The following is a 124,054-nucleotide window of genomic DNA, read 5'->3' as shown; positions in this document are numbered from 1 at the left end:
TTCTTCGTTCTCCGCGTCGGTCTTAGAGATGTCGGTGACGAAGCCGTGGGATACTACCTCCATGTCGTAGGAGAAGCCCGAGCAGACAACCGCCATCGCCCGCTTCACCCCGATGTGGAGGGCATCCCGCACCCGATCTCGCAGCGTCGCACCTAAGTAGCACAGCTGATCGACCAGTGCGTCACCTCGAGAGTCCTCCCTCGACTCATCCATAGGCTCGACCTCCCAAGAGGTCGAGAGATCGCTTATCGCCATCCGCACTCGACGGTTCAAAGCAACCTCAGCCTCGAGTTGAGCCTTGGAGTTGCGAGCCTCGGCTTGGGCGGCCAGGAGTTCGTCCTTGAGCCCTACAAATACCGATACAAAGGAGCTTTAGGAAAAACTCAAGCACACCTCGAAAAGGAAATTCGACAAAGGGAACATACCTTTGATGCTCTCCTCTAGAGCCGTGTTCTCGCCAACCAATCTGGTATTGGCACGCTCGATCTCTCTGTTGGAGCGCGTCAGCTCAGTATTGGCAACGCGGAGATCTTCGATCACCCTGCCAGCCTGAGCGACGGCTCCACTCTTCTCTAGCAGTTCTCCCTTCAGACGCTCGACGTCGTCAGAGAGACTGCGGGATCGAGCTCGCTCCATCTCGAGGTCTTCGAGGGCTTTCTTTTTTGCGTCCTCGGCGGCACCCCTGGCGACCTCACTGTCCACGAACGCCACCTTCATCTTCTGGAAGGTATCGCGGAGGGAGTCCAGGTCGGTCTGGAGAAGGCCCTTCTCTTTATCCAGGTCCGCAATGATGCCCTTGTGGGACAGGACCTCCTCCCGGGCTCTGGACGCGGCCTCCTCGACCGTAAGAGCCCGCTCCCGTAGCCGCACCGCCTCCTCCTCCGCCTTCTTCGAGACCTCTCGGGCTTCGGCCAAAGCAGCCTCCCTCACCTTCTTCTCCTCCTCGAGTGCTATAAGATCCTTATAAGCTTTAAGCAGCTTTTCCTGCGACTCGAGGAGTTGATCCTTGAGGAGGGGAAGCTGCTCCCATCCGCCCCTCGTGGCGTGAATGAAGCTAGATTTGATGCGAGAGGTCTCTTTCATATCCTGCGAATCAGGGGTCAGGAGGATTAGAACATAGAAACCCAAAAGCACCACCAAGATTGGAGCTCGAGAAACACTTACAAAATAAGCTGGGCCAAGCCCGTTGTTGATGACGTCCGATAGGAGCCCCACCACGTGTTTCATCCAAAGGCGGAGCTCCTCGACGTGCTCCCACTTCTCGACCTCCTTCTTGTCGTCGAGGAAGATATTGGGCTCAGACGGGTCGCTGGAAGCTCGGATACGAATCCGATCGGGACACCAGTTCTCCATCTCCCGATCGGCCCGCACCTTGACGCCGCGGAGAAAGTTCTCGACAGTCTCGAGGGAACCCCCGTGGCGCAAGAACAGGTCGGCGAGGCAAGGGAACCGCCCGTCGTCATCCACCGTCTTCCACGTACCGTCCTTGCTCCCAGACGACCCGATCTCGTCCTCCTCAGAGGGAAAGCGGTCCTCCCACGCTCGACGCTCCCGGAGGAACCCTGGGGCGATCCCGTCCATGCCGTAGAGTGTCCTCTTGATCTCGGACTCGGGGTCGGTGGGGGTGCGCATCATGCAGGCGAGCGCCACCACTCCGTCCGCTCGCCCCGATTCTGCCCGGATCGCGGCAGGCGCCCCCGGGAGAAGCCACGCTGGGGTGGGAGGCCCGTACACCGGCAAATCTCCCTCTTGATCGCCGGGCTCTTGTGACGCTTGCGGCGCCGGTCCGGCCAAAATTCGAGGCGGGGGCTCGAGTAGCTCGTTCTCTTGGCCCCCCAGCTGCTGCTGCTGCTCGTCCTGCTGATGCTGCAGTTGCTCCTCCGGCTGGGGTTGCTGCTGCTGCTGCTCCAGAGACGGCTGCGCCGCCTCGCGCTCCCGCGCCTCCTCCTCCCCCATCTTCCTTTGCGTCTCGAGAGCTCGAAGGCCTGCGGGCCAGGGAGTCCGTCCTGCGACGTAGGGAGCCGACGCCTCTTCCTCCATGGGTCGAACGCCCCCAGACGCTTCGTTACCATCAGACGTATCGCTGATGGTGATGGGTTCCCCCTCGACCCCCAATCGAGGGGGCTCGGGGGCTCCCTCTGACGCTCGCGTCTGGGGGGTCGCATCATGAGCTGGTGGCGGCGGAGTGGGCGCGGGACGAGGCGAAGCCACCTCGACGCCGGCTGAAGGTTGGATGCTTGACGGGCCTGCAAAACGAAGGGTAAGGGTCAGACGTTATGATAACCGACATAATAATATCGCGACACCCAGGAGTTAACTACGAACCTGGTTCCGTGGAGGCGGCACCCGTTCTGAGCCTCTTGGCCATCGATGGTTGGGCCTGCTCGAGGGTCCGTTTCAGCCTGAGAAAAAGTCAGCATGTGAGGAAAGGCGAGAGAATGAGGGGACAAAGACCGCAATAACTAAAGGGCTTACCCCACGGGCAGAACGGCTCGCCTTCCGCCCCCCCGACCAGCGGGCCTCGAGCCACCCCGCGTCGGTGCGCTAGGCCCCTCGAGGGCAGAAATTGGCCTAGGTATGTCGGATCCAGCTTGGCGGACGCCGGGACTCGCACTCCTACGACCGGCGTCTCCTTTCTCAGAGGCCGCAGCGCGACCGCGGGTCAGCGGCCCCGACGCCTGGGACTTAGCCGGACCGCTCCCCTTGGGCGCCAGGGGAGGGCGCGGTGTGTCCTGGCCCGCCTTGAGCGCGGAAGGAGCGTCGGGCCGGGGACGACGAGGCCCGCTCGGACCCCCCTCCGGCGCCTCCGTCCGGGGGGCGTCGACGTCATCTCGAGGCGGGCCCTCGAGGATCCGATCGAGACGCGACGCCATCCCCTCGGAGTCGTCGCTACTCTCGTCGTCATCATCGTCGTCGTTGGGGGATTCTTCCTCAGGCTCCCCCCTCTGCCTGGACTTGGCTCGACGCGCCTCTAATGCTTGGCGGTCGAGATTCTTCTTCTTCTCCCCCTTTTTTGCGGAGTCCTTGGCAGACTTCGACTTCTCGGCGGATTGGCGCCGTTTGTCGCGATCGACCTCGTCCTCCTTTACTGGAGGCCTCGAGGACCGGACATCAATCCGACCCTGCCAAAACTAAGGTAGACTTAGAAAAAAAGAGAGGGGAAAGGGGAAACCTAGAATCGATGATGCGCGCAAGAAGAAAGCGTACCAGATCGATCGAGCCTGCGTCGGGTCGCATGGGGAAGCCGTTGACGTGCTCCGGCTTAAAATCACCGGCAATTGCGGCCCTGACTCGGGCCGCGACTTCATCGTCCGTCGGAGGCTCGCTGGACATCCGACATGCCTCGAGGTCCCGAGACGAGACGCCAGGGCCCATCTCGTCCATCCTCAGCGGTCGTGACATCAGAGGGAGAACTCTCCGATGATGGACGGCCGAGAGGACGAGGGCGGCGGTCAAACCTTCCTGGCGAAGCTTCTTCAGGGCGTCGAGGAGGGGGTCGAGCCGAGGCTGATGAGCTTGGACGACGCCGTATGTCCAGTCCGCTGGGCGCTCCAAGATCAGACGGCCCGAGTAGGGAGGTAGAAGATTGTCGTCGTTCCGCAGGTAGAACCATTGAGAGTCCCAACCGGCATGGTTGGTCGACAACCCTACCGGGATGTACTCCCGCGGCCGGTCCGTCTTCCCCGTCTTCTGCACCAGATTGAGGCAACCCGCTCGCACGGGTTTCCTCACGCCCGTAGTTCCGGTGGAGGCGTGAAACAGCTCGCCCCTGTAGAGGTGGAGCCACAGCTCCCAGTGCGGCATCATCCCTAGGAAGCCCTCACACACGGCGGCGAAGACCGCCGCCACGGTGATGGCGTTCGGGGAGAAGTGCTGCAGCTCCACCCCATAATGGAAGCAGAGGGCCCGCATGAAGCGGCTTGGAGGCGCGCCCAGACCGTGGCGGTGGAACTTGGCGAACGACACCACGTAGCCCTCGGGTGGCTGAGGCGTCCTGTGGCTCGCTGGCGGCGCGATCCACTCTGGCGACGACAGCGAGGTGCGGCGGCGCAGCAGTCCCTCCTTCTCGAGCTCTAACAGCCGGCGCTCCGTCATCGACGACGGGCGCCAGTCATCGGCGGCGACGAGTCTTACGGGCATCTTGGCTAACGGGACGGTGGGTTCGCTACGGCTCGAGGGGGCGTGTGCGCGTGAGATGACGAGAAAGCAAAGGCAGCGAAAGAACGAGAGCGAGAAGGCGGAAGGGAGAGGAACGGCGGTGACGCGACGACATATTTATAGGCAGCTGTCCGCCAACGGACAGATCCGAGAAGTAAGGTAACTCCCCCCCATAAATGCGCCGCCTGACAGCTCTCTCTCTCTTCACAGGCCGGACTCTCCGAATTCCTCGCCAATACGGTATCGCAACGTCATCCGCCTAAAAAGACGCGCCCAACGGGCAGAAAGGCGAACCGCCACGACCGTTTCCTTCCCTCGTAAGCCAAGGGACATAACCGCAAAAGTCTCGGGAGGTCGATGGCTGGCCCGCCGAAAGGGTTCGACAGCCGATCTCGAGCGCGAGAGTCAGGGATCCCAGCGAGCGGTCGAAGACCGAGGCCCGCTTCGAGGGCTCGCTGGTTATGTTCAAGGTAGGGTCGAGACAGTCGAGAGGAATCCCCCCGAAGGGAGGCATCGAGCCGCTGGACTCTAACGAATGAGACCGGTATCCCCGACCACGTCGACCCTGCTTTATGAGGACGCCTCCGGGCTACAGCTGACCCCCTCGAAAGGGGCACAGGTTCTCACTTGGACTACCCGCTAGGAACTCAATTTGGGATGAAAGACGCTCGCTCTATCGAGAGTACGTCGAAACCCACGGGCAAAAACGAGCCAGTCAGAATCTTCCACCACTGGTGTCGAAAGCGTTTCTGCGAATTAGACAACATAACCCTCGAAGGAGTCAAAAACTCCTCCGAGGTCTCGGGGGCTACCCCGCGGGGTCGCTCGCGCGCCCCCACGAAAATTCGACCGTAAATCAAAACCTCCATTCGAGCGCTAGCGCTCGAATGAAGGCTCGGGGGCTACTGTCGAGGGTATCGGTAAGGGGTACCCTCAGCGATACGCATTACGAGATTGTCCGTACGCGGGTCGAGACCCCCAATTCGACGCTCTAATCTCGCGCATGCGCCGCTATCGACGGCCGCAACCTCGAAGACGGAAATAGCGTCGAGCGAATCGATCAGGCGTCGAGCGTTAGTTACCGTCGAATACGGAACAGGCTCATGCGAACCGGAGGGCGTCGAGCGCGAGGACGCCACCCGCCGCCTGACACACGCACGCGGGCCGGAGCATTAAGTATGCCCGATGCTTCCCCACCTAACGCACAGGTCACGGGAGGCGTGATAGGGAACAGGCTTCCGTCCCATCAACCTTTTTGCAGCTTTCCTACCGAACGACCCGGGGTGTGTCGGGACACAGGAAACCAGGATGGAGCGCCTAACCGAGACACCCGAGGTCGGCGCTCCAGTACGTGGCGTCCGACCCTCGACCAAACAGGGTCCCTTCCCAGGGACAAGTTGGACGTCGACTGACGACACTACAGCTACCCTGCCGGATTCGCCACCATATCGTACAGACATGCGATCCCAGAAACAGTGCAAGGCGGCACCCAGGGCAGAACGCAGGAGCACGCGTAATCATCACCGGGCTATCAGGATGGGACGGCTCGAGGCCATGCTGCACAGGAACCTCGAATAGGTCGGCGCTCCATGCGGCTAACGACCCCTACTCTAAACGTCTACACATGTACCCTGTGTCTCTCCTTGGAGCTATAAAGGGAGAGACTCAGGAATAGAAGAGGGGGACGACACTAGGACACAAGGCCACACTGATACGTAGTAGAGCTTCACACTTCATGCCACGCTTGTATTCACCCCTGTACAAGCACTTAGGTGCAAGATAATACAAACTCTCTCCCCCCCCGCTGGACGTAGGGCCTTCTCTTGCCCGAACCAGGATAAATCTCAGTGTCTTCTTGCATCACCATCCGGAAAGGGGAGCACGCATACAAATTTACTCGTTGGTGTGACCCCCCGGGGGATAAAACACCGACACTTATATATCATAGTTATTGGACCTTGTAAGTATATAGGCCTTTAGAGCTAGGTCCCCGCAGGGAGCAGAGGACGGGGCCATGCATACCACCCCGACCCCTGAACCTCGATGAGGACAACTTTTAGCCCCGTTTAATTCCGCGTAGAGGCAAAATCTAGATTATCTCTGTCCCGTAGTAGGTGAATTCTCCAACGGGGAATCAAGTAACGGGCCCGTTAACATATCTACCTGCAATGAATAGCAGTTAGGTGAAAAACAACATATGGTCGTCAAACGCCAAAGGCCAAAGCCATCCGAAATATACATGCTCCAGCTGCAAAAGATGGGAGAGACAGAGTATTCCCTTGTCCATAAAAATTTGAAGTTCTATAGTTATCTTAAGTTAAATTTTTAAATTTTAACTGAATTAAATTTATATATTTATTATAGAATATATTTTTATAAGATACTCGTTTTCTATCATAGGTATTTATATTTTGTTATATAAAATTAGTCAAGCTTTAAAAAAGTTTAACTGACATGAGGCAATATGGTGGGGCAGCGGCTGGTGTGTTGGAGGCGAGAAAGAGGATGGATGTAGGGTAGCGCCCGCCTGGGTAGAGAAAGACGACACACGTAGGGATTGGAGATATAGGCACGAGCAAAATGCCCTAGAGATGGAACTCATAGCAGAACAAAGGTGAGGTAAAGGGGGTGGAGCCTGAGGCGGCAGGAGGTGACTGACAGAACAATTGAGGGTGAATGACAGGTAGTGATAGGATCAAGCACGACGCCTAGGTAGAGCCAGACTTCATGAGAATGACTGATCCTTCCATTCCTATGTAGCTAGACCATCAGGAGCATTGTTGGGGCTTGGCTAGCAGGCCTATTCAAGCTATCAAACATGCCTAAGTTTGCTTTAATAAGCCTAGTTAGGGGTCCAAACGAGGAAACAAACATATACCCTATATATTACATAAACACTGAGATCGGTAGTGCCACTACAAAATCCTAATAACTTGTTTGGTTTGAGTCCACTAACGAATCATATAGATATTTAGTTTTGAAAGCTTTGGGCTAAGGTATTATTTGGTTCAATGTTGACAATAGCAATGTTAGTGCAATCAGTAAACGGTGGTACCTATTACTTCATTAGCCCGTTACACCGTAAAAGAAAACAATTTTGCTTTGGTTGCTAACGTAAGAGGAGCAAGGGCAGAATCGTTAACGACTGCAGGGGAGCAGGATTGACATTCCACTAGCCTGTATGGCTGTATTCAATTATGCTGAAGATAGATTATGTCCTGATCCAACTTATAAACACAAAGTGATGACAACACTCGTTGTAAAATTGATCATGGGCCTAAAATGCCCAACCAAAACATCGTTTGGCTTATAAAAAAAACACTGCTGTAACCTTATGTCAAACACCAAAGATACATGGGCCGGACCGCCGGAGGATGCTCGGAAGGCTTCTACGCTCTAGCCTCAAAAAAAAAAAAAAAAAAAAGAGTAAACTCCACTACCGGTCTCTAAACTTGTGCTGTCGTGTCATCCCGGTCCCTAAACTCACAAATCGATTGTTTAGGTCCTCAAACTTGTTCATCTGTGTCATCTCGATCCCTAAACTTGTTCAATTGTGTCATCCTGGTCCCTAAACTTAGAAATCATCCGTTTAGATCTTCAGTTGTGTCATCTCGATCCTTAAGCTTGGTTTTGAATCTCATCTGGGTCAAAACAAAGCGATCTAACAACTCTATATCAAAAAATAATTCATAACTTTTTCATATGAACTCAAATGAAGACAAGTTTTATACCAAAGTTATAGTCCTCAGCACAATCTACAACTTTGTAGTTAAAATGTTTTTTTATTTGAAGTCGTTTAGTGTTATAAAATTTAATTTTAAATTTTAAATTTTAAAATTTATAAACTTATAAAAAATATTTTGGGAACCTAAACGATTTTAATTTAAAAAATTTTCAACTGCAAAGTTGTAGATCATGTTGCTGCCTACAATTTTAATATAAAGTTTATCTTCGTTTGAGTTCATATGAAAAAGTTATGAATTATTTTTTAATATAGAGTTTTTAGATTCGTCCTGATTTGACCCAGATAAGACTTAAAAACAAGTTTAGGGACCGGGATGACACAACTGAACAAGTTTGAGGACCTATATGAAAGATTTTTAAGTTTAGGGACCAGGATGACACAATCGAACAAGTTTAGGTACCTAAACGGTTATTTTGAGAGTTTAAGGACCGGGATGACACATCCAAACAAGTTTAGGGACCGCTGATGAACTTTACTAAAAAAAAAACATAAGTCTCATCACCGACAAGTGGGACCAGGAAATGAAAATTTAGTTCTGGCAGGAAGGGCCCACTGGAAGCCTCTCTATTCTCCTGACCTGCCCTCCGCTCCGAACCGACCCGCATCCACGCTATCCGCGTCGTAGCGTGCCCTCTGTCCCCCCTTATTAGGCCTCCGTCTTCGCTCCCTCCGCAGCGTCAGATTGGCCGTCGCTCGCCGAGCCCTAGCGCCGCCGATCTCAGTACGAACCGGAGTAGCCTTGCGGATCGGATTCGCGCCGCGGCGGCAAGAACGATGGCCGAGGAGGCCAAGTACCTGGAGACGGCGCGGGCCGACCGCTCCGTGTGGCTCATGAAGTGCCCCCCGGTCGTCTCCCGCGCCTGGCAGGCCGCCTCCGCCTCTTCCTCCGATCCCAACAACGCCAACCCCGTCGTCGCCAAGGTCGTCCTTTCCCTCGACCTACTCCGCCCAGAAGAGCCCCCCGAGGATCGCCCCGAAGAGCCAACGCTCCAGGTAATAAGTAACCCCCCACAATCCTCTCCACCCCGCTGGTCCCTTCCCCGTGCTTCGGCTGTAGATTCTAGAATCTCCTCGATTGAACTGATGGCAATTGTGGAAATTCCTGTGTTTGCTTAATTGGCTGCCACACTGAAGGCGTATGCTCGAACAAATTGTGTACCTGCTGTCCTGTTTGAGTTACTCCAAGGGTTTGTAAGGAATGTGCACAGGGATGGGGATGAGAGTCTTAAAATTTGTTTCTAGATTGCAGGACTGGTTTTGAGTATAATGGGTGGACTCTATATGTGGCATGAAAACAAGCTGGTAGAGACTCATTGGACCTCAGTAAGAACAAGAGGAAGAATCCACTTTTATTGTGGACAAACTAAATTGATATTCAACCAAAGCATGTGTTCATATTCCAGTTGATTGCATAGTTGCTATGGTCTACATACGCTACATACCACACATCGGTCTTGTTGAAAGGGATTGTAAATCGTTAGGTGACTAATTTTAAGAGCAGATGCGCTAATCGGATTCCTTGGTGTTAATGCTGCTCATTGTGGGTTTGTTTCATGTATATCTTTTGGTGCCTATCATTCTTACATCATGCTATTGCAATGACAGTTCAAGATGGAGTTGGCTCAAACTAACACTGGAAATACACCTAAGAGCTACTCTTTGAATATGTTCAAAGATTTCGTGCCTATGTGTGTTTTCTCCGAATCTAACCAAGGTAGGATCCAGATTCACAGCTTGTCATTGTCAGCTTTACACTGCTTAAATGCACACCTCTCTATCTATGATTGAAATCAAGTTTACTGCCCAGACAAACATGATTTGCCTTTGTTATTGCATGGCGGATATCTATTAATGCCTAGTTCTAATGATACCATTTTATTTAGCACAATGATTTTGTTTGGTACAATTAGAATAGTAATCCTCATATGTTCTGGCTATATTCTTGTAACATTCTTGTGGGATATGATCATATGAATTCATTAAGGGGGTGTTTGGTTTGTGGAGTGAAGTAGTCCATCCTCGTCTCACTCTTTAGTTTTTTTTGTTTGGTTTGTTGAATACAATGAGTTGATCCATCACCACCTCGTTCCTTACAAGCTAATATTTAGTACTTGTATGAGGAATATGTTCATTCCACTCAGGCACTCAGTGAGGAATGGACTCATGATGCATCACCCCATCTAGAATGGGTTGATTCCCCAAACCAAACACTCCATAAAATCTATCTGTAGTCTGTTTCTATATTACCTTTTACATTATAGTGATTTAGTCATCTGAAATAAATTCATGCAATTAGGAAGATGTGCAATTACATGTCTGACATAAATAAATGTCTTTTGATGGTTATTTGTTTACCAATATTTCTAGAATTCTGGATCACTTGATTCACAGTAGGTTTGGTTCCTATGTCATGTTAATATAGGGGAATTTATGCTAATGCTAAGAAACTTTCACATAATCAGTGCTTGTTGACTTATCTCGTATAAAAGTTATCTGGAAAGATATAGGAAAATAAGGCTATATCTTAAGTTCCCCTTAAACAGTTAAATTCATCAGAGCCAACAGTTTCCAGACTGATTGAATTATTATATTATGCTCACTTTGTTTGCTAATACATGTCGCTACCCAACAGCCTAGGCCTTGTTTATATCACCCTGAAATCCAAAAAGTTTTCAAGATTCTCTGTCACATCGAATCTTGCGGCACATGCATGAAGTATTAAATATAGACGAAAACAAAAGCTAATCACACAGTTTGACTGTGAATCACGAGATGAATCTTTTGAGCCTAATTAGTCCATGATTGGATAATATTTGTCAAATAAAAACGAAAATGCTACAGTACCAAAATCCGAAATCTTTTCGGAACTAAACAAGGCCCTAGTAGAAGAAATTAAGGACAGTGTTTTACTCTTTTGCCCCGTTTTCCATCCACAAAGCTAATCTCCCAGATGGTCACCCGTCCTATCAGATAAATGTCACCAGTGCAGCAATGCCAGTGTGGCCCCTCCATCCATGCGCTACCTAGCATCGCTGCCTTGGTCTACAGCCATGACCAGTTAGCTTCTTCCCTTCACACACTGCTTCCGTGGCCTACAAGCATGTTGACTTCGTCCACCCTCATAGACACACCGCCACTCCAATGGTCTTTAGGAACAATCCTTCAATTAGGGCTTCGGTTGCCTCCAGCACTTGCTGACCTATGATTCTACAGTTGCTCGTCCTTGTATGCGGCAATGAATCCACCTTTCCTAAGCACCGCATGCTGTTGATGGCTGTTGATCTCCTCTGGCATCCTGAGATTTGCATGCCGCTGCCCATCCACAAACTCCTCTGCCCTCATTGAAATCTTACAATAGGCAGATGCCGATTTCCCTCTTTCTCCCATGGAGTAATTTCTGCCTGAGTCTAAGACCTGGTGTGCCCTACCCTACTTCAATTTTGTGCAAGGGGCAGCACTCGCTTAATCTCAAGCTTTCATGAACCAGCTGGTCTGCAGGCATGTATTGTCTGTGGACGTTTGAGAAAGTTCGAGATGCTTTTTTGCCTTTACTCATGTGGAGAACCACATAAACGTGAGAAATCTGAGCTGGCATGCAAGTTTGTGGGGACAAATTTAGACAGGCCAAACGCCCAGACATCATGCTTCTGTGATCATTCCAATTTGAGCTGCAGTATGATATATAAACAACTAGGAGGAGTATTCTTTTTTGAATAGCTAGCTGGCGTCAGTCGGTGTTACTAGAACTTTTTGCTTGCAGTTTACTGATTGTAACCAGTTAGGAACCTTACCACTTTCCAGCACCTTTTTTTCTTCTTTTTTCAATGGTTTTTTGGTTCTTCTAATACTGCCCTATTTGTTGCAGGGAAACTTTCATGCGAAGGAAAAGTCGAGCATAAATTTGACATGGAACCTCACAGTGATAATTTGGCGAACTATGGGAAGTTGTGCCGTGAAAGAACACAGAAGTACATGGTTAAATCTAGACAAGTGCAGGTGGAGTGCTTTGATGGTTGTATTATATTATCATATTATGACATTTTTGAAGTTGTGGCTTACCAATAAGACATTTCCTGATTACTTGTAGGTACTTGACAATGACCACGGAATGAGCATGAGGCCAATGCCTGGCTTGGTTGGTCTCATACCTTCTGGTTCAAAGGTAGTTTCATCTTCCACTTCAACACTTGAAATTATTCATTTTGCTGTTGAATTTAATGAGAATTCCATGTTTCCTAAATATGGTCGCTGCTTTGAAAAAAGGTTACAGTGTTTTCTACTATCCTTTTAGGTCTTTCATCACATCGTTGATCTGTGTCATGTTGTCAGTCTGTTTGACTTGCACTGCCAATTATAACACCTTGTGATCTTGTGACTTATTGAACTTTTTGCTTGCCAGGAAAAGAAGAAGCAAGCACCAGCGAAACCATCTGATGTCAAAAGAACTCGCAGGGATCGCACAGAGATGGAAAACATTATATTCAAGCTTTTTGAAAGGCAACCCAATTGGGCCCTAAAGGCACTAGTGCAAGAAACTGACCAGCCAGAGGTATTTCCTTGGCTCTTTCCTGATATGTCAGTGGGGAAATGCTTCTAAGATATGCAGTTTGCAACTACAGATATTTCTTTATTGTTCTGTGACTGCTCATGTGGTTATTATTTATGTTTATCTATGCAGCAATTCCTGAAGGAGATATTGAACGATCTTTGTGTGTATAATAAACGAGGACCAAACCAAGGAACACATGAGCTCAAGCCGGAGTACAAGAAATCCACAGGGGATGCTGATGCTGCTTGAAGATGATAGACGACTTGTTGGTCTGACGTGCAGAATCGTTAGTTCTCTGTTGGTAACTCAGGCCACACGAACACAAGTGTGATCCAGTTTCGTTTGTATGCTTTAAGAGATGTTATTTGTAACAATATAATCTGGATACACATTTGTTTAGGGTAAGGAAAAAAAAGAATTGAAACCAAATGTAAAGAGTCTGAATCGCCGGACAAATGTTCTTCATGGGTATTAAATTTAGCCACTTAATGCAGAGAAAATGGAGGATCTGAAATTTGAATGAGGGTAGCCCACTCCTGGATTTGAACGAACTTCCTGGTGCTGAATTATGAGAGTTTTGTCAGCAGATGAATGAGTTCTGAATTGGTGTGAGTTGTGAATTGTGTGTGATCTGCATCGGCCAGATTCAGCACTCAACACAGGTGCTGCAAGTCTCACCTCATCAAGCGTCCTGATTCCTGCCTGGTCGCTGCTAACGCTCAGCTGCCGCCTTCTTTTCCAAGAATCTCGTTCTCAGCGGCTGGCTCCACGAACTCGCCGCCGACCTCAATTTCAGGTTTCCCAGCAACCAGCATCACTGAATATCCCAACATTTTCAAACTGTGGTGGCAGATAACGTTGAGAACATCTTTCCCATCCTCAACTGCATCTGTTTTACCACATCCCTTTGACATTTGACATTTTTCTTTGTCTTCCTGTTCAGCCATCTATGTGCTCCGTGATTTGTTTTGCTGCACTCCCTCCATCCCAAATTATAAGATATTTCAAAAATTTTGGAAAGTAAAAAATATCAAGTTTGATTAAATTTATATGATAAAATAATAATATTTGTGATACCAACTAAGGGGGTGTTTAGTTCCCCTTCCATTCTAAAAAAATTTGGGTTTTGGTTCATCATTTTGCAAAATAAAACTAAACACATGCAAAATTTTTGGCAAAAAAAGTGGTTATTCTTCATTTTGGATTTTGGCATCAAGAGGGAAAAAAACCCCTAAAAGAGCCTCACGAGGCCCTCATGAAGGCAATAAATTCTGCATTTTGGGTAGAACTATGAAAACTTTGACATTTTACATTCCATCATTCCAAAGTAATTGACATTTTGCATTTTTTGAACTAAACACCCCCTAAGTATCATTAGATTCTTCATTAATTATATCTTTATAATATACCTATTTGATCTTATTAGTCTTTGTAACTTTTTCTATAAATTAGGTCAAATGCTTTGACTTTCCAAGATTTTTAAAGTGTCTTATAATTTGAAATGAATAGAGTATCAACTATTGGGTCTTATGCATCAGTCAAACCCGTGCAACCTTTTTTTGACTACCAAAACAGTGAAACACCATTGAGGGAGTGTTTAGTTCCCTATAAAATACAAAATGCCAACTACTTTGAAATGATTAAATGTAAAATGCCAAAATTTTCAGAGTTTTTAGTTCCATCCAAAATACAGAATTTATTGCCCTTATGAGAGCCTCTTGAGGCTCTTTTGGGTTTTTGTTTGCCTTTTAAGGTCAAAATTCAAAATGGAGATTAACCATTTTTTTGCTAAAAAACTTGTATGGTGTTTAGTTCTATTATACAAAATAATATATCAAAATTCAAAATTTATTAGAGTAAAAGAGGAAGTAAACACCCTCTGAGTGTCAATTTCCTTTCCAAAAAGACAATTATTTTGAGCAATCCAATAGGACTATTATCATGCGTGGCCTTTTGGTGAATTACTTTTCTATTTTCCCCTATTTTCTTTTCTGATATATGTGTAAGTGGTCTGAGAGTTACTCCCTCCGTCCCAAAAAGAATGTCGTTTTGGGTTTTTGTGCCACAAGTTTGACTCGATTTGTAGAAAATATATACAATATTTATATCTCTAAATAAATTTGTTAAAAAACTAGAGTTAAAGATCTTTCCAATGATACTAATTATGTACTATAAATACTAATATTTTTACTATATATTTAGTTAAAGTTATTTTTCGGAAAACGAAAATGACATTTATTTTGGGACGGAGGGAGTACATGATAGTCCGTATCAGAGTAGTAGATCACACCGAAGTTTCAGCAGTGACATTGCTACACACAGAAAGCTATGTTCTTCAATTAACTGAACATAAAACAGCGCATAAACAAATCAACATGCTCAAATTTTCATACTTCTGCGAGCTCGAGGAACACACTGGTGAACAGTGAACTGGTGATTGTTTCACACGTGCGGTCTGTGGTCACCATCGTCGTCGATGCGAGCTTGACCCCGTGACTGCGCAGCGCGTTGAGGATGGCCCAGACCTTGGTTTGGTTCTCGAACCTCTCTTTCTCAGCGTCGGTGTATGTGGGCTCCCGTGCGAGGCCGTCCACCTTGAGCCACATGGCGACCACCTCGCCGACGGCCGCCGCCTTGGTGTTGCAGGCGCGGCCGCGCTCCAGCCCGTCTTGCAGTGGGCTGGCCGCTCCGCGGTCGTCATGATGCGGCCGCACTGCCGGCCGCAATGCAACAGAAATTTGCTAGGATCCTAAACGTATGAGTTTCGCTATAATATGATTCCAAATATCTGCTTCGCTATAACGAGTCTCGAAACATTAACACTTTGCTATTATAACATTATAATCTTCAAATAGACAAATTGAACTCAAATCTTTTCAAATCATGGTTGAATCTTGCTAGCAGCAGCAAGCAGCCGGCAAGGCTGAGCCAGACGGCAGGGCAGCAGCGCCGGCCAGCAGCCATGCAGCAGCAGCAGCAGCCCTAAGGGCAGTTCTGTGATCAAATGAAAATATTTGAATTTGAAGAGATTTGAGTTCAATTTGTCTACTTGAAGGCCATGATGTTATAATAGCAAAGTTTTTTTTAACGCAATGGCAGGAGCTCTGCCTTTCAATTAAGGTAAGGAAAGAGAGTTTATGTACAAGCAAAGGCACTCCAAAAAGAGGGTTTAAGGCCCCCAGAAACAGGGACACTCCCCAGGGCCAAAACAGCGGCTAAACATAAAAGTGTCAATGTTTCGAGAGTCGTTATAGCGAAAGCAGATGTTTGGAATCCTATTATAGCGAAACCCACACATTTGGGATCCTATAATAGCAAATTTCTCGCAGGAGTGGATGCCTTTTGCCGTTTGGCCCCTTGGTTCTTGCTCTTGACCAAACATGGCCCAGCTCCTTAATTAAAGAAAAGGAAAACGAACATACTCCTACACCCAAGAGAAAAACAAACGTAACTCAGGAAACGGTAGCGCCGCCGTTCTTCCCGCTCGCCGTCTCTTTCTCTCTCTCTCTCCCATCAGCGCGGAGAGGCGCCTCTGCCCGCCGCGCCGGGCGCCGCCACACCGAAACCCGTCTCCGACGGCCCCTCCACAACTGTACGTTCTCTATCTCGGTATGAACTGCAATCCCCATCTAAAACCTTTACCACCTCTGGTTTGCTGGGGGAGACTTCCACCGCGCAAACGTTGGATGTTTCTGTATGTAATCGGAGATGGGGTTCTCCGATTGATGAATTTGCTTGCACGGTTCGTGTCTACCATCTTACGGCGCAGCAGGCAACTCCTATGCACCATGCACGAGAGGTGTTCGTTCATATGCCTCAGTGGCCTGCACGAGAGTACAAAATTGCTCTGATGTTTTCTTTAAGTTCAAGGATGAAACAAGAAAATCCCATTATTGTGTTTGTGGTTATATCTTCTTCATTTTTCTCTGTTCATGTAGACTCACCATGACTCGTGTCAGCACCGGATTGCTGAAGGGCTTGAGGAGGGTCATGGAACAGCAAAGGATTTCAACTGGTAGGTATTTGGCTCAATGTTACTCACAGGTTTCACCTAACATAGGAACATGGAAACTGTGATCACTGATCATTTTATATGATATATACATTTACACTGACGTGCAAGATATATTAAACCTTTCTCTCTGCAGCTTTCTGCAGACAATCACAAGTTTGGAGTTCTACTGTATCTTTTTCCGATTTTGATGAGAAGGGTGATATGGAATATGATGATAATAGTCCAGATTCAAAGAGAGAGTTACGACCCCAAAGCGTAGATCCCAAAAAGGGCTGGGAATTCCGTGGTGTGCACAGGGTATGGACATAAAAAAAACTGGATATCCTATATCTTTTATATGAAATTCTGCCTGTTGTGTTGTTTTTGAGGAGCCCTACTTTACATTTATAATCTGTTTTGCTTTTTGCTAGGCCATCATCTGCGGCAAAGTTGGACAAGTGCCTGTGCAAAAAATTTTAAGGAATGGGCATACAGTAACTGTTTTTACTGTTGGAACTGGTGGCATGTTTGACCAGAGGGTAATTGGGCCTAAGGATTTGCCGAAGCCAGCTCAGTGGCATCGCATAGCTGTTCATAATGACCAGCTAGGTGCTTATGCTGTTCAGAAGCTAGTGAAGAAGTATGTGGTTTAAATGAAAAGATCCCCTTTTTACCTTGAATACAACTATATCTGTCTTTTTCGCGATGGCTGCTGTTTTATGTTTTTTTCCTTTTACCTTATGTCAGTTCTGCAGTCTATGTTGAGGGTGATATTGAAACCAGGGTCTACAATGACAGTATTAACGATCAAGTCAAAAACATACCTGAGATCTGTGTTCGACGTGATGGTATGCTGATTCACACAGCTTCTTTCCTAGTATGTTTATTAGTGAGACTAATATTCTACATAAGTAGTTTAGGTAACTCAATGGCATTGACCATTTTTTATGTGCTAACAATCACACAGCTATGTTTTTTTCCAGTTGAAATAGGATGTCCTTGTATGGTAGTTTACAGTCACCTACCTTTTATTTTCATGTCTCTCCATTGAACAAAAGCCTAATGTTTGGATATCTATTCTATGTGCAGGCAAGATTCGATTGGTTAAATCTGGGGACAGTGCTGCTAACATATCATTAGATGAGCTAAGTAAGTTTACTGATTATATTAAGATTTTGATATCGTAAAAAAGTACACACAAGCAACCAAACATATGTGTTTGATTTTTTTAGACAAACAAATAAAGCTGTTTGATCTATCAAATCTGACCTTTTCGAATGGTATGTATGGAATTATAATTATCGTTTTAGTGTCCACCTAAATTCATAATTTGTTAATATAGTTAACAGCATGAAAAGCTCCAAACATTTGAAATGTGGAAAGCCATTAGTACTTAATCATACACCTGACAAATGTGAATGGCCATCCATATGCTACCTTTTCTGAATCCATGTTTTCAATCATGCAAATGATAAAAACGATAACCTTTGGTTGCAGGAGACGGACTGTTCTAGCTATAGTTAAGGATGTCAGGAGTATGCTTCTTGTTTGAGGCAAGTTGGAGTATGTTTGTTCTTCTTAGTCTCAGCACTACTAGTATAAGAGTGATGCTTGCTACCTCTCTGGCTGGATTTTCATTCGTTTGAACTCTAGCTTATAGTGTCAAATTTACATATCTGCAGAATATTTGAGCCCTCAATGAAACATCTTTCTGTGTAATTTAGTGCTACTGTCTTTTCCATGTGATGCACATCTGTCATTATCCAGGCCTCCTTGATCCTCATGTTGGCTTTCTTTTAGTAAAAAAAGAAGTACCCTTTGTTCCAGTACTATCTTCAAATACCTTATGATTAATCAAGTAAAACTACTGTTCACTCTTCACACCATTAAAACTGAATAGTAAGAATTGACTTCTGACGACAAATTATCAGAATAAATAAATTGAGTAAAAGAAACAAATCACCAAATTTATTTTCTAGATTTGAAGGGAAACAAATGCAGAAAATAAGAAAATAAAAACAGAAAATAAGCTAGATGTATCTCCTGTCCTGTGGACGGCACTTGATTCGTGTAGCAGTGATCATGAAACCTCAGATTAGTAATGTCGCTCATATTTACACTTGACATGCTGCCTGTATATATATATATAAAATATACTTATAGGACACAAACATTTAGTAGATTGAGAGGCTCTCACATCAATGCACCGACCTTAAGGCAACTAAAAGCATCTCTGTTGACAGTTCTCAACTGCGAAGGTTGTTACCTACCTTGCTATGCTGGGTGTGCCTTTGATGGTGTTGCTGGCCTCCTCTTGTCCCCTGACCTCCTCCTAAGCATCTCCTTCATGCCATCAGCTACCCGGACAGCTGGGCTTGACAGCGGCATCCTGCAGAATTCCATATGAGCCTTGACGGCCTCTTCAATTCCATCCTGGCTGCTCCTGTGTTTACTGAGTTCATCCCTTACAGCCTCTGAGCATAAGCCACAGAGCCATTTCCCTCCAAAGTTGCCCTTGACATTGTCTATGTATTCCTGGGTGCAGTCCTCTTTGAGGCTACAGCAAGCACACCTTACCGATTCAATATCCATCTTCAGTGCTCATGAAAGCAAGGTGTGTGAACCAGCAGAAGCATAGAAATAGAGCTGGAAAGCGATAGCAAGCAAGGTAGAGGGAGACAATAGATACCAGCAGGGGAACCATTGGGGCCTCATCCCTCTGGACTAGGTTGCTACTTGTATGGAAAAATTGGACAGCTTGTCTTTTCCTCTGGATTGTATTGTTTAACTCTGATCGATGATTGAAATTTCGTTGATTTGCCCAGGCCCATTGTATCTTGAGCAGTGCACTAGCTGGTGAAGACCTATGAGCTGCGTTGATGGCTGCCGCGGTTCACATGGCTGTAACTGTTATGAAGGTACAAGTACCAGCAGAAGCCTGTACTCTTGATTTGAAGATGCAGTAAAACTTGGTTCACTGCGTTCCTGCTTGCACTTCTTTCTCCTAGTTTTTCAACCGTACCTAAGAGTTCCGTTTATGAAGCAACTCCATAAATTTTTCTTGGAAGCAATAACAGGTCGTTTATGGTTTTGTTTATACCTGAAATTGCGTTTCATATGCTTGGTATGTTGGCCCTAATTACTGAACTTTTAACTTTGCTCACGTCTCTATCCATGGTTTGCGCTTTGGCTGGCACTGGGCAGGCTAGCAACTCGTGTATTATGTCCAGATGAGAGGCTCCGTGGTGGGGTTGTTTTGCTGAATGCTTGGATCATGACATGCTTGAATTGAAGGAGTGCTTGGGTGAGAGAATTGCTCTGAGATGCAAGGTTAATGGACAAGAAAAAACATTTGTTTTTTTTTCCCTAAGGTTTTCCCTTGCTTCCTCCGGTTTCCGTTACTCACCGGGAAGGCGGAACGCAAAGCTTGCAGTTCTCTTCTCTGACCATGCATATAGGAGGCTTGGGCGTTGCCGATCGAGACCCTAGCCAGTAGCCATCGCGGCATCGCCATCACTGGCCGTGCCGCCGTAGATTTCGGTCGACGGTCGCTCTTCGCCATGTTCCCGGGCCTCGTCAATGTCTCCCTGTCTGTTGAATGGAACTTGGCAAACTGCACCCGGGAGTTCTCACCGAGAGGACAAGACAATGCAGGGAGAGGCCCCAAACGCTACTGCTATGTGAGCAAAGTGACAAAGAATTGTTGTAGTAGCTACTAGTAGCACGTTACTGAAGCAGATCGTCGGTCATCATTGGCAGATTCCAAGCAAGGTGGTAAAAATGGCAATGGAAGCCATGCATGCCGTTACCCTTAACAGGGAGGAGTAGATGCGCACGAATAGTTGCCATCTTGTTTTCACATCCTCAATGACACAGTGACACTGTCCGGTGTCGTGTCTCGTCCACCTGCTAACACCCTTCTTCTGTGCACACCGGGATGGCCGACGACTGACGACGGGACACATCTATGCACCCTAAATTTCACATCGCCTGGAGCCCCTACATGCTCCGGATCGACCTCACCGTATACGAAGGGGGGCCCGGGATCACGGCGCGCCGGCGTACGTGCATGTGCCGTGAACAGACGCCATCGCCATCGCGCTCCGACGACCTAGGCGACGAGCCGCGCCAAACCTGCCGCGCCGCGCGGTTTCTTCCCGGGACGTCGACGCACGGTCACGGGGCGCGCGCGGCGGGCACCTGAGACAGCGCCCTCTGCGCGGCCGGGTCTATCTCTGTCGCGCAGGCCATGTGGCCGCGCGCGCCGCGGCGGGGGTCACGGGCCGGCCGGGGCAGGCATGCACTGATGCATGCGTGGCCGCGCCCTGGCGTTTGGCGCATTCCGACGCCTTTGCTGCACGCACGGGCGCTGCTAGCTCACCGGCGCCTCCACGTGAAGGCCGGCTTTCGTGCTCGCCGCGCACAGGAACAGGATCGGACGGTCGATCCGCGCGCGCCGCGGCCCCGACACGCCAAGATACGCGGCCCGCGCGCACGGCATGCACCGATCGGACGATCCCGTGCGTACCGTGTCGCGGACGCCGGACAAGTTTCCGAAATGGCCCTGAAGATCTGGGATGGAACACTAGCCAGCCTGTCGTCGGTACCGCACGTCCAAACAGTCGGAGACCAAAAGATGCGTGCAATCGACCGAATTCTAGGTGGGAATTTTCGTACAGGTGGCCGATCTCACCTTCTGCTGCCCGCAACTTGCACCTTTTTTTTTTTTGATCCTTCTGGTTTCTGGACGGCCCACCGGCGAAGGATTGTACGAAGTGAACAAAAATTGGCGAGAGGCAGGCAGGGTGTCAATTCTTAGGCCTTGTTTAGTTCACCCAAAAACAAAACTTTTTAAGATTGTTTGTTACATTAAATCTTTCGACACATGCATGGAACAATAAATATATATGAAAATAAAAACTAATTGTACAGTTCGTCTGTAAATCACGAGACGAATATTTTAAGCCTAGTTACTCTATGATTAAACGAAAATACTACAGTATCAAAATCCAAAAAAAAACCTTATTGTATTTGCATGTGTATATATGTTGTATGTACATGGAGTCAGTTATTATCCACTATTTGCAACTTGGTGCACAAACAGAGTACCTAGCTAGCGGATGCTGGATGCCACGACCACGACACATCCAGACATCCTGCACGTACCAAGCGAGCGGACACGTGCGTTCCATGCAGATGCTCAGATGCATCTCCTCAAGCACCCGTCGCTCACCTCGACCCAGCTGCAGTCGTGCTCAGGAGTTTAGGACCCTCGCGCTCGCGCCGCAGTATACCATACCAAGCCCAGTCAAGCAAGCATGCCGCCCAGGACGGCGCAAGCCGTGCCCCTGGCCTTGCCCATGCTCCTCTTCCTGCTCCTCGTGTCCGCACGCGCAGCGGAGCCGGAGGGGGAGGAGCAGCGCGAGCGCGAGGAGGGCGTGGACGACCCCGACCCCGAGGTGACGGCGTGCAGGCAGCAGTGCGCGCGGCAGCGGCAGTTCGGCGCGCCCGAGCGGCGCTACTGCCTGCGCCAGTGCGACGAGTACGGCCGCGCCAAGCGCCGGGAGGAGGGCCCCGGCCCCGAGCGGGAGCGCGACCGCTGCCTGCACGAGTGCCGCGCCGGCCCGACAAAGCCCGGCTGCGAGCGCCGGTGCCGCGAGGCCTACGAGCGGGCCACCCGTGGGCGCGGGGACGCCGGCCCGCGGGGTCCGTGGTGGCAAGTCAGAGGCCGCTGTGGTCTAGTTACACATGTTTGAGCGGGTCATGGTTGTGGTGGCACGACACGACTCCTGGAATTCTGATCCTGTGGAAGACTACGTGCATAAATAAAAGTGGATTTCTGGGTTTCTTTGGGTGTTATTTCTTGCTTCGTTCATCGCTGGAGAACTCATTCGGCATCCAGAAAATCGTAAGGTAGGTGCCATTCGTTTCGCGTCATCACACCGAATCGGGAAACCCAGGCTACAACATGGTACACACAGCTCTCTGTTCGTCTGACTGTTTCTTTCTTACTAAAGAAAAATATTATAGGTCTATTTGGCACAGCTTTTATGAGTTGTTTTTTGTCAGACATTTTTTAAACAGTTTTATGGGTAAAGTTATTTTTTTATCAGTTAAGATGAAACTAAAAAAAAATAGCTCTATTTTCTATTTTTTTCATCAATGCATAAAGCTATTCTATCTCTCTTTTTATTTTTTTCATCAATATATGTAAAGTTGTTGGTGAAACTATTTTAATAAATATATTTTTTAAAATAGTTTAGTTTTACTTAGAAAATTGTTCATAAAATTTTTCTCTAAAAACAACTTCACTAATATAAAGCTGAGCTGTACAAGGGTCTATTTCACGTCAAATAAAAGACTGATTTGGCTTATAAGTCAGAAACCACACGTAGAGGTCTCCCCGTCTCTCACGCCAAGATACGTATAAGTACAGCCGCACTACGCAAAGGCGCAAACCACGCAAACGCCGGTCGCTTGCTTGATCCAACGGCCCCAACCCGCTCGTTGCGTTGGCAACCTCACAGCGGCCGCCAGCCGCGCACACGAGTCGCAAAAGAGCCGCGCCTCCGCCTCCGCCTTGGTGATCAATCGTCTCGTGTCTCGGTGACCCGACTGTCCATCGTCCTTCCCGGCGTCCGACCGACCGGCGGAGATGGTGCTCGCGGAGCTGGGCGGGAGCATCGCCCGCGCGCTGTCGCGGATGAGCAACGCCACCGTGGTGGACGAGAAGGTGCTCGCCGACTGCCTCAACGAGATCTGCCGCGCGCTCCTGCAGGCCGACGTCCGCTTCGAGACGGTCCGCGACGTCAAGGCCAACATCAAGCGCGTCGTCAACCTCGACGCGCTCGCCGCCGGCACCAACAAGCGCCGCATCATACAGCAGGTACGCACGCACGTCGCTAACTTCCCTCGATCGACCGGCCCGGCCTCGCGCGAGTCGCGTGTCGCAAACCGCGCAGTCGCAGGCCCGAATTCGATCGAAACCTACGGAGCGGGCGGCGGACGGAGGGCTGATCTCTCTGTATGTTGCGTGCTTGCAGGCCGTTGTCGATGAGATACGCAGGATGCTGGATCCCGGTAAGCCGTCCTTCACCCCCAGCAAGGGGAAGCCTAATCTGGTCATGTTCGTCGGCTTGCAGGGTCAGTATCATTCATCTACCTAATTGCTCGTTACATCTTATTACATAGCAATATTTGTATTGGAAGTTTGGAACTTACGGTAGAAGATGGTTGTCTGCGTTCAGTGTTTATTTCCGAACACCTGGGATAAAATATCTAAACGGTGTTTGTTCGAGAAGCAACAAAGCACTCATGTTAGTCATGTAGTTGTTTCCCTTTTCATGTTTTTATTGGGTGTCTTAGTTGCTGATGATTAGATGTATGATTCAAATGTTTGAGGCTGTTATTCAAAGGTTTGATCGTGTTCAGAAGAATTTATGAAGGGGTTAGAAAAAGTATGAATTGCTGTGATTTGGATCGCTTTGTTAATTTTTTTCTGAAGTCTTTGATACTCCTGTTGGTCATACGGGTTAACCACAATAACCTTGCAGTCTTTGTCGGAAGCAAGTTATTGGTCAACTTTCATAACTAGTGTTATGCTATACCGGCAGGAATTGTCACTTTGATTTTTAATATGTTGATTATTTATTTTGCTACAAAACTTGATCAGGAATTTGTACAGCTAGTTATAGACATTTTATTAGACACCTTGGCCCTCTTGTTTTAGTTTCTGTTTACTGGTTTGGACTTGTGAATTGTCACATGACATTTCCTTTCTTCTTTTCCTATTTCCAAGACTAATGTTTCTGCTGATCATTGTTTTCATGTTCTTTTCTTAACATCAAACATAGAAGTTTTCTTTTCACTGAGTAACATTTCATTATTGTAGGTTCTGGGAAAACCACTACCTGCACCAAGTATGCAGATTATCATCGGCGTAAGGGATTTAATCCTGCACTGGTTTGTGCTGATACATTCCGAGCTGGTGCTTTTGATCAGTTGAAACAGAATGCAACAAAAGCCAAGATACCATTCTACGGAAGGTGCTTATCTAAAAGTTTTCTTGGTTAGAAACCTACATCCAAAATTGACATAGATGAAATATTTGCTCTTGCAGCTACACCGAATCAGATCCTGTGAAAATTGCTGTTGAGGGCGTGGACATGTTCAGGAAAGAAAAGTGTGATCTCATTATTGTTGATACAAGTGGACGCCACAAGCAGGAAGCTGCCCTCTTCGAAGAAATGCGCCAAGTTTCAGAAGCTACAGTATCCCCACTTTCTTAATCTCCGACATATTGAATCTAGCCTTGCACTGCTAATGAGAATCTAACCAACCTTTTTTTGTGTGTTCTATGCAGAAACCAGACCTGGTGATATTCGTTATGGATGGTAGTATTGGTCAAGCTGCATTTGATCAGGCGCAAGCGTTTAAACAGAGTGCTTCGGTTGGTGCTGTGATTGTTACAAAAATGGATGGTCATGCGAAAGGCGGGGGTGCACTTAGTGCGTAAGTATCACTCCTTATCTCTTTTATAATCCACATGATGCTATTTTAGACGTTATATTGCTTGCAATCCACACAAGTAAAACCACAGGGGACATATTAAATTCAAAAGCAAATGCAACTGTTTTTAGGTTACTTTCAGTTATATATGTTTAATGTTCATTTTTCTTTGAGAACAAATGTTTAGTGTGTATGAAACATTTCAAAATTCAACTATTACGCATGTAATATGTGCTCACTTTTAAAAGGTAATCCTTGTATACTTCTTAAAATGAAGCAAGGGTTATTTTCGAGTAAATGGGTGAAGATTCTGAATAACTTTTATTTACATCTTTGTTTCTTTGTTTTCAGGGTTGCAGCTACAAAAAGCCCTGTGATATTTATCGGAACTGGAGAACATATTCTAGACTTTGAGGTTTTCGAAGTGAATCCATTTGTTAGCCGTCTGTTGGGTCAGCAAAATATGTTCAATATATTCTGTAACTTCGTGATTCTTCTTTCCAGTTTACAGTTTACCTAACTTCAGTGTACTTGTCAGGTATGGGTGACTTGTCTGGCTTGGTGAACAAGATCCACGAAGTTATTATGCCTAATAATCAGCCACCGAATATTATTGGCCCTCAGTTGGTTGAAGGAACCTTCACACTCAGGCTTCTGTATGAGATGTTCCAGACTCTCCAGAGTATGGGTCCTCTTGGACAGGTTAGCTATCCTTTCATTGCTATAAATGTGATTAAATTCGATGAAATTATCCAACAACATAGGAAGATATGACATTCTCTTGCAGGTCGTCTCTATGATACCTGGATTTAGCGCTCAGTTTATTGAAAAAGGAAATGAGAAGGAAGGTCAAGCAAAGATTAAGCGGTACATGACGATGATGGACTCCATGACTGATGCAGGTGAGCTTGTGCAAACACTTTGTCTTGGGTAACCACAGTCTGGACAGGCATTCTGAAACCCATTTGTCTCTTATTACTGTCTACTTAGAGCTTGACGGGACAAACCCAAAGTTGATGAACCAGTCACGAATCAACCGGATCGCTCGGGGATCCGGCAGGCTCGTGGAGGAAGTGGTCCACATGCTGGAGGAGTACAAGCGAATTGCCAAAATGTGGAAGAAACTGCCGCTGCCAACCAACAACAGGAGATTAAATACAAACCGCGACATAAGGCCCATAGCCAATGCCATTCCTCCGAATATGTTGAATCAGCTTGGTGGCTTCGTTGGGCTGCAGAATATGATGAAACAAATGGGCGCTCAAAGTAGATGAGGTAAACCATTGAAGTCGTGGATAGCAACCGTTAGGTATAGGTAGGCTGTGAGTACTACTCTAGAGTCTAGAGTGTTGACCATCAGGAGGGTTATCATCGTCTTGGTGCTAAACGTTGATTTTGCTGCATCCAACCACCACTACTTGGGAATTGGGATCGGGCTGCTTCGTGTCGAGTTAGTTTTGCCAGGCGTGGTTGCATTGTATAGAATTTTTAGAAGTTGAAATATGATGGTTCCCTACACTATTCTTGATAGAGGTCTTCCTGAAAATTGCTGGACGCCTGGACCTATGGATATGCATTTACTTATTCCTTTTTGTGGTCCTCTGTTTGTGACTATGTTCAGGTCTTTGCGAATCAGTTGCTTTGCTAAAGCTGTAGAAACTGTGCTAGGAGCTACCACAAACACTTTTAAGGAGTCGTTTTCTGGTGAATAGTAGAGAAGCCAGAGCCGTTTTAAGGAGTTGTTTTCTGGTGAATAGTAGAGGAGCCAGAGCTGTCTTTTGATGAAAGTGCCAGAGCTGTAAAGACCTAAGCATTTGAGGAAAAGCCGTGCAGGATTAGGAGGTTCGAATCCTTTCATCCTAGATTTTTTTTTGATAAAGTGAAACATAGAACCATATTGTGTCTTGCACAACGCAGAAATTTATTAAGATAACAAATTATCTCTTATGAACTCGTAGATTACATGCATTTCTAAGTTTATTCTTAAAAAAACAAAATGTCAAGTCCAGTCAAATTTATAATATCTTTAGTTTTCATGTTTTTTTTATTTGTCAGGCACATTCAGGACATGCCACTTCTACTCATCACTTATACATGTTTTGAATATGTGTTATACAAATTTACAAAAACAACCTTGGAAGAGTGAAAGTGATTAAGTTTTAAAGTACTCAATCCATTCCAAATTATAATACGTTTGACTTTTTTGACATCAAGAGTTTGACCACTTGTCTTATTCAAAAAATTATGCAAAATATCAGTTCTTTTGTCGTGGCTTGGTTTATTAATAAAAGTTCTTAAAGAATGACTTAAATTTGACTATGTTTGTATAACTTTTTTGAATAAGATGAGTGGTCAAATTTGGAGCCAAAAAATTAAACGTCTTATAATTTGAGATGGAGCGAGTACTTGTTATCTGGATGACAATAATATTTGCACATTTTTTAATTATAAACGGAATCAAAATTGTTCTTTTTAGATGGATTATTAGTTCTTCTATGTCCAATACAATGAGTAACGACATAATTTAGTGAAAATAATATAGAGGAAAATAAATAAATTAATGGTCGTTGCAGCTGAGAAAGCAATGAGTTAGATATGTCGAGAAAGCTAGAAAGATATTCATAAATCATTAGATCGTTACTCGTGTTCCAAATGTTAAGATGTATTGGTTTTTTATATACATAGTAAAAATTAAGAAAAAACCAAATCGTCTTATAATTTAGAAGGAGTATCACACATCCTACTATATTTTAGATAAGTTAGTGCAAATTCAATAGCAATCAACACTAGTACAATAAAGCTTCGTACTCGCGGTTCCAAACATATTTGTACAAGCGTTTTTCACATTCGCCAGCGTTGAGGGCTAGTGGTAATAAAAACTTTCCACTAGCGGCTGTTTGAGAACCGCCACTGGCGGTTGTCAGTGTTTGTTAAAGAGAACCGCAAGTGTAAATATATTTCCATTGGCGATTTTCTTAATAAAACCACTTGTGGAAAGTTTTCAAACATTCCCGCCCTTTTTCAAATGTTCCCTCCAAACCGTATTTTCACTGGCGGTTTTCATAATAAAACCGCTTGTGGAAAGTTTTCAAATATTCTTGCCCTTTTTTAATGTTTCCTCCAAACCGTATATATATATATATATATATATATATATATATATATATATATATATATATATATAATACTGAATGGTACTGAATTTTATTCAGTATAACACTTTGGTATAAAATAGTATTCTTCACCTAGAATGTAGAATAACACTTGTATTCTACATTCAGGAACAGTTGATCAGCACCGCCTCAACCGGTTGCGTTGTACGTGGCCTAACATTTTCTTAACTTTGAAAAAAACGGAAGCAAACTACAACTTGCTAGTTTCAAGTGGTTGTGTCTGCAGCGGCACTTGCTACATTAGTGCGTAGCTTGGCAAGTGATCCCGCCCTAAACCATATATACAATTTTCCTTCTTTGCACTTTTTCCTGAATACCATATATTTCATATGAAAAAATGTGATTGGTGCAAGTAAATTAACTTTTAGTAACATAGATAGCAAAAGAACAATACATGAAATTTAAAATCATCAAGCAAGACCGCCCTTGCATTTGAGTAATTTGTTAAGAAAACTAGTGTAAGCTTTGTTACCAGTGAATAAACTGCAAAATGGCTATGCTTGAAGCCACTTCATCATTGGACCCTTTTGAGATTTTTTTACAGATAGCAAAATGAACTCCTCTTAGGGTAGGTATGTTTGTTAGATCTCTTCCTACCTTTTGATTTCTGTGGTTTAAGTGGTTCTCTAAAATAAATTATATATCAAAAGTGATTTTGTGAATGAACTGAATTAGTATAAGTTAGTTTTTCCTAATTTGTGGCTCATAGTTCATATGAGCCAATCACCCCATAGAAATAGCATATAACCATTTCTCCGTAAGATATTATTTGACAGAGCTCCTTTTGAATTCATCCTAAAAAATACTTTAAGAATGCTATCAAATTGACATTTATACTTCTCATATGGAAAACCACAATGTTTTCTAAGACATGTATAATAAATATAAAAACATGTGTAGCTTAAAATATAATGATTTACTATAGGCTCCCGTATTCCTTAGTGACTCAGATAGCCAACTATGAAATTTAGTGTTCTTTCTTTCGAAACAGCAAATAGCCACCTATAGCGGACAATAGCAGCAGCTAATAGCTAAATGATACATAAAAAATTGATAAACCTTTTCAAATAGGTATAGCCATAGATAGTAGCAACCAGAGATAGCGGCGTTCTAGTTGGAGATAATAAATATTAAAACATGTGTAGGTTAAACTATAATGATTTACTATAGGATCACTTAATTCTTAGTGTTTTAAATAGCCAGCTAAGAAATTTAGCGATCTATCTCTCGAAACAGAAAATAGCTAGTTATATCGGGCAGTAGCATCAGATAACAGTTGAATAATATATAAAAAATAGCTAAATCATTTTCAAACAGGTATAGTCGGAGATAGTAGCAAGTATAGCCAGAGATAACGTCAGCGAGAGCCGTAGCTTTAAAACCTTTGTATTTCTTAAAATTTTTGTTGGAAATTTCTATATTCACTAAACAAGGAGAATTTGCTCAAAGAAAACTAGACAAGAATAAAAATCAATGAAATAAATCATTTCCATGCACCATACTAATCAAACCCACTCATGAAAAAGGTGAAAACATAAAATACTCTAGTTCAGAGGCTCCAATACCTGTCTCTAATAAACTGAACCAATTAAAAAAAGGCAATAACATAAAAAAATCCAATATTTATAAACTACCAAACCAAATTCGATCCCAAAAACTTCCCAATCAATATATATAGACACCAAACCCCACCCCCCTACACCCCCCCCCCACCCCACCCCACCCCAGAAGGCCAGAAGCAAACCCCACAAGGGCGGGCCTAAGGCTGGGCCCATCTCACAGTCTAAAAGAGGGGAGCCACCTCTTTCCCAGTTCACACGGACCCGTGTGTGAGCGCACCCCTCCTCGTGCTCCTATGGAGGCCACCCCGATCTCCGTGAAACCACCGTCGCCGGCGCTGGCGGCGCCACCCCCGGCCACGCTGGGGCCCAGGGACATGCCAACGCATGCCGTCGGAGGGACCGAGCTGGAGCCGTCCAGCATGAACCAGCTGGCAATAGCCCCGGACCCCAAGCGGTGAGGGTTCGGCGGCCCCGCACCTCGGGGACTTTGGTTTCTCGATTTGGGCGTGCCTTAGGGGCTTTGAGTCGTCTGATTTGTGGTGCTTTGTGTTCGAGCAGGCAGAGGGTAGAGGAGGCTGCGGATGGTAACGGGTGCAAGCATTGCGCCTGCAAGAAGTCCAGATGCTTGAAGCTGTAAGGAACCTACTGTTTCGACCGTTTCGTTTCTGTTCTAATGGCCAGTCTCAGGGCGGAGTCAGTTTTTCCTGTCGCGATTAATATCCTTATCTGTTTAATTTAGAGAGCGGAGGGACGAAATGCTGGATACTATGCGATTTGCATCCATTTTGTCTACATAGGAAGGGGATTGTTGCGGATTTTTATTGATTTAGTTCCTTGTAATCAGTGGTTGAAGTCAGAATTTTGGTTGTAGTTTGTTGTCTAATTCTCTTAGGCTGTTCTTTCAATAAGCTGCATCTTTCTCTCAGTAGGCAATGTAAATTTCAGGTATTTGTGAAATTTGAGTGTTCTGTTCCCAAAATAAATCAAAAACGTATTTTTGGCATCTGTTTGCGCTGTTGCACATTATTTGATTACTTCAGGGTCCCGTTGTGTGTTGTCTCTAGTACACTCTGAAGTCTGAACCATGGAGCTCAAGATAGGACAACATATGTGGTAGTCATACTTACTAATTTCCTCTTAAGATGGAATCAGCATCTTCTTATTCTACTGCTGTGTGGAGCAAACTGTGTAGATCAAAATGATGTTAGGCTAAATGATTGGAAATTTAGGTGTTGTTTTGTTGGTGCCCAATGAGCCAGTGTTTGAGAACCCCATTCCCTGTTAGTTATATCTCGGGTATTTCTTTTCATTCCTTAGCTAAATGATTGGAAGAAAAAACTTTGGTCACAGCCGTATGCCCCTACTATGGATTTTATCTGCCAGTCTATGCTATTGATGAAACTGTGAACTATATGGAACTCCTAAAAAGCAGTTCAGTATGTTACCTCAATGCCAAGGAGTCCAGTCGACCTAGGGTGAATGACATGACTGTATGTTGCTTTGTAGACATGCGGCTGGTGGAGCTGGGTGTCACTTGGGTAGGCATTGGATAGCCGCCATGTTGAGGAGCCTGAGATCAGTCCATTCCTGGGCTGGGTTAGGATTAGATCCAAGCGATTGCCTTTGCGGATCTAAACACCGCCGCCGCCACACAATTTTGCCCTTGCCACCAATACCCAGAGCACAATTGCCCTCTTGAGCTGCTTCAGACTTGGTGGTCAACTGGTGGAGTTGGCCGTTGAGCCTTCGACTATGTTGAAGGCCCTAGCAGCCACTGCCTTGAATTGAGAGGGGGAGGAGGGAGCAGATTAAGAAGCCTTAGGCTCCGCCCACCACCGCCACTCAAGTTCGCCCTTGCTGCCACCCTTGATCTGCTTCTGCTGCTCACCCCTTGCCTCTCAGTCTCGCTGTCATATTTCTGCTTAGAGGGAGAGAAGGAAATGGGGATTTGGGGTGGGGTGGGGTGATGGGGAATATGAGAGAGGAGGGAGGTAGAAGAGGAGCGGCAGTGGGCTTGTTTGGCGTGAGGTGAAGGGGAGATGATATAGGGTTTGTCTTCAACTGGGCCAGTTTGGAACCTGGCCGAGAATGTGAAGTGCATCAGACGTGATCACGTGAAGTAGGAACCTGGCTGTTATATAGAGCTATGGAAATATCTAAAGGACTTTTGGTTCATTTTCATTGTCGGCGTCTCAAATTCCTAATTTGTTGCCATGTGAAGTGCATTCATTTTTTTTCCTGTGCTGTTAGTTATTATTTACTAACACCTGCTCACAGCTTTGTGGATCTCATAAATACATTATCACCCTTTGCATCTGCAGCTATTGCCCATGTTTTTCTGGAGGTGGTTATTGTTCTGATAAGTGTGGCTGCCAACCATGTTTCAACAAAGAAGCTTTTTCAGAAACAGTTCAGACTACTCGCAAGGTGTTACTTTCAAGACAGAAGCGTATGTCAATGAAAATTAATAGGAGACCTGAGGCAAATGCTGAACCTATGGTTGTTATCCCAACTGAGTTAAATGATATCGCACCGTTTAAATTTCTGTTAGGCTTAATTAAATTTTCAATATTCTGTCACCTATAGGAAGATGCTCACCATTCTTCTTCTTCAACTCCACCAAGGAGAGGTTGCAACTGCAAGAAATCAAGTTGCCTAAAGAAATACTGTGATTGCTACCAGGTTTCATCTTTTTCTCAAGTTCTTTGCTCAATAGGTGAGACAAGATTACGAAACTTACTGTTATGGACAGGATGGGACCGGATGTTCCTTGTTTTGCCGTTGTGACGATTGCCAGAATCCTTTTGGGAAAAATGGTACATACGGAATACTTTTATATATTGTTCTAATTATACAAGTAATCTTTTGTCAGTACATATGTAGTGGTGCTATTGTTATATACTAACTAATGATGATTTCCCTACTGCAGAAGGCATAATAGCTGATGATAGTAAGCGCTATCTATATACTGGTGCTGATTTGGATCACAGCGAGGGTGAACATGACTTTGTTGTGGAGCGCTCGCCTCGTCTACAATCACCTATCTCGAAGGAGTCTTCTTTCCACCAAACCCCACCTCATCTTAGGGTCTCAAGCAGAGACACACATGTGTTCCCACAGGCGATATCCCAGTGGCAGGCACTGCCCCGCTCGTGGCAGCATTGTGCCAACAAGAGGAACAGCAATGACAGGGTGATGGACGACTCTGCAAACTACAAGAACTCAAACCATGACTGGCAGCTATCCAAGCACGAGGACAGCTACAGCATATCGAAGTGCGTCCAGATCCTGAACGGCATGGTGGAGCTGTCACAGGTGGAGAAATCAGTTGCCCCCGATGTCTTCCTGCAGCCAGGCAACCGGGAAATTTTCATCTCCCTCAGCGGCGATGTGCGCGCCATGTGGCTGAAGCGCAAGATTCAGCACCTGGCCTAGGGTGGGTTGCCTTGTGCCGTCCTTCCGAGTGGAGATTGGAGGGGACATTGAGTTATCTTTTAGATCTTGCGTGTTCTGCTGATCGTGGGCATGCACAGGATTCTAGGTTTTTTTTTCCCCTGTATATTGAGTGTATTCCTGGATTATAACCATTATGTATTGTCTTTGTAGAGAGCCATTTTGAGCCTGGTATCCGTTAATAAAATGAGATTGTACACCTACAGGTCGTTTCGCGGCAATGGTTGATGGTCCATCTCTCTTGCCCACGCGACCTGTCGTCCCAGTGGCCTCAGTTTTGTACTACTGTTGTTACCGCTACCAGGTTGGGCAGTATTAGAAATTTAGAAGTAAATGCTACTGGAGCGTTTTGTCTGTAAAACCTATGCTTGAGTGTTGACACACACAGAAAGTCTGCGCTTGGCTGGGTTCATCACAGTTATCTTTAGATGATGAAGACGACGATAGGGGAGGGCGGCGGGCCTGGGAACATTCATGGAAGCCATAGTAGTCGAACATTCATGAACGGCTTCCAGTGGCGTCTATACGATTCAATTCGACAAATGATATGTGTGGTGCATCGACAGCATCGTGAAACGGAGGATGACAAATCTTATACTGCAGACTCTGCATCACCTGAGCTTTAACAAAGCTCAACCGTACCAAAATTTCTATTGCTTCGAAGTATATCAGATGCCAGGCTAACTCAAGCTAATTCCATTATTGCAAATGAAGTTTAGGTTACACAAAGCGTGCCGCATATAGTGAACTACAAGTATCTCAATACATTATACTGCCGGCTGCCCCCAAGAAAAACTTTTAATGACATATCGTTTGTTTGCCAAATGAGTAACATGGCATCTCGTCTGTGGATTCATCAGCCCTCCAGCTCTTTTAACTGCCGTGAAGATGGAAAGAGTGGGAAACACAAGCAGCACCATGTAATTATGAGATAGAAATGTCTTCCGAACAAAATTTAGCAGCTGAGTGTTTTCTGATATGCAACCTGCAGGCAGTCAAGGAGATTGTGAAACAAAATTTGAAGACAAATTCTAAGCAACAACTACAGGAAAAAAAAACATTTTTTAACAAAAAATGTACAAACATACCGAAGTGGAAGTCTTCAGAAGCTCCCGGATAGCCATTGTAGCGTAACATGATGCTGGTAAAGTAAATGCTAATTTTAAGGCCAATTTCTCTGGTGATGTGTCTGGGCAGCCAATAAGCTTATTTTCTTGGGAGCTACTCCGATTAGTTGGCACAGAGGTATCAGGAGCCTTTTCCAGCTTATCCTGCGACTCCTGGTTAGAAAGCTCATTTGCTTCTTTAGGCTTGGTTCTGGACAGAACATCCAGATCAGTTTCTGCTAAAGATGAACTGTCATCTGTGTAAGTCATGAGTTCCCTGCAGTCATATTAGAGGAAAAAATATATTTTAATGGAAGAACCAAAAGGAGTTCCATGAGCAAGAAACAGCTTGAAACCAAACAAACCCAACACAAATTGCATTGCATGTTCTCAAGAGAAAAAGGAGGCAAGAAAGATCTAATCCTTGAGCACAGGGTACATACCACTCAAAACCAATAGGCCGCTGGAACACTCGACGGTAACCACCTTTCATGCTTGTAATTGAAAACTCCCTAACAAATGAAGGTTGGATTAAAGACACTGCAATTAGGATATTAAGTCACAGATGAAAACAAGCACAAATTAAGACTCACTTGACACCATGAGCATTCTCCGTCAAGCTAATGCCATCCTGTGTCATCATGAAAGCACAATTCAAATACTTCAATCTGTTTTGTCCACAAATCACTCAAAACATGTTGTATCAATCAGAACATATTCCCTAATACTCCTCTCAAGTGAAAAAACTACTATGCAATCAAGGAATACTCAAAAAACAGATTCTAATGGACTTGACAAAAGCATCAACCTACTACCAATTCAAATCAACATACATAGCTAATGCAGAAAGTTCCACTTCTAGAAACTCAAACTAATAAGGTTTCATGTGACAGCCACCAATCACCACATTAAAGTATACAGAAATAAAAGGGGAAACTCAAATGTTCATCCCAGACCCACAGCTAATCTAAACCTACTAGTCCAGATGTTAGTTACTTTGGAAATGTACTAGACCCACATCTTGGTAGCTAACTTTGTGAAAATCATGAAACACTCACACGAAAAATCCAACACTGCACAAACTTCTGCTAAACACGAAAGAACATCTAATAAACTACAAAATACACACTATAGGATAGTGTTACCTTTCTAGCCATTTCATGGTAAATCTCAGCGACTTCATTCCCAGGAAACAATGCTTGTGAACTGCATGCCATACAAATAAGCATAAACAAAAAATGAAAGTACAAATACAAAGGAATTGGTATTACCCAGGCAAAGGTAGGACAACATCATCAAATGTGTATATCCCCTTCAATAAATCTCCAGAATCAACTATCTAGAGAAGAAATAAAAGGTGGATTATTAGGATCTCTATTAGAAAGGACATTTGTGTGTATCAGCATGTGTCACAACTGTACCAAACCTTCACAGACTGGATGCTTTCTTCTGGTTGTGCTTCAGAACATAGATCAATTTCAATTGAATTTGTGTGGCCATCATCAGTTTCCAGAATGTTTACAGAAGTTGATTCTTCTGGAGGGCATTCTTTGTTATACACTAAGTCACCTTCTACAACCTGTGAAATGCCTGTCAAATTACTAGTCAGAAAATGAAAAACGACAAAAAAATGTTTTCTAGACTAATACATCAGTTCAAAGATAACCACATCAAGCAACAATATACATCAATTCACAAACATCAAACCGTGTAATGATTTCATTTAATTCTTTTAGTAGAAGGTAAGAAACTAACCATACTTTTCCACTCTCATACTGGCAGCATGATTCCACAGGTAACTTTGGTAACTATGTACATACCTACATAGAATATTCAAATAAAAACTTTCAGAAGAAGTAGAAATAAGATATGGCTATCATTCAACAAAATTCAACTGACATGAGAGCATACGATACTATGAACTAATCCAACTACAGAATATGGACACCATCACAAGAAATTATTTAGACAACAGAATATGACATGGCAACAAAGCATTACCTTAGCATATAACAAAGTAAGCACTGCTATATGATGAGAGACAAGCACACTAGTACATTTTTATGCCGTAACGGAATAACTTAAGTACTTAACAGTTGACAACATTAACAAATAAATGCAGAATATGGAAACAGAGCTGAACACAGAGGTAAAGCTGTTATTAGAGACCGATAAACAATTTTAAGCACAAGTCAATAACAACTCGATATCCTTACTGGGAAAAACACGACACATCATTAACAACAACAAAGCCTTTTTGCCCCAAGCAAAGATGGGCTAGGCAGCATATTCTTAACCATCTAAAATTGTGTACCTTAATTTGCACTAAATAAGCCAATACAAAGAAAAAATGGAGTACATTTAAATAAAAGGATGCAACATACATCATTCTAAGTGTTCTTGGTATACCCTTAAGTGCTTGTAGATGGTTACCAGGGCATTTCTTCAGACATTGAAGCTGGAAACATGCAAACAACGGAAGATAAGAAAAAAGAATCAGTTTAAATGCACAAAGCAATGTGCTTTACACAAGGTAGAAAAAATTAGAAGGCCACATTTTTTCAATTAATACCACAGTATATGTTGAAAAAAGGGTAACTAAACTTACTATTGCCCTCTCAGCTACGAGGTGTCGAGGGAAGTTCCTCAGTGCCATATCAATGTCACCATGTTCCTTGTAACGTTTGCGCACCTCATTGATGTCATCACGCTGTACGGACTTAGTTATGTTTAAACAAAAGCTGGCAGAACTGAATAAAAACTCCTAATTGGACACATATAAAATATTTGTAGGATATCTCCTTCCCTTGGATCAAGAATCAAGTTTACAGCAGCCTTCCACTCTCCTCTAAGCAAAGCAGCCCCAACAAGATGTGTTGGTACTGAACCACTACCAAAACGCTAAGCAGATGAAATAGATAAACTCGATGAGCTTCAGAAATAATAGGGTAATAGGTTTTAAACTTGAGGATATAATACCTGCAAACCATAGTAGTTGATAAATCCATTTTTTCCTAAGCCATCTACTGCATTTTTTATCATGTCTTCAGATTCTGCAGTAACACCCCTAAATAAATATAGGGTAACATAAGATCTCCATATGCTCTGTTTTCCTAAAAGAGAATGTACAAGGTATGCTGCATGTGGAGTTGTCGACTGAAGTATCTTAGCAAACAATACAGACAAATGCACACATCATGCAGTTGTACAAACAATAGAATGTTAAAAACATGATCCCAAGTTCTTGTGTTGAACATATAGTCTTAGTCTAAGAAGTTACTATGGTTCAAGTCAAGTGATGACCATTTTAGTACAAGGAAAAAACTATGGAATGCTAAAATACTAAATTGTAAGGAAAGACAGTACCTCAGAGTAATTGTAAATCGATTTCCTGTGAGTTGTCCAAGAACAAGTCCCTCCTTCACGTAACTAAAAAGCATTAGTTAGTTGCCAAAAGTATCAACACTTTAAGACTGCTATATCATGGTTATGTGTACAACAGGATAATACTAATCACATACCAGAAGTTTCCAACTTTAATCCCAAACAGACGATTATTAAGAGCAGCCAATCTACTGGCTTGCACCTTGAAAACAGTTACCTGATAAAAATTAGAAAAATATCAATATTACTGTATGCACAATTATAGACAGAAATGACAAACTATTCACATAGGTAAGCTATCAAATAGTGAAAAGAATGAAATGTACGAAAATACATAACAAATATCTTTGAAACTAATTATGTCATTCAGATGACATTTAAGTTAGTAATGTAACATGCAGTCTCCTGTACAGATAAAATCACGAAGTGTTCCATTTCCAGACTTCAATGTTATATGTTAGCCAACGTTATACAAGGAAGCTCCAGGACTAACTAAACAAATTTACTCTGCTGTTAAAAATTTGAGGAATACGTGCCTGCTGTGTAGTAACAGCACGCTTATCCTTTGTCCCTGCAAACCCAAATGAACGTGGCTGCAAAAGGTACAGTTAATTTAGAAGCAGCAAGAGCAGGTAAATGAATTCTAGGATTTAGCAACTGTGAAATACCTGAAGTCCTAGCATTTTTCCTATTACTCCTAATGCTTCTTGGGTGTCCTTGTTCTCTTTGTACAGGTGAAACCTGATCAATGGCCCAAAATGGTAAGTCCAATTAAAACACTGGTCAGCAGCAAAACTAGATAAACTGCACAACCATATAAGGCTGTTGTGCAGCTACACTACGTGCATTGCTATTACTAAGTTCAGGTATGCCATACATGTGAAATGACACATAACAAAGTTAACAAACAAAAAAGCAGGATATCACCTCAGGAACTTCCCAACATTATCTGACCAATTACTCGACCCTCTACTATCAAATGGCGTGTCATCTCTCCAATCAGAACTACCCATGTTCTTCCGTTTCCTTCCTCTCCCACGGCCGCCACCACCTCTTCCACCACCTGCTCCTGACCCCAAACGCACCCTGATGCACCTCTGGACCCCATCACTGTGTTCCACCGTGTCTGTGACCAGGAACTTGAAGGTCTTCTTAAAGAAGTTATGCACCTCCTACAACCAAACAGCACAAATGTCATACCACCCTCGCCCAACACAGTTGCACAAACAATCAGTAACCGCAAAGTGAACTGACCGATCGGTGAGCCTTGTCAGCATCAGGGGAGAGAATGACAGGCGAGACATCACTGTCACCACCAGCCGACACCCTCTCCAGGAGACCCTTCAATGCGTTGCAGTCGGCATCGCCGCAGAGCGAACGGAACGACTCGAGGGCCTGGGAGTGGTCCGCTTCAGCGGACGGCGCCGCCTTATCCTCCTCATTCACATCAACGCACTGCAATTCCGCATTTGGCAGGGAGATTGGGATCGGAGAAGCACAATTATGAACAGAAACTTTCACAGAGGTCCTGATACCTCGGTGGGGAGATCGAACGAGGTGAGCTGGACGAGAGCGCCGTCGCGAGCAACCTCGTGGACGATGAAGTCGGCATATCGGTGCTTGAGGACGCCGCGGAATCCGGAAAGGGAGGAGGCGAAGCAGGATATCCCCGCCTCCGCCTCGGACAGTGAGGTCGAGCGCGCCATGGGAGCTGGGGGCTGCTTGAAGGAGCGCTAGGGTTTTGGGAGGGAAAGCGAGGAAGACGGCTGGAGAGGGTTTAGGGGAAAACGGTGATGAGTAATTTGTACCCAGGTCCCTCAGGTCATTGCCATTTCGTTTAAAGTGCGACAGCCACTTTGAATTGGGCCTTTTCATTTTCTTTTGAACAAATAAATTTTTTAAATAAACGAATTAGGAGTTGGAAGAAACAGTATTTTAGAGGCCGTTTGGCCGAACTTCTCGAAGCAGATTCTTCATAAAAATTGGTCAGCGTCAACTAAAATACACATAGATTCGGATGAAAAGCAAACAAAAATCACTTCATCATTTACACTGAACTTAAAAAATCCACTCCTCAATACCCTATTCAATCACTGCAGAATTAGTTATCAAATGCTCCTCCTCTTGCTCCCTCGCCAAAATCAACTATAATCACAAACATACCCTTAGGATATTTTTGTTTCTTTGTGTTTGTTTGTTTTTAAGCCATACTTTTTTCTGCCAGCCAACAGTGTTTTTCTCTCATAATAAATCAGTGATTAGTACTTTCAGCCATGACTTTACAGACAAACAAACAGACTCGACTCCTCAACAACTGTATCCGACAGAGTTGCAGCTAAAAAGAGTTTGACTAAACAAGCCCTAAGAGTCCATGACCTAGACGACTCACCCCGAGCATCACCTTCCTGTCAACAACAAGGTAGGGTGGGGGATGGGTGTACCAGAGTAACAAATAAAAAGGGTTCAACCAAACAAGACCTAAGAGTCAGCGACTTAGGCAGAGGGTGTTTAGGCCACGTAGCTTAAGCACAAGCATTACAGCATCTCCAACAGTTTGCATTTTTTCTTTGCCATTTGTTGGAGTTTGCCAACTCTGAAAAGCAAATGGGAAGGAGAAAAACAAGACATCTCCAAGAGTTTCGCAAATCTGACTTGTCATTTACCAAAATGTGGACCCAACTGCCGAAAGTTTTCAGCATGCGCGCGTCTCGGTCCGTTCGCGGGCTTTCTTCGCGCGTTCAGGAAGTCCGCCGCCACTCGCGTTGAGGAGGTCCGCCGCCAGTTGCTTCGTGCCATGGCTCGGTAGCTGCTCCCTGGAGATCGGCAAGTCCACGGTCGATCGCTGGAAGAAGTGCCTGGAGATCAGCAAGCAGTGTAAGTTCCCCTAGAGATCTGCAAGTAGTCCACGATCGCCACTGGCCGGTGGCCGCTGAGCCACGATCGTTATCCATCTTGATACTGTTGTGATCGGTGTTTTCCGATCGCGCGTGGGAGTCGCGGTAGATCGGTGTTTGCCAAGTCGCGGACGGACTTGTATAAATGCCAAGCCTCCCTTGGATTTTGCCAAGTTTTCAAAAATGCAAAACCAATACGCAAAACTGTTGGAGATGTGTTTTGTGAATTTTGGTAAAAATCAAGAATGCAAAAGCAATATGCAAAACTATTAGAGATGTTCTTAGTATGCAAATTTGGGGGAATCTATTATACCTCGTTATGTTATGGGTGTACCACAGAGTAACAAATAAAAAGAATTCAACCAAACAAGACCTAAGAGTTAGCGCCTTAGGCAGAGGGTGTTTAGGCCATAGTAGCTTAAGCACAAGCATTAGTATGTAAATTTGGGGAATCTATTATACCTCATTAAACTATTGTAGCAATCTGATTATCCTCAGACTCCAAGATCAAATACTTTCAAAACCGTTCAAAAACCACCATGCGTTGGAGTGGTTTTAAAGATGGTTTTCTTTATATTTTTTTTTAAAAAAAGTTTCAGTAAATAGTTGACAAGATTTTATGTCCCCTGTTCCCTTGAACTGACCAACACTACTTTTTAGTCATGGAACTGTGTTTTTCTCTGATAACAAATTAACATCAGCATAAACCTTTTTTCAGCCAGCCAAACAAATCCCTCAAAAAAAATAATGATAGTTTGGAATTCACCGTCTAAATGAAATATTTAGAGCTCATGAAAATATCTCTAGATCCTGAAAAATAGAGTTAGATCTAGAAACTGAAAAAAAAAATATCCAAAAAATTCTAGACAAATCCTAAAACGCTCTAATCCATGTATAAACGAGTTCTTGACATATCCATGTGCCCCATTTCGTGAGATTTGCCAGCTGTTCCATCAGTTGAGACCCATGATAGATACGACTACTATCAGTCATTGCAGACAACCAATATTGGTTTGCAAAATTCGAGATATATCAAGTATATGATCTCATCATTCAATGACTAACAACAAGACTTAATAATAAAACAAAATGAACAGCATTGCACGGTGGTCGATTCTTCCAGTTGCCACAGGTTCAGCTCCTTCACCGGTTGCAAAATACAAAGCGTTTGCCACTGAACATCAGATCAAAAAACATCTTATTGTCTATCAATTTACTGTTTCTCTGATGGTGCAGGATATAAAAGTTAGAAAAGCTTTCACTGTGAAACACAAGAAAGCTTCAGAATGCAAATAATACATCCCTTCTGCTGTTTGCAGTTTGCACACCTTACAGTGCGAGCCAACTTATTTGTGTGCTCGTAATGCTCCGAAGCAAACCTAGCAGGCATCCAGATCCCTGCATGGAGGAGGTTTCGGCTCTCCGAGCAAGGTGGTGTTCCCCCCAGCAGGGCCACAGTTTTTCCGCTCTGGGTGTTGTGTGCCTCGCTGGAAAATTATTTTGATAACCAAAACAGTACATTGACCAGTGAGCAAAAGAGTTGTGGTTAAACATAAAAAAGGATCAAACCAACTAAAAGCACAATTGAAATATCCAGTGAAGTTAGCTGGCACTTACAGGGGGTGTTTCGCCTCTTCTCAGCATCTCAACAATCTCAACAACACGTTTCGGAGTGAGGTCCTCCTGCAAAAGAAGGGAGGCACAGAAAAAGCTCAGAGTTATGGCGCAGTTTTTTTTGTCAAGTCATCTTTTTTTTTAAGAATTACCCAGTACAACACAAACACACTCACAACGCACGCACACTCACCCCTAACTTAGCAATAAACATTATTTGTCATGTTGTGTATGTTTTTATGTATTGAGTACTTCTGTTGCATGGAAATAGCGTTTAAGAGCATATAACAGACTAATAGGGAAACAAATAATGACAGCAGCAAAGTGCCAATTCATGCAAGTAAACTTACATAGTAGTTGTATGTGTAACCCTCTGAGCCTTTCGAGTAGTCAGCCACAGCAATCATAGGAGCATTCACACAGCAACCCTGCAAATGCAACAGATATGATTAAAAAAGGTGCATTCTAGTTCCCCAAAATAAAACAAATAAAATAAAAATGATTTCTACATATGAACAAATAGAAATAGCTAAAGTATTAAAAACCATTCATTGATGAAACATTAGAGACTACTGCTGCTAAACATTTAAAACACAACTAAAAAGGTGCAATTTGAAGGCATCTGTGATAGCATCTCATAAATATGTAGATCAAATTACCATGCACTCCATTTCTCCAACAGAAAATAAACCATCACTGGTCACCTCTGCAAAGGCAACAAAAATGTCAACAATATTGCAGAGAAAGCATGAGACGCTCAGGCTCAGAGGACAATGTTGGTGGTAACCAATCAGAAAATAGCACCCTTAGTTAACAGGAAAAAGTGTTGTCAATAGTAATACAAACCATTTCGTTTAACTCCAAGGTGCTCCAACAATGTATCTTCAATTTCGCGTGAACCACGAATCATACAAGGTGTAGTTCCACACACCAAAAGATGGTATTTACCAACCTAATAAATGATACAAAAATGAAAAGGTCAAAAGCATAACACAAGTACTAGTGGGGGTAACGATAAAACCGAAATAGGCAGTAATGCATCAAGATACCTTAGTGCGGTTAAACATTGTGTAAAAGGTAGCAACTTCATATACCCTGATTGGTGCAACTTCGACGATTTTAGCAATCTGAAATAACAGAGAAAACACTGTCAGAAGTACAGAAAAACATAGGAAATTAAGTTTTCCAGACATGGCGACAACAGTGCGGAAACAGATAATAACACAATCTAACATAATACATCTGATAAGTGTGTAACATAACCGCTTTTAATACTTTCAGCTATTCACATGCTATGAACATAATTATATATGAATATTTATACAGGAGATGTCGACTTCCATTGATGCAAATGTGCTTGTTTTTTATTGGTCATCAATCCCCATTTTCGAACACTGCACTCAAAATTAAGGCATCTACCAGCACTTGCACATTCAACCACAACACAATCCATTTCAGGTCCTGGAAAAACAGCTGCCTCATGGAAATCATAATTTTTATGTGCTGGAATATATATAGTACATCTTCCCCAACTTGCTTGGGACTAAAAGGCTTTGTTGTTGTTGTTGTGGAGTAATTGGCCAGGAATAAAAACAAATATTCTTCAATTCAAGGCAGAGCTACTTCCTGTACAGAGGAATAGCTACAGAGCTTTGTGTAATTCTTTTGATTTTCTTTGTTTTGTTTTTTGTCTCTCGGTCACTTGTTCTATATATATTTATCAGTAACGGGAAACCCCTCCTGTTGCCTAAAAAAAGGCATCTTATTTTCTGGTAGCATAGTTTTGTTTTTCTGCATAAGGCGAGGCCAGGATAATATTGTATTTATCAAATGGTGTTACATACAAATGTTGTGTACTCTACTACTCTACAAGATGTGACTTCGTTCTCCCCTGTCTTCAGTAGACATTAGATTTGAACATTAAATCATTGTTCTACTCATAGAAGAAAGCTAATACACATTGTAAGTGTTGGACCATCGATAACAGGCTAACAGCACATAGACTAAGTTTGCAGTAGTTGGTTTTATTTTTGTACAAGAGCTAAGGTAACTCTTGGAAAGAGATTTGTCAGGGATAAATATAATTGACACTGCTCAAGTCATTGGATAAACCTGTCACCTAATATGTGCATGTTATTCCCATGTGCACCTAGACAAAATTCAATAGGCAAAAATGTAAAAATTCCTGAAGAATCGGATAGGGTGAAGATTATCCTGGAAATGATAAATGACAGCAGCTGTAACACGAAGCAAGGATCAATCAAGGAGTTTCTGCTATATATTACAACTGAAATGTAACTCTGTAAGCGCTTCAGTGAATGAATGCATAACTACAGGTCTGTAAACAAGTTCATCATGTTTATTTTTTCAAATGGGAGATAACAAAACACATTGAAATGTAGAAAATAGATAGTTGTCTAGTTTTTACATAGTAGAACTTACAGCATCCATGGCTGCAACTGGCACCCATCCACCATGCTGCTGCTGTGCAAGATCAAGCAGCGGAATAATACCAGATTGCTTGTAGTTGCTTGGATAGTGAGACAGAATCTCATTGACCTGAACCAACATCAAAACATAAAATTTAAAGTGCACTGATAACAAGGTCCATACTATAAATATTAGTTGCATTCACCAATCACATTATTAAGTCAACAAGATCCAACATTAAGCAGATCGCCATATTACATATGCCCACTGGTAAAGTGTTACATTACAAGGATATCTCCCTCTCATAAACCAACAATCAGCTCAAAATGAAAACTTCATCATCCAAGCGAGTCAGTCAATCCACTAACATCAACGTCCCACTGGAAATGCTATCCTCACTACCATATCTGAGACAATGAGGATCCAAACAAGGTATGAACAACATCTGACATAACCAATCCAAACCATGCCAATTTACCCTATTGAGTAGAGGTATAGGCGAATCACAAACGAAGGCAAGGGTAGTCAGTAACTCAGTACCTTCTTCATATTCGCCTCCGAGAACTCCCATTTCATGTCCGGCTTGTTCTCCGGCGAATCAAGGTGCTGCAACAACAACGGAAAACGTCAACTCAGCTGAACTATCAACCACCAACCAGATCAGGCAAACACAGGGGGGGCGGATCCGAGGAGTGCTCACGTAGTTAAGAGCCGTGGAGAAGGGCCTGGTGCTGGAGACGGAGCCCCTAGAGGCGGCGGCGGAGTAGCCTGCGGCAGCGATCTGGAAGGGAAATTTTCCGCGGAGGAGATCAGACGATTAGTTTGGGGAAATGGTGGGGGCAGGGGTTGGGCAGAGAAGAGGACGACTAACCGGAGACGAAGCTAGCCGGCGGCCGGCGGCTTCCGACGCAGATGCGGAGGCGAGGCCGAGAAGGCGGCGGGCCGCGAGGCGCGCGGCCGGTGGCAGCATGGTGGCGTGGCCGGTGGGGGAGGCGACGGAGCGGGTGGTGGTGGAGGTATCGGCGTGTGGCCGCCTTGCGAAGCCTGCGAGGTAGGAGAAGAAGCGACCCGTCTTCCACTCTCCGCTGCATCGCTAAGACACGAGCCCTACAGGCCCAATGGGCCAGATCTAGTTGTCTGGCCCCATTTTGAAATTGGGCTTAAAATCTCTGGGCCGTGGCAGACTGGTAATGTAACCAAGAGCACTCTGGATCCACTCCAAGAGAGAGAGAGAGAGTACTCTGGGTTCACCTGAACTTTTCAATGATTTTTCAGGCTTTGTTTAGTTCACCTCGAAATTCAAAAAAATTTCAAGATTTTCTATCACATCAAATCTTACGGCACATGCATAGAGCATTAAATATAGACGAAAACAAAAACTAGTCACACAGTTTAACTATAAATCGCGAGACGAATCTTTTGACTCTAGTTAGTCTATGATTGGATAATGTTTACCACAAACAAACGAAAAGTGCTACAATAGCGAAATCAAAAAAATTTTGCATCTAAACAAGGCCTCAGTCGAGTTTTAGCCTTCTCGGGTGTTTACACAGTCTCTTTCTAATTTTTATAAAGCATCTCCAAGAGTACCATATTTCTCTTCCTGATTCTTTTTTTTAAGATGAAAAAAATCCCTCTCCAACAACTCCTAATGTAACTTTGGCGTAGTCGCTGCCGCGCGGATACTCCAGTGCGTATCGGTCGATCAATCTAAAGGTAGAAGGGTGTGGGAAAAAAAGAAATAGAAAAGGATTCCTGATACAAATGTACGTGAGGGAAAATATATAAAAATGGTTACGATAATTTAGAAATAGTATAGGATTCGTGGTATAAAATTTTCTTCTATATTTTAGGAGTGAATTATTGAAAACGCTCGGTGATGGCCTTTTTTTTCCCAATACCTTTTCAAGAGTTGCAAGAATACATGCTTTTAAGAGAAAAAAAATAGGATACTCTTGGAGATGCTCTTAGCGGTGAAATCATCTTCCCTTTCCCTAACAATATACAATATCTTATGAGATTAGCTATGAATGCATGCTATATTTCATTATCATCACTCTGTTAGATCCTTTTTTTTATTAGTTATGGTAGGATCATCGAATTCGAATCGAGACGAAGAATTATCTAAACCACTTTCGTTCCTTAAATTCTACGGAGTGATACCCTTGCCCCTTCAACCTTAGTTCTTGTAAATCCGTTCAGGTCTGTGTTTTTTTCCTTTTCGTTTCAAGCAATGAGTCAATGAATATCGGTAATTGGATCTTCATCCAACCATCTCTAGTTGAGGTATTATTTTTGTCCTGCCTTGGGTCTTGTTTGGATACCCATGTATCTATCTTAAATTCCACATCAACCCACTTCAAAGCACATATAGATTGAGGTAAATACATGGACATATAAACAAATTCTTGTTGTTTCTTCTTCAACACCCACAAAACTCCCGATGCTCGCTTCCCCGCTTACCACCGGCCCCCTCCATCCTCGGCGGCGTCCTATAACTGAGTCTGCTTCCGCTATCTCCTACCACGCTAACCCCCACCTCTCCTTGGCTCAATAGTTGTCCTCCGGTGTCCATGGTTGGCAGCGTCCTTACTGCTTCGCCCCCCATACCTATAGCCTTGTTTATTTCCACCCCCAAACTAAAATTTTTTCAAGATTTCTCGTCACATCGAATCTTACGACACGTGCATAGAGCATTAAATATAGATAAAAAAATAACTAATTGCACAATTTATCTGTAATTTGCGAGACAAATCTTTTGAGTCTAGTTAATCTATAATTAGACAATAATTGTCAAATACAAACGAGAGTGCTACTGTGACCCAAAAATTTCAGGTAGCGAACTAAACAAGGCCTATGTCATTTGCCTAGAGCCCTGGACTGCCTAGCTCCCCAAGCCCAGACCCTTTTCTATTCTAAGCCCGCCAAGCACAAGCTACCCGACCCCAAATCCTTCATCAGTGAGGAGAACAACGCCTGAAATCATTCTCGATTTCAGGGACCTGTAGTATATTAGATGTGGGAGTGTTTCTTGAAAAAGCTGCGATAGTTGATCTCTGTTTAAAAACCCACTTATCCCATGATCAGCCTCATGAATTTCAGCCTTTCAGGTGCTCGATTATCTTGGTGTGTTCCATAGCCTCGAATGAAGCTAGGCGCCGGATTAAACTCTGTTTCAAGAAAGACATTGGAAACATTAACACACTGTCTGTCTCGCTGCCAGATACTAGTACGAAGAAGTAGCACTGCTCACATGAAGCAGAGTTCATCAGTTTTAACATGGTGATTCTAGAATATCCTTGTCCCATTCCATTCCCATACTCGGCAACGAAATGTAAGGCCTTGTTGAGTTCCGAAAATTTTTTGGGTTCCCGAACTGTAGCATTTTCGTTTTTATTTGATAAACATTGTTCAGTCATAGAGTAACTAGGCTTAAAAGATTTATCTCGCAATTTACAGGTAAATTGTATAATTAGTTTTTATTTTCGTCTATATTTTGGTGCTCCATGCATGTGCCGCAAGATTCGATGTGACATGAAATCTTGAAAAGTTTTTGGTTTTTTGGGTGAACTAAGTTAGATAATAAATGACACTGCCACACTACTATCAAACTCCATACAGTACTTCATCTGTGCAGCTTCATCGTGCCTTCATCCATACATGATACTTTGTCACAACCAGAATTTTAGACTTTTTCTAGTGAGGTGGGCTTCTTTTAGTGTTTTAATATTCAAAATTTAGTATTTCTACTAAATGTCTTTTAGTGAGATTCACATGTGTCATGACTAATTATAGTTTGTTATTACTACTTAAAAATACTAGGAGAAGTCTACTATTTTAGTAGGTTGTTTTGATTTTTTTTGTACATAGACTTTATTGTGTATTTAAATGTATATCTGAAACATAGCAAAATTGATATATTAGAAAAAACAAAATAACTTATAATTTAGAACGGATGAGTAATGGATAAACCAACTACTGCTAAGTACTTTTTTTCGAGATCGGGACTTCACCCTACTACTAATTAAGTACTCGTCATTACGTACCATATCTGAGATGCAACAACTGAGTTACGGTCGCATACAACCATGGCTTGCTTCGTCTGCACCCACGCATGCACAGATCGATCGAACTCACACACGGACTACAATACACGGGGTCAGGCTGAACAAAAATACAAGTAGCTAGGAATGATCGACGAATCAGCTAGGTAGATTATTTCAGAGCGAGAGGCCGGAGTCCTCGTCCTCGTCGAGCGTGGAGGTGTAGACGGTGTAGAGGGACCAGATGAGGCCGAAGACGCCGAGCAGGATCCACCCCAGCAGGTTGTTGCTGAGCCCCAGGCTGAGCCCGGTGCCCTCCGTCGACATCCGCTCGTCCACCAGCGCCAGCGCGGGCGACGACGTCGTCATCGCGCTCGCCGCGGCCAGAAGCGACGACGCGGCGCCGCCCGGAGACGACGACGCTGGCGCTGCCTTGCCGTTCACGCTGTTCCCGCCGTCGACGTCCCGCTGGCTCGGCCGCCTCGAGTCGGCGGCGCCACACCGGTGCACCTGCTTCTCGCCTCTCACCCTCAGCTGCGGCAGCCCTACAGTGGCGCACACACACACACACACACAGCAACCTTACTCTCTGCAGCTCTGCTTACACGCCGCGCGCCCGGCCGGCAGATGACTGACGGCCGGCGCCGCAGCTAGCTTATCTTGCACCAGATCCTCCCCAAGACGACGACGAGCTTTATATATACGTACCTTGAGCCTGAGACGGCCTGGCGACGGCGGCCGCGCCGACGAGGGTGGCGGCGCTGATGGTTGCCATTAGTTGCTCCACTCTCGCTGGGCTAACTGACGGTCTCGTGCCTGCTGTGTCTAGATTGCAATGCAATACAAGTGGTGATATTCTCCGGTAGGCGCTCAGCCAAATTGGTGCCACTCAAAGTGTGGCTGGCTGGCTGCCAACGGCCTGGTTATCCATGTGTACATATCCTCTACAGCCAGTGAGTGCTCGCCACGTAGATCCACCGATTCTCACAGGAAAACGAGCTGCACCGTCGACACGGAAAAAAATTTAGTGGGGTACGGGTACTCACCGGACCGGCGCCCGGGTGGCTCTGGCTCCTGGAAAAAAAAAGGTGTAGATTCGCATTGTTTGTTTGGCTGATAAGTCATGATAAAAAGATATCGTTGTCTAATTTATTTTAAAAAAATACTGTTAAATGATTGGTAAATTTAGCTAATAGGCTGCTGCCAAACCATTCGGTGTCTCAAGAAATTTATCGCAGGGTCAGGCGTGGTGGGGCTCCTCAATGGCTGAGGCGTGATGCTGATTTCTTACGATACTCTAAATTAAACAATTGAAAACTCTACTTCCTAGCCGTGTGACTACACCTAATTTTTTTCACTCCGGGGAGAACTCAGCTCGGCTGATTGCCTCTATCCGCTGCCCACCCAGCTGATTGCCATATATACTGATACACGGTTGCCTGCACTAGGCTCATTCTTAGCAGTAAAAATGTGGAATATAGTAAGGTCTCTAAATACAAAATATCATCTAAAGTTCATGTTTCTCTTCTCCTTTTCCGATCTCGTTCTCTTCTTGAATGCTAAGGCCTTGTTTAGTTCCAAAAAATTTTACAAAATATGAATAGTAACGTTTTCGTTTGTATTTGACAAATATTGTCCAATTATAAACTAACGAGGCTCAAAAGATTCGTCTTGTCAATTCCGACCAAACTGTGCAATTAGTTTTTATTTTTATCTATATTTAATACTTCATGCATACGTCTAAAGATTCGATGTGACAGAGAATCTGAAAAATTTTACAAAATTTTTGGGAACTAAACAAGGCCTAAGATTCTCCATAATGTTTGCCCGAAGTAGCATCAAAACAGGGGAGAGGGATTGGAGCCTTGCTGCACACGATGTAGCTAGTGGTGCTAGCTCTTGAAAAAAACTAGGAGTCACGCAACTTCTGAATGTGGTTTTGTACCCTTCGAGGGCATATGCTCTCACCTTCAGAGTGATTGGATTTGCATTGAGATGTGTACGTCCTCGATGACAGATTTAACTTTACCCGCAACTTCTTGCCTCCATATGCCTACTTTCTTGCTTCTCTCTACAACACCAGTTTACATCAAGGACACAGATATGGTGAGTCCCATAGCGATGTAGACGTCTCAAGCATGAAGTATGCTTTCTATAGTGGCCTTTGTTTTTTTATTTTGCCGACACCACTTGATATTGTGGAGGGCCTAAGGGTTCACCACGATGACACCGATAGTAAGTTGATATGGAGGATGAGTCATTCAGGTTGATGCGATCACCACTCGATATTGATTTGCTTGAGATGGACGGTAAACTTGCCATCTGCTATGGTCATGTTTACTTCTAAAATATTTTGCAAAATAGAAATAGTAGCAGTTTCGTTTGTATTTGACAAATATTGTCAAATCATGGATTAACTAAGCTCAAAAGATTCGTCTCGCAAATTATAGGTAAACTGTATAATTAGTTATTTTTTATCTATATTTAGTGCTTCATGTATGTGCCGCAAGATTCGATGTGATGGGAAATATGAAAAATTTTACAAAATATTTTGGAAACTAAACAAGACCTATGTATAGACTATGCATATGATTGTTACCCTAGGGGTGACCGTACTTGTTTCATTTGGACGGATTGCAACAACAAGATTATAGAGAAGTATTTTCTCCATTTTAAATTCTAAGACATTTTACCTTTTCTAGATTCATTGGCAAAAGCTATAAATCTAGAAAAGTCAAAACGTCTTATAATTTCAAACGGATAGAGTTGAAATGACATAGTCCAAGAACTAGTGCACACAGCTAGAAAGAAAGCCTCGCCTACCATTGGTTTCTCGCCTGCCAAGTTTTTTCAAAGGGGTTTAGAAAATTGTTAGGTTTCCTATTGATTAGAAATGGTGAACATCTTCTGCTTCGTCTCATGTTTGTGTTTGTAATAATTGTGAACTGATGTCTTTTGTTTAAATAGGTTTGAATTCCCAATTTATCCATTATTTGGAAAAAAAGTTCTGTGTGTTTGTAATAATTGTGAGTTTATGACCTTATTTTGTTTCGCTGAAATTTGGCTTATGCTAAAATGCTGTGAGAGAAACATTGTTCGTTCGCTTTGTAATAATTCTGAACTTGTTTAAAGAGGTTTGAATCCCCAATTTATCCATTATTTGAAAAAAGTTCTTTGTGTTTGTAATAAATGTGAGTTTGTGACCTTAGTTTGTTTCACTAAAATTTGGCTTATGCTAAAATATTATGAGAGAAATATTGTTCGTTCGCTTTGTAATAATTGTGAACTGATGTCTCTTGTTTAAAGAGGTTTAAATCCCCAATTCATCCATTATTTGGAAAAAAAAGTTGTCTATGTTTGTAATAATTGTGAGTTTGTGACTTTATATCGTAAATTTGACTTATGCTAAAATACTGTGAGAGAAACATTGTTCGTTCGATAAAAAGTATTTATTACTAAAGTAGTGCAACGGAACAAGGCATGCTCTTCTCATTTCCATTATGTATTTCACTTCCCACTGTCCACTTCGCATGAAGGCAGTTTTTTAGGGTGTACATGTTGGGCATTGTTTATCTATACCGTTGAATATGCATCGAGATGTGTGAAACAGTGGAGAGAAGTGTGAACACAGTTGAGAGAAGTGCAGCAGCACGAATCTCAGAGCACATTTGGATGGTCCAGATAAGCAATGCTGAGCATGTACATGCTGCATTGCATTATTGCACTTCGCATACCTCCGGTCTGTATGCCTCTGCATTTCTCAATGTCGGGCTACTGGTTAAGTTTTATTGTCGTCCATAAAGTTTTCAATTTTCTTTGTACCAATATGTTTAGTCAAAAAATTCTCTAAAGTTGAGTGCATCTGTTCTTTAAGAAACTGAATTGCACAGAGCAGTATTGATATGTCTGCATTCTCACTGCTTCTGACTTCCAACAAACTGAAGTTGTGGCTCTGGCTCACCGATATAAAGTTACTGTTCTGTCTATGTTCCATCATAGTTCTTTATGCTTCTCCATAGATCATTTGAGAAATTTGTTGTACATCAATACATACCAAAAAAAAAAATCCTCTGTGTTTTTGCCAGTTTTTGGTGCCCATGAGAACTATTGAGTTCCAATCTAGATGGTTCCAAATGAAGTCCAACATATAAAAGAGTGGGGTTTTCTTGTTTCTGCTAAAACTACAAAGATTTAGAAAAGAAACTGTGACTGAACATTTTAGGGGCTGGTTTGCATTGCACCATTGAGTGAATAACCCATATATTTGTAACAGAAGTAGAACTAACAAAAGGACTCTATAATACCCTGAATCCTACGGTGAGGCAATGAGACATGTCCCTCTGTAACTCTTTTGTACTCTCTCCATTCTAAATTACAAGACATTCCAAAAATTTTGAAAAGTCAAAATATCTTAAGTTTAACCAAAATTATATGATAAAATAATAATATTTATTATACCAACTAAGTACCATTAGATTCTTTATTAATTATTTTTTCATAGTATTATCCATTTGATGTCATAAATCTTTATAATTTTCTCTATAATTTTGGTTAAACTTGATATGCTTTGACTGTCTAAGATTTTTGTAATGTTTTATAATTTAGAATGGAGGGAGTAATGTCTTTATTCAGTTCTGAAATCAAAAATTGCAAAGTGGAAGGAAAAACAGACTTGGACAAGTCATTTGTTCCCATCTCCTTTCTATATTTCTTTATAATCTCAATATATTTCTTGTTATTTCGTCATCTCTTTCCATATTTCTTCACCTTCATTCAAGAGTCCCCATCTCCTTGTATATTTCTTGTTATTTCGTCACCACGGTGCACTGGTTCATTATTGGAGCATATAATTCCTGCGTTAATAATGATTTCACCCATTTGCACCTATTTTTGCACTGCATCTAATACAATTTAATAGTCCTTCCATTGATATATTCAACACTATGAAAAAAACAACCATTTCAGTTGACAAGCGAGACAGGAAGGAATACAAAATACACTGACAGATAACAGGGTTGGGATTGCAATATATATCTCTACTTTCAATTCCAAATCGCAAGTAGCGCACATGTCAAAATTTCACTAAAAAGAACTAGAATTCATTGGTGGACAAACGTTCCTCCGACAAAGCACTAAATGCTAAATAACAAAGCCTTATCCAATAACAGATTGCAGCAGGGCCAGATAACTTTGACGCAGACACGAGCATGCCCTCGGATTCTTCACTTGAGAGGGATGAACCTGGAGGAATGGGTAGCACCGATACCGGGCCTTCCGTGCTTGACGGGCTTGTAACTGATGGAGAATTCAGCAAGGTAGTGCCCAATCATCTCAGGCTTGATCTCAACCTGGTTGAATGTTTTCCCATTGTACACTCCAATTACGCTACCTATCATCTCTGGCACAATGATCATGTTGCGCAGATGAGTCCTGACAGGCTCGGGCTTCTCACCAGCAGGTGCCTCCTTTTTCTGTGCATGTACAAAAGTAGAAAATGGGTTAATGGCTTAGCTTTTATGGTCTCAAAGCAATAGTGTAGCAGAGAAAATACAATTTAGAAACAGTGAAACAGCTGCAAACAATAGCATTAGCAGTAGAAATTGAGAAAACAACTTATCTTAAGGATCAAATGAAATCAGAATATGCAGAAAAATGTACAGATAGGTCATAAAACATTCTCAAGTCTACCAATTCTACTCATTGCTATGGGTAAAACAAGGGCAGATATACTCTAATTAGAAAATATCATTGTCATAGCATTCCATACAACAGGAATAAGAAGTTAAAAGACTAGACAGACTATTCCGAACTACTATATAGCTTAAGCTCCATTGGACGACTCTGTAACATGCATTATTTCAAGTACTCATAAGAAACTCGTCATCTGAGCCTTGACAAAAGACTAGCACAGCTTACATCTTCTAGGACCAACCTAACATTTATGCTATATCAACCACCAAATGTATCATACAATTGAATTTCACAACTGATAAATCGGTATGTACTTATAGCAACTGCATTAAAAGAAAATCAACCTTCCGCTCAACAAATAATAACTCCATTTCAAACATTAAGTTTAACATTAGCATTAAGATCATGCAGTTGCTATCAAGCATGGTACTGCACTTATAGTAAAAGTGCAAAACATTATATTTCCTACTAATAATCTAACACTGTTTGCTGCAAAATCATTGATGCACCTCAAAGTCAACCATCTCTACTGCAAGTCTGAAGCAGGGTTTTGCTGGAGTATCGAAAAAAAAATACGGAGTAGAAACATTTCAATTCTGCTGACCATTCATTCTGTGAACAAAACACATCTGAAAGCCCACAGAATCTTAAAAAGTAGGATGACTCCACATGTCCATATCATCCTTAGCTGCTATATGCATTCAACATCTAGACTAAAAAAACACACATTCTAGCATCCCAGCATTAAACTTACAGAACGCAATGGGCAAGATAACCAAGCAATCTATGAAACAAAATCGCAGAGAGGAAGGGAATGCATTACCGCCGTGCGCAGCCTCTTGATGAGAGCCATCGGCTTCCTCTTCAGACCCCTCTGGAACCTAAATCAAAAAACATACCCAAAAAAATGAAAAACAATCAAAACAACGGGAAACACTCAATCCTCCAGCACGGAATCCCGTCGCCAACAACACCATTTTTCTGGTGCAAGCTAGCGCCTACCTTCTGCGGGCGCGGGCGGGGAAGAGCTGGACGAGGTCGTCGGTGGACATGTCGAGGAGCGCGTCGAGGTCCACGCCGCGGTAGCTGTACTTGCGGAACGTCCTCTTCTTAGGCTGCCCCGCGGCGGCGACCTCCGCCTCGACGTCGACGTCCGCCTGCGAGGCACCATCACGCGCGGAGAGAGGGGTTAGTCAGCTCAGCGGCAGTGAAATGCGTGCGCGTTGAGGGTATTCGAGGGAGGGTCGAGGGTGCGAGCTGTGGCCACTCACCATGGCTGCGGTTGGTTGGAGCCGAGGCGCGGCGGGGCAGTGGCAGTGGCGGCGGCGGCGGCGTGCTAGGGTTTGCGGGAAGAGGCCAAGGGCAGAAGGAGTGTGGCCGCGGGTATATCAGGTGTTCTAATCCGCTTGATGATGGGCCGTTGGAAGTTGCGAAGGCCTTCGACGTCGGACCACCTGAGCAAAGGAGGCCGTACTGTTTGACGGGAGCGGCCCACAGATTCTACAGTTTCCAGGCCTAGCAGGATATGGCGGTACGGGCCGAGCACTGGAAAAGAAGAATTTTTTTTTCCATTTTCCAGTGAGAGAAGGAGGCCGCTCACGTCGAAAGAGAGGAAGAATTTTTTTCTTTTGTGATTGTTTGAATATAGAAAAAAAATTATAAATTGTATTTGTAATTATGCTATGAAATTCAGGCACCCTTGAAAATTGCAATGGTCCACGACACGTGGAAAATCAATTTTCCCACCGCTTAGCGTTGGACAAATTATATCGCGCAACAAAATGGGCGAACAAACCTTTGAACAATAATAATTTTTTCATACGGTCTTCAGTATAAAAGTAATAAGGTATGTGAAGATACTTCATTAAAGATCTGTAATCTCATATAGCTACAACTTTTATATGAAAATTATTTTTAGTGTGGATGCAACTTTTACGTCCAACATGCAACATGCAGCTATTTGTTTTATTAGAAATATATCGGAATTCCAGACCGTCGTCATCTGACCATGCATCAGCTGAACTGATATATAACACAACCCTTTGTTCTTTTACGACAAGGCCAGTCACTCAAACAGATGCTAGCACGGATACTTTACGCTAGCAAACTTTTCTGTAACTGTACAAGCATTAAATTTGCGGTGCAAACACATAGGAATCATTTTAGATAGCATACTCATTGGAATCCTAAGGCCTTGTTTGAATGTAATCGAATTTGTATCAATTTACATGTGTTAGGTGGAATGGAGTAGAACTAGAATTAAATTCCACCCCAACACATGTGAATTGAGGTGAATTCGATATCATCCAAACAAGACCTAATGAGAAATTCCTATGTTTGAAAAGAAACAAAAAATTGAATGTTGCATTACATGAAATTCATCTTTTCCCCACTTTTGGGATGATGCACCAGTAAGACAGCAGCTACGGCAATGCAGGATTGAAGCGTGCCTCGTTCCTTTCGATGGCAGCCTTGAGCTCCCCCTGCGCCGATGCCCTCAATGGCGACATGACCAGGTCCTGCCATGCTGACGACGAGCCTCCTGTCGGTTGGCCGTCGGCGTATAGCTCATGGACGCAGTTGGCCTCCTCGTTCAAACTTCTTAGTCTGTCCAAGCAGCCGATTTCTGCGGGATCCACCAGTAAGCTGCTCTCGCCATCCTTCCATCCTATTAACTGCAACACGGGATCGGCTCTCAACCAACTTGACAGTAATAATAATAGTGGAAGTTGGCGAGCATGCTTGGAAGTTGGAACACAAGAACATGCTGCAGGAATTTAACTATTCCATGCAAAATGCCTGATTTTTCCCCCTGAAATTCATGTGTCCTGAAATGGTTCAGTTTTGTCATGTTAGTTCACCAGGTTAGCTGGCTCACCTTAGGAACACCCAAGGTGTTGGTACTGTAGAGCCTTGCGTTGTCGACAAGGCTGCAGTAACTGTTGAAAGCTGTAGCAAATCGCTTGTGAGACTGCAGCTGCGACTTCACCCTCACTGCTCTCCCAGTGACTACAGCTCTCCTGCAAATTGTAAACTTTTAGTAGTGCACGTTGCATGTATTAGGCACCATTTCCCAACATATGACCGTTTCAATGCGAGAAAATCAGAGCTTAATGCATGACAATGTCTGAATGGGTAGAATGTTAGTGGCAGTGGCTGATTTTGGCATGGATTAAGCTATGAGCTGCACCTGATTCCCCTGACAACTGCTAGATATGCATCACAGACCACACCAACGAGCTCGATCCGGTAAGGCTTCCTTGCTGGTACTTCGTTCTCCTCATCAGTATTAGAGTCCTCAACCGGCTCCCAGTACTCCTCAGTTATTGTCCCATCATCTGTTACCTTGTAGCCACGTCCCATGCGGTAACGCTGCCTGTGCACAGCCCTGGCCATGGCTATCGTTTGCTGCACGAACGGTTCCCAGGACAGAGTGCCATCCATGATCACATCCCGGCCTTCGTTGAGTGCAGTGACGAGGAGCGAGGAGGCTGCATCCAAGGATGACTGGTGCACCTGCATCGTGATTGTGGATCATTGAGGTATAATTTTAAAGGCTGTAAACATCTGCAATATGTGGAGGTGCGAGATCATGATGTATAAATATATATTAATGTGGAAATTAGTTGTGTTTTGGACTGGTTACTTGTTTCTGATTTCTAGTATGCCTGCAATGCGCACACAAGCTTGGGGTTTCTTTGAAAGTCTAAGCCATGCAATATTGAATGTTGCAGTATTATGCATTTCGAGTTTTTGACTAGTTAGCTAGTGGGCCATATTGCATTACTGGTGATACTAATACTATTGTCTTTCTGATAACAAATATGGTAAAAAATATTACCAGCTCTGCTGTCTGCAGCATGTCATTGTGGTGGCCTCTAGAGCTAATGGCTCGGTAGATTACATCGGTTTCCTTGAATGCATCTGCCTCCACAATCACTGAATTCGCTGCTGCTCCAGACCAAAATGCTCTGTGAATTAAGAAATGCATACCAAGATGATCAACATGTACCTATATCCAGATACTGATAGTACTGTATAAGGTGTGCTCTGTCTTCAGGATTGTTTTTTCCTTCTCAATTCATTCTAACAACATTCATTTTCCTACATTCCAATGTGACGAAATGTGAAGATTCAAAAACCAAATCAACATATTTTCCATTCTCCATGAAACTAGAAATGTAAGATGATCAACACAATTTAAATGGAAAATGAACAGAATTTGAATAGTAGAAATAATCTACTTAATATACTTACTCCTTAAGGATATCTTTAAGTACAGTGCTCTTGCCAGCTCCCATCCCACCACCCATCAGAAGTAAAACCGGGCTGCGATTGCAGTGTGCTACTGGAACCATCACATCATTCCGTGGAGAATCATCACGGCTAGATAGTCCTATGGCCTTCAGTTCCTCCACCAATGTGGAGAAAAACCTTGTAACCTTCAAGTTTCTTGTCACTCTCTCGAATCTCTGTTCCCTATTTTCAGTGGATAATCGGACAATCATTTTTGTGTGGAGGAGCAACAGTCGTTTGCTTGTGTCATCCAAACAGGAATGCGCTGGATTAGATTATTATGCACGCCTTTTCTAATAAAAACCATCGACAAACTAAATTATATGTATTTATACGATTAGAATCCCTTCTTTCCTGAATTCCGCTACCACAGAACCTAGACACTACAGAAAATGAACACAATGAGCACACATGTCCTGTAGCCTTATTACTTTTACTAGACTCTTACATTTTTTGGTGGGAGACCTAATGCCCGAACTCAATTTCAATCTTATATAAATTAGCATGCTTCAGTTTGAGGAAAACAACTACATTCTCATTAAAATCAATGTGCCTCTTCAACTGCGTTGTATTGCTTTTATGTTTAGTAACAGGAATCACCTAATTAACCAGCAACTATGCTAAAAAACAGCAACTTATCTGAGTCATAATATAACATTTTTTCTATCAGAGGCATACATAGAACATGGAAGAGTAAATGTATGGCTCTACGAGTAATTGAAGTGACCTGACTTGGCTATAGCAATGCTTATCATCTAATTACATATGACTTCAGAAGATGTAGTTCCTGCTGAAATGCCCATTTTGCAATCTGAAGATGTCTAGCGCCATGTTAGCATAGTATTTTACTATTTGGTCAGATGAGAGATAGTATACAAGTCAGCAGAATGAATAGTTAAGATCCAAGCAAGGAGTACATCAAGGAACATGATCCAGCATTAACAATAAACAGAGATTCTCAACACATATGGTAAACAATATAATTTCATTAATGACACTCCAATCAAGAGATCACATGGTTTAACTAATATGTAAAGTACAAACCACTTATAAAAGTATTCAAGGGGCATTTGGGAATTTCAAGTGAACGAAGGATAATAAACATGTCAAACCGAGCAAATAATTAAGATTCAAGCAACTAGTACATCAAGGAATGTGATCCAAATTTAACAACAAACGAGAGATTCTCAAGACATAAAGTAATCAATATATTTTTCATTAATGATACTCCAGCCAAGAGATCACATGGTTTAACTACTACCTAAGGTTGAAGTAGAAAGCACTCATACTGAAAGTAATGAAGGGAAATTTGGAAATCTAATGTGAATAGAGGGAATGAGCATAAGTAGCACAACATCAGCCACTTGGCAGACAGGTACTATGCATAAGGATGGGTAATCACCTGGTGGCCTCTAGCACAAAATTCTTGAACTTTCTTTTAGTCGCACCTTCTACCGTGAGAACCTGTCGATATCACTACTATATCAAGATACAAAATATAGTGTAAGGAGAGTTTAACTAGGACTAGGAGCCAACATGAGGTAAATTTCAAAACCCACTGAACCCCGCTTACCTGGGTAATTATGTAAGTGGCATATTTCCAATGGAAGGAGAAGTAGCCAACTATACATTTGTCAAGCTCCTCGATAAACTTCACAATCAGGGGTTCAGGATCCACGTTATTCTGGAAGAATGCAAAAATATTCTCTTCATAGCCCTTGTTCTTCCTGAGATAATCGTAAGCTAGCGTGCACAGGTGGGGGCATTCCTTCACATCGTCAAAGCCAATTTGCCTAGCTGAAAACGAAAAGAGAATCAGCATTTTCTCATCGATGCAGACAGGTCAAAAGGGTAAGCAGACAGTGCAGGTCCCAAGACCACAAAAACAGCATATATATAGCATAAGGTGCGAAAGCTCCAACTCCAACCACAGCCAGTCAATCGCAAAGAATATGTCGCATGTGGAATCTAGATCTTGAGTGTGACATGCAAGCGACAGAACCATGTATAAGCAAGTTGGTTCTACGCAAATCTCTCCACGGAAGCTAATAATTTACACTAGTTAAGATGCTTCTGCATTGGTATTCAGAGCCGTATCCATATACCTTGGGTTGGGCCAAGTAAATAAATCAAACAGACGTGCGAACCCCAAGGAGTTACCAAATTAGTCAACATGCTTCCATCACTGTTCACTAATCACTAGTAGCAACGATATACCATGGATGGAATTCACATCCGAGCAGCGTGCATCGGCGCATGAACCGAAACTGAAAAGCAAACGATATAAAGGACGGAACTCAAATCAAAACTTAACCACTTGAAATTCAAATAGCACAGCCAATCCACAGAACTCGATGCTACCATCAGTCCATCATAGTAGAAAGGAAGCAGGAACAGATTTGGGGGGGGGAGCGTACCGACGTAATGCGAGAACCTCTCGAGCTCCTGGACGCGGCTGGAGGGGGACACCAGCATCCGCGGCGCCAGCAGCTCCGCCGCAGAGCCCATCGCCTCGTCCCTCATGCCGCCGCCACCCCCTCCTATCCTCTCCCACCCGACAGGCGGGCAGGCGGGCGGCGTTCAGGGCTCAGGAGGCCGCGGCGGTCGAGCGCGACGCCAGGCGAGGTGACGACGCGGTGCGCAGCAGGCCGCCCAGGATCATGCCCCCGCCGGTGTCAGGCGAAATGGGGTTCGGCCGCGGTCTCCCGGGCCGCCAATCGTTCCGCGAGATTGGTAGGGCGACAGTGGCGTGGGCCAGTACCGCGCCGCACGGAATCCAGGGCGACGGCTGTGGACTGCACGGCGCGCGGGGGGGCTGTCGCGGAAAAGTAGGCGAGGAGCGCTGCGCGACTCGAGGTGGAGGAGGAGGTGGGAGGGGGAGGATCAGGCGCCGGGAGCGGACAACTCGGTTCGCTCGCGGTCGTGGACTCGCCCTCGCTGCCTCGAGTCCGCTCACGCGCGGTGGTGGGTGGCGGACGGACGGACTGGCGCCTGGCGGTAGCAGCAGGAGGCAGCAGCTCGCAAAGCGCCAAGGGTCAACGGCGTGCTGGCTGCTATCTGCATCTGCTCGTGCTCGAGTCAGCAGCTCGACGCTTTCAATTCAAGCGGTGGGCCGGTGGCGGTCCCGCCCCGCCGGACCATGCCATCCATCCATCCACGCTTGTCTTTGGATCGGGGTGGTCACGATATCAACTGCTCGCCACCGCGCCGGAATGTTGGGCGGCCACCGCGCCGGAAATGTTGGGCTTATCCGCGTACGAGTTTGAATGGTGTTGATATGCCGAGCAGCCTCGACGCCTCATTTGTGTTGGTTGGTTGGTTGGGGCCTTGTTTAGTTGCAAAAAATTTTACAAAATTTTTCAGATTTTCCGTCACATCAAATCTTTAGACGCATGCATGGAGTATTAAATATAGATGAAAATAAAAATTAATTGCACAGTTTGGTCGAAATTGACGAGACGAATCTTTTGAGCCTAATTAGTCTATGATTGGATAATTTTTGTCAAATACAAACGAAAGTGCTAAAGTGTCGATTTTGCAAAAAATTTTGGAACTAAACAAGGCCCGGGTATCGCTGGTTTGAGTGCGTGCAGGCCCAATTTTAGTAAGACTTTGTTTAGCTCACCCCCGAAATCTATATATTTTTTAAAATTTTTCAGTTACGTCAAATCTTATGATATATATATATATATAGAGTATTAAATATAGATAAAAAATAATTAATGTATAGTTGAAAGGTCCAAATGGCTAGAGGGGGGTGAATAGCCTATTTAAAATTTCTACAAACTTCACTAAGCAAGTGAGTTAGTAAAACAAATGGCGAAGCAATTCTAGCACTAGCTCAACTAAGCTATGCAAGCCACCTATACAAACTAGTACAAGGCTAAACACTAAAGCACAACAACAAGAGAACTAAGCTAAACAAGCTACACAACTAGCAAGGTATGCACAAAAGTAAAGGAGAGGTGAGTGATTGTTATACCGACGTTGTAGAGTAGAAATATAGCCAATCAATCAATCACAACAATGAGAAAATCCTCGGCAAGAAATGACACAAGATTTTTTACCGAGGTTCACTTGCTTCCCGGCAAGCTAGTCCTCGTTGTGGCGATACACCCACTTGATGGATCACGAGCTAATTGGCAATCCAAAGCCAAACCCTCAGCGGGTGGCGCACATCCACTCACAAGATGGGGATCCTCCAAGCCACGAGCAATCCACTAGAGTAGCCAATTGCGATCTCCCGCGGGGAAGGCTCAAGAACCCCTCACAAATCACTTGGTGAGGCTCGAAACAATCTCCAATCACGAGCTCAACACCACCGCTGCTCCAAGCCGTCTAGAGCGTCGGGAAACACCCAAGAGTAACAAGAAATCCGCAGCAAACTCAAGAATCAAGTGCCACTAAATGCAACTCTCAAAGCAATGCACTTGAATCTCACTCAATCTCACTAGGATGAGCAATCAAGCAAGGAGATGAGTGGAGGGAGTATTCTCTAGCTCAAAGTATGTCTCAAGTAATCAAAATGTGCAAGAGTTTTCCTCCCAAAGCCGGCCACCAACTATTTATAAGCCCCTCAAGAAAACTAGCCGTTGGCTGTTTTCACTGGGCTGTAAACGGGGGCACCGGACGCTACAAAGTGAGCACCGGACGCTCGACTCCCTGCGTCCGGTGCACTGGAGTTGGCCACGTGTCCTCTTTGAATCTCGCGTGTCAGATCCTAACGGCTACCTGCAACACACCGGACGCTCTGCAAGTCCACACCGGAGCACCGGACTCGTGCGCAGAGAGTTTGTCAAACTCGCGACCTCACCGGACGCTAGGCACCGGACGGTCCGGTGCTCACCGGACTCGTGCGCAGAGAGGATTGCAAAAACCCCTCACACCGGACGCTTACCACCGGACGCTCTCAGAGTGCGTCCGGTGCTTAACCCTAGCAGGGTCAATCTCACCGGACGCTAAGGCCAGCGTCCGGTGCCTCCGCACTCAGCGTCCGGTGAGTGTTTCTTAGTGAGAAAACACTCCCGTGACTTCTCTAAATTTCCCACCGGCGCAATAGAAAATATACACTTATTTTTCTCAAAAGCGCCGAATCCCGCCTCGCAAGCTCGGCGGGAGGGAGAGAGGAACCCACACCCCTCTGAACCTTAGGAACTCCACCTCCTTTGTAAATGTGCTAACACCAATAAGTGTCCACCACCAAAGTGCAAGTGTGTTAGCTTTTCACAAACATTTTCACCAAAGGAGTTAAGTTAGCACTTTACTTGATCCTAATGCATATGCTCAAGATATGGACCTAGTAGCACTTGATTCGAGAGATGACCGTGATTTCCCCTCTTGATAGTCGGCTATCTATCCTAAACCCGGTCAATCACTTCTGTACTCATCTTAGACCGGCAAAAGTAAAACCCTATGTTTATACCTTTGCCTTGATAACTTTGCTCCTCGTCTATCACCATGATCTCCACTTCATGCTTCATCCCTTTGTGATCGTGTGGCCACCTTTCCATGCCACCATGCTCCTTCATCACATGTGTTGCTATGCCTAACTCAAGTCACTTAAACAAAAGGCATTAGCAACTTGGTGTCATTAATTACCAAAACCAAACTTGGGCTTTCAATAGTTTATCTATAATTTATGAGATAAATTTTTTGAGTCTAATTTATTCATGATTAGACAATAATTGTCAAATAAAAAAAATACTACAGCGTCAACCCAGGTCTAACTACGACGTTTATGGTAAGAAGAACGTATGCTACGATTAGGATACGCGGCTTGTTTTCACTTTTCACACATGGATGAGACGACCATGGGTAGGGGTAATACTCAACGTTTATAGAATAACCAATTCTTCTTGAGGATGTGAAACTTTCAATCAACAAACGGTTAGGGAAATGGGATTAGTTATTGATTGGCTAGTTTGAGTGCTTTTGGGTCTGTTTGGTACAACTTACAACAGCTTCATATGAAGCTGTTGTGAGCTGTTTTTTTTTTGTCAAACACTTATTTATAAAACAGTTTTATAGGTGAAACTGTTATTCTTCTCCTCTTACAAAGATATGAGTTGAGATGAAGTTGAAAAAAGTAGCTTATTGCAGCTCTCTCCCTAATTTCTCTCTCTCTCATGTATGCATGAAGTAGTTGGTGAAGCTATTTTACCAAACACTTTTTCCAATACAACTCAGCTTCATCTAGAAAGTTGCTTAGAGCATCTCCAACAACTTGGTATTTCAACATGCTATCCTACCAAATTTGCTAAAAGCATAAAAATCCTCCACCAACAACTCCTTATCTCAACTTGCTAAATTTCCCAAGTTGCTATCCAGAGGTTTCTACTGCCGAGATTTGTCAAGTTGCTATCCCGAGCGCAACTTGTTGGAGACACATATTCTTTTACCAAATGAGCGGGTCTCATCTGTCATCCTCTATTTTTACCAAGTGAGAATAGCAACTTATTGGAGACACATCTTTTTTTCTTTTGCTAAACAAATTAGCAACTTGCTATAACTCAAGATTTGACAAGTGAATTTTACCAAGTTGTTGGAGATGCTCTTATGAAGCTATTTTTAAAAAAAAGTTTTACTAGTGAAGTTGAGTTGTGCCAAACAAATCCTTTGAGTTTAAAAAATATCTTTCAATTTTCTGGTTAAATGAGGCAAGGTGCAATGGGCTGTCTTCAAAACCAATGATATGGTCCCCGCGCGTACCAATCTAAACCCTCACCAACAATCTCAAGACTATCGCAAGGCTCTCTGGTAGGATTTGGGTTTCTCCAAAAACAGAGACCTAGGGAAGAGCCATGTTTTGGTGGCTTCAGTTTCTATCTCAAAATAGCTTTGATTTCATTTCCATTGTACTTGATTTTGGCTTCAGATCTTATGTGCCCTCAGTTTGATAGGGCTTAATTAAGCCCATAAAGAAGCCGGTGGAAAAGCCATATTGTCGATGCGTGGACCTCCTGTAGAACACTCGAAACATAAGGGGTTAATCTTGGTTGAGGCATCTAATCCCTACATTCAGCCGTAGTGCCTTCGTGCTAGAAATGCCCAATCAGGTTCTTACAATGGAGAAAAAGAGCAGCGGTGAACCTAGGATTTAAAACAAGGACAGTCCTAGTCAAAATTTTCATATGCACTAACAAATTTATATGTTTTTATGAAAATACTTCTGAGGACAAATCATTGTATATCAATTTGTAGTTTCTAGACTAAATATTTAAAAGATATTTGTGACTGCAGATTTATAACTCACTCAGATCTTCCAAAACGTCAGCAAACTAGGAGTATGGGACAGGGTATAAACTTGTTTAGGAGCACTCAGAGCAGACCGTTACGTTGCACCATCACTACAAAACCCGTCGGATTAGCTAACCTTCATACGGTTCCTTTCTCCCACCGGCCACCGCCAAATTTAGCTTTCAAATTGAAGAACGTTAGGGCAGTGTTTAACCAGAAACGCACTCAAATTAGCCTAATCAAGGCGCAGACTTTACATGATGTATCTCTTTTCTTTCCCTTTTAAAACTTAAAACTTTTAATTACATGGCACATCAGCTCAGGCCTGAAACCATCTGTTACAACAAACATTATTCTGACTGTATGATTGTATACAGGCTCTCGCATTACCAGCGCCCGTTGGCATGGCGGCGCCACAAGGAGACTCCATTCACACCACTTCCCAGATTGGGGTAGTCCCCCACCTGGGGGTGGTATCCGTTTGCGTTAACCCCAAGGCTCACCGATGGACTAGCAGAGCCATTCAGCCAAGGCTTTGAAGCACTCACGTCAGACAGGCCATTAGAGTAACTATCTAACGAGGGAAACTGCCGCTCCCTCAACCCATTGACAGCATTTATGTCATAAGCCCCCGAGAATCCACCATCGTACTTGGTTGGATTGAACCGAGCGGGGCTTCTAACAGAAGCCACTTCCATATCTGACAAATTTCCTCTCGGCGAAAACGGCAGGCCAAACACATTGTAATCTTGACGAAATGACTCTGGTATACTGCCGTTGATCTGGTCCTCTTCAAGCAAATCGTTTATGATGTCAAGGTGTGGAAATTCTTCTGCCACTGGCCCCTGTGGTTGGTGCCAGACATGACTGGCAGGTGTCCCGGTTTGGAACTGCCTAGCTTGCAGTCCTGCATGCATGCTGAACTTCTCTGTTCCTCTGCTGCATGCTTGCTGATAAGTATCGTCCCTCAGAGATTGGTCATATGCTTGACTGTTGGTCATTTGTTGATAAGGAGCGTGATCCCTCCAGAGATGCATATCAACATTACTGTCACCTTTCCACTGCTGCCAGCTGTCATGTCCTTCTAACTTACCAGACCCAGACCTGAATCCATGCCTAGCTGACAACTGCTCAGATCTTCCAGCAGGAGGCATCATGACTGCTGTACTTGATGCATATGCTGATAGAGGCTGTGATGGAGCATTATCTTGACCCAGAGAAGAAGACTGATATGCAAGGCTTGCAGAGGTTGTAGCCAGACCAGTCTTACCAACTATTGCATTTCGGTAGGTCTGTGGAGTATAAGATGGGGCAGAAAAGGAAGGATCATTTACTGACCTTCTCCCAGCTGCTTCACTCATCGAGCGGGATAGCAATGTGGAAGTTTGAATATGTGAAGCAGCTGGTGCAGTTGATCTTGGTGTTGGTAACACAGGAGCACTTGAAGGCCTCGATGCTGCAGAAACCTCCAACACTGAGCTGACTGTGACCTTCCTAGAAGTAGTTGCCCCTTGAGCTTCAGAATTAGTAGCCGGAGATGTATGTGTCTGTTCTGAAGAAGGCAGAGCAGCTTTATCAACTTGTGATAATCTTGGGGGGGCTGGAATAAACCTATCAATTTGCAGCGACCTTAAAGGAACAGGCGCATCTTTAGCACCTGATAGTGATTTTGGCAGAGCTGGAGAGGCTTTGTCAACTGGTGGAGATTTGGGAGGAACTGGAGTTGCTTTATCAACGGCTGGAGATTTTAGGAGAACTGGGGTTGCTTTGTCAATGGCTGGAGATTGAGGGTGAACTGGAGTTGCTTTGTCAACTGCTGGAGATTGAGGGCGAACTAGAGTTGCTTTGTCAACTGCTGGAGATTGAGAACGAACTGGCGTTGCTTTGTCAACTGCTGGAGATTTGGGACGAATTGGAGTTGCTTTGTCAACTGCAGGAGATTTGGGACGGACCAGAGTTGTTTTGTTTACTGGCAGAGCTTTTGGAGGAACTGGAGTAGCTTTATCAGCTGAAGGTAGCTTCGAGGGAACTGGCGTTGCTTTATCAGCCAAAGGCAGTTTAGGAGGAACTGGAGCAGCTCTATTCATTCGTGGTGATTTAGAAGGAAGAGGGGCATCTTTATCCATATCAGCTGGATGTAATTTCGAGCAAGGAGATGCCATGGTGACTTTCATTTTCAAACTTGATGCATTATCTTTGTTTGAAACTGGGCCCACTTTTGTTGTGGCAGAAGAAGGCACAGATTCATTGTTTGCAGTGGCTGGTATGCCTGAAACAGATTCCTCCAGTACAGGGTTGACCACAGAGGCATCCTTATTTGGTGTTCCGTTAACTTTAAGATCAACTGTATCTTCTGAGGAATGCATAGGGCTTTCTGGAACATCAGGTGGCTTATCCAAAGAATTAGATGAGTCAGAAGATTCTTCTGCCTTCGCTTTTGCGTCCCTAGCTTCAAAATGAGCTTTGAGAAGTTTCTGCCCCTCAATGTTTTTCTGAAAAAGAAATGCAAAAACAAAACATAGTTACAGAAATGAATCGGTTGACATTTACTATGAATGAAGTAAACACTGAGCATTCCTTATGTAAGCTGGAGCCTGGAAAATAAGAACCCGTCAGCACATCCATTTGAGTGACTGGTACATGTGTCATGCCAATACATTGACATAACCAATCACCAACAGTACAGCACAGAAACTTAAGGAAAAAATCTGTCAGGTTTTGCATCAAGATATTGTGATTGTCTCCAGTTTGCCAGTTCATGAATAAATCAAAAGATAATATTATTCACCATTAAAATATGATGAAAAGAAAATTCTATCACCTAGAAGGAACTAGGTGGCATGGTGAATAAAAAGAAATAAGCACCCAAATTCGAGTCAAAGAAGACTCGAACCTTGGGTGTTGAGAGTGTACATCCAAACCTCCCAACGAGTTAGGCCCAATTTCTTAGAAACATAATGATACACAGAAGGAACTATGTATCAATGATTGAAGGATAAATACACAGCTTTCCTGTGTATTTGAGAAAATGAAGGATAAAGGTCTTGAACCAGTGACCACAACATCCTATGTCCTCTACCACGAGGCACATGGGTGCCAAGTATAGGTTCATTAGAGTATCGACATGGTCTTAATATGGCACTCTGACTGATGATATCATAAAGAAAATATTGTGTCAAATAGAAAGGAGTTAAATAATGTCGAAGCATCTTTCACGATGAATCTAGCAGCATCAACCATGGCAATCTATATGAACTTTTAGCTACTGATGGTCAAAGTTAAGAAATATTGACTTGCAACAAACAAAAAGAGACTTGCTTGGAATATGAGGGCATGCTTAAAATATGCATCGCATACAAAAACAACAGTCATAATTCAGATCCTTCAGTTGTTCATATGCAGAAAATGTAGTAGCCAAACTATAAATTTAATGATAAAACAAAGACAGCTTTTTTGAAATACTAAATTCACCTCGTGGAGACGTTGCCCTAGCTTACGAAGTTTATCTCTCAAGGTAAGTAGAACAGTATCCTGGTCCAGTTTTGGAGCTGTGCAGCAGCCAGAACCATTGCGGCCTGAACCACCAGTAACACTAGAGGTGGAGGGAAGACCGTCACCTTCTTCGGCAGAGCCAATAATGCTTAGGCCCTTGTTACGCTGATTTTTCCCTCTGCACACAAGTCTAGCTGGAGCAAATGCCAAACTTACAAGAAAGTGATGCACAACTTGTTTTCAAGTGTTCACTAACCTATTTGGCATGTCTGATCCATCTGAAGAACCTTCTTCCAAGGCATCAACCTTTGCTATCACTTCCACCTTAGCTGGTAAGCCATCACTATTATCAATGGCAGTTTCATCACGAAGCCTTTCCAGAATTTTAACCTCACATTTTTCATCTCTTTCCTTGTCTTTAGCCTTACGGTTGTTCTTCTTTTGCTTCGTCTGAAAAAGAAACCAAGTTTACGATGAAAAGGACAATACAAGAGCGACAGAGGCATCAAGTTAACTAGAACTAAGGGTAAAGAACAAGAAATCTTGAACAAATTTTCTTCAGTGACAAGATAGGCAACCAACCCTGCTGAAACTGCAAAACCTAAGTCACTCATCATTATACCAAATCCAATTAAATCGATAAGAGACACAGAGAAGAACTATAGATTCTAACTCGCAAATATTCTTGAGTGAGAACTATTCAAGAAACCGACAGCTAGAGAGCCATTTCTAAATGTGACAATGATAAACTTCAACATAACATGGTTCAATATAAGAAACTGAGAAGAAAACTAATGCATGTAAGGAACTAGCACCTGCTTTTTCTTGGCGCGCTTGTCCTTTTCATTTGCACCACCACCACGCTTCCCCTTCATCTGATGTTCAAGAAGCCCAGCCTCCTCCTCCTCCTCACGAATAAGCTCCTCTTGCCTTTTCAAAGCAACAGCTTCTTGGTATGCAACTTCAATTCCACTAACAAAACAAAATATAAGAAGCAAAAGAAACAGTCAGCCACTATTAGAGAACAGACTGCCAGCGATTTAAAGATATTCCACTACCCAAGTTTTCTTTTTGAAATTCAAACCTAACTACTATAAAATAGGCCTTCTTTTTTAAGTGTATAAAAATAACCAAAAAATGTCTTTTAGCCTCTTCTGAGTTTGATATTTGGCATGTGCGGTCACAAAATACAGTTGGTGAACATGTATGAGTCATATATTTTTGCAAATGATCATAATAAACTAAGCTGAGAGAGCCTTCATATAAGATTTATAGTAGTAGTATTTCCACAACTCTATCCAACTAATAATCACCACAAAATTTGGGTTGACTGGGTCACAGGTCAGGGACAGGGACGTAGGGCACAGCCGCACATGTGTCTAGAAAAACATGTCGAAGGGGTTAGATTGGATCGACTGATCCCAAGTAATCTAGGTTGATGACCTGGCTCCATGAGCTTTGATATGCCACGTATGAATAATTACAGAAGATCAGCACAAAATAATTAATAAAATACAAAAGAACAAGAAAAGGTAAATCAGGCTGTGTACGGTCCATTCAGCCTGGCTCAATGCGGTACACAATATGGATATGCAACCCACGACCAATGTTCATTGATACATCTCGGGCAGCTGCCCACATTGATTTTGACCCATGGATTGGGACAACATCAGAACACGGCATCAACTACAGTCCCAATGACTATGATCCAACCTAAGCCATTAGTTTTGCTGAAATTTTAGATCAAACCATCATTTCAGTTTGCTATGCATGGTTTTAAGGCAGCGAAGTCAGGACCAATCAGTTACTACATGACCAAGTGAATCAATCCAATTTAAGTAATCATAAAGATTAAAGTGGATACATCAATTGTTACCTAAATATATGAGATAGCACAAATGTCTCTAGTATCTTCTGACCAAGCTCAGTTAGGCGCCTTTCCTCACGCTCCATAGAAACTTTGTAAACCTCGCCAGAACTTCCATCCTATGAAGACGGGCATAACAAAAAAAAATTATTCTATGCAACAGTGATTTCACTTCTCAAAATATAACAGGATCATGCAAGGCTATGCGCTTATACAGAACATAGCAAGTAGTCAATACCATGAGATGAAAACAAGCTAATTGTTGACCAACCTACCAAGATAGTTTAGAGAACATACTAATTGCATGCTCAAATATTTGTTTGTATAAACAGAACATATCTCAGCAAATGTCATATACTAGGCTGTTCTGACTGGAAATGGAACACCTCTCTTTCAACAAGGGACAAGCCTATGAGTAACAACACGTAAGGTATTTGTGTATGTGATGAGAGTAATAGTAAACACAGTTATTAACTTGTTCATGAAACAGCTGTCAGAAACTAAACCAATCCAGACGAGTTCAAAAGAAATACCTGCACGAAGGCATGAGAAACTAGCAACAAAATTGTCCTAATATAATTGATCGAGGTTCTAGGGCCAAGAAAACAGACACCTACTAAGATGGGTAAAACTTGAAAAGAAAACCAACATATGACATCAAATTGTATTATCCCTACCTTCATGCGGCTTTGGGAAGTTTTGTCATCCTTGGGGGCTAAAGGTTGACAAGGCAAGGGTTCTAAGGCTGCTCTCTCAAGCAAAGCTATAACATCATCAGCCAAAACAAACATGTCCATGTCAACATGGACCATAGGCGCAGGTAGTTCTTCCAAATCTGCTAATTTTGTTTTGCCTTTCTTGCCCTTCATCCGGTATTCAAGTGCCTTCAGACTCGTATACAAAGAGTCCATCACTAATGTGGAAGTAACTTCTTTCTCTACAAAGAATTGCTTCACTAACATTTTCAATATAGTGTCAGTCTTTTCCCTGGACATGCGATGCCTGGTGTTTGGGTCAATTGCTGACCAGAAAACACGAAAACTGCAAGACCAACAAAGATTTTAATGGCAGAAAGTATATAATATAAATTATAAAACAACAGCAAGCGATACTGTCCAATTTATTATGACAGATTAATCTAGGAAACCCAACTGTCTAACCTGGACCATTTCATTTTGTCCTCAATGAGCTTGCTTAATTTACTTCTTCGCTCCTCAACAAAACGTCGGTAGATTTGTTCCACATTTGTCATATAGATGCCGATTAATTCTCTCCGATAAGGACGATCAAGGCAACGAAAAGGTCTATCCACTTTCTCCCTTGAATGTCAAAAAGATATAGCAGTCTGATGTTAGCATGTTACAAGAATAGGTTGCCAATATAGCAAACATAAATGGGAAAATTGTCCCATATACAGAAATACAGAATTAGATGAGTACAACAATGGTTTGCTCCTTTGTATATGTTACTGAAGGTTATACGACGACCAAAAGAATTATAAACCGGAGCAAATGCAACATTATGCTTTTCACGGGAATGATCACAGCAGAATCCGCAATGGATTTGCTGGGAGCAACACAGTTTCAATATATATTTGCAGTCTATTTGTAGAAATCCCATGCATCTGTGAATCAGAAGCACTATCAATCAGAGCAGATACTGATTAGCTACCTGATAACCTGAACTTGAGCTATGATTTCAAGAACATCGTCAACAAGAAAACCATCCTGAATCTTTGAGAGCTCCATAAACTTTTTCCATCCCCAATCATGTTCCTTCTTCCAGAACCTATGCAAAGTATCTACAAAGCTTACTTAATTAATGCCTGAAGATAATGTCAAGATAACTATTGTGGGCACCTTCCAAGAAGAAAACAAACCAAGTTCAGCTCACCTGAGTACTTCATCTTTTTAGGATCTATATTGGCTACAGCTATAGTGAACTGTGCAAAATGACTCCATCCTGGAATAGTCAGATTAGGATCAGAAAGGTAATCTCAGTACCGCACTGGCATGTAAAAGATTGCAGCAGACACAGCATCAAACCTGGGAGAAGTTTGTCATGATTAGCAACGCAAAGGAATAATGAAAGATGATTAGAGACATCACATCCTTGAGGGTACACAAGAATATACCTGTGTAATAAATTTGGGGAAAAATAACAAAGGAGTCAGCATGTTAGCATACAGAATATGTACACAAGAAAATGACACAGGAGTAAAAGATACTAGACCATGAATAAAACTATATAGCTTTCTGATGCCAACAGCTTTCCACGGAGACAAAAGCCAAACCATGGGGGTATATCATATATATGCCGGATGCAATGTGCTATGTTAACACTAATAGGGTATAAAACAGACCATTGCTATGTCAGGATTATATTTACTACATGCAATTCCTTACTTCTAACTCCCACGACCATCAACAGACCATTTGACAAAAAGAAACATATAATGTCAACCTGTTATGCAAATGGGTAAAATGGCACAAAAGGAGGAATGTGTGTTTAGCATGTTCCAATCCCCAGGTTAGGTGCCAACATTTTCAATCAATACACTGGAGAAAAGTAATCATGATCAGTAAGATATAAATGCTATTTACATACACAGTGCCAAAAAAGTTGATGCTCTTTGGGCAAGAGTAAATATATCAGCACACATTGACAACATAATGACAGGCTTTAGGTTGTAACTAAGAGTGGAGTGCAACAAAAGAAATGACACTGAGAAAAATAGAATTTTAGCACCCATACGTACCGACATGAAAAAAAAATGACACAATTTGCGCTCAACAAGTGCATACAGGAAATACACGCACGCTTGAAGCAATACCATCCATTAATTGATTGACAAAAAGACACAAGGCAGACTGTGAAATACTACTATACTAGCAATCATGAATGGTGCCATATCTAACTAAGTCCAAATGAAAAGGCAGATAGTTCATCATAGCATCTACAAGGAGTGGTACATTTCATTCCTCAAGTGCCCAATTTGAAGCTAGGTTAGATGCCGAGAGCAATGCTTAAGTTTATGGAAAGAAAAGGCAGAAAAGAGAAACATGAAGACAATGTTTTCCAAATATTTGCAATCAAGAACTTTACCATTTGAAACCACCAGCTTCAAACGGCTCACTTTTCATCTCTCTTTTCTTTTCCTTTGAGAAGTTTTCAATCCTCCAAGTGTAACGTCCAAACAATTCTGAAGGCTTGGGGCCTGTTATAGTAATTAAAAAAAATGAGCTACGAACAGGACAAAACAAAACTTTAGAACTTAGGACACAACATGTATCTTTGAAAACAATTATGAGCAATAAAATGTTAAAGGCTTGAATCGGGGAAAGGACCTAGATTTATCCTTGCAGCAACAGCAAATAGAGACTAAAATTAATTAGGGCATGATCAGCATGCAAAAATAGTAGGTGTCGGACAGCCGACATCGAGGACTACCACACTCTAAGCGTTGTCGCCTTTGTGATCAGGCTCAGGAGACAATCGATCATCTGCTAACATCCTGTGTTTTTGCTCACCAAGTGTGGTTCAGCCTATTGCAAAAGGTTAGTTTGCAGGACATAACCCCACAACCTGATAACCTTCCTTTTGATGATGGTTGGCCAGAACAAATGAGAGAGTTGATGATCATCAGGTCAAAAAAGGGTTGAATTCTATCATTTTGGGTGCTTGGTGGATTTGGAACCATTGCAGCCTGTATATGCTTTATGGCATTCTTCTTAATCTAGCTGGAGTTTTGTTACTCAATAGAGAAGAACTGCATTGTGGGAATCTGGCCAGGTTCAAGGTATTTCTTATCTCGCTGCATTTGCACCAGATGGTGGCTAGTTTTCTCCTAGGTCGCAGTCATGTTTTGATCCTTGTAATAGGCAATAGGCATGCTAGTGTAAGTGTTTTGATTTTTGAAGTGGGTTGCATGGTGTTGTATGAGTTTTAAACCCCTTTCTTCTTAATATATTGATATATGCAGCTCCCCTGTGTGATTGAGAGAAAAAAACGACCTTTTAGAAAGTCCTATTGCAGTTTAGTACTCCACAAGAAAAAATCAACATAAGTAGCATAATTATTGACATTTACAAAAGGTAAGACAGAGTGGCAGTAATCAAGGTCATGTACTCATGTGGATGCTCTCAATAAAGAATGTAAGTGGACTCATAAAGTTTTCTTTGTTCATAGGATAATTTGTGGCAAAAAAACTCATCTGATTTATTTCAAACTCTATAGTGTGCATGCAATCTGAATCTGATCATAGAGACAAGACTTATTCGGCAGTCGGCACTTTGACTTGATCAGTATCTATGTTTTTCCCATAAGTGACAGGTATTAGGATAAACTGAAGAATCATACAGGTATACTATCAGTCAGGATTAGATAGCAAATATGAGAGTCAGTGATAAGCACCATCCACTGTGGTTGCTGAAACATCAAGTCACCTCAGGTGGCTATGGCACGGCCTAAAGGACCAATTGATATGCTCACAATGCTAGAACAGGTACCTTTTTTGGACCTTACATAACTGGAAAAATACTAAAATTTCACTTCTGATCAAGACGCGCGCTTATATTCCTAATAGACCAACTGCTACTCTCCCAGTGCCAACAATGGTTATTCTTCTTGGACCATGCAGAACCCCAAAAACTTAAAATATGTTTCCACTTTTGAAAAACAGACCCGCACTAAGCAATATGCCCAGAATGACCAAAAGATCTTTCTTCCATCGTCCACTCCTTAGCAGCTGCCATCACCACAAGTATCTCCTTGTCCACGTCCACATCCCATTTTCCTCCTCACCAGTTCACGACCAGTAGAAATCAACGGTGTAGAGGTTTTCAAGAAGCAGCGGCCACTTTTGCTTCATGGAATCTGCTGCTAACTGCCCAGACTGTCGTTTGTGCTTGTGTGGCAGCACGGTTGCAGTAAACGCTAGATGGAAGCTATTCTACTTTCTAGAACACTATCTAAAATATTGATGGAGGCTAAGCGATACCAGTCCATTTAGAAATGGTAACCATGGTCCGTTCTCTATTTCTCAAATTACCAGCCTCCTTGTGCGTGAGCGCAGCATGGTTGGACTACTTATGTAACTGACGGACAAATCCAGCCAATCGCATGGGCCTTCAGCTAACATTCAATGATCACTAAAGGACAGACCCAGTGCTGGAGGCTCCCACATGAGTGGGGTCTGGGGAAGGGAAAAACCAAGGCAAGCCTTCCCCCCGCAAAATCTGCGGAGAGGCTGCTTCGAACCCGCGACCTGGTGACTCAGTGAGACAGCTCTCACAACTGCACCAGGCCTGCCCTTCAACATTCAATGATCACTGACTGAACAAAATGCACACTCTGCCTACGGCTAAAAAACTTTTCGACCAGAGCTTTTGTAAGATGTCAAGACTTTGGGAACAAGCTACTATATCAACTGTGTTAATCATGAGTATATCAATAAAATTTTGGCCATGCAGAACAAAATCAATCAGCACACCAAAGTAACAGGCATTAGATAAGTGCATTCACGCACCAGGATCATCATCATCACCGTCGCTGTCCCAGAAGGGTGGGGATGTTGAAGGGGTGTCGCTGTCTGCCCGCTCACAGGACCTCCACTCAGAGAAGGACTCGCCAGAGAGACTGCGTTCATCGTCCCTCAATCCAGTTGTGCTAGCAGCTGAATCATCCGTTACCGCTGAACCTGCCATCCGCAAAGTCCACGACCGCTCCAGACAACCTTATTTGCAGCTGTATGCAGAACAAAATCATTACGCACGCCAAAGTAACACGTGACCGATGAAAAAGAGATGACAGACTGGAGGAAAATCAGCACCCAGCAATTCAGGAAGCACCTTTATTAGGCCCCTGGAAATTTAGCGCTCGTGCCAAATAGTTTTATTACGAACTCATGCTTCCCAGGTCTCTACTCCCCGACAAACTGGGGGTTCTGTGACCAGTGATCAGTCAAAAAATACAGGCTCCGCCACTGAATTACAGAATTCAGACAGGAACTGACCCAGCAAAGGACAGGGGTGTACACATGTACACCCGAAAATTTTTTTGCAAACAAAAAATCGAAGTCAGTAGGGCATAATACATATATATACACTTGTTTTTTTAATCAATCACACCCTTGTAGTTAGATCAGATCCGAATACAGACAGCCAAATAGCTTAAGTTAGGGTTTGGGCGCTCGGTTTCGCACAGCAGGAGGGGGAGACAAGGGGTGGGCATACCTGATAGGTCCTCGTCGCCGGCGAAGGGCCCGACGAAGACCTAGGCACCTGGCGTAAGGCGGCGGCGGCGGTCGCCCAGTCGTCCCCTCGAGAGGGAGAGAGCGCACGCGGGGCGGGGGTGAACGGGAGAAGAAAAAGCAAGGTGAACGCCGTCGGAACGTTTTTTCCTGGCCTAGAGCTGGAATGGTGGTGGATGCCGTGGTTTGGCTCTGATGCTGGCAGCGTGTCTAAACACACGCATCCAAACCAAATCTTACGTGACTCTGCTTCAACGCTATCTCTTGTGTTTAAGGATCGGCCTGGCCTGCATAATTGGCGAATTTGATGCAGCTTCTATAACTTCTATGGAAGCACTTTCCTAAGTAGCTGTACAGAGAAAACTACTGTAGAATAGACTAGTTTGATCGAGCTGGTATGTTTTAATACGTACAAATGGGGGCTACGGAGAGAAGTGTAGCTAGAAAAATATGTCATTTGGCTTTTAGTTTCAATTTATTTTAGCTATAAACAAGCCCGACATACTCTAATGACAATTAAGTTTTTTATTTCTTATATTTTTTGTTTTGTAATAACCTAGTTATAAATAGATACATGTTTACTTTCCAATTTCTAAAATCTAACTAAACGAGAAAAGAAAAACTACAACTGTCGATGTTACTCTTAATCAGACAAAAAAAATACGAGGTATCATCTTCCCATGCAATACTTTTCAAGTAAATTAATCTACATTAAAACTTACCGACGGTGCATTTCTAAGAGAAGTTTGCATAGACCTACACTGTCGACGAAAGCTGGTCGGCAGTCTACCTTGGGATATACCCACGGTAGTAGTTTATCGGTAGACGGTGCGCAAACTACGAACTCGATAGTGACGCAAGACACGGACAAGCTTTTTATCCAGGTTCGGCCGCCGAGTTGGCGTAATACCTACGTCCTGCGTCTGATTGTATTGATTTGTGTTGAGAGAATCGTGTGTCCTAGGGGGGTCCCTTGCCTCTCCTTATATAGTCCGGAGGGCAGGGTTACAGATCTGGAAACTAATCCTAGTCGGTTACAATTGCCATAGATAGTTCGATATCAATTCCTATTCTAACCGACTAGAATCCTGCTTGATCTCCACGTCTTGTTTCCTTGCACGAAACTTCAAGCTGTCGGATCAAGCCTTGAGCTTGTCTCGTAATGGGCCAAGCCTCCTGGCCCAAGTCTAGCCATAAGGGTATAGGGGTTTATACCCCCACAGCTAGTCCCCGAGCACCATGTATTGTGATGTAACACGCCATCTTCAGCTTCTTCGATCAGTGAGGCTTGACGTCTTCAATAAGCAGGAAAATCGCCCAAACAGTTGCAACAGTATTTTGACCAACTCAAAAGACAGTTGATCAATATTGACATCGAAGAAGCAGGTTGTTCGAAGAATGCATGGTGCTCTAAATTAAAAAAGATTTCTTTCCCGGTGAAGTGTGCCCACTTTACTTTTGCTAAAAAGCAAGCATATTCACCGCAAGGTGAAGTGTGCCCACTTAGTCCCCGAGCCTGGTAGTAGGTGACGTAGGCACGTGGTGCCAGGGTCAAAAGAAAAGTCCTCAAAGAAATTCTGAAACTGAGATGCATTGTCAGATGCATCGTACCGATGTAGTCCCCGAGATTGCTGGAAGGCGAAGTATGAGCCTTGTAGCAAGGTCTAAAAAATTGAATTTACCAGTCCCCGAGCATATCATGCTCGTCTGCAATTGAATAGACTAATCGACCAGTCCCCGAGCATACAATAGTATGACGACCAGTCCCCAAGCATCGAACGCTCAGTGGTTGGCGTGATGTTTTGAAGTTCCGAGCTGATAGATTAGGCGACCAGTCCCCGAGCAGCAAGTGGTCGGTTTTCGGTGCAATCCCCGGGTTGGAGATGATAGACTGGGCGACCAGTCCCCGAGCACCAAGTGATCGGTAGTCGGTACAGTCTTTGAGGTTCCGGGCAAATAGACTGGGCGACCAGTCCCCGAGCATCAAGTGCTCGGTGGTCGGTGCAGTCCCCGGATTGTTGACTCTACCAGTTCTGTCTGCTTGTTTGAAAATTTGTCCACATTAAGAGTTGATGTGACGAGACTTTCTGACGGGTTGTCAGATGGACGCGTGAAAAGTTGCGCCTGGCAACTGTGCAGCCGCCCTTTGCGCGGTTTGAGAAAAAGAAACCATCAATTTGTACGAAAACTCCGCCGCATTAATTGTCGATAATCATTGATAACTGAAGCGTCGCGCCCGCCGTATGGCCCGCCCGCTTCCCGAGAATGCGGGAAGTGGGAGGGGTGAAGTTGCGGGTTATAAGAGCTCGACAATTCCGCCTGTGCTGCTTACCCTACCATTGCCTTCAAATCTTTGACTCTCGCCTTCTTCAATCATCTGCATCTTGCTAACTCAAATCCACTTCCTCACCTCCAATGGCGAAAAGCGACTCCAAGAAGCGGGCCGAGCTGATGGCCAAGGAGTGGAAAAAGTCCCGCAGCACCGCTAAGTCCCTCGGTGACCTCGTCGACATGGGGCTTCTGCACGGCTCGGAGCTCGGCGGCTGGAGAGCGCCGGAAGGAGAGAGCTTCCCCGACCCCCGTGCCGGTGAGATCGTCGTGTTCGAAGATTTCGTTAAGAGGGGCTTTGGGATTCCTGTTCATCCTTTTCTTCAAGGTCTTCTTTTGTATTATGAGATCGGGATTTGCAATCTGCACCCGAACTCAATTCTTCTCATCTCCACTTTTATCCATCTGTGCGAGGCCTATGTTGGCATAGAGCCGCACTTCGATCTCTTTCGTTATCTTTTCTGCTTAAGGAAGAAGGGGGCAGTTGGAGGCTCCAAGGTTGCAGGTGGAGTATACCTCAACCTTCGCGACGGAATGAAGAACCGCTACCTGCACTGTCCATGGAACACCTCCCTGACCGAATGGTACAGGAAGTGGTTCTATATCAGAGAGGAACTGGGCAGCTCCACATTCTGCGACGTGGGATACATCCCTGAGAAGAGGGTAAGCTGGACCGACCGCCCAGAGTTCGACGGTCAAGTGGCGGACCTCATGAAGCTGATCGACTGGTCGCACCTGGACGGGCTTGGCGTGGTCGGCAACTTCATTTGTCGTCGGGTGATGCCCTGCCAGAAAAGGGTTCACTCGGCGTATGAGTACGTCGGGAGCCTGGACCCGACCAGGATGCAGCCTGAAGTCTTGGAGAAGGAGGAGGTACAATAGCTATTGAATGAGCTGTTCAACTTCGCGGACGGCGGCTTCGTCCGTGCTAGTGATCGGGTGCAAGCCTTCAAGTTGGGGCGACCAGCACCAAAGGTATGTGACAGATTATTTTGTTTTAGCATTTGTATATCGTCTGCAGCTGGCTCATCTTTGTTACTTTTGCAGATTGGCGATGTCGACCGGTGTACAGTGTATGTATCACTGGCACCGGGGATGGAAAATCCTGCGGGAGAATACCCGCCAGAGGAAGACGCTGCTCGGTGTACTCATTACACCAGCAGTGAGGAAGACCAGGCCCGCCCTGTCCCGACCACCCAGGATAGAGTGGCGGGGAAAAGGCCAATGCCCGCGGATCCGTCGCCGGCGCCGTCGCTGCCGGCAGAGAGCAACCGAGCACCAAAGCGCCGTCGGTTCGTTCGGATCGACGACGACGAGCAGGAGGAGGAGGCCGTGCCGTCATTGGTCCGGAGGCCTCATGGTCATCCGGACAGCATGCCGACCACTGCCGATCGTGTGGCCGGCGACCCTCCTGCACCTCGTGTTGCAGAGTCGGGGGCACAGGTGCCGACTGGCCGAACGAGGAGGAGGTTCACTGCGACCCACCGTCGCTCAGACCTGTAAGTGTTCGACTTACGTATTTTAGCTATTTTTTATTACACTTTTGTTCTTTTAGCGCGGCGTCGGATGTCAACCCCGGCCATGCCGCCGGCCAGGGGACGGGTGAGCCTGTCTGCGCCGCTGAAGACGCGGCGCCGCAGACCACGGAGCAGCCTGCGGCTGCAGCCGTGCCTGTGGGCACCGAGGAGCCCCCAGCCGCGGCACCGACCACGGCGAGCAGCCCGACCAGGGCTGAGGAGGCTACAGGGGCACCTCCCCAAGCGAACGCCACAGAAGGAGAGGGGAGAGCCCCGACCCCTCCTCCCGCCGAGGAGAGTGAAGTCCCCACGCCGCCCCGAGCAGGGGCCGCTTCGACTGCGGGCTCCCCGGGTCTGGCCCGGGGGCCAGTAATGCCTTCGACTGCTACCGGGGGCAATGCGACGGGTGAGGAGGAAACCCAGGCGGCCTCCGACGACGAGGTGGAGGAGATTGAAGGTCGTCCCCGCGATGGCCGCCAACACGTGTATGTGTGGCGCCAACGCGGGGATCACTTCATCGGGCATGAGGAGCTCGCCGAGACCGAGGAGGCCGCCAGGGTGGAGCGCGCGGCCAAACGCCTTGTCGACGAAGTCAAGGTAAGCAGTTCGTTGCACTGTTGTACATTCTGTGTGTTGTCTTGCTTGGTTGTCATATGTTCGTTTTGTAGGGCGCGATGAAAACGGCGAAGTACCGGAAACGGTGCTTCGACCAAATAGAAGGCGTTGTGGCCGAGAACAAGGCCCTGGCCGCGGAGGTGGAACGGCTGCGATCGGGGGTTGGGGAGAAAGTGGCCGAGATGAATGCCCAAGAGGAGCATCGTCTCGAGCTTACCCGTCGCTTGGCCGACCAGTACCGTCAGCGAGAAGGTTAGTCACGCGCTCCGAGCACCTTCGTGTAGCTGTGTAGTTCGCTTTGCTGACCAGGTTACGATTCACTTAGACCTGGAGGAGGAGGTGACGCGCCTCCGTCAGGAGAAGGAGCAGATCAGCCGAGAGCTCGCTGGTGCGCTGGAGTCCGGGCGCCGAGCAGGAGAGGAGTTGGGTCGTAAGGACCGGGAGTTATCTGGTAATACGCACTGCCTCGTTATCTGCCGCTTGTCGCCCCCTTTGTTTTTTGATATGTCGAGGATAACGTCCTGCTTGATTTACAGTGCTTAAGGTGAACGCCAAGAAGCACCTGGATGAGCTGGTCAAGGACCGGGACTCCTCGAAGGTCAACTGTTGCAAGATCTGGAAGGGAGTATCCCCGGTCCTGGATCTGATCAGTCCCGAGCTCCCGGAGAGCCAGCCCCGCGCGCCGAAGTTGACTCCGGTGGAGAAGGCGCAACGGGCGTGGGACTGGCTCCAACAATTTGTGAAGGAAGCTGGGGAGTTCGCTGGCGCGCATGTCCTCAGCATGGTGCGCGCCCACTACCCTCTGGTCGACTTGTCCAGGCTGGAGAAGGGGTACCCCAAAGAGGTCGGCCCGCAGGAGGCGGACGAGCTTCGGGGGGGGTCTGCTGGACTTGTCGTCGATGGTGATCGGCGACATCAATCTGTGCGGAACGGCCACTCCCCCAGACCAGCCGGGCTCTGACAGGTCGGCCAGGGAGCTGTCGAGCACGTCCATTGTGGGAGATGGGCGGTCGACGCCTGCGGTCTCGACCAGCCAGGCGCCGGTGGCCCCGACCCCTTCGTCCGGGCAGCAGGGCCAGGCGGGTGATCAGCCCGAACAGTTATGCCGATAGAATAGTCTGTAGGAGTAGACTAGCGTCTGCCCGTCAGGGTATTTATTGTAAACTTTGTATGTAAAGTTTGTAATAAAGTTTGCCTTTGTCATGACTGTTATTTTGAGCGCTGTATAATTATCTGAGTGACGTGCCACTGTATTTGACTTTGTAGTCGCTAAGAGCTTCCATTGCAGAAGGTTTACCGAGTTCTGCGTGCAACAAAGTATAGGCAAAAAATAGAAAACTTTATCATTGATAATTATAAGATATAAACGAAAGTTATTAGAACTTATGGATAAAATCGTCGCAGTTTGTCTATGTGCCAAGGGTTAGGCACACGTGTTCCGTCTGGGTATGCCAATCTGTAGGACGTGGGTCGTGTGACTTCGGCGACCACAAAGGGTCCTTCCCCGGGAGTGGATAGCTTGTGCATTCCCTCTTGGCTTGTTCTCCACCTAAGTACCAGATCGCCGACCATGAAGGAACGGTCCTTGACGTGCCTGTTGTGGTATCGCCTGACTGCCGCGAGATACTTTGCTGTTCGGAGACAGGAATTCAAACGCTTTTCCTCCATGCAGTTGATTTCGAGTTCTCTGGCGTTGTCGGCTGTCGCCTGGTCGAAGTGTTCAACCCTAGGAGATCCGAAGGTTATGTCAGACGGCAGGACTGCCTCGGAGCCGTAGACCATGAAGTAGGGAGACACTCCTGTGTTTCGACTGGTCTGAGTTCGGAGGCCCCAGACCACTGCCGGCAACTCTTTCATCCATGTGGTGCCAGTAAACTGAGTACCCAGGTCGGTGATTATGCTGTTCGGGATGCTGAATCTGTGTATGATTTGGTTGAGGAACTCCACAGCCTTCTCGGAGGTTGCTTTGACCAGAGGCATGTATTCGATCCACTTGGAGAACTTGTCGATTAACACGAAAACAAACTTGAAGTTGCCGGGAGCTGGTTTAAATGGCCCGATCATGTCAAGCCCCCAGCAAGCGAAGGGCCAGGACGACGGGATGGTTTGAATTTCGTGAGCAGGTACGTGGGTCCTCTTGGCGAAAAACTGACATCCCTCGCAGTGTCGAACCAGTTTTTCTGCGTCTTGACCGCGGTTGGCCAATAAAAGCCTGCCCGGAAGGCTTTTCCGACCAACGTTCTGGATGCGGCGTGATTGCCGCAGGATCCAGCATGTATGTCTTCTAGGAGCTTGGTACCATCATCCTGGGATATGCACTTGAGCAATACTTCAGAGCTTGCGTTTTTTCGCATGAGTTTACCGTCGACCAGGATGTAGTTCTTTGATCGTCGAATGAGGCGCTCGTTCTCTGTTTTGTCCTGAAAGCCTGTCCCGTCCGATATATACTTGATGAACGGTGTACGCCAATCACGACCATCGGTTGTCGGAGTGGCATCGTCTATGAGCATTGCCTCGGTGAGTTGCCTGTCGACCAGGGTGGAGCCTACGCTTGGCTCGTGGATGTCCTGGACGAAAATACCCCACGGGATCTGGGCCCGAGATGACCCTAACTTCGACAACGCATCTGCTGCTTGGTTCTTATCCCCGACCACATGGATGTACTCTATGCCGTAGAAGTTAGTTTCCCATTTGCGAATTTCTTTGCAGTAGAGATCCATCTTCTCGTGGGTTGCGTCCCACTCCTTGTTGAGCTGGTTGATAACCAAAGCGGAGTCTCCATAGACATAGAGGCGTTTGACTCCCAGCTCAATGGCTAGCCTTATGCCGTGCAGGCATGCTTCGTATTCGGCAACATTGTTTGACGCTGGAAAAAGGATCCTAAGGACGTAACGCAGTTTGTCCTTGTTAGGTGACACGAACAGTAACCCAGCGCCGGCACCGTTGATGTTCAAGGACCCGTCGAAGAACATTGACCAGTGGTCGGAGACATCGGGAATGGGGGGCTCGTTGAGGTCCGTCCATTCAGCAATGAAATCGACCAGGGCCTGAGACTTGACTGTGGTACGGCTCTGGAACTCCAGGGAAAATGGGCATAATTCCATCGCCCATTTCACGATTCTGCCGTTGGCGTCTTTATTGCGCAGAATGTCTCCGGGAGGGAAACTGGTGGTTACCAAGACTCGATGGCCGTCGAAGTAGTGCTTCAGCTTTCTTGATGTTATTAGTATGGCGTATATGAGCTTCTGTATTTGTGGGTACCTGGCCTTAGACTCGTTTAAGACTTCACTTATGAAGTAAACGGGTCTCTGGACCTTATAGGCATGACCTGGTTCATCACGCTCGACCACTATTGCTGTGGAAACAACCCTGTCGGTTGCAGCAATGTAGAGGAGTAGGTCTTCATTGGGCTGAGGTGGTGTAAGAACAGGTGGTGAAGTGAGGAAAGCCTTAAGCTGAGTGAACGCGGCGTCGGCTTCCTCTGTCCAAGAGAATTTTTCCGACGCTTTCAAGAGTTTGAAGAAAGGGAGGCCTTTTTCTCCTAGCCTTGAGATGAAGCGACTGAGGGCAGCCATACATCCGGTAAGCTTCTGAATATCCTTGACGTTCTTGGGTGGTCGCATGTCGAGTACTGCTTTGACTTGTGAAGGGTTTGGTCGTATGCCGTCGCGACTGACAACATTACCGAGCAGTAGACCGGAAGGAACACCGAAGATGCACTTTTTGGGGTTGAGCTTCCACTTGTACCTATTAAGCGCCTTGAAAGTTCGGTCTAAGTTGTCGATTAGGGTGCTCGCGTCCCTTGTTTTTACGACCACGTCGTCTACATAGGCCTCGACGAGGTCATCACGAATCTCGTCGTGGAGGCACTGCTGGATGGCCCGCTGATAAGTGGCTCCGGCGTTTTTTAGTTCGAATGACATGGTCGTGTAGCAGTATGCGCCGAAAGGAGTAATGAAAGATGTTTTGATCTGATCGTCTTACCTTAGCGAAATCTCGTGATAACCAGAGTAGCAGTCTAGAAAAGAGAGGAGTTCGCATCCGGCCGTTGAGTCGATCACCTCATCGATGCGAGGGAGACCAAAAGGATCTTTAGGACAGTGTTTATTGAGATCAGTGTAATCAACGCACATTCTCCATTCATTATTCTTTTTGCGTACAAGAACCGGATTGGCGAGCCAATCGGGGTGATACACTTCTTTTATGAATCCGGCTGCTAGAAGCCGTGTTATTTCTGGCCTAATAGCCTCCTTTTTGTCACGAGCAAACCGTCGCAGCTTTTGCTTGATTGGTCTTGCGGTCTTCGAGACATTTAAGGAGTGCTCGATCAGGTTTCGTGGGACGTCGGGCATGTCTGCGGGTTTCCATGCGAAAACGCTCACGTTGTCCCTTAGAAACCTGACGAGCGCGTCTTCCTATTTTGGATCCAGATTGGCCCCGATGAGGGCCGTCTTCTCGGAGCTGCCGTCGACCAGCTGTACTTCTTTGTACTCCTTGGATTTTGAATTCTTCCTGGCTGTCTCTTGTTCGGGCAATCGGAGCTGGTCGGGAGGTAGCTGCGCGGCTTGGGTTGCTGTTTCTGCCATGCGGATTGAGAGGTCGATCGCTTCGGTGATCTTGAAGGTCTCTTCTTCGCAGGTATACGCGGTGTAGACATTGCCTCTGACGGTGAGGACACCCTTGTAGGCATCTTAAGGACCAGGTATGAGTAGTGCGGGACTGCCATGAACTTTGTCAGCGATGGTCAGCCCAGTATAGCGTGGTAGGTCCCGTCGAAGTCCGCAACCACAAAGTTGATGAACTCCGTCCGAAAGTGGTCGGGTGTGCCGAATTGGACAGGCAATGTTATATGTCCGAGGGGCACTGAAGTCTGACCTGGCAAAAAACCCCAGAATTTGGCATCGTAAGGTTTTAGTTGTGCCGGAGATATCTTGAGAGCGGGCAGGCTGTTGCGGAAGAGGATGTCGATGGAGCTTCCTCCGTCCACGAGCACGCGTTCAAATCTGATGCTGTTGATGCAAGGGTCCAGGATCAGAGGGAAACGACCTGGCTCTGGGATGGCGGCCCACTGGTCCTTCCTGCTGAATGAGATCTCTCTGTGCGACCACGGGGGAAATTTCGGGTCTGCGATCAGCCCGTCCGTGCTGTCTATGTTGAGGCAGGCTCTCTTTAATAGCTTTCTTTCCCGCTTAGATTCGATGGAGACCTTGCCCCCGAAGATGGAGTGGACCACGTCGGTGGGGCTGACGTATTTGTGATGGGGGTCCCTATCTTGGTCCTCATCCTCGTCTTCGTGGTCGTGTCCGTCTCACTTGCCGTTTTTCTTGGCGGAGTCGTCTTGGGCGGCCCGTCGTGTATAGATGCTTTTGAGGACGTGACACTCTTCCATGGTATGATTAGACTTTGGATGTAGTTGGCACGGTCCCTTCAACTTTTTGTTGTAGTCTTCTTGGTAGTCCCGCCGCCCGTTGGGGCGCTTGACCGTATTTACTTCGTGGTCGTAATCGCGGGGGCGATTTCCTCTGAAATCATCGCGGTTGTCGCGCCGCCGATCCCAACCTTCTCTGTGATCGCGGTTGTCGGGGCGGCGGTGGTTCCTGTTGTCGTAGCGACCGCGACCGTCGTCTCGCCGGGAAGGCTGGTCGGGACCTCTCGCATCGTCTCGGATTAGTTTTTCTGCATCGTCAGCATCGGCGTAATTTTTGGCCGTGGCGAGGAGCTCCGCCACCGTTGTAGGCCGTTTACGCAACAGCTTGTTCCTCAGCGCTTCATGGAAGCGCAGGCCCTTGATGAAGGCAGAGATGGCCTCGTCGTGGGAAATCTTTGGGATCTTAATGCGCATATCCGAGAATCGTCGGATGTAGTCGCGCAGAGGTTCGTTCTTCCTGTCCCTTATCCTTTCGAGGTCATACTTGTTTCCAGGCTGCTCGCATGTGGCGATGAAGTTGTCGATGAAAGCCTGGCGGAGCTCTTCCCAAGAGTCGAAGGAGTCCTCGGGCAAGCCAAGGAGCCACTGATGACCAGCTTGGTCGAGGACTACGGGGAAGTAGTTGGCCATGACGTGCTCATCTCCCGCTGCTGATCGGACGGCGATTTCATAGAGAGTGATCCAGTTCTTTGGGTTTTCCTTGCCATCGTATTTTTTAAGTTTTTCGAGCTTGAAATTGCGGGGCCACACGACCTGGCGGAGGTGTGAGGAGAATTGTCTTAGGCCCGGGGGGCCGTGTGTTGCATCGTACTCAATACGGCGCAGGTTTTCGTGGACTGCTCTCTCTGTGGCACGCCTGTTGATGCGGTCCCGGGCATCTTTGGGAGGGATGTTGTGCCGGAGATCCCTGTGTTGGTTTACTTCTTGACCGCGTCTGCGGTTCTGCTCGCGGTGACCGTCAGTGTCCCGACCACCATTGTCGCGCTGTGAATCTTTTCGATGGTTGTCGGGGGAGCGGCTACGGCGACGCCTGCTGGGAGGCGGTGAGGTCCGGCTACGATTAGTTTGGTCGGAGGTGGCTTCCGTATAAGAGACGTCCTGGACTCTCTTGAGCAGAGTGGCTGTCTGTCCCATTGCGGCGATTAGGTGTGCTCGGATGCTGGTCCGGACTCCTTGGCACTCAGGGGTATCAGGGAGCCGATCTAGATTAGCCATGGCGACAGCCACGTTGGCGCTTGGCGTCTTGTAGACTGGCTGGTCCCCGACCATGTCAAAAGCGTCGTTGAGATTATGCGGTGGAATTTGTTGTTGCTCGTCTGCACGTCGTCGGGCGCGATCGGCGTTGCGCTGCTCGCGGAGTTGCCTCTGCTCGTCCGTTTCTCCATCGACGACCGGTTCGTCGGCGCTGACGTTGAAGACAATATCTCCTCGCCGAGGGGGGAATACCGGGAAACGAGGGAAACCCGGAGGGTGTGAAGGCAAATCCAGGTCGTAGTCCTCGTCTTCGGTGTTTATAACTTCGGTGGGGACGGAACCGGTGCTCGAGTTGGTGCTGGAAGCCTGGTCGTCCCGTAGTTCTCGGATTGCCACCATGTTGACGTAGTGACGACCGTTCTTTTTCGGCGGCCAACCCGCCTTGCTGAAAACGGATTGGATGTGCCGTGAGTAAAGAGAGGCCGAGTTGTTCAGGCCGCAAGGATAATCTCCCTTCTTGAGCTTGACGGATCGTCCTAAGAGGGTTGAGGTTATCGTCAGAGACGTTTCCAGCCGTTCGTGTGTAATGACAAGAGTTGGCCGGCGGGATTTGAAAAAATCCGTTGGAGCAGCTCGATCAGGCTGACGCAGGACTCCGTCTACTAGTTGGGAGGCTTCGAGTAGCTTGGAGTCAGCGCGATCAAGCGCTTGGAGAAGGTCTGAGCAGTCAATCTTCTTTCCCTTGTATAGCGGGAACGGTGGTCGGGCGCTCGGTGCCGCCACGCGAGTGGTCGGAGACGGCGTGATCTCAGATCGGATCTGAGTTTCTTTCGAAACCGTGGTCGTGAGGCCCGCCGCTGCACGTCGTCCATGTGATCTGGCCGACGGTGAACGTGAGGCCTTCAGGCACGGTCGCGGAAGCTGGGATCGTAACCATCTTGCTCGCCGGAGAAGTTGCACGCACACCCCCTACCTGGCGCGCCACTGTCGATGAAAGCTGGTCGGCAGTCTACCTTGGGGTATACCCACGGTAGTAGTTTATCGGTAGACGGTGCGCAAACTACGAACTCAATGGTGGCGCAAGACACGGACAAGCTTTTTATCCAGGTTCGGCCGCCGAGTTGGCGTAATACCTACGTCCTGCGTCTGATTGTATTGATTTGTGTTGAGAGAATCGTGTGTCCTAGGGGGGTCCCTTGCCTCTCCTTATATAGTCTGGAGGGCAGGGTTACAGATCTGGAAACTAATCCTAGTCGGTTACAATTGCCATAGATAGTTCGATATCAATTCCTATTCTAACCGACTAGAATCCTGCTTGATCTCCACGTCTTGTTTCCTTGCACGAAACTTCAAGCTGTCGGATCAAGCCTTGAGCTTGCCTCGTAATGGGCCAAGCCTCCTGGCCCAAGTCTAGCCGTAAGGGTATAGGGGTTTATACCCCCACATACACTTACACATATCATTTTTAAAACTACCTGTTCATAATCACTATAACATGTGATTATTCTTGTACATGTGTGTCTCTAAAGATGCTGCAGTGTCGTGTTCAAATGTGTATATATTTATATAAGGTTGTGAGATTCCTCCATCAATAAAAGCAAGGCATGAATCCTTGTGAAATTGGATATCACAAAGGCTGTTTGATTTAGTTTTGTTGAAGTGATGTGGAAGTTAGGCTTTGGGTATATTTTGTGTGACACACTAGTGGGCTTTTAGCTCCCTCAACACAAGTTATACTCCACAGGCGAGGGATATGTCAAGGTGATTCCCTTTCTTCCATATTATTCGTCCTTATTACAGATGTTTTGAGTCGTATTTTACTTTGGAGGAACCGAGGAAGGCCTATTGCACCACCTTGCTAGGACAGAAAATGCAACATTGTATTCCTCCATGTGTTGACGACGTGGTTATCTTCATGCGTCATCATGCAAGTATAAAGTATTGATGACCATGGTGATGTGTTGATGCAAAGGGTGGACATTGCCTTGTTGCATAAGCTATAGTATGGCCCCAAAGCTTAGCGGCTTGGCATCTTGGATACATATCTAATCTAACATAAGCTGGGCTCTGAGAATGAGATGATCATGGTTCCAAAAGACGACTAGTCATCCTTGCGCTATATTTTCTACCAATCTTCACCGCTGAGCTTTTCTTTTCTATGACAATGGCTACATAAGTAGGAGGTGGTACACACACCTTTTTATGTATAGAGAGATGGTTACATGGGCAAAAAATCATGGACCTTGCTACTTGTGTGTTATGCTTTGATGTCTAAGCTAAGAGTGAACAAGCGTACTATGGAAGAGACCCCTTTGTGTAAATAATTTTGGTTTGTTGATATTCAAGGTGTTCTTAGAGCAGGAGTTATCACCAGATTTTTTTAAAAATTGTGGCATCTCATTTTTTTACGCAAACTATGGCATCTCATTGTTCAAGTAATATTGCAACCTAGAGTGAAAAACACTCATTTTTAGTGCCTCTCCTCTAATATTTATTCATTCAAACTAGTTCATAAAGGTTTCTTAAAAGGAATTGTATAGTTTGAGGGCATGAGATGTCTATGGAAAAGCCGATAGGTCATGGAAGGAGTGAGTTGGTAGCCGTAGGCGAGGCCATGCGTGGAGGTTGGCAACAACAATCTAGTTGGTCTTGTGCGGGGTGCAACACTTAGCGGTGTTTACAATGCAATGGTGAGTTTGATGAGCATTGAGGTTGTAGCAACTGATATGAGAGGATATACATTGGCGAAGGCAGTAGATGGTCTTTGATAACAATATCTGCATGGGATTGGGGAGCTTTTTTGTGTGACGGTTGCCGATGATGGTAGAGTGCACTATGCTAGAGTGTGGGGGTATAAACCCCTATACCCTTACGGCTAGACTTGGGCTAAGAGGCTTGGCCCATTACGAGACGAGTTCAAGGCTTGATCCGACAGCCTGGAGTTTCGCGCAAGGAAACAAGATGTGGAGATCAAGCAAGATTCTAGTCGGTTAGAATAGGAATTGATATCGAATTATCCATGGCAATTGTAACCGACTAGGATTAGTTTCCAGATCTGTAACCCTGCCCTCCAGACTATATAAGGAGGGGCAAGGGACCCCCCTAGGACATCATTATTCTCTCAACACAAACCAATACAATCAGACGCAGGACGTAGGTATTACGCCAACTCGGCGGCCGAACCTGGATAAAAAGCTTGTCCGTGTCTTGCATCACCATCGAGTTCGTAGTTTGCGCACCGTCTACCGATAAACTACTACCGTGGGTATACCCCAAGGTAGACTGCCGACTAGCTTTCGTCGACAGTGGCGCGCCAGGTAGGGGGTGTGCGTGCAACTTCTCCGGCGAACAAGATGGTCACGATCCCAGCTTCCGCGACCGTGCCTGAAGGCCTCACGTTCACCGTCGGCCAGATCACATGGACGACGTGCAGCGGCGGCCTCACGACCACGGTTTCGAAAGAAACTCAGATCCGATCTGAGATCACGATGTCTCCGACCACTCGCGTGGCGGCGCCAAGCGCCCGACCACCGTTCCCGCTCTACAAGGGAAAGAAGATCGACTGCTCGGACCTTCTCCAAGCGCTTGATCGCGCTGACTCCAAGCTACTTGAAGTTTCCCAGCTAGTAGACGGAATTCCGCATCAGCCTGACCAAGCTGCTACAGCGGATTTTTTCAAATCCCGCCGGCCAACCCGTGTCGCTACACACAAACGGCTCAGAACGTCTCTGACGATAACCTCGTCACCCTCAGGACGATCTGTCAAGCTCAAGAAGGAAGATTATCCTTGCGGCCTGAACAACTCGGCATCTCTTTACTCACGGCACACCCAATCCGTCTTCAGCAAGGCAGGTTGGTCGCCGAAAAGGAACGGTCGTCACTACGTCAACATGGTGACAATCCGAGAACTACGGGACGGCCAGGGTTCCAGCACCAACTCAAGCACCGGTTCCGTCCCCACCGAAGTTATAAACACCGAAGATGAGGACTACGACCTGGATTTGCCTTCACACCCTCCGGGTTTCCCTCGATTCCCGGTATTCCCCCCCGGTGAGGAGATATTGTTTTCAACGTCAGTGCCGACGAACCGGTCGTTGATGGAGAAACGGATGAGCAGAGGCAACTCCGCGAACAGCGCAACGCCGATCGCGCCCGACGGCGCGCAGACGAGCAACAACAAATCCCACCGCATAATCTCAACGATGCTTTTGACATGGTCGGGGACCAGACAGTCTACAAAATGCCAAGCGCCAACGTGGCTGTCGCCATGGCTAATCTAGATCGGCTCCCTGATACCCCCGAGTGCCAGGGAGTCCGGACCAGCATCCGAGCACACCTGATCGCCGCAATGGGACAGACAGCCACTCTGCTCGAGAGAGTCCAGGACATCTCTTATACGGAAGTCACCTCCGACCAGACTAATCGTAGTCGGACCTCACCGCCCCCCAGCAGGCGTCACCGCAGTCGCTCTCCCGACAACCGTCGAAAGGATTCACGGCGTGACGATGGTGGTCGGGATGCTGACGGTCACCACGAGCAGAACCGCAGACGCGGTCAAGAAGTAAACCAGCACAGGGATCTCCGGCACAACATCCCTCCCAAAGATGCCCGGGACCGCATCAACAGGCGCGCCACAGAGAGGGCAGTCCACGAAAACCTGCGCCGTATCGAGTACGACGCAACGCACGGTCCCCCGGGCCTAAGACAGTTCTCTTCACACCTCCGCCAGGTCGTGTGGCCCCACAATTTCAAGCTCGAAAAACTTAAAAAATACGACGGCAAAGAAAATCCAGAGAACTGGATCACTCTCTATGAAATCGCCGTCCGATCAGCGGCAGGAGATGAGCACGTCATGGCTAACTACTTCCCCGTAGTCCTCGACCAGGCTGGTCATCAGTGGCTTCTTGGCTTGCCCGAGGACTCCTTCGACTCTTGGGAAGAGCTACGCCAGGCTTTTATCGACAACTTCATCGCCACATGCGAGCAGCCTGGAAACAAGTATGACCTTGAAAGGATAAGGGACAGGAAGAACGAACCTCTGCGCGATTACATCCGACGATTCTCGGATATGCGCCTTAAGATCCCGAAGATTTCCCACGACGAGGCCATCTCTGCCTTCATCAAGGGCCTGCGTTTCCACGAAGCGCTGAGGAACAAGCTGTTGCGTAAACGTCCAACAACGGTGGCGGAGCTCCTCGCCACGGCCAAAAATTACGCCGACGCCGACGACGCGAGAGGTCCCGACCAGCCTTCCCGGCGAGATGACGGTCGCGGTCGCTACGACAACAGGAACCACCGCCGCCCCGACAACCGCGATCACAGAGAAGGTTGGGGTCGCCGGCGCGACAACCGCGACGATTTCAGAGGAAAGCGCGCTCGCGACTACGACCACGAAGTAAATACGGTCAAGCGTCCCAATGGACGACGGGACTACCAAGAAGACTACAACAAAATGTTGAAGGGACCGTGCCAACTACATCCAAAGTCCAATCATACCATGGAAGAGTGCCGCGTCCTCAAAAGCATCTATACACGGCGGGCCGCCCAAGACGACTCCGCCAAGAAAAACAACAAGCGCGACGGGCACGACCACGAAGATGAGGATGAGGACCAAGATAGGGACCCCCGACACCAATACGTCAGCCCCACTGACGTGGTCCACTCCATCTTCGGGGGCAAGGTCTCCATCGAATCTAAGCGAGAAAGAAAGCTGTTAAAGAGAGCCTGCCTCAACATAGACAGCACGGACGGGCTGATTGCAGACCCAAAATTTCCCCCGTGGTCGCACAGGGAGATCTCATTCAGCAGGAAGGACCAGTGGGCCGCTATCCCAGAGCCAGGTCGTTTCCCTCTGATTCTGGACCCTTGCATCAACAGCATCAGATTCGAGCGCGTGCTCGTGGACGGGGGAAGCTCCATTGACATCCTCTTCCGCAACAGCCTGCCCGCTCTCAAGATATCTCCTGCGCAAGTAAAACCTTACGATGCCCAATTCTGGGGGGTTTTGCCAGGACAGAGTTCAGTGCCCCTCGGACAGATAACATTGCCTGTCCAATTCGGCACACCCGACCACTTTCGGACGGAGTTCATCAACTTCGTGGTCGCGGACTTCGACGGGACCTATCACGCTATACTGGGCCGACCATCGCTGACAAAGTTCATGGCAGTCCCGCACTACTCATACCTGGTCCTTAAGATGCCTACGGAGAAGGGTGTCCTAACCGTCAGAGGAAATGTCTACACTGCGTATACCTGCGAAGAGGAGAGCTTCAAGATCACCGAAGCAATCGACCTCTCAATCCGCATGGCAGAAACAGCAACTCAGGCCGCACAGCTGCCTCCCGACCAGCTCCGATTACCTGAGCAGGAGACAGCCAGGAAGAATTCAAAATCCAAGGAGTACAAAGAAGTACAACTGGTCGACGGCAGCCCCGAGAAGACGGCCCTCATCGGGGCCAATCTGGATCCAAAATAGGAAGACGCGCTCGTCAGGTTTCTAAGGGACAACGTGAGCGTTTTCGCATGGAAACCCGCAGACATGCCCAGCGTCCCACGAAACCTGATCGAGCACTCCTTGAATGTCTCGAAGACCGCAAGACCAATCAAGCAAAAGCTGCGACGGTTCGCTCGTGACAAAAAGGAGGCTATTAGGACAGAAATAACACGACTTCTAGCAGCCGGATTCATAAAAGAAGTGTATCACCCCGATTGGCTCGCCAATCCGGTTCTTGTACGCAAAAAAAATAATGAATGGAGAATGTGCGTTGACTACACTGATCTCAATAAACACTGTCTTAAAGATCTTTTTGCTCTCCCTCGCATCGACGAGGTGGTCGACTCAACGGCCGGATGCGAACTCCTCTCTTTTCTAGACTGCTACTCCGGTTATCACCAGATTTCGCTAAAGGAAGAAGATCAGATCAAAACATCTTTCATTACTCCTTTCGGCGCATACTGCTACACGACCATGTCATTCGGACTCAAGAACGCCAGAGCCACTTATCAACGGGCCATCCAGCAATGCCTCCACGACGAGATTCGTGATGACCTCGTCGAGGCTTATGTAGACGACGTGGTCGTAAAAACAAGGGACGCGAGCACCCTAATCGCCAACTTAGACCGAACTTTCAAGGCACTTAATAGGTATAAATGGAAGCTCAACCCCAAGAAGTGCATTTTCGGCGTTCCTTCCGGTCTACTGCTCGGCAATGTTGTCAGTCGTGACGGCATACGACCAAACCCTTCAAAAGTAAAAGCAGTACTCGACATGCGACCACCGAAGAACGTCAAGGATATTCAGAAGCTTACCAGATGTATGGCCGCCCTCAGTCGCTTCATCTCAAGGCTAGGAGAAAAAGGCCTCCCTTTCTTCAAACTATTGAAAGCGTCGGAAAAATTTTCTTGGACAGAGGAAGCTGACGCCGCATTCAATCAGCTTAAGACCTTCCTCACTTCACCACCTGTCCTTACAGCGCCCCAGCCCAATGAAGACCTACTTCTTTACATTGCTGCAACCGACAGGGTTGTTTCTACAGCAATAGTGGTCGAGCGAGATGAACCAAGTCATGCCTATAAGGTCCAGAGACCCGTTTACTTCATAAGTGAGGTCTTAAACGAGTCCAAGGCCAGGTACCCACAAATATAGAAGCTTATATACCAGCTCCCGGCAACTTCAAGTTTGTTTTCGTGTTAATCGACAAGTTCTCCAAGTGGATCGAATACATGCCTCTGGTCAAAGCAACCTCCGAGAAGGCTGTGGAGTTCCTCAATCAAATCATACACAGATTCGGCATCCCGAACAGCATAATCACCGACCTGGGTACTCAGTTTACTGGCACCACATTTTGGGACTTCTGCGACGACAGGGGCATAGTCATAAAATACGTGTCAGTGGCTCATCCACGGGCCAATGGTCAAGTTGAACGTGCTAACGGAATGATCATTGATGCCCTAAAGAAAAGGCTGTACACCGAGAACGACAGAGCACCCGGTCGATGGATGAAAGAGTTGCCGGCAGTGGTCTGGGGCCTCCGAACTCAGACCAGTCGAAACACAGGAGTGTCTCCCTACTTCATGGTGTACGGCTCCGAGGCAGTCCTGCCATCTGACATAACCTTCGGATCCCCTAGGGTCGAACACTTCGACCAGGCGACGGCCGACAACGCCAGAGAACTTGAAATCAACTGCATGGAGGAAAAGCGCTTGAATTCTTGTCTCCGAACAGCAAAATATCTCGCGGCAGTCAGGCGATACCACAACAGGAACGTCAAGGACCGTTCTTTCGTGGTCGGCGATCTAGTACTTAGGTGGAGAACAATCCAGGAGGGAATGCACAAGCTATCCACTCCCTGGGAAGGACCCTTCGTGGTCACTGAGGTCACACGACCCACGTCCTACAGATTGGCATACCCAGATGGAACACGCGTGCCCAACTCTTGGCACATAGACAAACTGCGACGATTTTATCCATAAAGTTTTAATAACTTTCCTTTGTAAGTATCTTATAATTGTCAATAATAAAATTTTCTATTTTTTGCCTATACTTTGTTGCACGCAGAATTCGGCAAAACTTCTGCAACGGAAGCTCTTAGCGACTACAAAGTCGAATACGGTGACACGTCACTCAGACAATTATACAGCGCTCAAAACGACAGTCATGACAAAAAGCAAACTTTATTACAAACTTTACATACAAAGTTTACAATAAATACCCTGACGGGCAGACACTAGTCTATTCCTACAGACTACTCTATTGGCCTAGCTGCTCGGGCTGATCACCCGCCTGGCCCTGCTGCCCGGACGAAGGGGTCGGGGCCACCGGCGCCTGGCTGGTCGAGACCGCAGGCGTCGACCGCCCATCTCCCGCAATGGACGCGCCTGACAGCTCCCTGGCCGACCTATCTGAACCCGGCTGGTCTGGAGGAGTGGCCGTTCCGCACACATTGATGTCGCCGATCACCGTCGACGACAAATCCAGCAGACCACCCCGAAGCTCGTCCGCCTCCTGTGGGCCGACCTCCTTGGGGTACCCCTTCTCCAGCCTGGTCAAGTCGACCAGGGGGTAATGGGCGCGCACCATGCTAAAGACATGCGCGCCAGCAAACTCCCCGGCGTCCTTCACGAACTGCTGGAGCCAGTCCCACGCCCGTTGCGCCTTCTCGACTGGGGTCAACTTCGGCGCGCGGGGTTGGCTCTCCGGGAGCTCGGGACTGATCAGGTCCAGGACCGGGGATACTCCTTTCCAGATCTTACAACAGTTGACCTTCCAGGAGTCCCGGTCCTTGACCAGCTCATCCAGGTGCTTCTTGGCGTTCACCTTGAGCACTGCAAACGAAACAGGACGTTATTTTCGGCATATCAAAAAATAAAGGGGCGCCAAGCGATAGATAACAAGGTGGCACCCATTACCAGATAACTCCCGGTCCTTCCGACCCAACTCCTCTCCTGCTCGGCGCCCGGACTCCAGCGCACCGGCGAGCTCTTGGCTGAGCTGCCCTTTCTCTTGTCGAAGGCGCGCCACCTCCTCCTCCAGGTCTACGTGAATCACAACCTGGTCAATAAAGCAAACTACATAGCTATACAAAGCTGCTCGGAGCGCGTGACTAACCTTCTCGCTGCCGGTATTGGTCGGCCAAGCGACGAGTGAGCTCGAGACGATGCTCCTCCTGGGCGTTCATCTCGGCCACTTTCTCCCCGACTTCCGACCGCAGCCGGTCCACCTCCGCCAACAGGGCCTTGTTCTCGGCCACGACACCTTCTATCTGGTCAAAGCACCGTTTCCGGTACTTCGCCGTTTTCATTGCGCCCTACAAAACGAACAGATGACGACCAAGCAAGACAACGCACAGAATGTACAGCAGTACAAAGAGTCGATTACCTTGACTTCGTCGACGAGGCGTTTGGCCGCACGCTCCACCCTGGCGGCCTCCTCGGTCTCGGCAAGCTCCTCATGACCGATAAAGTGATCCCCGCGTTGGCGCCACACATACACGTGTTGGCGGCCATCACGGGGACGACCCTCAATCTCTTCCACCTCGTCGTTGGAGGCCGCCTGGGTTTCTTCCTCGTGCGCTGCGTTGCCCCCGGTAGAGGTCGCAGGCATTACTGGCCCCCGGACCGGACCTGGGGAGCCTGCAGTCGAAGCGGCTCCTGCTCGGGGCGGCGTGGGGACTTCACTCTCCCCGGCGGGAGGAGTGGTCGGGGCTCTGCCCTCCCCTTCCGTGGCGCTGGCTGGGGGAGGCGTCCCTGTAGCTTCCTCAACCCTGGTCGGGCTGCCCGTCGTGGTCGGTGCCGCGGCCGGGAGCTCCTCGGTGCTCCCTGGGACGGCAGCAGCCCTAGGCTGCGCAGTGGTTTGCGGGGCCGCGTCTTCAGCAGCGCAAACCGGCTCACTCGTCCCCTGGCCAGCGGCATGGCCAGGGTTGACGTCCGACGCCGCGCTAAAAAAAGAGTGCAATAAAAAAAATCACTGAAGTGCGTAAGTCGAATACTTACAGGTCTGAGCGACGGTGGGTCGCGGTGAACCTCCTCCTCGTACGGCCAGTCGGCACCTGTGCTCCCGACTCCGCAGCGCGAGGCGCAGGTGGGTCGCCGGCCACACGGTCAGCAGTGGTCGCCCCGCCGTCCGGACGGCTAGGAGGCCTCCGGACCAACGACGGTACGGCCTCCTCCTCCTCCTCCTCGTCGTCGTCGATCCGAACGAACCGACGCCGTTTTGGCGCTCGGCTGCTCTCTGCCTGCAGTGTCGGCGCCGGCGACGGATCCGCAGGCATTGGCCTCTTCCCCGCCACCCTTTCCTCGGTGGTCGGGACGGGGCGGGCTTGTTCCTCCTCACTGCTGGTGTAATGAGTACACCGAGCAGCGTCCTCCTCTGGCGGGTCTTCTCCCGCAGGATTCTCCATCCCTGGTGCCAGTGATACATACACTGTGCACCGGTCGACATCGCCGATCTGCAAAAGCAACAAAGATGAGTCAGCTCCAGACGATATACGAATACTAAAACAAAATAATCTGCAACATACCTTTGGCGCTGGTCGTCCTAACTTGAAGGCTTGCACCCGATCACTGCCACGGATGAAGCCTCCGTCCGCGAAGTTGAACAGCTCGTTCAACAGCTGCTGTACCTCCGCCTTCTCCAAGATCTCCGGTCGCATCCTGGTCGGGTCCACGCTTCCGGCGTACTCGTACGCCGAGTGCACCCTCTTCTGGCAGGGCATCACCCGACGACAAATGAAGTTGCCGACCACGCCAAGCCCGTCCAGGCACGACCAGTCGATCAGCTTCATGAGATCCGCCACTTGACCGTCGAACTCCGGGCGGTCGGTCCAGCTCACCCTCTTCTCGGGAATGTATCCCACGTCGCAGAACGTGGAGCTGCCCGGTTCCTCCCTGACGTAGAACCACTTCCTATACCATTCGGTCAAGGAAGTGTTCCATGGACAGTGCAGGTAGCGATTCTTCATTCCATCACGAAGGTTGAGGTATACTCCACCTGCAACCATGGAGCCTCCAACTGCTCCCTTCTTCCTCAAGCAGAACAAATAACGAAAAAGATCGAAGTGCGGCTCTATGCCAACATAGGCCTCGCACATATGGATAAAAGTGGAGATAAGGAGAATTGAGTTCGGGTGCAGATTGCAAATCCCGATCTCATAATACAAAAGAAGACCCTGAAGAAAAGGATGAACAGGAACCCCAAAGCCCCTCTTAATGAAATCTTCGAACACGACGATCTCACCGGCACGAGGGTCGGGGAAGCTCTCTCCCTCCGGCGCTCTCCAGCCGCCGAGCTCTGAGCTGTGCAGGAGTCCCATGTCGACGAGGTCACCGAGGGACTTCGTGGTGCTGCGGGACTTTTTCCACTCCTTGGCCATCAGTTCGGCCCTCTTCTTGGAATCGCTCTTCGCCATTGGAGGTGAGAAAGTGGGCTTTGAGCTAGGAAGATGCAGGTGATTGAAAGAGGCGAGAGTGGAAGGCTTGAAGGCAATGGCAGGGTAAGCAGTACTGGCGGAACTGTCAGGCTCTTATAACCCGCAACTCCACCTCTCCCACTTCCCGTATTCTCGGGAAGTGGGCGGACCATGCGGCGGATGCGGCGTTTCGGTTTACAATGATTATAGACAATTAATGCGGCGGAGTTTTCGTACCAATTGATGGTTTCCTTTTTCTCAAACCATGCAAAGGGCGGCTGCACAGTTGCCAGACGCAACTTTTCATACGTCCATCTGACACCCCATCAGGAGGTCTCGTCATGTCAACTTTAACTGGAAAGATCGTTTCAATAACAAGAAAACAAATATGGCAGAGAGTCAACAATCCGGGGACTGCACCGACCACCGAGCACTTGACGCTCGGGGACTGGTCGCCCAGTCTATTAGTTCGGAACTTCAAAGACTGCACCGACCACCGAGCACTTGACGCTCGGGGACTGGTCGCCCAGTCTATTAGTTCGGAACTTCAAAGACTGCACCGACCACCGAGCACTTGACGCTCGGGGACTGGTCGTCCAGTCTATCAGCTCGGAACTTCAAAGACTGCACCGACCACCGAGCACTCGATGCTCGGGGACTGGTCGTACAGTATAGCAACGCAGAATTCTAAGGAGCGCACTTGGCGCCTGGGCACTGGTCGTCATACTAGTATACACCCGGGAATTGGTCGATTAGTCTATTCAATTGCAAACGGATTGGTAAATTCAATTTTTTAGACCTTGCTACAAGGCTCATACTTCGCCTTCCAGCAAGCTCGGGGACTACATCGGTACGATGCATCTGGCGATGCATCTCAGTTACAGAATTTCTTTGAGGACTTTTATTTTGACCCTGGCACCACGTGCCTACATCACCTACTACCAGGCTCGGGGACTAAGTGGGCACACTTCACCTTGCGGTGAATATGCTTGCATTTTTGAGGTTTATACCTTTAAAAAAAGTAAAGTGGGCACACTTCACCAGGAAAGAAATCTTTTTTAATTTAGAACACCATGCATTCTTCGAACAACTCGCTTCTTCGATGTCAATGTTGATCAACTGTCTTTTGAGTTGGTCAAAGAACCGTTGCAACTGTTTGGACGACTTTCCTGCTTATTGAAGATGTCAAGTCTCACTGATCGAAGAAGCTCAAGACGGCGTGTTACATCACAATACATGGTGCTCGGGGACTAGCTGTGGGGGTATAAACCCCTATACCCTTACGGCTAGACTTGGGCTAGGAGGCTTGGCCCATTACGAGACGAGTTCAAGGCTTGATCCGACAGCCTGGAGTTTCGCGCAAGAAAACAAGATGTGGAGATCAAGCAGGATTCTAGTCGGTTAGAATAGGAATTGATATCGAATTATCCATGGCAATTGTAATCGACTAGGATTAGTTTCCAGATCTGTAACCCTGCCCTCCAGACTATATAAGGAGGGGCAAGGGACCCCCCTAGGACATCATTATTCTCTCAACACAAACCAATACAATCAGACGCAGGACGTAGGTATTACGCCAACTCGGCGGCCGAACCTGGATAAAAAGCTTGTCCGTGTCTTGCGTCACCATCGAGTTCGTAGTTTGCGCACCGTCTACCGATAAACTACTACCGTGGGTATACCCCAAGGTAGACTGCCGACTAGCTTTCGTCGACATAGAGGTGTCCACAAAGTTGGCTAGAAGTTGGTGCGACACAAGGTGGCCAATTAAAATGCACTGCTGCTTTGTTTTGTGTGGAAACATTAAAATTGGCTACTAGAAGGGCCCACTCTGATGTGTTGTTTTTTCGACAAAGTGGCTGGATCGATTAGAGCTATATGGTTAGCGACCAAAGGCAGTTGTTGGTGTGTCGACTTTCACGACCTAGAGTGGGCCATATTGGCTATTCTTGCATGACAGTGGTTAGTTCCGTGTAGGACAACATCGGCAGACATCGCAAATAGCAACAATTTTACGACTGCCACATAACTTGTAGTTGTATGTAATGATTCGCCTTGCATGGCAATGGCTTGCTCTGTGTCGAACATCGCTTTTAACGGTGCTACGAGTTATGACAAAAATGTATCGAATTGGTAAATTTGTTATTTGGTGATGGTGTTAGGTTGATTGCATCGGAATGACGTGACTTGTGTCTTCTTTTGTGAATGGGGCATGATGTGGTTTGACGGTGAATTTCCGTTGTCTGTCTGTGTTAATGTCTTAATCAATCCATTTGGTACAGTTATTTTTGTTGTTAGAGTCATGTGCTCTGTTATACCTCTATATTATTTTATTAGTTTATTTTATTTTTAATATATAATCGGCAACTCTCGTTTCGATAGTTAAAAAACAAGAACATGCATAGCACCTTCTTGCTTGCCCTTGATGCAAGACATGTTTTTCCTTTTTTTTGTTTGCGGGTTTTCCAGTCAATGTCAACCAACCTACTATTAATAATCACTCCATCATTGCCTCTGCATGATCGGCGGTCGCTCCAGGACGCCGGCATGAGACAGCAGCGCCCACAGCTGCGTCATGAACTCGCCGCCGGCGCCGAGCATCTCGGCATGTACGTCCACGTTGTCCGAGGGCGCGAGGAACAGCACGAGCTCCGTCCAGAACTCGGCCAGCACTTCCCACTGCCGCGCGTCGTCGCCTCCAGAGGCCGCCCTGAGCTGCCCCCACAGCACCGCCGCCCTCTCGATGACGGTGGCGCCGGCGGCTCTATCGTACGTGCCACTTTCCTGCACGTACGGCCGCTCTGCGACCTCCATCTCCTCTAGCCTGGCGATTATGTCGCTCTTCGTCCTGCAGCCGTCGAGGTGGTCCCGCGCCTGCTGCACCGCCGTGTCGAAGATCTGCTCGGCGTTGTTGCTGGGGTCCGGCAGCATCTCCGGCACGAACGCCACCAGGTAGGCGCAGTAGTTGGACAGCTTCTTCGCGACGAGCCGGTGGTGCTCGTCGCCGACTGCGGCGCGCCCAGCTGGATGGAAATCGTAAGACCAGTCGCAGCTCGTGGTCACCACGTGCCACGCCAGGATCTGATCGGTGACCTTGGGAAGCCTGCACGCCCATCCCAGACGCGGCAGCAGGTGGTGCTTTCGCAGGGTCACCACGCCATTGCTGAGCTGGCAGTGGCTCTGCTTCAGCCAGAGGAGCACGGCGCGCTTCACCTCGGGCTGCAGCGGCTTCCTCCGGCCCCGCTTCTGCCCCTGCCGCCGCGGCTCCACCAGGTAGAGCGTCAGCCACGAGAGCAGGTTGCACGGCCGGCGGTTGAACCGCTTCAGGAGCACGTACTGGCCGACCTTGTCCTCCCAGTACCTCGTCTCCGGCGGCGTGATGCTCTGCTTCCACCACAGGTGGTGGCCCAGCCGCCGCCCCGACCACGGCCGGTCGTCGCGCACGCAGCGGTACACGGTCTTGACGTACCTCCAGTTGGAGGAGAAGCCGGCCACCGCCTGGAACACCTCCAGCCCCGCGGTGATCACGACGACGAGCATGGTGACGGAGCGGTCGAGGTCGCGCACGCCGATGCGGAGGCGGTGGTAGCCGGGGCCGAGCGTGCCGAAGAACGCCGTCCACATGGTCAGCCCCGCCACGGCGACGGCGATGCAGATGTACGTCTTGGCCCCCACCAGCACGATGTTCCTGGTGTAGAAGAAGTCGTAGAGGAAGGCGAGCTCCGCCTCGACGACCCGGAACGCGGCGTCAGGGCCGGTGGTGCCCATGTGGATGAGCCCGTTCAGGACGAGGCCGCGCGCCTTCGCCGAGCCGGCCTCCGCCGGGACGTACCCGTAGAAGCGGCGCTTCAGCAGCTTGAACAGCGCGAACGCGAGGCAGAAGTCCCTGGCCGTGTCCTTCTCGACGTCGCTGTCCGGCTGCTGATCGATCCAACGGTAGACTTGGTCGATGGTGACGACCGACTTGGCGGCGCTCTGGGAGAGCATGTTTTCCCGGACGCGGTGGCCGCCGGTGTGGATGAGCGGCTCCATCACCTCCTCGCCGTGGAAGATGTAGGCGTACCCTTGCATGGTAGCGGGGTCAGCGACAGGCTGCTGGTCGCCGTCGGCGACGTACTCGGCCATGTACTCGGCGACCACCCTGACGGACAGGTCGGGGCGGCTGGCCTCGATCATCTCGGCGATCTTGGCCGCCGTCTTGAGCACGTTGAGCGCCCAGAACGCCCAGATGGCGGCGCGGTAGCTGGCGTTGCGGCCGGTGGCGTTGATGATGAGCCAGAGCACGAGGCACGTCTGGAGGACGTGCTGCAGCAGCAGCTTCTTGCGCTGGTCCACGTCGCGGCGGCTGTGCACGGGCGCCGAGTACGCGCTCGCCTGGATGAGGAGCAGCGCCGCCGCCCAGAGCACGAACGTCTCGCCGCGGAAGGGCCCGTCCTGGATGATCCCCACGGCGTAGGAGACCACAACGTAGGACATGGAGTAGGCCATCCACATGGCGCCGCGGAGCAGCTTGTCGCTGCTCCGGCGGTTGGCGGAGCCGTAGAGCACCAGGGCGGCGAGGATGAGCGCGCTCAGGAGCACCACCACCTCCAGGCGCAGCAGGCTGCCCTGCACCGTGCGGAGGCTCTCCCGGATGCCGCGTATGGCTGCCCGGCTTACCTCCATAGCGGCAGACGACTCGCCTGACTGGATGCACTGACCTGACCAGCGGGGGCTCTTGAAGTGGCAGAAGCAGATCATGGAAAGCCAACGCATTGATCCATGAAGGAAGGCGATGAAACTGAACGAGAATTGAAGGAAAAAAACCAGCAAGAAACGGTAATGAATGGAATTGGAATTGTTGTTCATCTACAAGATGCCGAGATGGCTTCTTTTATGAGTCATGTCGCATGGTCATGGCTTGTGGCGGTGGCATTTCTTGCAAGATAAGAATCTCACCCAAAGTTTCAAGAAACCTTTCTTCTCTCTGAAACCTGTCAGATATCGAAATCCTTTCTTCTCTCTTAAACCTGTCTAGATATCAAAATAGTTACAAGATCCTCAGCAGCTGGTAAATTGCCTTTTCAGTGCAAGAGCACGAGTTTGGACCGATGAGATGGCAACAGATGAAGAAAAGAATATATCCCATTCAATATTTTTCTGGAGATGAACATGCAGATATCAGTTCTCAATAATACCACACCATGACCGTAAAGCTGGAAACTTGAGAGCTCAAGGAGAGGAAGCATAGTGGCATGAGAAGACGGTCCGAAAGAACCCACGCATTGTGGCTAAACAAGAACTTGAGTGGCAGCTAGGCAAATACCATAAAAAATATTAGACTAATAGTTAGGCAAATAACAAGATATTAAATGACTCTGATTCACCATTATAGCACATCAGCTGAAAGATAAAACATGGTATGAAAAGCAAAAGCTGGATCAAGCAGGGCATTATGCAATCAGTATCCAGAAACTAAACAACATAGTAGGATAAGAGTTAATACTACATACGAAGTAACATCACAGAGGCACTAGTTCTCACACGAAGTACCATCACAGAAGCACAGTTCTCCCAGAGTTGAGGCGTCTTCTTATTTAGGCGAATACTACTTCATTACAGCATTACTGGTCTACTGGGCCATCTGCAGTTGAAGCTTATTTGCTAGCTCTTCCTTTGCTGCGCCGACAACCCTGTCCTTGACGTCGCCCTCCCTCATGAACAGGAATGTTGGCATGGCCTCAACACTGAATTGCTCAGCAATGGTCTGCTTAGAAAATAGATATATCATAACACAGACGATGCAATTAACAAGTATATTGTATTATGAGAAGCTGAAAAGAGTGTTACAAAGTTCAACAACCTTCATTTCATCAACATCAACTTTCAGGAAAACAACATTTGGGTGCTTCTTGGCCAGTTCAGCAAAAACTGGAGCTATCATGCGGCATGGTGGACACCAAGTAGCAGTGAAGTCAATCACCACCTATTATTACAAGGAAAAGTATATAAGCACGCGTTGAGCAGAAGCATGTGAAATGTGTTGAAAAATAAACCTATCTGATCTTGCATTATAAATTGTGATCATTTTGACACAGCAAAATTACCAAAACCACCAAATTCTCAACTCAACACCACACCATCTCACAAACGATATCATGGTTTAGGGGTCTAGTGAATAACATGCTTGGTTTTAGTATACAACATGAATCGTCTGATATGTGCAATTGCAGTGACAATGTAATGTTTGCAGGCAATCTTATGAGTATAAACAATTCAACTAGCACAGTATTTCGGCATTACAAAAACCAGGGATGATATGACATAGGAACATAGGAGCATCCTTTCATCGAATTAGCAGACAACAAGAGTATTCTCTGCAGGTTGGGTCAGACACTACACATAAAGAAGCTGCAGCAGTTATAAAAGGAGATATGCCACCAGCAAATCAACCATATCGTGTTATGAAATACTAAAAGGATTTTAGTTGCAAAGAACAAATCATTAGGATGGGATCAACCTTCAATGCAGCACTACACACTTTTATCACGCTAAATTCAAACAAGAGGGCCGAATTCCACAAAGGATGTTACATTTTTCAAAAAAAATCTGCCGCTAAACTCGAGAAAATGGCTATTATAGGACTTCAAAAAACAGGTTTCTCTATAATAGGACTCCTAACGTTGGTTTCTCTCAAATAGAACTCCAAAAGTTGTTTATAAGCTCTAATGACATTTTGGGTCTTTTTAATCAAATTTGGTAATTCAAAATACATGTATTTTCAGTTAATGACTATATTGCCCTTCAGAGATCTACGTTTCAGTTTCAAAAAAAAAAGATCGACGTTTTCTCTTTCCTGTACATCAACGTTTCAACTGTGACTCTTCCGTCGCCCGGACCTGTTCAACTCCGCGCCGCCCCATCATGGCGCCGCCTCTCCCCGGCGATCCATCGTCGCCCGCCGAGCCCCCAACAGTGGCGGGCGATCTGCCTGGACATCGGGTTGCAGGCAGCGCGAGGTCTTTGCCGACATTCAATATTTACTACTGACAGGAAGCCATGACCATGGCCAGCCAGCACGGCAGCCACGACCATGGCGGCATGGCAGCAAGGCATCAGTTTATGAAAAAAAATAAGTTGGACAAGGCAACACACGGGCCAAGAAGCTACGATGTCATTACAGCTTATTATCAACGACCGAGACGACCATCACAGTCTAATAACCGAAGGATAAAAGGATCACTTTAGGAACAAATACATGTATTTACATAAGAAAAGAGATTAAAAGACACAAAATGTCATTACAGTTTATTATCAACTTGGAGTCCTATTTCGGAGAAACCAACATTAAGAATCCTATTTTTGTTTAGTTGCAAAATATTTTGCAAAATGTGAATAGTACCAATTTCGTTTGTATTTGACAAATATTGTCATGGACTAACTAGGCTCAAAAGATTTGTCTCGTAAATTCCGACCAAACTGTGTAATTAGTTTTTATTTTCATCTATATTTAATACTTCATGCATACGTCTAAAGATTCGATGTGACGGGGAATCTGAAAAATTTTGCAAAATTTTTTGGGAACTAAACAAGGCCTAAAAAGTTAAGATTTTCTCGGGATAAATAAACCCTTCCTTCTATAAATATCCCATATAATAACACACCAACAGAAGGGGAAAACAGATCCCAAAACGCTTTCCCCAAAACATGGAAATTAACTGGAAATCCCAATCCGACTTGATTAAGGACAGACTCAGCCAATCCGACTTGACTAAGGACAGACTCAGCCTCAAACCCACAAGTGTTCCAAGTGCAGGCGAAAACATACGTATACCAGGTAATACACCAATGGTACCAAACGGTTCCAAATTCTACAAATCGGCACAAACCAAGACGAGCGTAGGCATATTGGACTGATCTCGCCAGATTCTAAGACGAGCGTAGGCATGGATTGATCTCGCCAGGTTCCTTGCAGCGATACCGATACACAGAGGGAGGCGAAGTACAAGGACAGAGAAACAAACCAGCTTCTTGGCGCTGTTGGCCTCCTCGATCTGGATGCTCCACTCGTCGAGGCTGTGGATCGCGATCACCGACCCCTCTGCCGGCGCCACCGGTGTCGCCGCCGCCGCCTCCGTAGTCGCCATCTCCGCGCGCACGCTACCGCTTGAGAAGCTGAGGAGCGGACACACTGCACGCAGACACGGAAGGGGGGACGCGCTCTCCTCTCCGGGACGCGCTCCGCAAGATATTTGCCGTTCGAGGGGAATCGAATTTATCCCGTGGGACCACATTAGTACATTACGAATATGCCCTTGCGCCCAGAGGGAATTACGACCAGAGGCTCGGACCTATCCTATGGAGTATGGAGTCTGAGACTAGGACCACATTAGGGACTTGTTTAGTTCCTAAAAATATTTTGCAAAACTTTTCATATTTTTCATCACATCAAATCTTTCGTTACATGCATGAATCATTAAATATAAATAAAATAAATAACTAATTACATAATTTATTTATAATTTGCGAGATGATTTTTTTTAAATCTAGTTTATCTATGATTAGAAAATATTGGTTAAATACAAGCGAAAGTGCTACCGTTTATGTTTTGCAAAATTTTTGGGAAGTAAAAGACGCCTACGACTAAACGCTCCCCTGCTCCAATTAGCAAAACATAAATAGTGCTTTAAAATTTCAACTAAAGTTATGTATGCAAAGATGATGCAGGCATTCGTATTCATACAAAAATTTAGAATGAACAAAAGTTTACATAATAAAAGAAAAAGAGTATGTATATATGTGTTTTGTGTGTTTTCCTTTGTCCCATACTTGATTTTTCGGTAATGCTATAGACCGGGCGTCCGTCTGCTCCGGACGCACCGCTTCGTAGTCCGTCGGTCCGAATGGACCCGTTTTCTCGCTTTTTCTCCGCTTTCTGCCTCGCACTCCTTCTTCTCCGCCTGTTTTCCTTCCCGCTCTTTAGGCCATCTCCAGAGCAGAGACACCACGCCGACGCATGCGAGCTCGCTGCACGCCCGCCCTCCCGTGCTCCCTCCCTTCCTCTTTCTCTCGCTCCTCCGTGACCTCCATACACGCCTCTCTCTCTGCAACTCAGATCCTGCACTTCCAGTGGAGACTAGGACGACGGCGGCGGCTCCGATGAGATACGTCGTGGAGGGATCTGGATGTCCTCCTCCTCGAGATCTAGATCTGAACCTTTCTCCTCCTCCTCCTCCTTCCAGTGAGCCCGCACGCCTCCCCTCCCTCCATGCTCTCTCATCCTCGTGCACTGTGACCTCCATGTCTCTGGAGATGAGGACGACGACGTGGCTCCGACGAGGTAGGTAGAGAGGGATCTAGATCTGAGGTCTTTCTCCCCCTCCTCTCTCCCACTAAATCTAGATCTGCTCTCTTCCTGCGCCTCCTTCTTCTCTTCTTCTTCTTCTTCCCCTTCTGGATCCAAGGGTTTGGTGGTAGCTAGTGTTCCAGCGAGTCAGATCTCGTTGTTGTTTTGCAATAATTCATTTTCGGTGTTGCAACAGATGATGTGGAATGTTGCAACAGTATCTTTTTTTGATTGCTGCAGCAGGTGTTTCTCTGATGTTGCAGAGCAATTCTTCGAGATGTTTCATTTTTGCTTTTTTCTTTTGTTGCAGCAAATTCTCCTCCGATGTTGCAGTAAATTTTTTTGTTGCAACAGATGTTTTTTCTAATGTTGTATTATTAGTGCTTGAGATGTTGTAATAGCTTTTTCTCATTGTTGCAGTAGATTCTCTCTCGATGTTGCAGTAGATTTTTTTTGTTGCAACAGACGTTTTTTCTGATGTTGCATTAGTAGTGCTTGAGATGTTGTAATAGCTTTTTCTAAATATTGCAGCAGATTTTCACCCGATGTTGCAGTAGACTTTTTTTTTATGTCGCAGTTCATATTTTTGTTTTGTTGCATTTGATGTTTTTTCGATGTTTTAATAGCTTTTTCCGTTTGTTTTAGCAGTTTTTTTTTTGCATTTTAGATGTCCTTCGATATTTGCAATAGCCTTTTTTCATTGTTGCAGCTAGAGGACAGACTATGGTGGTGAGTTGATGGTAGGGTGAGAGGTGCTAGGTTGCAGAGTTTGTGGACAGATAGATCTGTGCACATGGTGGTCGTTTTTCTCTGTGCGGGCACGGTGCGGGAGTCGGTTTCTATGGGTACGAGTTTGGCCGCGGGCGGATGTGCTACGGGGCGGCGAAGTGAGGGGCAGGGCGGATCCCGTGCTCGTGGGGGGTGGGGAACAGGCTCCTTGTGCGGGGGAGCGGACGAGGGTAGTCCTCCACGTGGGGTGAGTTGACTTTTCTTTTTTTCTCTATGTGGTGTGAGTGGAGAGCCCAGCGTCCGGACGCGCTGTTGATGCCGGACGTTCGGGCGCTAGCAGCGCCGTTGATTTTTTTCTTCATATTGTTTTTCTTTCTCCACCAATCCGTCATTCTTTTTGCTTGTCCTCTCTTTTACGGCCGACAACTCCTCCTACCTTGGGTGCTAGGGTTCGCCAGAGCTTCTAAAAATATCAATGTATAATTGGCACGGATGCACTATTTATCTAGATCCAACTTGCATTAACTTTGTCCTAATTTTCTTCTTTTATGCTTATTTTGTAACAAATCATCATTAAATTTGGCATGAATGTAGATCCTTGCATTATCTATTCAATTATACTTTTTGAATTTTTGAAACACCGTTTTTAAACGGGGACACGGGACTGGAGTGCCTAACGGTCTGGTCAGCAGGTCAGGTCGTCAGGAACGAGCGGCAGGATGCACGTGCTCACTGCTCAGGCAGGCCAAGCGGCATCCTTTGGATCTGCTGCTATCAGACAGTGGGTGGCATAAGGCCTTGTTGGGCCTGTTTAGTTTTCCACCCAAAATTTTTTCATCTATCCCATCGAATTTTTAGACACATATATGAAATATTAAATGCATATAAAAAATAAACTAATTACGCAGTTTGGTTGAAAATCGCGAGACGAATCTTTTAAGCCTAGTTACTCTATGATTAGCCTTAAGTGCTACAGTAACCTACATGTGCTAATGACAGATTAATTATACTTAATAGATTTGTCTTGCAGTTTCCTTACGAGTTATGTAATTTGTTTTTTATTAGTTTCTAAAAACACCTCCCGACATCCTTCCGACACATCCGATGTGACATCCAAAAAATTTTCATCTCCAATCTAAACAAGCCTAGTTCCAAAAAATTTTAGAAAATTGATACTATAACACTTTCGTTTGTATTTGACAAATATTGTCCAATCGTATACTAACTAGGCTTAAAAGATTCGTCTCGTCAATTCCGACCAAACTGTGCAATTAGTTTTTATTTCTGTCTATATTTAATACTCCATGCATGCGTCTAAAGATTCGATGTGACGGAAAATCCGAAAAATTTTGTAAAATTTGTTGGGAACTAAACAAGGCCTAAGGGCGTCCGCAATGATGTTGAAATCGCTAGCTATTTGATCTCTAGGAAGAATGTTATTGGCTTTCAATAGCAATTTGCAAATAGCTTGCTATTATAGAGAGTATTGTGATAGAGTTATTTCTAGAAGATCATGCTAGATTAGCTATTTCATCTCTCTCCTCGATAACTAATAAGAGTGCTACTTTTTTATTATTTTTATACGTCATCTCGCTAGCTATTTGTAAAGTGATATTGAGAGCCAATAGAATTTCTATTTGATAACCATTGCGGATGACCTAAGCCTGTTTATTGTTTGCGTCTAAAAAAGTATAAATTATTTATGAAACTAAAAACATAGATAAGAAATAATTTACAAGACAATTTTTAAATCTAATTAGTCTATAACTAAATAATATTTGTTAAATAAAATAAAAATACTACTTGTAAACCTTAACACCTACTCCCTAAACCCTAAACCCCTAACAGGCACTAAGCTCAAGCTAACAGGCTGCATCGCATACTCGGTTTATGATCGTCGTCTTTCCTGTGATCGTTGGTATTTTTGCGTACTAGCACACTCGTTATTCCGAAATGAACCAGAAAGGACTTGAGTAGCATTTCCAACATTGCTAACTAAATGGTAATGGTAAAAATAATAAGAAATGATAGTGAAAATGATTTTACCCTCTTCCAATCGTTTTTTAAGATTACCGATACAACATATACTTTAGGTCCAATTAGCCCACATCTAGCTATCTAAGCACAACTGATTGCATGTATGAGGTTCATCTTTAGGGAGACTAAAACCTCCATTAGAGAAGCAACTCTAATAATTCATGTTTTTATCAATATACTGTATCAAATTAACTTAAAACTTGATCGTTTATTTGTGTCCTTGTCAAGAACTGCCATGCACTCGTGTTGTTACTTGGTTTGCCACTGTCTGAGACTAAGATGGTGTGAGCTGACATTTTAGCTTATGGTATCTTGTCAATCATAGCTTTATTTATTAATGTCATCATATGAGATGGGTTGAGCTATATGACTCTTCTCATGTTCTATTGTTTGATGTGTTTATCGTTTTGTAGATATCGTTCTTATAGATTTAGATCGTTATTGATGTACTCCCTCAATACCCATAAAAGAAGTTGTTTAGAACAACAACACGGTCTTCAAAGCCTAACTTTAACTCCTTGTTTTTTATAAAATTTTTTATCAAAAGGTGGTATATGTATACTTTTACGAAAGTATTTTTCAAGACAAATCTATTCATACGGTTTTCACATTTCTAAATTCAATAACTTAAAAGTTATTCATGATTTATATTCCTAATGTTTGACCCAAATCTTGTCCAAAACGACTTTCTTTATGGGTATAAATGGAGTATTTTTTTATCGACTACTATTATTTTTGAAGTTACCAGAATATTAGTGTTGTATTCGTTTCCACTAATATCATATTGATTTTGTTTTTGTGAAAAAATATAAAAAAATAAAAATGATTTGGCCTGATCATTTCCGATCATTTTCTTACTCCCTCGGAAGCTAGCTTTCCAGAATTTCAAAGTTAACTCAACAGTTGGATTACTTGTTTCAACTTCTAGCTTTTGGCTATGAGAAGCCAAATAGAAGTTAAGGCCTTGTTTAGTTCCCAATGAATTTTACAAAAATTTTCAGATTCCCCATCACACCGAATCTTTAGACGTATGCATGGAGTATTAAATATAGACAAAAATAAAAACTAATTGCACAGTTTGGTCAGAATTGACAAGACAAATCTTTTGAGAGCAACTCCAACCCACCTCCTAAACAAGTTCCTATTATAAATCTAGGGACTTGATCCAAAAAATCAACTCCAACCCACCTCCTACTTGGGCTCCCATTTTCCATGCCCTCCCAAATTATAGATTCAGACCTTCACATCTAGAACCTCTATCCAGTGGATCCCACCCACTTTCCTCTCCCCACCCATAAATCAAGACAAAAATGATAAGGACTTGGTCTGTTTTTTTTTTTCCATTAGAGTTGGGTCTTAATTTGAGCCCCTACTTTTTTTTATCATAGCTTGTAAATAAAAATTTAAAAGCTTAATTTAGAGATTTGGACTGGAGTTGCTCTGAGTCTAGTTAGTCCATGATTGGATAATATTTGTCAAATACAAACGAAAGTGCTACAGTATCGATTTTCCAAAAATTTTTGGAACTAAACAAGACCTAAAACAAACAGACCTAAAGACTGAAGTTCCTGCAGTAACTCCATAGTTCCACAAACCAAACACGCTTTGCTCCGCCCGTGAAACACGCTCTCTAAAGTTCGATACCGAAATTCACCTTCTGCTTTGCTCTGCTCGTGAAACACGCTCTGTTTACTTCACTCCGAAATCCAAAAACTTTTCAAGATTCCCTGTCACATCAAATCTTACGGCATATGCATGGAGCATTAAATATAGATGAAAACAAAAACTAATTGCACAGTTTGTCTGTAAATCGTGAGATGAATCTTTTAAGCTTAGTTACTCTATGATTGGATAATGTTTGACAAATAAAAACGAAAGTGCTACAGTGTCGAAATTCGAAATTTTTTCGGATCTAAACAAGGCCAGTTGGATACCAAAATTCACCCCAGGGAGAAAAAAACGCCCCTCCGTCCATGCATGCGGATGCGGGCCCTCCCAAAACGCCCCTCCTCTTTCGAGCGGGTTGCATGGTGGTGATGGAGCGCGGGGCGAACGACGGTTGAAGCTGGACAGTGGAGGCTCGCGAGCCGTGACGGACAAGGCGAAGCAAAGGGAGACAGGAAGGGCCAAGTGGATATGAAAGAGAGAAGGGAAAGAAAGGGAAAATAGAAGGGGAGGGGAAAAAAATAAAAGAAGAGAAAAAGATAAATGTATTATAAATATTTTACCATTTTTATGCACAGAAGCAATTTTACCGAGGGTCCTTCTGTTCTTCTAGAGAAGCTATCTGGAGCCAAATAATGCTGCTCCACCCAAGGAGCTGGAGATCTATAACAAATGCACCCTAATAAAAGAAAATAATTCATATAAAAGAATAAAAGATGGTGAACGCGCCTCGAATACGCTTAACTCGGACGCTGAAGAGTGTATTTTATTCTTTGAATAAAACATAGGGAAACTACTTTTCTTAAAGAAAAAGACCTCATAAAAAGATGGAGCACCCTGCCTCTGCGTTCATAGCAAGCAGCAGCACATTCGAATATTGGGCATTAGAACTGACAAAGGATGTATTGAAATTCAACAGAGAGGATGATGTACTTGGACAACTACATCTCTTCAATTCGATCGATATGTTTGGTGTATGCCCCGAATACAGGGAATGAAGACCAACAAATGCTGAAGCTACAAGTAAATTAAATCGACCAGCCCAAAAATTAGATACATCCCTCTCGTATAAGCTGACCAGCCCGGTGATCAGAATAGGTACTTGGACAACACGTACTTGGGGGCAGGCCTCCTGTCCCCGAGCCAGTGCTGCATGTGCACGCCGATGGCGTCCAGGTGCTGCCCGCTCCGGCCGTGGAACCCCACCACCTTCCCCTCCGTCGTCGCCGACGAGAAGTAGGATCCGAACTCGTCGCCGAAAGGCCCGTACTTGCCCCTGTTGGTGATGAACGTCAGCGACCTCAGGACCCGGGGCCCGTCCTCCCTGTTAGTGTTGTAGTAGCCGTACACGCACGTCAGCACCTCGTGCGGGAAGTCCAGCTTGACCTGCACATGCGTTCAAGGGAAAAACGATGTCACGATGCTGAAGAAAGATGCAGGCCTCGTAGTCATAGCATAGCATAGCATAGCATAGCATATAGTGGCAAGGGGATGGAGATGGATGAACATGCGAGAAACTTGATTCAGCAGTAGCACTCACCCTGTGGGTTATGTGGCCGCTGTTCCCATGCCTTGAAGACCAGATGGAGTGGCCACTCCTGTCATACTCGATCTGTATCGACCCGATGAATGCTCCTCTCATGATGTAGATTTGCTTCACGCCAGTGTAAACTCCGTCGTCCCACGCCCGGCCTCCCTCCCCACCCCATGGTCCTGGTCCCATAGGAACCGGTTCTTTCACCATGCCATAAGCAACCTGCAAAACGATTAGAGTGTATGGATCACTGTCTGTTTCAGCTATCTCCCCTGCAGAAATGCTGGTGATGGTTCCACGTTTCCCAACCGGATTCAGAGTTTCAGGCTCGCAAGAATTTTAGTTACCTCATTGTCTGTATATGTATTGCTCGGCGCTTGAGCAAGCATGTTGTACTGTACCGATGGGCTAGTCGCGGTCTTTGGTCTGCTAACAAATCGCTGTGATGCCAATTTGCCTTCCTGAACATGAACTCCAATTCCATCGATGTACCACCCCTCCCTGCCATGAAATCCTACTATCCTTCCATTTGTAAAACTTGTGGAGAAGTATGTGCCATACTCATCCCCATATGGTCCATATGTCCGCTTGTTCGTGTGAAACGTTAGAGATCTGACCACGGTTGGGCCCATGATTATTGCTGAATCATAGAACCCGGTTATATGAGTCAACACCTCTGACGGGAAATCAAATATTATCTGCCAAGACAAAAGTTGTCAGAACATCCCAACCTGATAAACGTTACTGTTCAGCAACAAAACTGATACAGCAGTTACATTACCTTGTCAGGTATAACACCTCCACTGAATCCATGCTTGTTACCCCATACTGCCTGCCCATTTCGATCATACAGAACCTTAATAGAAGAAATTCCCACTGCACGTGTTAAATTGATCTGCCACACACCAGTGTATACACCGTCATCAAATATGGTGCCACCACTTCCACCCCAGGGACCATAAGTTTGAGGGCTGCTCATGGCTGCAGCTCCTGTATCTCCATAATAACTGGGGAAAGAAACCATCTGCAAGGCGAAGTTGAGATTTCAGAATTTAAAGTTTGTACAATTATCTGATAACAAGCGAACAGGATGCATATGGTAGGCTAGTTTGTCACACCTTGTTCCAGAGCGCTCCATCATTGTAGTCAGGTGATGGGTTTGTATATTGCTGCTTGGGCTGATTGCTAGCATAAACAGCATAGCTATCGCCTCTATCTCGCACGGCGAGAACCATGTCAGGTCCAGTATCACCACTGAAACCATAGCCATTTCTACTTTGTGAGCTTGGGAGGCTCATAGGTGAAGCTGGAGAATTCATCGGATTTGGAAAATGCACTTGCTTCAGGTAGAAACCTATTGAGTTGAGATATGACCCAGACCGCCCATGAAATCCAATGATCTTGCCGCTGCTCACTGGAAGTGAGAAAGGTGTCCCATCTTCGGTGCCGAAAGGTCCATACGTCGAACTGTTGCTCTGAAATGTCAATGATCTTATGATGACCGGTGTCCCACAAACAGATCCATAGTGCCCACTTACAGACACAAGGACTTCATCTGGAAAATCTAGTTTCACCTGCAGATTATACAAAGCATGAACAGTTTTGTCAAACAGACATGAAAACTGACTTGAAGTTCTGAACTTCTTCATCAACACAGAAGACTTGTCTGGATTAGAATAGAGATACAATTAGGCTTGTCGAGTACAAACTCATTGCAGCTAGAGTAAATCAGATTAACAAAATGAAAATTTATCTTTGAAGTTCATCAGCATCCAAATAGGGTTATTTGAGATCAAAATAAATACAAATGCTTCAGGGATGATTTAGTGAAGTATACCTTATCGGTTTCAGAACCTCCATCAGTACCTCCACGTGTTTCTGACCAAACTGACCTTCCTTTCAGATCATACTCAATCCTTATTGAGTCAATAGCTGCACCATGGCCAATCACGATCTGGCGTATTGTTGAGTACACACCGTCATCCCAAGGGTATCCTCCTGTCCCTCCCCAAGGTCCAACCACTATGGGACTCTTTCCATTAATGCTTTTGATGCTCTAGTGGACATAGATAACAACTTTTTGTTAGAACATGGTATCAGAACTTGAATTCTAAAAACTATATGACATATAATAACAAAAACAATTGTGTTTTTAACTTTATTAAATTCATATCCAGCAAAATTGAGTGTTGCTATTGCATTCAGTTGGTAAGTTTTCATGGAAGGAAAAAAGCATCATTGGACGCAAGTCCTGTTCCAGATTCTAAGATTTCCAAGAAAAGGTCCAAAAGTGTCCAATTTCCAAAAATGGCAAATGAAAACTCCAAATGGTTTATCACGTGCTGTGATCCCAACTATTCTGCACAATTATACGATGGCATTTTTGAAGGTTCTATGCATACTTAGAAGTTCATTGGACCATTACCGACACACATCTGTTTTGGAAAACAATCACAGAAATATCTGTGTGCACGTGCACATACAAGCTTACAAACAAACAAAAGAAAGTACCATTTTTCGTTGCGCAAATAGGCTCAACCGCACAAGCACTTGAGAGTCAGAGAACTGAGCTTATGCCTTCTACTACCCCCTGCTATCGTGTTGTGAGTTTAATAAGACAAGAAGAAGCATGCCCCTGCCAATTTATAGGATGACTAAAGCAAAGGATGCCAGGGCGAAACCAGCCACTAGTCACAACTCGCAAGCAGGCGGCAGCGCTAACGGTTGAGGAGACCTGAAAGCAAACAAGGGAACTAGATTCTCTGACCTACTGGAGCCAATTCACGCACACAGTTTCCATGACGCGATTATCAGTCTGTTTCCAGCCCCTCATATTCGTCTTTTACTGATCTGCAATCCCAGGCCACACCGACCTTTGCATGATTCCCTGCAAACTAGCGATGGGAAATTAAAGAAGCCACATTTCTTATGATATGAGTCCTGCAATATAATGTTTTTTTCTTTCACTCGTTATTCTGCCTGTTGTGAGTGGAGGTGATGTGGTGGCACTCACCTAGCAAATGTAACTTGCTGGGTTCTTGATTCCATCTTCGAGAAGGGGTTGCTTGCTTGCACTTCACCGGGCTAGTCTTGACTTCGTTTCAACAAGTGGACACATTGACTAAACATGGCAATCAGTTTCATGAACCCTAGTTCTGCAGCATGGCTAATTTCATCAATCTGGACAGTAAGTCAAATAAAAATCATAAATAGAAAAAAAAAACAGTAGAAAAGGATTACCCAATCAATCTGGCAATGTGCTCTCCGCGTGCTTCAACTTTCGAAGCGCCGACGAGCTCGATGCCGTCTTGGCCCCGCGCGCCTCCCGGCCACGCTAAAAACGAATTTGGTGGGGATCTCGTTTTCCGCCATACTCGCCTTTATGAACTGGAGAGCAACGCCTGCGCGTTGGCGTTAGGGAATCGCGGGGAGAGCGATCCACACCCACACGCTGCTAGCGCGCGCGCGCGCGCCGCTCGTCCGAAGGCGGAAGCGAAGCGTCGGACGCGACGGCGGACGTGACCGAATCGGGGAGGGTCGCTGCTTCGCCTGACGCTCAACAGACAACAGCCACCAGCTCACCACCCAAGGCATCCATCACCGTCAGCCTATCACGTTTGCGGCTGGGCGGGCAGGTTCGCAGCATACGGCGCCATCACCGGCGTATCGAGGATCGGAATATATTTCTCCACGGCGAATGCGACGGCTTCACGGCGCCGGCACATTTTCCACCGACGTGGAGCAGAAGAACGCATAGGGGGCCAGGGCTGGCTCCGCAAGAGTCGTTCTAAATTCTACTCGCTAAATCATTCTTTAGCACTCGCATAAAAATCAGTTTTCTGTATCTTTTTATTCTTCAATGGTCTTTATAAATCTCATGTGCACTCTATGAAAGTTATTCTCATCTTCTATTTTTAGCTAACAAAAAATCCGAAATAAAAGTGACTATATTTGAATAACCATTTAGAAAAGCTGTTGTAGTATAGTTTTTTTTATTAAAACCTTTATTGCTAATCTTTAACATTTAGCAAGGATTTAAAGAGTCTCTTGAAGTTACTCTTATTGTTTATTTATTTTGGTTTTGGTTTTGATTTGATGTGAAATTAATAATTTGAAAACCCATTTCAAAAAAAAGAGGAGAACCACAAGTCGTTGACACCAATGAGAAGATAATAGATCACAGCTAGACACGTTGAGAATCTATTTGCCAAACACCTCCGGGGCGAATTTGGTGGCTGGAGGTGGCGTAGTTTACCAGCATATTGAAAAAAATCCTCTTGTTTGTCCCACACCAAAGCACAGGTCTAAGGCCAGGTCCGTCTCACGTGAGCTACGGTACCACTGTGTATGTGTGGGGTAGAGCTTTGGGGGTTTTCTCGGCCTGCGTGAGAAGGTCTTCTTCTTCTTAAGCACAATGCCTGGGGCTGTCTCCCCTGCGAGTCGAGTTTTTTTACATGAGGCCTTTTTTAGTTACAAAATTTTTAGTAAAATGAGTACTGTAGCATTTTCGTTTATATTTGATAAATATTGTCCAATCATAGACTAAATAGGTTCAAAAGATTCGTCTCTCAAATTATATGTAAATTGTGTAATTAGTTATTTTTATCTATATTTAATGCTTCATACATGTGCCGCAAGATTCAGAAAATTTGAAAAATTTTATAATTTTTTTTGGGAACTAAACAAGGCCTGAAGTGATTCTCTAAAAATAACAAAGGTTTAGAGCTAAAAAAGTTTTCTCCTTATTCATTTCAGACACAGAGGATTCTACTTCAGTCTTCACCCAGCGATGCCCTCTGGCTCCCAAGTCCAACAGGAAGATATAATACAGTGCAGTGCTTCTACGCCAGGAGAAGAGCAGCAGGGACAGCTCGAAACGGGAAAGGGTCTCCGTTAGAGCTCGGCATGAAGACGGCCGCGCCTGAAGATGTTGCTGAATTCGTCCTAATCGACAGGTGGAGCAGATGGTCGGCGATCTCGCGGGGAGCCGCCGGCAGGTGGAGCAACACGGGTGAAGATCTCCAGTGGGTCGATGGGCTCGCCGACGGTGACCCTGACCAAGCAGTTCCGCACCCAATCCACCAGGCCCTTCTCCTTGCCCTCTTCGCTTTCGCTGTCGCTGTCGCTTTCTTCTACGCAATTGCATGGCATAGTCAAGTTCATGCCGCGTTATGCCTACAGCCTACTCGCCTGTTTTAACAAGAAGGCGCACATCACGGTTAAGCAATAAGATACAATACACTATGAATCCGTTCAACTCACGGGAACGGATTCCTTTTTTGAAAGACTGTTCGTACGAAGACTAAAGGAGAAACACACATCGGCCAGCGCTAGATGCAACCTTGTGTACCCAAAACATTAGACAAAGTTCTATTTCTTTATTATTATGGTGCCTGGCCCTCAATAGTCTTCAACCGCGGTAAAACATCCGTGCAGGGCCTCTCTAATTCATAGGCTAATACAAGTCTGACATATACATGTACGATCGTGAAACTTTACACCAGAGCAGGGTTCAATAATACAGAGCAAATCCAGGCATCTCGGTGCAATGCGGCGGGTAAACATACAGGAATGTGGCAGGGCACCTGAACAAGGCCACTAGCCGACCTACGGATCGCACAAAAACCTGCTTGGACCTGTTAATTGTTGGAGACAGACAACGGTCAGCATGGGTGGGTTGCAATAAGAAATGGACGTCAAATAGTATAACAGTGCTAGCCAAAGCAAGTTTACATAATCTTATTCTTACCTTCCATCCATATCTGATTATATGCTCAATGGTCCATCAATTCCACTAAGCCAGTCCACGAGGGAGCTTTAGAGAAAGTCCGTTTCCTCCTGATTCCTTCTATAGCAGAAGAGTTGCCGCTGGCCTGATACCATAAATCAAAGTACTCAGTTAAGATGTCAGTTACTGAAATGTTTTAAACGACCGTACATGGTAAAGTCCATATATAACTGAAAGATGAAAGGTAATAATCAAATAAAGAAGAAAATTAATTTAGAAAAGATTAGAACAAACACTAACAAACTTTGATGCAGGTCAGTGGCCTCACAAACATGGCTAAAGTTCAAACAGATTACACAAATGTCAAGCGAACAAACCTTGAGACACAGCCCGCGATCTGTATCGCAGACAGGATAGTCATGAGGGCAGCAGGATTTGTTATCCTTGCAGCAAACTGCATTGTCCAGTTCACAACAGCTCCAGGAAAGACAAAAGCCCAAGATACGCCACGAGCAACAACAGGTGGATCCTTCAGGACAGTATGTAAGCAGACTGCACTTGGTTGGACCTGGGCCTGGTGAAGGAGGAGGATTGGGGCTTGATTTGGTAGGAAATGATGCCATCATGTTTATACCGCAGACACCCTTGGAATCACCAGTGTTTCGATGCATATGCATATAGCCCTTCATTCCCCAACTTTCACCCCAAGAGTTTTTCACAATCCAGTAATCCTTGCCACCTTCAGAGCCATAACCCACAATTAGCACAGCATGATCAAGAGATGTTGGACATGGACCATCAAAGATACCCTGCATAAGAAAATATTAGAAGGGAAGCAAAATAATTGGTTACTGTTCTGTAACACGTGTCAGTGACAGGAGAAACTAATTATGTATCTGTACCTGGGAGTATAGTTGAAATGCTCTAGCGCTGCCACATATTCCTACACTAACTGGTTGCTGGGCAACAGCCTGAAGTAACAAATCTTCTTTGTTGGAAGGTACATCAGAGTAACCATCAATTGTCACAATTCGCTTTTTCAGCTGTAATATAAACAAACACATCACATAAACATGGCATGGCACTAAACAGTTTTTTTTAGAGAAAAGGTTTCCCCCGCTTTATTGACATAAAGCGAGGCACTAAACAGTTTGTGCAGGTACTTTTCTGAAACCCCATGTTACCTTGTTCTTGTTACATGTCCCATCTGCTTCACGATAGGGGTAGTCCTCCTCTGTGTCAATTCCACCATTTTTAACCACAAACTTATAAGCATAATCCATGAGGCCACCACCACAGCCACTATTATAAGATCTGTCACAGTCAATTAGTTCCTGTTCAGAAAGACTGACCAGAGAGCCTGTCTTGATTTTGTTTATTCCTTCCATAGCACCTGTAGCGGAAAAACTCCAGCAAGCTCCTGAACACCAATAAAGAAATTAAGACACATTAATTTGTGGCACATACAATGATTGCAAATAGGTACCAAATTAACACCAAAATTTAAAGGAGAATTATCATCAAAAGGGGCTTCAACAGAAGGGGGAAAAAACTAGATACAAGTCAAGGACTCAAGGAAGACTATGCCAAAGCAGATCAGACTATTGCCAAGCATCATTCCTACTAGTACTTCTACTACATTGTAAAACAAGTTTTTTGAGAAGGCCCTTGTGTGTGTGTATTATATAAGATGTATAAATGCTCCCCCCCCCCAATTTTTAATGTAGCCACCCTGATATATCACTAAATCCCTAACAGACACTGGATTGCTGGAAGCATAAGCACTGAGCCACTTATATTTCCAACAATCTTATGAACTTCATAATGGCCAGGTGCATTACATACATAATATATTCAAGACACGTACGTCTATTTCAATTTCCAACAGTAATTAGAAGCTAAAAGTCTATCCATATACTCCGTATGCAATTCATCAGTGCAACATTGTAAACAGAAACAAGACATGTAGCTGACTTCTCAATGAACGCAATGAAGAATCTCACATGGATTGTGAAACTTATTTTGAAGGATTTTTGCATGTGACTTTTGATCTCTGACATATCTAGCTGTCGCCAGATCATTCAAATGACTTAATTTAACTCTAAGTACAGGTGGTAGTCATTTCCTGACTTTGTTATAGCAAAAACTCGTGTTGTTTGGATCTAGTGCCTGGAAAGAGCTAAAAAGCTTCAAATGACTGAGACCATACAGTTTGAAACTTCTAGTTAGTACAATTGCATATGATCATGTAAACAAAACATTTAAGGTTGACTTGTGTCACATCCTCTGAGGCACTAAGCATTGGAAAAATTATAATCGGACAAGATGAGAAACACCAGAGGCATGATTTAATCGAGTATAGAAAAGCAAACGAGCTATTCTTGTCGACTGACCAATCACCCATGTTTCAGTGCACCGGATGAATTTGAAAAGTTTCATCAGCCTCGGCTCCCTTCAACTGTTAAGCTTAATTCTACGAATCGAACTTACTCCTTGGGAAGGGTCAAATGGATTAACTCCCTACTGTGTGCTTCGTTTAGATGTGTTAACCATAGAGTTGCCAATGGTGTCCCTAACAAGCAATCTTCTGAACTGTGATGTGG

General features: G+C 45.6%; 13 protein-coding genes across 21 annotated transcripts in view; 4 read left to right on the top strand and 9 right to left on the bottom strand.

Annotated features, from left to right (window-relative positions):
* On the top strand, window positions 8,503-13,003 carry LOC8080095 (general transcription factor IIF subunit 2). Its single transcript, XM_002441308.2, has 6 exons — window positions 8,503-8,896; window positions 9,509-9,617; window positions 11,769-11,899; window positions 11,991-12,065; window positions 12,303-12,452; window positions 12,582-13,003. The coding sequence occupies exons 1-6, from the start codon at window positions 8,678-8,680 to the stop codon at window positions 12,699-12,701; spliced, it is 804 nt and encodes a 267-aa protein (XP_002441353.1). The 5' UTR covers window positions 8,503-8,677; the 3' UTR covers window positions 12,702-13,003.
* Window positions 15,740-19,609, top strand: LOC110430064 (single-stranded DNA-binding protein, mitochondrial). Of its 3 annotated transcripts, none has more exons than XM_021446967.1 (8): window positions 15,740-16,061; window positions 16,391-16,467; window positions 16,601-16,764; window positions 16,878-17,086; window positions 17,194-17,294; window positions 17,536-17,595; window positions 17,944-18,009; window positions 19,272-19,609. In XM_021446967.1, exons 2-7 carry the CDS (start codon window positions 16,398-16,400, stop codon window positions 17,958-17,960), a joined length of 621 nt encoding a protein of 206 aa, XP_021302642.1. In that variant the 5' UTR covers window positions 15,740-16,061; window positions 16,391-16,397; the 3' UTR covers window positions 17,961-18,009; window positions 19,272-19,609. The 3 variants fall into 3 exon arrangements, with proteins under 3 accessions (XP_021302642.1, XP_021302640.1, XP_021302641.1); XM_021446965.1 differs by having other exon boundaries at window positions 15,744-16,061; window positions 17,944-17,999; XM_021446966.1 differs by having other exon boundaries at window positions 15,746-16,044; window positions 17,944-17,999.
* Window positions 18,721-19,038, bottom strand: LOC8067486. Its single transcript, XM_002440004.1, has one exon. It carries the CDS (start codon window positions 19,036-19,038, stop codon window positions 18,721-18,723), a length of 318 nt encoding a protein of 105 aa, XP_002440049.1.
* Window positions 22,964-26,546, top strand: LOC8067485 (signal recognition particle 54 kDa protein 2). The gene is made up of 9 exons (XM_002441307.2): window positions 22,964-23,332; window positions 23,490-23,589; window positions 24,338-24,491; window positions 24,566-24,716; window positions 24,809-24,957; window positions 25,306-25,406; window positions 25,493-25,656; window positions 25,742-25,856; window positions 25,945-26,546. The coding sequence occupies exons 1-9, from the start codon at window positions 23,102-23,104 to the stop codon at window positions 26,226-26,228; spliced, it is 1,449 nt and encodes a 482-aa protein (XP_002441352.1). The 5' UTR covers window positions 22,964-23,101; the 3' UTR covers window positions 26,229-26,546.
* Window positions 29,849-33,347, top strand: LOC8080093 (protein tesmin/TSO1-like CXC 3). 2 transcript variants are annotated; one of them, XM_021447690.1, is made up of 6 exons: window positions 29,849-30,143; window positions 30,248-30,322; window positions 32,011-32,188; window positions 32,276-32,371; window positions 32,487-32,505; window positions 32,619-33,347. In XM_021447690.1, the coding sequence occupies exons 1-6, from the start codon at window positions 29,983-29,985 to the stop codon at window positions 33,122-33,124; spliced, it is 1,035 nt and encodes a 344-aa protein (XP_021303365.1). In that variant the 5' UTR covers window positions 29,849-29,982; the 3' UTR covers window positions 33,125-33,347. The 2 variants fall into 2 exon arrangements, with proteins under 2 accessions (XP_021303365.1, XP_002441351.1); XM_002441306.2 differs by having other exon boundaries at window positions 32,442-32,505.
* On the bottom strand, window positions 33,711-39,423 carry LOC8080092 (pseudouridylate synthase 7 homolog). Its single transcript, XM_021447689.1, has 19 exons — window positions 39,168-39,423; window positions 38,887-39,087; window positions 38,560-38,804; window positions 38,301-38,373; window positions 38,169-38,225; window positions 37,770-37,849; window positions 37,615-37,677; window positions 37,228-37,315; window positions 37,047-37,149; window positions 36,857-36,960; window positions 36,633-36,706; window positions 36,004-36,068; window positions 35,675-35,838; window positions 35,520-35,587; window positions 35,394-35,454; window positions 34,842-34,879; window positions 34,692-34,760; window positions 34,231-34,525; window positions 33,711-34,127 (listed from the first exon to the last, which is right to left on the bottom strand). The coding sequence occupies exons 1-19, from the start codon at window positions 39,336-39,338 to the stop codon at window positions 34,098-34,100; spliced, it is 2,049 nt and encodes a 682-aa protein (XP_021303364.1). The 5' UTR covers window positions 39,339-39,423; the 3' UTR covers window positions 33,711-34,097.
* On the bottom strand, window positions 41,497-45,640 carry LOC110430556 (NADH dehydrogenase [ubiquinone] flavoprotein 2, mitochondrial). Of its 2 annotated transcripts, XR_002447902.1 has the most exons (11): window positions 45,442-45,640; window positions 45,271-45,351; window positions 45,111-45,176; window positions 44,583-44,699; window positions 43,190-43,267; window positions 42,987-43,092; window positions 42,800-42,846; window positions 42,491-42,568; window positions 42,144-42,209; window positions 41,855-42,013; window positions 41,497-41,700 (listed from the first exon to the last, which is right to left on the bottom strand). XR_002447902.1 is itself a non-coding variant. In XM_021448340.1 (10 exons), the coding sequence occupies exons 1-10, from the start codon at window positions 45,538-45,540 to the stop codon at window positions 41,906-41,908; spliced, it is 846 nt and encodes a 281-aa protein (XP_021304015.1). In that variant the 5' UTR covers window positions 45,541-45,640; the 3' UTR covers window positions 41,524-41,905. The 2 variants fall into 2 exon arrangements, 1 of the variants encoding a protein (XP_021304015.1); XM_021448340.1 differs by having other exon boundaries at window positions 41,524-42,013.
* LOC8080091 (photosystem II reaction center W protein, chloroplastic) lies at window positions 48,489-49,520 on the bottom strand. The gene is made up of 2 exons (XM_021447078.1): window positions 49,322-49,520; window positions 48,489-49,158 (listed from the first exon to the last, which is right to left on the bottom strand). Exons 1-2 carry the CDS (start codon window positions 49,386-49,388, stop codon window positions 48,791-48,793), a joined length of 435 nt encoding a protein of 144 aa, XP_021302753.1. The 5' UTR covers window positions 49,389-49,520; the 3' UTR covers window positions 48,489-48,790.
* Window positions 53,558-55,702, bottom strand: LOC8080090 (40S ribosomal protein S15). Its single transcript, XM_002440001.2, has 4 exons — window positions 55,576-55,702; window positions 55,307-55,461; window positions 55,128-55,185; window positions 53,558-54,084 (listed from the first exon to the last, which is right to left on the bottom strand). The coding sequence occupies exons 1-4, from the start codon at window positions 55,576-55,578 to the stop codon at window positions 53,836-53,838; spliced, it is 465 nt and encodes a 154-aa protein (XP_002440046.1). The 5' UTR covers window positions 55,579-55,702; the 3' UTR covers window positions 53,558-53,835.
* On the bottom strand, window positions 56,333-61,824 carry LOC8080089. 2 transcript variants are annotated; one of them, XM_021447972.1, is made up of 9 exons: window positions 61,018-61,119; window positions 60,706-60,867; window positions 60,174-60,397; window positions 60,003-60,064; window positions 58,562-58,783; window positions 58,146-58,275; window positions 57,495-57,820; window positions 57,183-57,324; window positions 56,333-56,979 (listed from the first exon to the last, which is right to left on the bottom strand). In XM_021447972.1, exons 2-9 carry the CDS (start codon window positions 60,773-60,775, stop codon window positions 56,728-56,730), a joined length of 1,428 nt encoding a protein of 475 aa, XP_021303647.1. In that variant the 5' UTR covers window positions 60,776-60,867; window positions 61,018-61,119; the 3' UTR covers window positions 56,333-56,727. The 2 variants fall into 2 exon arrangements, with proteins under 2 accessions (XP_021303647.1, XP_002440045.1); XM_002440000.2 differs by lacking the exon at window positions 60,706-60,867 and having other exon boundaries at window positions 61,018-61,824.
* Window positions 66,045-77,643, bottom strand: LOC8080087 (MATH domain-containing protein At5g43560). Of its 3 annotated transcripts, none has more exons than XM_021447289.1 (14): window positions 77,429-77,643; window positions 77,045-77,203; window positions 76,723-76,940; window positions 74,301-74,412; window positions 73,241-73,329; window positions 73,089-73,157; window positions 72,867-72,996; window positions 72,356-72,514; window positions 71,873-72,236; window positions 71,205-71,314; window positions 70,144-70,300; window positions 69,585-69,778; window positions 69,308-69,506; window positions 66,045-68,328 (listed from the first exon to the last, which is right to left on the bottom strand). In XM_021447289.1, the coding sequence occupies exons 3-14, from the start codon at window positions 76,898-76,900 to the stop codon at window positions 66,223-66,225; spliced, it is 3,867 nt and encodes a 1,288-aa protein (XP_021302964.1). In that variant the 5' UTR covers window positions 76,901-76,940; window positions 77,045-77,203; window positions 77,429-77,643; the 3' UTR covers window positions 66,045-66,222. The 3 variants fall into 3 exon arrangements, with proteins under 3 accessions (XP_021302964.1, XP_021302965.1, XP_002440043.2); XM_021447290.1 differs by having other exon boundaries at window positions 76,723-76,946; window positions 77,049-77,203; XM_002439998.2 differs by lacking the exon at window positions 77,045-77,203.
* On the bottom strand, window positions 102,781-108,669 carry LOC8080085 (thioredoxin H-type). Of its 2 annotated transcripts, none has more exons than XM_021447455.1 (3): window positions 108,437-108,669; window positions 106,276-106,398; window positions 102,781-106,179 (listed from the first exon to the last, which is right to left on the bottom strand). In XM_021447455.1, exon 3 carries the CDS (start codon window positions 105,279-105,281, stop codon window positions 102,939-102,941), a length of 2,343 nt encoding a protein of 780 aa, XP_021303130.1. In that variant the 5' UTR covers window positions 105,282-106,179; window positions 106,276-106,398; window positions 108,437-108,669; the 3' UTR covers window positions 102,781-102,938. The 2 variants fall into 2 exon arrangements, with proteins under 2 accessions (XP_021303130.1, XP_002440041.1); XM_002439996.2 differs by having other exon boundaries at window positions 105,779-106,179; window positions 108,437-108,657.
* The window catches only part of LOC8080084 (jacalin-related lectin 3), a 9,836-nt gene continuing 799 nt past the window's right edge, over window positions 115,018-124,054 (bottom strand). The window contains exons 2-13 of the mRNA XM_021448189.1: window positions 122,636-122,871; window positions 122,354-122,494; window positions 121,829-122,260; window positions 121,501-121,596; window positions 121,350-121,359; window positions 120,677-120,855; window positions 117,561-117,779; window positions 116,842-117,297; window positions 116,505-116,747; window positions 116,071-116,421; window positions 115,730-115,945; window positions 115,018-115,575 (exon numbers count right to left, since the gene is read on the bottom strand). Of these exons, the coding sequence (XP_021303864.1) occupies window positions 115,279-115,575; window positions 115,730-115,945; window positions 116,071-116,421; window positions 116,505-116,747; window positions 116,842-117,297; window positions 117,561-117,779; window positions 120,677-120,855; window positions 121,350-121,359; window positions 121,501-121,596; window positions 121,829-122,260; window positions 122,354-122,494; window positions 122,636-122,871 (2,876 nt within the window). The 3' untranslated portion in view covers window positions 115,018-115,278. The remainder of the gene's footprint in view (window positions 115,576-115,729; window positions 115,946-116,070; window positions 116,422-116,504; window positions 116,748-116,841; window positions 117,298-117,560; window positions 117,780-120,676; window positions 120,856-121,349; window positions 121,360-121,500; window positions 121,597-121,828; window positions 122,261-122,353; window positions 122,495-122,635; window positions 122,872-124,054) is intronic.

The sequence above is a fragment of the Sorghum bicolor genome, chromosome 9 (assembly GCF_000003195.3).
Source record: "Sorghum bicolor cultivar BTx623 chromosome 9, Sorghum_bicolor_NCBIv3, whole genome shotgun sequence".
In the NCBI taxonomy this organism is placed as follows: Eukaryota; Viridiplantae; Streptophyta; class Magnoliopsida; order Poales; family Poaceae; genus Sorghum; species Sorghum bicolor.
The sequence above is the reverse complement of the archived record's forward strand: the minus strand, read 5'-3'. Positions and strand labels throughout refer to the sequence as shown.

Excerpts from the sequence above, each read along its gene's own strand:
- LOC8080091 (XM_021447078.1), bottom strand. The coding sequence starts at position 49,388 with ATGGCAACCATCAGCGCCGCCACCCTCGTCGGCGCGGCCGCCGTCGCC. Across the intron at positions 49,159-49,321 it reads CAGGCCGTCTCAGGCTCAAG|GGCTGCCGCAGCTGAGGGTG; the intron begins GTACGTATATAT and ends GCGCCACTGTAG.
- LOC8080093 (XM_002441306.2), top strand. The coding sequence starts at position 29,983 with ATGGAGGCCACCCCGATCTCCGTGAAACCACCGTCGCCGGCGCTGGCG. Across the intron at positions 30,323-32,010 it reads AAGTCCAGATGCTTGAAGCT|CTATTGCCCATGTTTTTCTG; the intron begins GTAAGGAACCTA and ends TTGCATCTGCAG. Across the intron at positions 32,372-32,441 it reads AATACTGTGATTGCTACCAG|GATGGGACCGGATGTTCCTT; the intron begins GTTTCATCTTTT and ends TGTTATGGACAG.
- LOC8080092 (XM_021447689.1), bottom strand. The coding sequence starts at position 39,338 with ATGGCGCGCTCGACCTCACTGTCCGAGGCGGAGGCGGGGATATCCTGC. Across the intron at positions 34,761-34,841 it reads GAGAATGCTCATGGTGTCAA|GGAGTTTTCAATTACAAGCA; the intron begins GTGAGTCTTAAT and ends TTCATTTGTTAG. Across the intron at positions 34,526-34,691 it reads CGGCCTATTGGTTTTGAGTG|GGAACTCATGACTTACACAG; the intron begins GTATGTACCCTG and ends ATATGACTGCAG.
- LOC8080095 (XM_002441308.2), top strand. The coding sequence starts at position 8,678 with ATGGCCGAGGAGGCCAAGTACCTGGAGACGGCGCGGGCCGACCGCTCC. Across the intron at positions 8,897-9,508 it reads CCGAAGAGCCAACGCTCCAG|TTCAAGATGGAGTTGGCTCA; the intron begins GTAATAAGTAAC and ends TTGCAATGACAG. Across the intron at positions 12,453-12,581 it reads AAGAAACTGACCAGCCAGAG|CAATTCCTGAAGGAGATATT; the intron begins GTATTTCCTTGG and ends TTATCTATGCAG.
- LOC8080089 (XM_002440000.2), bottom strand. The coding sequence starts at position 61,123 with ATGAGGGACGAGGCGATGGGCTCTGCGGCGGAGCTGCTGGCGCCGCGG. Across the intron at positions 58,784-60,002 it reads TTTGTGCTAGAGGCCACCAG|GGAACAGAGATTCGAGAGAG; the intron begins GTGATTACCCAT and ends CACTGAAAATAG. Across the intron at positions 57,325-57,494 it reads GCAGTTGTCAGGGGAATCAG|GAGAGCTGTAGTCACTGGGA; the intron begins GTGCAGCTCATA and ends TACAATTTGCAG.
- LOC8080090 (XM_002440001.2), bottom strand. Across the intron at positions 55,186-55,306 it reads CCCGCCCGCGCCCGCAGAAG|GTTCCAGAGGGGTCTGAAGA; the intron begins GTAGGCGCTAGC and ends TTTTTGATTTAG. Across the intron at positions 54,085-55,127 it reads TCAAGAGGCTGCGCACGGCG|AAAAAGGAGGCACCTGCTGG; the intron begins GTAATGCATTCC and ends GTACATGCACAG.
- LOC110430556 (XM_021448340.1), bottom strand. The coding sequence starts at position 45,540 with ATGCTGCCACCGGCCGCGCGCCTCGCGGCCCGCCGCCTTCTCGGCCTC. Across the intron at positions 43,268-44,582 it reads CAGTTGCAGCCATGGATGCT|ATTGCTAAAATCGTCGAAGT; the intron begins GTAAGTTCTACT and ends CTGTTATTTCAG. Across the intron at positions 42,847-42,986 it reads CCTTGGAGTTAAACGAAATG|AGGTGACCAGTGATGGTTTA; the intron begins GTTTGTATTACT and ends TTGCCTTTGCAG.
- LOC8067485 (XM_002441307.2), top strand. The coding sequence starts at position 23,102 with ATGGTGCTCGCGGAGCTGGGCGGGAGCATCGCCCGCGCGCTGTCGCGG. Across the intron at positions 23,333-23,489 it reads AGCGCCGCATCATACAGCAG|GCCGTTGTCGATGAGATACG; the intron begins GTACGCACGCAC and ends GCGTGCTTGCAG. Across the intron at positions 24,717-24,808 it reads GCCAAGTTTCAGAAGCTACA|AAACCAGACCTGGTGATATT; the intron begins GTATCCCCACTT and ends TGTTCTATGCAG.
- LOC8067486 (XM_002440004.1), bottom strand. The coding sequence starts at position 19,038 with ATGGATATTGAATCGGTAAGGTGTGCTTGCTGTAGCCTCAAAGAGGAC.
- LOC8080087 (XM_021447289.1), bottom strand. The coding sequence starts at position 76,900 with ATGGCAGGTTCAGCGGTAACGGATGATTCAGCTGCTAGCACAACTGGA. Across the intron at positions 73,158-73,240 it reads TCATGACAAACTTCTCCCAG|GATGGAGTCATTTTGCACAG; the intron begins GTTTGATGCTGT and ends TGACTATTCCAG. Across the intron at positions 72,515-72,866 it reads GCTCAAGTTCAGGTTATCAG|GGAGAAAGTGGATAGACCTT; the intron begins GTAGCTAATCAG and ends TTGACATTCAAG.
- LOC8080085 (XM_021447455.1), bottom strand. The coding sequence starts at position 105,281 with ATGAACAACAATTCCAATTCCATTCATTACCGTTTCTTGCTGGTTTTT.
- LOC110430064 (XM_021446967.1), top strand. The coding sequence starts at position 16,398 with ATGACTCGTGTCAGCACCGGATTGCTGAAGGGCTTGAGGAGGGTCATG. Across the intron at positions 16,765-16,877 it reads AATTCCGTGGTGTGCACAGG|GCCATCATCTGCGGCAAAGT; the intron begins GTATGGACATAA and ends GCTTTTTGCTAG. Across the intron at positions 17,295-17,535 it reads GATCTGTGTTCGACGTGATG|GCAAGATTCGATTGGTTAAA; the intron begins GTATGCTGATTC and ends TTCTATGTGCAG.